The sequence below is a fragment of the Mustela nigripes genome, chromosome 2 (assembly GCF_022355385.1).
Source record: "Mustela nigripes isolate SB6536 chromosome 2, MUSNIG.SB6536, whole genome shotgun sequence".
Classification (NCBI taxonomy): domain Eukaryota; kingdom Metazoa; phylum Chordata; class Mammalia; order Carnivora; family Mustelidae; genus Mustela; species Mustela nigripes.
This window is the reverse complement of record NC_081558.1, coordinates 100887114-101031292: the sequence shown is the minus strand read 5'-3', so window position 1 is coordinate 101031292 and position 144179 is coordinate 100887114. Positions and strand designations below refer to the sequence as shown.

The 144179-nt window shown below is 39.5% G+C and overlaps 1 protein-coding gene and 1 pseudogene across 1 annotated transcript; both read left to right on the top strand.

Annotated features, from left to right (window-relative positions):
• Nucleotides 1-40250: 40250 nt before the first annotated feature.
• On the top strand, nucleotides 40251-138133 carry OSBPL11 (oxysterol binding protein like 11). The gene is made up of 13 exons (XM_059391130.1): nucleotides 40251-41229; nucleotides 74946-75014; nucleotides 86220-86395; nucleotides 87284-87363; nucleotides 88907-89083; nucleotides 92116-92317; nucleotides 97022-97167; nucleotides 102878-103018; nucleotides 109770-110211; nucleotides 113051-113237; nucleotides 122757-122939; nucleotides 132308-132461; nucleotides 136451-138133. The coding sequence occupies exons 1-13, from the start codon at nucleotides 41033-41035 to the stop codon at nucleotides 136514-136516; spliced, it is 2220 nt and encodes a 739-aa protein (XP_059247113.1). The 5' UTR covers nucleotides 40251-41032; the 3' UTR covers nucleotides 136517-138133.
• On the top strand, nucleotides 102286-102454 carry LOC132012599 (U4 spliceosomal RNA; annotated as a pseudogene).
• Nucleotides 138134-144179: the final 6046 nt, after the last annotated feature.

The following is a 144179-nucleotide window of genomic DNA, read 5'->3' as shown; positions in this document are numbered from 1 at the left end:
GGGAGGGCTTGGGGGGCACCTCATGCAAAGCTAATTTCTTGGTTCAGCTTTGCAAATGCAAGGAGGGTGACCAGAAAAGTCTGGGAGCATTGGCTGGCCCATAAGCTTGTAAAATGTTGGCTGTGTGAGACCTCAAACCCCAAATTCATCAGTCAAAATGGAGCTTTTTTCAGTCTTGGTGAGTCAGTGCTATTCAAACAGCGTGAGCACTAAGCAGGAAGATAAATGAATGAACGAATATGTGTGTGTGTGTGTGTGTGTGTGTGTGTGTGTGTGTGTGTGTGTGTATGTGTGTAAACATGCTAGATGATGCAGGTTAACCAGGTTCAAGGGTCCACAAGACGAGTCAAGAGGGTTCTTGGCTTTGCACAGGATAGAAATCAAACGTGAGGCGAGAAGAAGTGAGAGCAGAGTTTATCAAAGGTACGGAGAGTGCAGGTGCAGTGTCGAGGAGACCTGGAAAGGAAAGGTGAGTCTTATCTTTGCTTGGGGTCTGGGGTTTTTATTGAGGATTCTGGTCCACTCAGGCATCCGGGAACAAAAGAGAGGTCATTATCTCCTTGACCTTTACAAGTTCATAACATTATCTGTTCTCTGAGGCATGTGTAAGGCAGGGATGTGGATGCTAGCAAGAACAGAAGCGGGTTAAGGAGTGAAGAAAGTTTTTCATGGGGTTCCTTTAGTTCCCCTGTCTCACTAGACAACTGAACCTGTGGGTAATCTCGGACCCACAGTAGCCCTTCTCCATCATGTTAATGAAGGATCGTCGGAAGAAAGGCAGGTAAGGACAAGGGGCCCCCACCCTAAGAGGAAACTACCCTTAAAAAGGATTTTACACCACTCTGGAAGGAGCCCTCCACCCTTTCCCAAGTGAACAACTACCTGATAGGTAGATGGGCCAGTGGACAAAAATCCGATGGATGACAGGTGCATGGGGGGTTAATCAGATTAAAACCACCTGCCAACCTTCTCATAAAAATCCCTAGACCTAGGAACTCGCGTGGCAACCCTCTTGGGTCCTCTCCCTCTCTGGGACCTTTGTACTATCGCCCATAAACTCTGATTTGCTGCCCACCAGTCTTTATCGGGTCTACGTCTTCATTCTTCCAAGCGATGTGACCAAAAACCATGGGCACTAAGGAAAAGAAATCATGAAGCATAGCAAACTCTTGGTCATGAGGCCCTTCAGATGGGTATCAGTGGGCCATGTGTTTAGAGGATGATTACTAACATGTATTTGGCTGAGAAGTGGTAGAGATAAAGGAAGTTCCCAAAGGGATTTTTTTTTTTTTTTTTGACAGAGAGAAATCACAAGTAGACGGAGAGGCAGGCAGAGAGAGAGAGAGGGAAGCAGGTTCCCCATTGAGCAGAGAGCCCGATGTGGGACTCGATCCCAGGACCCTGAGATCATGACCTGAGCTGGAGGCAGCGGCTTAACCCACTGAGCCACCCAGGCGCCCCTCCCAAAGGGATTTTTATAGGATAGTGGAGGTCAGGCTAATAACAAGCCAAGGTTGTCTTTTGCCTCTAGCAATGTATTAACTTTGAGACAGCTAAGCTCCAGGTCACTCTGCCTGTCTCAAGTATTTGTCCATGGGCTGTAAGCTATAAAGAAATTTAATTTTTTTCTTTTGCCTTTGTTCTCCACATCAGAGAGGACTTTGCTCAAAAAGGCCCTGCTAGGTTCCTCTCTGTCCACTATACCTAGTTCATATCATACTGTGGTTATCCATGCTGTCTTCCTGGAGTAGGTCTTCTATCTAAATTCTTTTTAAGCAGCTATGGGGGGAGATAAAGAACTTTACCTAAATCTTCTGGGTCTTGGTGGGGGTTGTTATTTTTTAAGTAAGCTCCACACCGAATGTGGGACTCAAACTCACAACCCTGCCAAACCAGACAGGTGAGCCATCTTGATTGCTTTTAAAATAATCCTTATGCCAAAGCAGCCTGTCTTGGGTTGACCCCTACAAATCCGAGAGAAACACTGAGACATCTCCATGACCAGAGATCCCCAGATTCATTTTTATTTTACTACCAAGGACATTTTTATATAGCGTACAAGTTTATGGAGTCATTTTACTTATTTATATTCCTTTTTCCCCCCACATAACTGAAATTCTTCGTGGAAATGCTGTCATTTGCCTTAGTGCCCTAGTAAGCGGAGAGTTTTAAGTCCAGCTCAGTTCTCTGTCATGATTCTCATCTCTGTGGGCTTCTGCCCCCAAATCAGTGACATCTGTCAGAAAGTCTTGTGCTTCTGTGTTTTTCTTTCTTCAAGCACCGTCCCCTTAGGGCAAGCTTGCTCTGTTTTTCCTCTGAATGTTTTGGTTACTGCATACCACATGTCGTCTTCATTCCCTCCTCCTGTATTTATGGGCATCAGTAATGTTCTAAGCATGAGGGACTCAGCTATAAATAAGCAGACACAGTCCCAAGCTTACAGTCCTGCCCTTGTTTTGCCTGAATGTTCTAGACCAATACAGGGTACTGTAGCTGGGGTGCCCAGAGTACAGGAGCACCTACTCTGGGAGTCCCAAACAGACTAGGTTTGGCCACTTGCCGCTGACAAAATCCAAAGGCAGAGAGACAAGCGGTAGTGAAACAAGAAAGGAACTTATCTCAGCGAGGCCAACACTGGGAAAACCGTGCACTAAGTCTCAAAGGCTGTCTGCAAGATACAGAAAATAGTTCCAAGTTTATATACGGAAAATGTGAGACAAAGGTTGCTGGGTAGTGCAGGTGGGCAGTGAAGGTCAAATGGATCACTCTTATGGGGGAGGAAGCTTGCTGGCGCAGGGCAGTCCTTACTGCCGGGGTGTAGTTTCGGTTCCCATTAGGAGATGCTTTGCCCGCAGAGTCTTTTGCCTGAATTGAGAGATAAGCTGGAAAGAACAGAATTAGAAAGTTAGAGGTCAAAATGGAGGAAGTTGAGGGACGCCTGGGTGGCTCAGTCCATTAAGTGATCCCAGAGTTCTGGGATCACGTCAGACTCCCTGCCCAGGGAAGCCTGCCTCTCCCTCTGCTGCCCCCCCACTCCCCCCTCTCTCACTATTTCTCCCTCTCTCAAATAAATAAATAAAATATTGTTTAAAAATGGAGGAAGTTGAAGTCCTTTTTCAATACCGAAGTTTAAACCAATTAAACACGTTTTTCCTTACACAGGCCAAAGAAAATGTATTTGCCTACCCAATAGTTTGTTTTGTTTCAACAGTTTCCATGTTAAAGAGCCAGATGTTTTGCGGGGGACTGGCCCTGGTAGTACTGTGGTAATCCAACACCCATGGGTGAATGAAGCCTGCTTTTCTGGACAAAGGACAACCTACAGACCACCTAGCCCTTCCAAGGGAGCAGCCACCTCTCAGTGCCAGGGATAGTTTCCAGGCAAGACTGTAGACCCACTTTTGCCAGGTCTTCTGATTTTTCAAGAGGAGCTATAAACAGAATTTGAATTTAAGTATTAGCTACTAATTTAAACACAGCATAGACCAAATATATCTTCTGGTTATGTCGCTTTGAATTCTCTTCTATGACTGCATATGAAAAATTTCTGTATGGAACTTGTTCTAATGTTTTGCTTATGGACCTTTGCTTGCAGTTCTGTTTGCCACATGCTCCTTGAAAGCCCCCCCCCACTTTGTACTTTCTACTATCATCTGTCATCATAAGCACACTCTGTTCCTGGTCATGTTAAATCCTGGTGATATGGAAGACAGAACATCTGATGTTTGTTTGTTTCTCCTGCTTGATTTCCTTAAACCCTAAAATCAGTTTATTGTGAAACAGTTCCATGTGTATCATTTCTAGGCCTGATGAGGTTTGATAAAACTAGTTTAGCTGCTCCCTATGTTACATGACAAAGGCCTCTTGAGTATTTGTCTCCATCAAGCCCCTATAATTAAAAAATTCTGTCCTTTATGAATCTTGGGATTCACAGGACCTATGCTTTTTACCCTGTGGCAGTGTTGAGTCACTGAAAGCCCTTCTTTCCCCGACAAAAAAGTTTATGATTTATTCATTCATTAATTTTTAATATTTTTAAAAATGTGGTAAAATATATATAGCCTAATCAATTCTGTCATTTTAACCATTTTCACAAGTATATGTCCATAAGTATATCACAATATTGTGTGACCGTCACCACTGTTTCAAAAGATTTTTATCACCCCCCAAAAGAAATTCTGTACCCATTAAGCAATAAGTCCCCAACCTCTCCTCCCCTAGTTCCCAGTAAACCTAATCTATTTTGTGTCTACATGAATTTGCCTATTCTAGATAATTCATATAAGTGGAATCATACAATATTTGTCCTTTTGTGTCTAGCTTATTTCACTTAAAATAATATTTTCAGAGTTCACCCATATTGGAACTTTATTCTTTTTTATGGCCGTATAATATTGAATAGCATGTATATATTACATTTTGTTTATCCATTCATCTGTTGGTAGACACTTGGGGTGTTTCCACATTTTGGCTCTTGTGAACAATGCTGACATAAACGTGGGTGTACACACATCTCTTTGAGTCCCTGATTTCAATTCTTTTGGTATATATGATGTGAGAAGCAAAGGCAGAAGAAAAATTATTAAATTTCCTTACTACTTGCAGCTCAACTTACTACTTAGAAGTCCTTAAAGAGGCAAAGTGACGTTCCTCTAGGGACTCAACTGCCCTGATGTTGACACTTTGCTAAGGGCAAAAGGCAATCTTAACCTGACCACCCCCCCCCCCCAGGATCCTGTAAGTCTACCTTAACATATAAAAATTCCTTTGGGGGCACCTGGTGGTTCAGTTGGTTAAGCATCTGCATTCAGCTCAGGTCATGTTCCCAGGATTCTGGGATTGAGCCCCACATCGGGCACTATCCCTATCTCTCTCGAATAAATAAATAAATTTAAAAAAATATTTTAATAAAATAAAAACTCCTTTGGAAATTTCCTTTCTCTCTAAAATTAGACCCGACAAGATACGGCAATCATCCCCTAAGCATATGGCCCACCGATATACATCTGACAGGTCTCATGACTAAAGTTTTATTAGATGGTAATAAATGACCTTTTCCTAACAATAGCTAACCCCCTCAAGGTCCTGGAAACCCTGTTTTCCAAAATTCCTTAGAGACTTACACTATCCCTAACCCCCTCTCAACTTGGAGGTATATAATCACTATCGCTAATGACCCCTTTGCTACTCTTTCTGTCCACAGGTCCTGTCCCTGTGCTTTAATAAAACCACCTTTTTGCACCAAAGACAGCTCAAGAATTCTTTCTTGGCCATCAGCTTCGAACTCTAATGTCTTGCCTACCTCATATACTTAGGAAGGGAATTGTTGGGTAATATGGGAATTCTGTGTTTGACTTTTTGTATAATTACCAAGCTGTCTTCCACAGCGGCTCTACCATTTTATATTCCCACCTGCAAGGTATGAGGGTTCCAGGTTCTCCATATCCTTACCAACACTTCTTTTATTTCTTTCTTTCTTTTTTTAAAATTATAAACATCATAGTGCAGGAGAAGTAATCTCATTGTATTTCCCTGATGGTTAATGATGATGAGCATCTTTTCATATGTTTATCGGCCATTTGTCTGTCTTCTTTGGAAGAAAGAAGTCCTTTGTCCATTTTTAAAAAATTTGGTCTGTTTGTTCACGGTTTATTTTTAATTTAAAGTTTTGAAACCCTCTCCACTGTAGGTCATTCACCATTGTAGGTCACAGGCAGTCGGTCTACACTTTGAGGATTTTATTTACACCCAGTGCTCCTGGGTGCACTCAGCCTTAGAAGACACACTCTGGTGTTGAGGGCTGTCTGTTTTTAAATCTAGGACCAACTGGAAGAACGGATTTCTTGGTTGTGGAGTTAGACCCTCTGATCCTATCATACTTTAAGACAGGTGAACCAAAAACTAAAATAAAAATTAAAACAAAAGCAAGGACAAGGGGCGCCTGGATGGCTCAGTGGGTTAAAGCCTCTGCCTTCGGCTCAGGTCATGATCCCAGGGTCCTGGGATCGAGCCCCAAATCGGGCTCTCTGCTCAGCAGGGAGCCTGCTTTCTCCTCTCTCTCTCTCTGCCTGCCTCTCTGCCTACTTGTGACCTCTGTCTGTCAAATGAATAAATAAAATCTTTGAAAAAAAAAAAAGTGAGGATAAGATTTAGAGTCAATCTAGTTTACTGTTCCTCACTCCTCAGTTTAACAAAATATTTCTTAAGCACTTATATGTGACAAGCACTGTGTTAGGTATTGGAGATACAACAAAGAGATGGATGTCCATACATGGGTAGAATAATGGTCCCCAAAGATATCCACGCCCTAATCCTGGAGCCTGTGAATATGTTCTATTACATGCCAAAAGGGACTTTGCAGATGTGGCTGAAATAAGGGCCTTGAGATGGGGAGATTATTCCAGATTCTTTGGTGAGCCCAATGTAATTATAAGGGTCCTTACAAGAGGGAGGCAGGAGGATCAGAGTGAGCGAAGATGTGAAGATGGAAACAAAGTCACACAGACATTTGAGCACACTACATGGCCAGCTTTCAAGATGGAGGAAGAGGCCATGAGTTAAAGAATGCAGGTGGCCTATGAGCTGGAAAAGGTAAGGAAGCACATTCTTCCTTAGAGCTTCTGGGAGGAATGCATTCCTGCCAACCCCTTGACTTTAGGATTTCTGACTTCCAGACTCTTAAGATAATAGGTTTGCATTGTTGTAGGCACTAAGTTTGTGGTAATTTGTTACAGCAGCAGTAGGAAACTAACATAATTCCTTATCCCCTCATCAAGGACACTGGCATGGTGGGCAGCAATCAGCAGACCTGGGTCTGACTCTGTGCTCCATGCCCTGTAGCTATGTGACTTGGGACAAGTTACTTTATCACACTGAGACTCGTTTTCCAGGTCTATAAAGTGGGGATAGTAATGTGAAAATTAGAAACTGTGTGAAACAGTTGGGGTAGAGGAAGCTCTTAGTAAGTGGAAACTATTATTATTCTTGACATCACTATTTTCTTTTGAAAGCTTTCCTTTAATTAGGCAAGAAGATAAGAGACCAGAGACACAGACCCCATTTAGAAGCAGGATGTTGGAAGGGGAAGGGATTACAAAATGCTTATGTGGGAGTAGTTAAGGGAGGTTCTATTCGACGACGAAACCAAGCACCAGGCCAGACTGTCCTTTCTCTCTCCCTTCTACTCTCAGTGGCACAATCCTGCTCTTAACCTCCAGGTTTCACACTCAAGATTTCTCTTGGCACTATCCCCTTTTTCCCCATCAGGCCCTGATTCTTTTTCTCCATCTCATTTCACCCAGAGGCCAAGCCCCTGTTTTGTTTATCCTTCTCAGTCATGACTCTGGTCATTTTGGGTGTATTTGCTCGTATTTGATCATTTTTCTTTCTTTATGCAACACGGATACTCAGTCTAGGTTGGGTTTCCAGTTCTTGGTCTTAAATTGTAGTGACTGTGTCTTCCTTGCTCACAATGGATAGGCTCCACCTGCCATGTCTGCACTATGTATCTCATTTCTGCTTGCTCTAATAGCTCATTGGCTCAGGAAGGACAACTGCCCAAGTTAGGAATTGGGATTTGTGACCTAGACTGCCCTGATTCAGAAATGGTTAGAACCGTAAGCATCAATCACTTTCTCAGGAGGCTGATTAACAGCCATATTTCACCAGGGGAGGAGGAGGAGAGGAGAATAGAACCCAGTAGATTTGCAGGGGGATGTCCCAATGGCAATGCAATTCCCTGTTCTAGCCCTTTCCTGTAGCGCTACTGGATTCTTATATTCCAGTTTCATGAGATACTCCTATACATATCCTTATATGTAATTTACATACATAGAATACACATATACATGAATGTGTACATAGAATATACATGTATATACTGAGATAAATTTCTAGGCCTAAAATGGAGCTGCTCCTGGCCAGGCTGCCATGTCAGCAAAAGGAATATAGGCAACTTTCCTGTCCTTGTAAACGTTCCGCGTGACCAGAAACACAGTATATCCAGTCAGCTGATTTCCAAACATCAAGCCAACTCTGGGCTCTGTGCTTATCTCCTTGTTCTTTCTTACCCCAAGTGAGGTTGCCTATGTAGCCTCAGCCCAATACTTTCTATTTTTTTCTGCTTTTTCTGTATTCTTTATCTTATAATCGTTTCCTGCCTTCCTCGCATTTTTCACTTCTATGGAACCTTGGGAATGGAGACTGCTTGTTTCATGAAGTGTGAAATAATGTTTGTTTATATCACTTAAATTGTCTTCCTTAATCATTTTTAATATAGATAAATATAAAATTCTCAATTTTCCCCTCAGCCAACTTTAATTGAATTTTGTTATGATGACCAGAGGGCTTCAGCCAATTTGTAAATAAAGATCTTCAAGAATAGCACACTCCATCCTGTATTAACACTAGAGGAAAACCATTTAATATGAATACTGCCTTGTGCCCTCATCTCATTGATTGCTGAGCCAGATGCCTGAAAATCTTGATGACTGAAGTCCTCTATCATCAAACACCTTCATCTGGGAGAAGGTCTATGAAAACCTTCTATGAAAAAGGTCTATGAAAAAGGTCTATGAAAAACTACATGATCATTGCGAACATCAAGCACTGATGTTCTTAAAATGTATCCAAAGAAAAGATGAGTACAGGATGGCCATAGCCATGGCCAACTAATCTTAATTTCTCTTCATGTATTTGAAAAAAGTCGGGGGCAGTAAAAACAATGTCCTCAGGATTTCCTTCTTTCTTTCTCTCCCCCTCCTCCTTTTCTCAGAGGCCTAACTTCTCCCGAAAAGAGGCACATTTGAGTGAAGATTCTCTCAATAGATTTGGACACTAATGCTCCAAATGACTTGTGGGTCTTCTTGTTCTCGCTAGGCTAACTCACCAAACCAGCTGGGTCCTACCAGATGTTTTGGTAGCCAGAACCCTGCTAGGAAAGACTCAGAGAATGGGAGGGACTAATGGATGATGAGTACCTGCTGTGGGCCAGGTGTCTGTCTTCTCTTCATTCCTCATAGTTATCTGTGAAGTGGGTAGTATTTTTCTCATTCAATAGATAAAGAGCTGGGGTTTAGAGAGGTCAAGTAACTTGTCCAGTATATTACAGGTGAAATGTGATGGGTTCCATCTCAGTCTAGAGAACCTGCAATTTTTACTATACCAAGCACAACGTTCAACTGAGAAGTTCCTCACTCACAGGAAAAAGTTCTTGAGTTTTCCCACTAGGCCTGAGACAGAATTCACATTACAGCCTGTGTCAGGAAAATGATCTGAATATTCACCCAGTGGGCTTTCTGTGATTCTGTTACTGTGGATTTAGGGTTCCATTCTCAGTTGATCGATAACCACCTTCTGAGGTGGTTAGTAAGAACATGGAAGGTGGTTAGAGGGACAGGGCCCTAGAATGCGGGGCCAATCAACCCAGTGTTGGGTATACCACTCTGCTTCGGATTCTTATGCTTTTGTTCCAAGTCTCTAGCATTTGAATAATAATTCCAGTCCATTCCACCTCACAAAGGACAAAGAGGAGGTAAATGCATGGCCAAAGGCGAGCCTGCAGGAAAGCCACACTGCAGTGATCTGACCTAAGGCCCCCCTCACCCTTAGCAACAACCCTGTGATGGCTAAAGAAATAGCAGATTTGGGGGCACCTGGGTGGCTCAGTCGGTTGGGCATCTGATTCTTGATTTCGACTCAGGTCATGACCTCAGAGTTTCAAGGTCAAGCCCCACATGGGGCTCTGTGCTTATGGTGGGAGCCTGCATGAGATTTCCCCCTCCCTATGCCCCTCTCCCTCCCTCATGTACGTACCTACACTCTCTCTCAAGTAAATAAATCTTTAAAAAAAAAAAAAAAAAGCAGATTGGAAACTCTTGCAGGTATCTCCTTCTGGTGTCCTATATACAAAAAGAACTGCCCTTCCCTGTGGCAGGGGAGGGACCTGGCAAGCTGCGCCAAACTGCCCAAGCCTTATCTCGGTCACCTTGAAGCAGAATAAGCAAAGCTTCATTCCACCAAGGCTAGCTCTGTGAACACAGAATAAAAGGACAGTGATGAGATTAACTAGCAGGGAAACATTCATTACTCCCCCACCCTGAAGCCTCCCACAGCACACTGCTATCACTATCGTATCATTTTTTTCTTTCCATGCTTATCTTTCCCTGACTACGTGTGAGGGACTTGGAGTCAAGGATCTTTGCCTGTTACAGAAGAAAAATATGAATACATTTTCCTTGTTAAATAACAATAAACACATCCCAGAGAAGACTGAAGGCCTTTGACCCTTTTGGTTCCTGCACCTCTAATCCTGGTCCACACCCAAGGGGTAAATTCTGTCAGTAGAATGAATGTAGACACTTTTTCTCTGTATTTCACCGAATGGTGTCATATACATACTTAACTTACACAAATCCAGTTTTAGCCAAAACAGAACAAAACAAGACTCTGAGCAGGAAATAGCAATTTAGGGCACCTGGGTAGCTCAGTTTTGAAGTGTCTGCCTTTGGCTCCGGTCATGATCCCAGGGTCGTGGGATGGAGTCCCTCATTGGGCTCTCTGCTCAGCGGGGAGCCTGCTTCTCCCTCTCCCTCTGCCCCGCCCCCCCACCGGCATGTGCTTGCTTGTTTGCATGCTCTCTCTCAAATAAATAAAATCTTTAAAAAAAAAAGGGGGGGAAGAAATAGCAATTCAAATAATACCGTTCCACACACTGAATCGATCAATGGCTTGGAGAAATATAGGATGAACGACATAATCCCTTAGTTAAAACCCAGGACCCTCAACCGTCCTGTGCTTCTCAGAGTGGGACCTTTTCACTATCCATGGGGATGATTTAAAATATTTCCAAAGATGGGCGCCTGGGTGGCTCAGTGGGTTGAGCCGCTGCCTTCGGCTCAGGTCATGATCTCAGGGTCCTGGGATCGAGTCCCGCATCGGGCTCTCTGCTCAGCAGGGAGCCTGCTTCCTCCTCTCTCTCTGCCTGCCTCTCTGCCTGCTTGTGATCTCTCTCTGTCAAATAAATAAATAAAATCTTAAAAAAAATAAATAAATAAAAAATAAAATATTTCCAAAGATAATTCTTTTTTTTTTTTTTAAAGATTTTATTTATTTATTTGACAAAGAGAAATTACAAGTACACTGAGAGGCAGGCAGAGAGAGAGAAGGAAGCAGGCTCCCTGCTAAGCAGAGCCCGATGCGGGACTCGATCCCAGGACCCTGAGATCATGACCTGAGCCGAAGGCAGTGGCTTAACCTACTGAGCCACCCAGGCGCCCTCCAAAGATAATTCTGATAATACTTGCTTTTTGCTCTAAATGTTAACTTTGAACCCAACTCCTATTAAAAGTACCACATACACCCACTCTGGCTCCATGACCATGACAAAATGGAGGCTGCCCCTGTGGCCCAGCACACCCGGCAATGAGGGTAACACTTCCCTGTTTAAAAAACCTAATGCCAATCACAATCTTCCAACTCAGCTTTAGCTAGTTTGTCTTACCCTAGAAAACAGGACCTGCTGGCCTTATAAGGAAATCCCCAGACTTCCAGCACCCTGGGATCTCAACCCTTTGAGAAGAAGGCAGCCGGTGAACTGACTGAGCCAACCAGGCATTCCAAATTGGTGGTTTTATTAAAGCATGGGTGTTCCAAGATTTTTTCTCTGTAGGTCTCTGTGATTCTTGATCACACTGCTTTGAAGAAGGAAGAGATTGGCCAGATAGAGTGGTGGGCAGCAAAGGTTTACTGAGCGGTAGCAAAGAGCTCCTGAGGAGGAAGGGGGTGCCAAGAGGGTTGCCACTGGAGTTTCTAAGTCTTCTAAGTCAATGGGTTTTTATGGACTTGTTGGTGGGCTGTTTTGTTCTTGTGTGTGTGTATTTTAAGATTTTATTGATTTATTTGACACAGAGAGAGAGAGCACAAGTAGACAGAGAGGCAGGCAGAGAGAGAGGGGGAAGCAGGTTCCCCGGTGAGCAGAGAGCCTGATGTGGGACTCCATCCCAGGACCCTGAGACCGTGACCTGAGTGGAAGGCAGAGGCTTAACCCACTGAGCCACCCAGGCGCCCCTGGTGGGCTGTTTTAATCTGGTTAACCTGCACCTGTCATCCAATCAGGTTTTTGTCATCTATCGATCGCATGGGAAAGGGTGGAGGGCTCCTTCCAGGGGGGTGTAAGATCCTTTTAAGGATGGTTTCCTCGGTGGGAGGATAGCCGGGTGGCTTGTCCCTGCCTGCCTGCCTTCCAGCTATTCTTCATCACAGGGACAGGACCTGTGGGCAGAAAGAGCTGTCCTGGGGTTGTGAGGAGCAATCGATTACTATGGGGTTGGGGGAAGTAAGGAAAAAAGGAGGTGTCTAAAAGATTTTCATATGCTAAAGGAGAACCTCAGGGTACTGAATGCCTTGCTATTATCAAACCAAGGGTATTTTTCCCTCTAGCAAAGCATTAACATTAAGATCATTGTAAGTTTCCTGAAAGAGTGTCACACATGTCCCACCCAGGAGTTGGGGGGAGGTGGCAGGGTGTCAGCTTGTGCTTTGTCCTCAGCTAGTAACAGGTTAAGTTTCTGGCTCTAGATCTCAGCTCTGGTCTTGATCTCAGGGTTGTTGGTTTAAGCTCCACTTTGGGCTCCACAAAAATGTTGGGATCGAGCCCCGCTGTCGGGCTCCCTGCTCAACAGGAAGCCTGCTTCTCCCTCTCCTGCTCCCCCTGCTTGTGCCTTCTCTCTGTCAGATATGTAAATAAAATATTTTTAAAACAAACAAAACAATAGGAACGTTTTGCAATGTTTCAGGACAGCGGAAAAGAAAGAAGGAAGGATCCTGGCCTGGGTGGACCTTACACATGAAGGAAATCTTGGCTATAGGTTATGCTGAGTGATGGTATTTCTGACTTCACTGAGATGATATTCATAGGGAAATGCCACTCTGCATATGTATAATATGGGCCTTCAGCGGTGCCTATTTGGGGGCTGTCTTTTGGCCCAGGAAGTGTGGACTCTCTGCTCTGAATGTGAATCATGCTAACAGGGCCATCAGCAGAAGTGGGCTGACACCTATCCACGTGAACTCTGTGATCCCGAATTCTGACTTGAGTCAGATGCACTTTTTTTTTTTTTTTCCACAAATGCACTTTAAAGGGAAAGGGCCTGGCTGTATTTTCTCTCAAAACCAGCAGAACTTGGGGCCTTAATCTCCTTACTACATTCTTGGGTATCTGGTCTCCCTGCGGGGACTTGGCATTTTCACAGTCCTGACTGATGATAGCTATCAAATCTCTCCTCTCTTAAAGCTCTTTCTTAACTCAGAGTTTCACTTCATGTCAAATCTATCATTTTTTGGACATTCTGAGCAATGATTTTGCAATGGTGAATGTCTTGCAAAGGAGGAGAGGAAAAGTGGTTGACTGATTCTTACAATGTTGAAAGTCATCCCAGAGTTGGCACATCAGCTCAGAATTGCAAGATAATCCCCCTTCAGATCTAGCCATCTGACAGAAACAGCTGCATTAAGAGAACCGCCAAGCTCCTGCCCAGCTGTTCCTGGGGTAGATTGCTAAGTACCCATTGTGTGAGGCTTTTAGCCCCAGCAAAGGCTTCAAAGCCAGAGTTGTTCATCTCTTGGAGCAGAATAGAAACGTGGATTAGAAAGTCTGTTAGAAATAATTGAATCCAACCATGACATTTAGATTTTCACTTTCAATTCTTTCATTTTACAAGTGAAGAATTTGAGGCAGCAAAAGGGGAAGTGTCTGTTTTGAGATTGCACATCTGCATTAGTGAGAGAGGCGAGATGAGAACGCAGGCCTTCTCACTTCCAAGTCAGCATTCCTTCCTCAACACTGTCCTCTGGAAGTGCTGGGTGAAACAAAATTAAACCATGTTCTTTATCCCCAGACTTCTAGCCTTTAATACGGTCATATCACTGGACTTTTGAATCTTTAATATGCTCATATGTAACTTTTCTTTCTTGGAGGGGAATATAGTTTTCAGACATTCCCAAACTTTTTTTGACCAGATTACTTTTTTTTTTTTTTTTAAGATTTTATTTATTTATTTGTCATAGAGAGAGAAGCGAAAGCAAGCACAGGCAGACAGAGTGGCAGGCAGAGGCAGAGGGAGAAGCAGGCTCCCCGCCAAGCAAGGAGCCCGATGTGGGACTCGATCCCAGGACGCTGGGATCATGACCTGAGCCGAAGGCAGCCGCTTAACCAACTGAGCCACCCAGGCGTCCCCAGATTACTTTTTAAATACGGTGTCTATTTACATTCTCCCAAAGAGGATTAAAGGATTCTTCATAACAGTTTAGGAAATACTGCCCTACACCATGCTGGTATTGTTAAGTGCTTCCCACAAAAAATCACCTACACAGAATCCCTACAACCCATGTCATGCAGTTCTGATGTTGAGACCCAGCATGCTCAGCAGCTGGGTGACCTCACCTGTTGTTTTAAATATCAGCAGTGAGCTCCGCATCTCAAAATGCAGAAGTGTGTGTGGTAGGGAAAGGGGAGCGAGGGCGGGGCGAAGGTTAATGGTCAGCTCTTCTCTGACTCACCTCAGCATATCTGGGGTTTGTGGCTGGTCAGCCTTCACTTGACAGGCAGTGGTTGTGCTTCTGTGAAGTTTCCTAGATTCATCTTTGCCTTCAAGGACATCACTGTCTAGTAGGGAACAAGCACATAGAGGAGCGAGCACTGTGGTAGATGCAATGGCAGGAACACGGACGAGGCAAAGGTCAAGGGAAGAGGAGGGAGAGAGTGAAAAGTTAGGTCTTTGGGAAGGGGACGGGGACAGTGGCTAGGATCACTTCCCAGAGGCATCGCTTTCATTGCGTGTTGAGGCCCAGTGGGAATTTACTAGATGGTAGAGTGGGTTGAGGAAGAGAGAACAGCATGTACGAGGGCAGAGAAGGGGAAAACAACATGGTGCTTGGGGTCAGCGTAGGAATTGGGTTGTTTTTTGCTTTTTTTTGGTGTTTTTATTTGTTTTTTGAGGTTGAGTATTGTTGGTGGGAAGGGGGGAATCCCAGGGCTAATCAGCAGGGATCTGAGGCTGACAAGCTTCTGCACTAGGCCGAGCTGTTTGAACTTCCTCTGTGAGTTGGCCCGGTCTGCCTCCATGAATACCTGCCATTTGGCGACTGTGTGAGGGTCAGCCACCTCCTCGGGTCAACTAAGATTCCAAACCGTCATGTCAGCAGATGGCATTTTGAGGTATGGGGCTTCAGAGAGAGAGACTGGCTGGGACTGGATTTCATAATTGCCTCTTCTCCACATACAATTTAAGAATGGAACGATAATGCCCACCTGCTGCCAAAGAGAGCCACACTGTTAGAGATGGAAGAATTTAGGGACAAATCCATCCTCCTCATCCTACCTGAGTAGTAGGTGATAGAAAAATGTATCAGCAGCAAAACCAGGATGAGACACTCATCCATCCTATGCCCAGGAACAGACTTTTTGAAAATCTACAGTTAAATTATCCAAGCCACAGGAAACATCATCAAACTTGTGCCCATTCATTCATTCAGCACTCATTTATTCATTCTCTTCTATAATTCTGATTTTAGGGGCGCCTGGGTGGCTCAGAGGTTGGGCCTCTGCCTTTGGCTCCGGTCATGATCTCAGGGTCCTGGGATCGAGGCTGAGTCGGGCTCTCTGTTCAGCAGGGAACCTGCTTCCCTCCCTTTCTCTCTGCCTGCCTCTCTGCCTGCTTGTGATCTCTGTCTGTCAAATAAATAAATAAAAACTTAATATATATATATATATATATATATATATATATATATATATATGGTTTTAGGAACTGAGGATTCATGGATGACAAAACCTGGTATCTATCCTAGAAGAGCCCAAGTCAAAAGGTAAGGACATGACACCATGGAAGACTCTGGAGGCTCTGGGGACTGAGAGCCTGCTGGGTGACCATGCTACGGTCCCTACCATAGCGTTACATGATTGTCGTCTGAATATTGGCTCAGGGTTGCCTCCTTAAGAATTTTTTCAAGATGGCAGAAAAGCCGATTTTTGAAGAAAACAGTATAAGTCCAGGGTGCCTCAGTTGGTTAAGCATCTGCCTTTGATTCACCTCAAATCATCACCTTGGGGTCCTGGGATTAAGCCCCACATCGGGTTCCCTGCTCAGCAGGAGTCTGCTTCTCCCTCTCCCTCTGCCACTCCCCCGATTGTGCTCTCTCTCTATCTCAAATAAATAAATAAAATCTTGATGAAGGGGCACCTGGGTGGCTCAGTGGGTTAAGCCTCTGCCTTCAGCTCAGGTCATGATCTCAGGGTCCTGGGATCAAGCCCCACATCGCGCTCTCTGCTCAGTGGGGGGCCTGCTTCCTCCTCTCTCTGCCTGCCTCCCTGCCTACTTGTGATCTCTGTCAAATAAATAAACAAAATCTTTAAAAAAAAAAAAAGACTATTAACCCTTAAAAAAATAAAATCTTAACGAATAAATAAAATACTCTAAGGCCCAAACAAAATATGTCTGCAAGTGGATTTGACTTAATGCTGCCATTTTGTGATTCCTATTCTAGGCAGTCGTCCCTACTGTATTGTTCAAAGATCTCCCAGGGGGTTTGTTAAAAATACAAAACCCTTGGCTACATCCCAAGATATTTGAAATCAATAGGGCTGGGTTGGGATCCTTGAATCTCTACTTATCATAAACACCTTCAATGCAGGTGGTCCACAGACCACACTTTGAGAAACCCTGATCTAGCTGCATGTTTCCCACTTGGAAGATTCCATCTCATCTTCTCTTAATCCTGGATCCCTAGTAACAGATTTAAATAGTTGATTGGTGGCGCTGTAGTTCAGTTGGGAAACACTGTTCTGGAGGTCAAGATGCATACATACAGTTCATCTCAGTGTTGACAGGCTTCACATGCAAACTCAAAGAAGGAACAGCAAAGAAAAACACAGGAAAAGGGCAGAGATGGATAGATAGTTCGTAGGAAGCTGGAGACAGGGAGAAAGCCAGAATGAGAGAAGCAAGGGGAACTCAGGAAGTTGAAGTTAACTGCTGCATTCAGTGGGGGTGTGGGCTTCAGAAGAATCACCCACTGTTACACACTGATTGTAATCCATGTTTCTAGCTCTCAGCTGCTTACCTCATTTGATACTTGTCCCTTAGGAGATGGCCCAGAAGCCTATTAGAGGTGAAATGATTTTCCTGGTTGCTACAACAGGTCTTCCTCCCTCTGAGTAGATCATCTGATTTATCTTTTGTTCAAGATTTTATTTATTTATTTATTAGAGAGAGCACACGCACATGCGAAAGAGAGAGAGATTGAGAGAGCAGGGGCAGAGGGAGAGGGAGAAGCAGATTCCCTGCTGAGCAGAGAGCCCAACATGGGGCTGGATCCCAGGACCCTGGGATCATGACCTGAGCCGAAGGCAGATGTTTAACAACTGAGCCATTTATTGAATAGATGAGGTTTAACCACGTGGGAGCTATGCAGCCTTGGCAGATCACTTAATCTTCTAGAATCTGAAGATTTCTTTATCTGGACAAGAAGGTAATGATACCTCCTCCCTAAGGCTGTTAAGAGAACTAAATGAAATAATGTATGTAAAAACATTTAGTATAGCACCTGACTGATAGGATGTGATCAGTAATTTTTTTTAGAGGTAAAAAAGGATTAAAGAAGTTATCTGTCACAGCCTCCTGCTTTCATCATCAAAAACAATCAATCCAGTCTCCTCACGCTGCAGGATCTAAATACCATTGTAGATTTAAGGAACAAGATGGTGGCGATGTGCATCTTTCTGGGAATGCACACTAGACAAGAGATTTCAGTCCAGAGAAACAGCCCTGTGAAGGGCAAGTGCTCCAGCTCCAGAGTGCACTCACCTTGGGCTGCACCAAAGTAGGTGAGAAGAGTTTGCATATGAAAGTCACATGCTCTTTTTACCTAGATGCTCCTGAAATAGTAACACTCTGGACTTGGCACCTCTCTCTAAATCAGGAAAAGGAGGGCACCTGGCTGGCTCAGGCAGTACAGCAGGAAACTCATGATCTCAGGGCTGTAAGTTTGAGCCCCGTGTTGGGTGTGGAGACCACTGGGAAAAAAATAAAAAGGAAAAGAAGAAAAAATAATTTATTAAATAAACCATTTGGGAAGGAAAAATGAAACAGAATCAAAGGTCCCAGACTGATCCTGTTTCAAGGAGAGGATGTTATTTCTAAACTCTCACCTGTCAATCCTTTTTACTTCTCACCCTTAAGGTAACACCTATTTTGCCTTTGTAATTGGCAATAGAGGAAGAGTGAGTAGGTACAGTAGAGATAAAGGCGAGGCTGGGTAAACTGTCTGTTGTTTCACTGTAATGACTCAAGTAAATTATAATCAAAATGTCATATTGGTATCTTTCTTATACTAAATTTGCCCTTGAAATAAGAATGGAAGCCATTAAAGCTCTTAAAATCTGGGCATATGAGCCTCCCCATGTCTCATTTAAGGACTAGACATCTGTCTTTTTAAGGCAAACCAAAGGAAGCTGCCCAAACCCAGAGCAGAGAGCACCAATCCTTGAGGGCAGGTCTCTGTACACCTCCATTCAGTGTTGTTCAACATGTATTTCCTGCCTGCTTTGGTCTAGGTGCTTGCTGAGAGCTGGGGAGACAGATATCAATAAGACATCGTGCCTGCCCTAGAGGGGCTCCGAGGCTGGGATTCTCTTCTTAATTGATGTCCAGGTCTGTCCATGGATGTGCCAAGTGGAGATGACATACACCCTTCTGTCCTCACAGGAGCTGCTGCCTAAGTGCTCATACTCTTTCCCATCCAGCCCCAATGTGGTCCCAAACTGTTCTCAACATGGCACGTCTGATGGATCAGCTGGCCCAGAGTAGAACCTATCCCTGCAGTTAGTAGTGTAGGGGATCTGGAAACAGGCAGCTCTAAATTCAGACTTAAGCTTAAGCACATACTAATTGTGTTGTCCTGGGAACATCCCTTGTACTGCTTGTGCCCTTGAGCTTCCATTTCCTCCTCTATAGAGTGAGATAATCTTCACAATGACATTACAAGGTTGGTACTATTACTATTTCCATTTTATAGTATGGAATGGTTTTGTGTGTATTTTTTTTGAATTATTTGTTTGTTTGACAGAGCGAGCGAGCACAAACCAGGGGAGTGGCCGGCAGAGGGAGAAGCAGGCTTCCCACGGAGCAGGGAGTCCGGTGTGGGACTCCATCCCAGGACTCCGAGATCATGACCCGAACCAAGGGGAGACACTTAACTGACTGAGCCACTCATGTTTGTTTATATTGAAGTAATCTCTATATCCAGAATGGGGCTCGAACTCACCACCCTGGGATCAGGAGCTTCACGCTCTTCTGACTGAGCCAGACAGGTGCCCTGTTATTCGCATTCTAAAAATGAGAAAAACTGAGGCACAGACAGGGCAAGCAACTTGCCCAAGATCACAAAATAGAAAGAAGGAGAGCCAGAATTCAAGGCCAGAGGTCTATTTTTCAGAGCCCATTCTAGTAACTGCTAAGCTACTCTCCTCTCAGGGCGGTCAAATGCTGTCAAGGAGCTAACAAGCACAAACTGCCAGGCTCTGAAGACATATTTAATGGAGAGTGGATTAAGAGACATATTTCTTTGGCTGACACTTTAGCTCTGACTAGAAACTGTTCATTTTGTCTTAAAATAAGAAAAGCTGTGGTGGAAAGACCTGCCAGATTTGAGCGTACAAAATCTCACATCATATTCAAGACTATTTGACCAAGAATCTGGCTCTTGAGAGTGACTCCTCTGATAATTGAAATATGAGAGCCAGAGATCACCTAAGTAGCGCAAACTCCTCTGAATAAAAAAATGGACCATGAGGGAATGTTGCTAAAGTCACCACCCATTGCCAAGATGCTTGCATAGTGACTGAGACACAGGTTAAAAGAAGGTAAATCATAACTTAAGACTGAGCCATTTTAAGTGGGCTAATATTTGTAGAACTCTTAGCACAGTGCCTAGCACCTAGTACACACAGCTTAAATGTTTCGCAAATGAATAAAATACAGCCAAGTGGGTGTGGGAGGAGACCTGGTTAGAAGCTGCAACCATCCTGGGGCACCAGTTGAACTTCTTCTCACATCCTCTTCCTGACCTACCCTCCTCCCCAGCACTGGCCTTAGAAAGACCATTTCATTTCTGAGCCTCAGTTTTCCTGTCTGTTAAATAACATATGACAATAACTAATTCAACAGGGTTGTTCTAAGAACCAAAGAGATAGTGAGATATTAGGGATGAAAATAGGTCGTTCATAAGCTATAAAACACTATACAAACTAATATCCCTTATTCAGAGTTCCTGCGAGTGAAAGGACTGGCTAGATGTCCTGAGGCGGAGAATCAGATTTCTGGGGCTGGTGCCCAGGATTGTCTGCCCTTCTCCCAGCCCCCTCCTTGGCACAGCCCCAACCCCTAGCTGCGGGCCCAGCCAAGGAGGGAGTGGAAGAGGGCTGTATGTCCCCGGAACCCAGCACTGGAACACAGAGTGCTCTCTCCCTCGCTTGCAGAATCAAGGCTGTACAGGGTTCTTGAGTTAGGTGAACAGCACATCTAGTGTGCCAGATCAGCTGCGTTTGGATTAGATAGACTTTTGGAGACTGCCCTGAGAAAGCGGTGACCCACTGTAACCTCATTTCTCTGGGCCCTGGCATTGTGGGTTTTACACAACTGGCTTTATAAATACACTTTGGAATACAGATCCTACTCTACAAGTGGGGACTGCTTGGACAGAACCAAACTGAACTGCTTGAACTATGGTTTATACTTCTAAAAAGAATATAAAAACATGACATTACTATAAACCATGCGATACTACCCCAAAGAGGATTCTCTTTTCTTTTTCTTTCTCTTTCTTTCTCTCTCTCTTTCTTTCTCTCCTTCCTTCCTTTCTTTTTCATTTTCTTTTACTGTTTGGGGGAGAGCCATACTTACCTACTGATTTGTCTTTAGGATTTAATCCAGGGGGAAAACCAAAGTGACTCACTAAGAATACATGAAAGATAAGACTCCAGGGATGCCATGTGTAGGAATCAGCTGCCACAAGGGGTAAAAAGCAATATAAAACCACCAAGGAAAGGTGCAATGAAAAGGTAACGAGGAGTGGCTGGCTGGCTCAGTCAGTAGAGAATGCGATTTCATCTCTGGTTGTGAGTTGGAGTCCCATGTTGGGTGTAGAGATTACTTAAAGATAAAATTTTTTTTAAAAAAATAAAAGGAGTAAGAAAAAAGGTTTCATAAGGCACATGAATTCAGGAGGGGAGCAGAAGCCTATGGGCTCATGGGAACACTTTATAAAGATAGCATTTAATCAACTTCCTAGTATGCCATCAATAGCAGAGATCAGATGATTTCTGTCTAGAAATATTTAGACCAGATTTCTTTTAACCTGAAATAATGTGAGAATCTTTTCTTTCTTCCTCTTCTTCTTCTTCTTCTTTTTTTTTTTTTTTTTTTGTAAGCAGCCTCCACCACACCCAGCATGGAACCCAGCTAGGGGCTCCAACCCAACGACCCTGAGATCAAGAGCTGAGAGGGAGTCAGACGTTTAACTGACTGAGCCACCCAGGTGCCCCTAATGTAAGAAATTAATTAACATCACATGTTATTTCCTTTTCCTTCCCTGTAACTCTAGCAGTGAGTATTCATAACTCATAACAGATTAGAGAACTGATCTGTGGAGCTGGTATGCAGTTTGCTCAGGGTGGGGCAACTGTAGAACAGTGAAGCAAGGATTTAGACTCAGAACGGTCTGACTTCAGTCCATGGTCTTGCAAGAGCAAGAGTGTCTCCACCACACAGCTCCATGCAAGAGCCACGCTCCTAAACTCACAAAAGGCAGAAAGGAAGAGAATAGGTCTCGAAAGTAGAATAGAATTTAGTTCTCATAGATTTAATAGGGGAGACCTTAGAATGAAACCTTCACTTGTCTGACAACTGATGGACATTTTTTCTGGGAGTTGCTGGTCTTCCTGGTCCTCTTATTCATAGAAGAATCATTCATATATTCAACACATATTTATTGTGCCATACATTTCTCTAGGCAGGAGGGATAGAAAGACAAGAAATAGTGCTATGCTCCATAACTTCCATGTATGAGACATAGATCTATATAATTTTCTATATATCAAAGAAACCTAGCTGCTCCATGGGGCTTACTTTCCAGTGGGGCTTAGGGAACCAATTATAAGCACTACAGGTGCTGTTCTAGAAGTACGGGGGACATCAAGAGATCAACATCAGCTTTTATTCCTTTTTTTTTTTCTCTTAAAGATAGTGGAATACCATTTTTTTTTTTTTTTTTAATTTATCTGACAGAGAGAGATCACAAGTAGGCAGCCAGGCAGGCAGAGAGGGAGGAAAGGAAGCAGGCTCCCTGCTGGGCAGCGAGCCCAATTCGGGGCTCGATCCCAGGACCCTGGGACCATGACCTGAGCCGAAGGCAGAGGCTTTAACCCACTGAGCCACCCAGGCGCCCCCCGTTTTTTTTTTTTTTTTTAAGATTTTATTTATTTATTTGTCTATGAGAGAGAGAGAGAGGCAGGCTCCCTGCTGAGCAAGGAGCCCAACACAGGCCTCCACCTCAGGACCCTGAGATCATGACATGAGCTGAAGGCAGATGCTTAGCCAACTCAGCCACCCTGGCGTCTCAGTTAGCTATTTATTCCTAAGGCTAATTTACATACATATGCAGATAACGCATTCTAGGGAAACTAATTCCCATCATGCTTGGAATACTTTCATATTTCAAAATTATTTTGGAAACAGATACCTGTGCCAGCCTGGAGTGAAAACTAAGTAAGAATGGGGTGACTGAGACTGGGCTCAAATCCCGAGATGATTCTGATCTCCCAGAGACATAGGATATCCCAGCTGAAATACCCAGATGTGTCCCCAATGTCACAGAAGATCTGGTGGAACTGAGGACTACAGATGGGCTTTATTATTTCGAGCAGGGTCATCCTTAGGAAGGTTTGAGCTCGAGAGTGGGCATGGCATGGGGTCTCTCTTCTCCTAGCCCAACATTTTTTTAAAAAAATATTTTATTTATTTATTTGACAGAGATCACAAGTAGGCAGAGAGGCGAGGGGGGGTGGGAAGCAGGCTCCCTGCCAAGGAGAGAGTCAGATGTGGGACTTGATCCCAGGACCCTGGGATCATGACCTGAGCCAAAGGCAGAGGCTTTAACCCAATGAACCACCCCGGCACCCCGCAACATTTTCATATATGCGAGTATGGTTTAAAAGATCAAGTCCAGCCTAAAATAAACAGAAACTAATAGATACAGGCGTTGGAAGAATTGTACACTTGTTCATACAGTACTTTATTCATTCATCCGTTCATTATTTAGCCTCCAACAGGGCCCATGCATCAGTGGGGAATGTGAGATGAATACACTCTCCCCTCTCAAGAACACACAATCTATTTGGGCAGACCCATATGGACATGGCTTTGGGCAGAGCGTCCTAAGAGCCCATAGACACAGTTGGAACAAACAAGCCTAAATTTTCTGAAGGTAAAGCAGTATGGCGATGCTCAAATTTGATTTTGAGAAAAAGAGGTACTAAAAGCAGAGAGCAGAGGAAGGGCAAAGACACATGGCCGTGAAAGAACTTGCCAGGTTCAAAGGATTGATAGAAATTGCATGTGGCTGGAAAGCAGCATTCAGGCCCCGACGCCGGGGCTGTGGAGAACAGGGACAGATCATGAGGGCCACTGCATATGCCAAGGAGCTTGGCACTTAATGAATGGATAATGAGCAATAAGCCACAAGAAAGCTTTAATTCCCGAAGTGCCATGATCATATTTCATTTCTGATAATCACAGAGAAAGCAGTGAGAGCCATTATAAAAGCAGGAGCAAAGGAAAGGGTCTACTTGGAAGTCCCCAATGATAACTTGACACAAATTATATGAAAGCATTTTCATGATCTAATACTTAAATAATACAGAAACTATTTCGGGAACAATGCACTATCCTACTAATGGATATTTAGGTTGCTTCTAATTTTTTTATTATTAACTAAGAATATGCTTATACAGGTGTTCAATAAATTGGTTATGACAAAGATTACTTCTCAAAATAGTCTTTTAAAAAACTAGATGCCCATCTTCTTGGTGTGGCTAAATAGATTTTTCGAGCCTTAAAGGATGAATGAGATGGTAAGATAACTCTAGCATTACCTTAGGCCCAATTAATATCAGCCAAAATATGACTGAGCCCAGGACTACAGAGAATAACACTAGCCTATCAGAATCCAGTTGGAGTTAGGGAAGGACCCTTCACAGCACTTGCTCTGAACCCAAATTCATATGTTGAAGGCCTAGCTCTCAATGCGATGGTATCAAGATGCAGGGCCTTTGGGAAGTGATTAGGTCATGAGGGCATAGTCCTCATGCATGGATTAGTGTTCTTATAAAAAAGACCCCAGAGAGCTGTCTTGCCCCTTCTGCTAAGTGAGGACACAGTGAGAAGATAGTTGTTTATGGATCAGGAAGCAGACTCTCACTGGACACTGAATCTGCCAGTGCCTTGACCTTGGACTTCTAGGCTCCAGAACAGTGAGAAATAAGTGTTGCTTAAGCCACCTGGTTTATATTATTTTATCAGAGTGGCCCAAATGGATTACGACAGCTCTCATGGATACACTTGGGAAGAGAAGGCACAAGTGATGGAAATGCGATATATTTTTCCTAGGAAGGCTTGCACCTAATGAGGAATCTGGTGAGAAAGGGGAGAAATCAGGCTAAGTGGAAAAGACTTTCAGAGCAATGCAGCACATGAAGCTGATGGTCCAGGCAGCATTCAGGAATTGGTGTTCCGCCAGTTGACCACCATTGCTACTGTTGGCTGGCTGTTAAGCATTGTTCCTAGAAGGTCATTGACTTATAACAAGGCCCTCTACTTTCCCCTGCTCTGTGGCAGCTCTCTTACTAGTGGTCCTTTAATCATCAAAAAAACCTGAAACCCTAGGGGTGCCTGTGTGGCTCAGTTAAGTGCCTGACTCTTGGTATTTCAGCTCAGGTCATGATATCAGGGTTCTGGGACTGGAGCCCCATGTTGAGCCCTGCATTGGTCTCCATGCTCAGCAGGGAGTCTGCTTGAGGATTCTCTTTCCTTTTCTTCTACCCCTCCCCCGCTCACATGTTTGAGTTCTCTTTCTCTAATATAAATAAATAAATCTTAAAAGAAAAGAACTGAAACCCTTACAAGGTTGAGGTCAGATTTGTTTGGGGGTCACACCTTCCTTAGGTTTTGTACCAACCCCATTTCTCACAGATTGGTGTTAATTCTCTGCCTAAGCCCTACAGGGATGAAGAATTCCCAGTATCATCCTTATAGACTCATTTTAGGGTTCCCCATACTTTCAAAGGCAAGTGTATTTCCCAGCATCCCCCACCTAAAGCTGAGCTCGGTTTTCTTGGTTCAACTCTAATAGACAAGAATAAGGACAGGAGGTCAGTTGTGATATTAGAGTTACAACAGCACAGACTATGGAACTCAAGGCTGGCATAGAAGCTTTTGAGCATTGGACTAGAATAGAAATGTCTGCAAAGCTCCATATCTAGCAGGTTAGTATATATAGATTTAGTAATGCCTAGTTCTCCTGATTAGTCAGGTAATTAAAAAATTCTCTTACCTGAGAAAACAGAAGATCCTTAAGAAGTATCTTAAAACTATAGTGGGGGATCCATGTTTGACTGTTTCAAATGACTACCAGCCCATATATAAAGAAGATACCTTTTTCTTTTAAGATTTATTTTTAAGTCATCTCTATACCCAACATGGGCTCAAACCCACAATCCTGAGATCAGTTGTTGCATGCTGCACCAACTAAGCCAGCCAGATGCCCCAAGAAGATACCTTTTTCTCTAATTTGCAGAAGAGAAAAATCGTGGGAAAGGACAAAGGCATGCTCAAAGCAGATTTAGCCAAAGAGATTTTAATCCACTTGCAACTATGTTCTCATGGACAGGTCACTCTAAAACCCTCCCTTCTCCTATCCTTTTTTTCTCTCGACTGATGGAGAAGAGAAGGGCCCAGTCCTCTTGCCTGTGTTCCAGTTGTCTGCCTCTCGTATCTCCACATATTTGAGATATTCGGGACGGCAGAGTCTGTACTGTTTCAGCTCAGCCACGGCTTTTTTGGATGAGTATTTAAAATTAAGGCTGCTAGGCCATAGGGTAGGGAAAGGCTTATCGTCTCCAGCCACAGGATTTCAGCCAATCTCTAAAAACGTCCTTCTGAAATAGGTGGAGAAATACAAACCGGGTGAGAGTGGAGATCATCTGCCACACCGGAGCTCTGATTGATTGGATCCATGTGAATTCAGAAAGCAGACTCGACTTGGGCTCAGTTCTGGTCAAAATTTTGCCCATGACTTGAATGAGTACAACAGTGGCAACGTGATGAATCTGCAGCTGACACGATGCCAGAGGAGACATGAATACAGAGGATATCAGAATCCAAATCCGAAGAGCTCAGCAGCCTGGAGCTATGGGGAGAACCTGGTGGGATGAAAGTGGACAAGGGAAAGAAAGCCAGTACACAGGTACTAGGTGAGAGGATGGGCTTCTCGTAGCATGCATGTGAAGGACTTAAGACTAGGTTGATATTCAAGAACAGAGAGTTGTGCTGAGATGAATAAGGTTATAATTATAGAAGCATCGTATCAACAGTCAGGGAGATGATTGACCTGATCTACTTTATACTAGTGTGGCCATGTCTACAGATTTACTCCTCAGATTCTAGGCACACCCTGTAAGAAAACAAATATTAGGATATATACAGAACAGTAAAAGCACTTGAAATCATGTCTTCAAAGGAATGGTCAAAGGAATTCAATATTTTACCTAGAGCCAAGGATTTTTATCTAAAAGAAAAAATATTGATGGTGACATGATTTCTGTCTTGAAATATGGGGAACTCTGACATATGGATACAGAATGAAGTTGGGCCATCTGGCAGGGACATTTTGGGAGGAAGGCATCCCTCAGAGAATGACAGAATAGATGATGCCCAAGGCCCCTTCCAGTTCAGAGAGGCCATGGCCTTGTCTTTCTGGCACATCACAGGACCCCTATGTGTCTTATTTCCTCATGTATAAAATGATCTCTGAGCAGAACTCTGATCTCCAAGCTCTTTTTCTGTTTGAACAGATTGTATTTCTATATCTCTTATTCTTTGAATTTTCTCTCAAGGCTGGGTACAGATGGGAGTTAATGCATACATGTTTCGGGTGCTTGGGTGCCTTCAGTCAGTTAAGTATCTGTCTTCCACTCAGGTCATGATCCCAGGGTCCTGGGGATGGAGCCCCACTTGGGCTCCCTGCTCCTGCTTCTCTTCCCACTCCCTCTACTTGTGTTCTCTCTCGTTGTCTCTCTCTCTCTCTGTGAAATAAATAAATTAAATCTTTTTTAAATTAAAAAAAAAAAACACAAAAACCATACTTGTTTCCAGTTTACCTCGTTCCCTTAAATGAAAGCAACGGGAAAAATGCATGCCACTCCAGGAAAGGCTACGTGAGGAGAGAGAACCTGCTGTTACAGTTGAATAGTGTCCCTCCAAAATTCCTACGTTGAAGTCGTAACCCCCAGTACCTGAGGATGTCTCAGAATGTGACTATATTCGAAGATAGGATCTTAAAAGACCCTAATTAAGTTGGAATAGGTCATATGGGTGGGCTTAATCTAATACGAGTGGTGTTGTTATTAAAAGAGAAAATTAGGGGACATCTGGGTGGCTCAGGGGGTTAAGCCTCTGCCTTTGGCTCAGGTCCTGATCTCAGGGTCCTGGGATTGAGTCCTGCATAGGGCTTTCTGCTCAGCAGGGAGTGGGCTTCCCTCCCTCTCTCTGCCTGCCTCTCTGCCTACTTGTGATATCTCTCTCTCCCTGTCTATCAAATAAATAAAATATTTTAAAAATAAAAAAAGAAATTTAGGATGTAGACAGGCCCATGAAGACATAGAGAGGGGATGGCCATCTGCAACCCAAGGAGAGAAGCTTCAGAAGAAACCAACCCTGCCAACACTTTGATCTCAAACTGCTAGCCTCCAGAATTGTAAGAAAATGAATTTCTGTTGTTCAAGCCACCTAGTTCACCATACTTTGTTACAGTAGCCCTAGCCGACTTTTAGACTTGCTATTTTCACATCTCTGCACACATGGCAGGGAGAAGAGGAATGGAAGGTTTTTTTGTTTTTGTTTTGTTCTAAAGATTTTATTTATTTATTTGACAGACAGAGATCATAAGTAGGCAGAGAGGCAGGCAGAGAGAGGAGGAAGCAGGCTCCCTGCAGAGCAAAGAGTCCAATGCAGGGCTTGATCCCAGGACCCTGGGATCATGACCTGAGCTGAAGGCAGAGGCTTAACCCACTGAGCTACCCAGGCGCCCCAGGAATGGAAGGTTTTGTTTATGAAACCTTTTCCAAAAGTGTCAAACTATAGGGGCCTCTGGGTGGCTCAGTCAGTTGAGCATCTGACTCTTGATTTTGGCTCAGGTCATGATCTCAGGGTTAAGAGATTAAGTGCTGCATCGGGCTCCATGCTGGGTGTGGAGCCTGCTTAAGATTCTCTCTCCAGGGTGCCTGGGTGGCTCAGTGGGTTAAAGCCTCTGCCTTCAGCTCAGGTCATGATTCCAGGGTTCTGGAATCGAGTCCCGCATTAGGGCTCTCTGCTCAGAGGGGAGCCTGCTTCCTCCTCTCTCTCTGCCTGCTTCTCTGCCTACTTGTGATGTCTCTCAGTCAAATAAATAAATAAAATCTTAAAAAAAAAAAAGATTCTCTCTCTCCTTCTCCCTCTGTCCTCCCTCCCACCCCCACTTGCTTGCTCTCTCTCAAGAAAAAAAAAAGATACTACCAGGATTTATCCTTAGATTTCATCCATCCTTCTAAGAAATATGAAGCTTTTTCTTTAGTTGCAGATTTTTGCAATTAGAACAGACTCTAAACCACAGATCTCAAACTGGTGATCCAAACAAGTTGAATGTGGTCACAAACATGCTCTGTTTTGGTCCCCACATATTACAAATTTTTTTTTTTTGCCATAATGGCAAATAATTAAAACTTGAGGGGCTTTCACGCTAAAGCCCATATTTCTGGCTTCTCTCAGAAAACCGGAAGATTTAGCTTCACCAGGCCTTCCCTGTAATAGTCTGTTGGAGTGAAGTAGTGGTCCTCTCTTTAGATGGGAAATGTATTCTCCCCTTACTACAGACCCCACCTGGATGACTGCATTCACCTACCTGACCCTGTTTAGGATTTGTATCTGTGACTCTTGTCAACTAAAGAGGCCAAAAATCTGTTACTCTTCACCTAGCAGAAGGTAATCACAGAATTTCTACTCCATAGCAAGAGATATATAATTCTAAGTGTCATACTTTCTTTGACTTCTTTCAACCAGCAAAGTCGATACCACATTTGGCTCTTTGGACCCTGACCAAAAGTTGAGTGTGAAATTGGGAACATGCTACCATGAGAACAGGTCAGAGAAGCAGGGAAGGCTCAGGCTTAGGGAAGACTGGAGACAGGAGATTGGAAGACTAGCTGATCTTGGCCTCAGCAGCCTGGTCAGATGCTCCAAGTAATTACCATCTTGGCCTGCCAACAGAACTGCATTCACAAAGGATAATTTAAATTGCCAGAACAACAAGGAAATCGATCTTGCTTCACACTCTCCAGGATTGAAAGTGCACAGAATCACACCTGCATGGCTTAGCACGCTGTCTCTTATTGTGCTGCTTTGAGATGTACTGATGCTGTTGAGCTACAGTCTGCATGAAATGTCTTTACCTGTTCTATTCCTACACCATTGGAGAAGTTGGTTTAAGATCGGATGAAATTCTAAAACATTTGGAATGGCTCCAAAGAGCTAAAACAGGTTTTGTTGCAAGGGAAAGAGCTATGAACAACTACAGTAGTCGTGAAAAGAACAGCTTATGACAAAGACAACATTTCCTCCAAAGATGGAAGGAAAGAACAGAGTGTCCCTTTATGCCGTGTCCGTTGGATTGAGCAACTTTTCACAAGGCTGTAAGGTTGTGCCATGGCACTTTAAAGATGGTAGCCACGTAGGAGGAAGAGAAGAACTCATGCCTCTTTCTGCTTGAACAGGGATTAGGAAATGATGAAATACAACCACAAAAATAAATCACTTACTTCTCATACACTGTTGGAGGGAAGATTTCCTTGAAGGAAGTGTCTTTTTGTATCTTATGGCTTGCAAGACCTGGAAGTTGGACCACATGTCAACTTTCTACTTGAAATTCAGCAATGGAAAAGGGAAAATAGGGCTGCCTAAGAACCTAATTCAGAGCAAAACTGTACTTAGGTCCAAGTAGAAGCTCAGCCTGGAAATAATGGCATTCTATATTACACAACCCAATTCTCATCATGTAACTAATTCCCTTGCTTAAAATTATTCGGTGGTTCTCCTTGTGTCCAAATTTCTTGGTCTAGTCTCTGATCTTTGACTACCTCCCTAGACTCATCTTCTACTATACACCTTTGAGCTCTGACCACCCTGACTCTAAGTTCCTCTTATATATCTCTTCTGTTTCCTCTTAGGACACATTCTCCCCTCTACCCAGAATACTGCCTCACTGCCTTCAGCTCATCCTTTCCATTTTCAGCATGAAGGTCACTTTTTCCCAAGCAGGTCTTCTCTTATTGCTACATTAGTAAAAAGGCTGCCCACCCTCCCATTTCTTCATGGGCTCCATACTACCTGCAACTTGACACTTCTCACTCTTATTTTCAATTTCTTGTTGAATGTCTGGCTTCGTGGTTCTCTGTGTAGGCTTTGAGAGCAGAGACTATGTCTTGGTTATGGTTGTATATTTTGCAATTAGCAGCAGCTGGCACAGAATCCATGTGTAATAAGGATTTGTTTAGTGACTACAGTAAAGGTTTTCAGAGAAGTAAGAACACTCGTGGGCTTTGAAAATCTGAGACCTTCTTAATCTTCTTTCTTCTGGGAAGACCTCATTTCAGCTCAGGAAGATGGGGATCTTTCTTCAACTTAAACTCCCCCAGAAAAGGAGAAACCATAACTCTTTTGATAGTTCATCTTTGGGTTCTACATAAGCAACCTTTAGATAAATCTGACTTAATTCCGATCCATGTGTAATCACACATCTTGTTTACCATGCATGTTACCAAACCTCTAATTTTTTGTCAATTAATTTATCATAAAGAGCTACTTTTTATACTTTTTATCATATTACCTTGCCTCTTTGTTCCCTGCTGTAACAGACTCAGCCATCCTCCTGCTTCCACCTGGACTACAAGCAACTTGTTTTCATGCAGACACTCTACTAGTTTGGTATTTAGAAAAACAAATTACCCTCCATGGAGCACCGGTGGCCAATGTGAGGGAAGATGAGGCGATTTGATCCTTTGATACTTTGTGAGTTACAATATCACAAATGCCATCATCACAGTTGGCACTGGGGCTGCTGGTGCTGAGGACAAAAGAGAGGCATGAGCCACCTCCCTGGAAAGCCAGCCCAGAAAATAACATCCAGGTGGGCACCTGTTGAATGCAGAGTCCTGGCCTGAATGCTGTGGGGAGATGCCAAGCCAGGACAGGGAAGGTATTTTGCCTTCTGAAAGAACCCTGTCGCTCCTTCAGGCCACAGACATTGACAGAGGTCTACTCTGTGCCAGGTTAGGTGTTAGGGGCATGGCATTTAGTAATTTTCCCTCTAAGTGCTCACAGTCTGGGGTGATGGGGTTGGAGGACTTCTTATCTAAATATTTCCTGGGGCACCTGGGTGGCTCAGTGGGTTAAGCCTCTGCCTTCTGCTCAGGTCATGATCTCAGGGTCCTGGGATTGAGACCCACATCAGACTTTCTGCTCAGTGGGGAGCCTGTATCCCCCTCCCCTGCCTGTCTCTCTGCCGACTTGTGATCTCTATCAAATAAGTAAAAATAAAACCTTAAAAAATAAATTTTTCCTGTTCTTGGTTTATTAAAGATTCACATTAAAGATACCACATAAATGCAAACATACCCCACAGAGATGTTAAGCACAGAACCCACAGGAGCAGATAGTTAGCATCTTGGAAAAAAGACTAGAAAGAAGGCCTATGACAAAACCATCCAAGAGGCAACCCACCATCCAAGTAGACCACTCCCAGTCCCCCACTGCTGTGGGCCAGTCCTCAGTGGCTCCGCGTCCTGGCCCCGCTGGCTTCCTGTTGCAAGTTTTCTCCTACTTCACCATCCTGAGTCTTCTCTCACAGATGGGAAAGAGATTGAACCCAGTCCATCCGTACCAGGGTAGAGCAGCAAGGGATCCTTAGGACCCCCTTCCCCCAGGCAGCAAGGCATTTCCTCCCTGTGCCAGTGCTAGACTGCCTGAGGAGCAAACTGTGTGGCTGTTTAGCCCTCCAGGAAAGCATTGTCCCTCCCAACGATTTCAAGTTTGATACACATCTCCAAACAGTCTTGCATGGAGAAAATTCAAAGTTTGTGAACCTCCTTTACATTTGTTTCCCAGGCTGGTATTTTTTTGGAAGAGTAAAGCCACAGATGAGGACTGACTGATTTTTTTTTTTTTTTTTTAAGTAAGCTCTGTGCTCAGTGTGGGGTTTGAATTCATGACCCTGAGATGGAGAGTCACATGCTCTACAGACTGAGCCAGCCAGGTGCCCTCTGGTTGATGTTTTTTAATTTGGAATTAGCAGGAGAAGTGGCAGAGGGAGAAGCAGGCTTCCTGCTGAGCAGGGAGCCTGACATGGGTCTCAATCCCAAGTCCCTGGGAATCATGACCTGATCTGAAGGCTTAACAACTGAGCCACCCAGGTGCCCCCATCAACATCTTTTTAATGCTTAGAGCCTTGAAGGTGCGACTCCTTCCCAGCCAGGGGCTTTATGGGCACATCTGTTCTAAATTACCATCTAGCGGAATTATTCTCACAGGAGGAATTCCAAGCCATGCAGAAGCAGGGTGACTGGGGAGGCATAGGACACTAAAGCATGCACAGTAAGGTAAACTTAACATGGATGGATTCCTTCTTAAGATGCCATTTGCTTTCTAATGATATATCCTGGTCTATGAAATCTGTGGACACTGCTTCTGGGAGATGTTTTATGTAAAAGGTTTCTGTGGTCAAATAATGTTGCAAAATATTGCACCTTTTATCTCTGTCATGAAGATTCGGGACGTAGATTAGCAAATTAAATCTTCCAAGCAGTTGTGCAATAAAGGAACTAGTCTAATTTTGAAAAGCAAACAAACAAACAAAAATCAGTGTTTTTCAAATGCGTTTAATCACAGCAGGAAAAATTTTAAATCCTATAACCCTGAGTAATACCCTGTGATATTGTGTGGCACACAAACAGAAATGTGCTACACTCGTATTTGCTTTCTTTTGGTGATGGGATGGGTTTTTTTCCCCTAAGAAACATTTGTTTTATGTCCTGTCGAGTAAAATGCTGTTTTCCTGTCAATTGATTCATTTGACGGGAACAATAAATTTGCATGCTGACCCACGTAAGTGCTCCCCAGAATTCATACCCAGGTGATTTCATGCTAGAGCATTAGCTGGCTTTTCTTTCTCTCCTTTCTTATGGCTTTCACCACTGGGTGATGGAAAGGCACGTGACTCCAGTGGACTCTGCATTTTTATGGGCTGCTGTCAGCAGAAGACTACCTGTACTAGCTTAAGGAGTCTAAAAATGGACAAGAGGAACTCGTCACTTCAAAGAAACACGTGTTTTCATTTTATAATACAGTTTATAATACAGTTTTAAGGGCTAATTTTGCTCTGCTGGGTATTTAAGTGAAATACTTGTAGGCTTAACAGGGATTCAGGGGAGAAATGCGAAGAAGGGGAGAAAAAAGTTCATTTTATCAAAATGTGAGCACAGCGACTAGTCCGTTCTCTCCTCCCCACCTTCCGTCCTGCTATCAAACAGAAGTTCTAAGTGTGTCTATTTCTTTTACTCCCACTATCAGCTTCAAGCTGGGAAAGGGAGGGTGTCCAGTGAAATGCTTGCTCACTGGGAGCCCTTCGCAGAGTCACCCCCACTGGAGTGGGAAATTGCTAAAGGATTTCTGCCTGAGCCCCTGAAACTGTTTCACCACCCCAGCAGTAGCATCTATTGTGGTGTGAATATTTTGTCCTCCCAGAATTCTCCCTTTTCCTTCCTCCTCTCCAACCCCTGCCTTTGTTTGTTTGTTTGTTTGTTTGTATGGTGGGTCTGCAGCCTTATTCTCATAGTGCTCACCATGGGATCCTGGGATCCCGGGATCAGTACTGCTCCCCACTCTCTGCTCCCTGTTGCCCTGCGCCCAGTTTCTCTGTGGCCTGTTCACCGTGGCAGGCTCACAGAGAAAGCCGGTCTCCAGTACTTAGGGGACTATATCACCCTCCCCTCCTCTCAGGTCAGGGTGAGAATAAGAAAATGAAAATAGCCAGCTCAGCACTGACTAGATACCAGCACTGTGCTAACAACTTTCCATGTATTTTCTTATTTTATCCCATTTCCATTTTACACATGAGAAAACGAAGGCTCACCAAGGTAATGTGCCCACAGACAAACACACTACGTGGCACAGAGCCAAGATCTGAAGACTGATGCCAAAGTTCATGTTATTGGCCGCTGCAGTAAATTTATTCACTCTTTCGACAAATGTGTCAGGCAGTGTTCCAGTGCTGGGGATACAGGAGTGGGGACAAAGAATGAAGGCTTTCCTTATGTGGATTCCTCTCCAGTGAGGAGACAGAAAATGCACAGCAAATTTCAGGTGTTATGAGGAAAGCTAAGCAGGGTAACAGGGTCAAGAGTAGGGGGAAGGGGTGGCTCCTCCACCCAGACTGAGTGGTCAGAGAAGGCCTCTGTAGGATCCCACTAGAATGGGGACCATATGCTCCTGCATTTTCTCACAGACACCTGCATGCTGGTGATCCCAGCTAATACTTCTGGGGCTCCGTATTTACAGACCCTGACAGATCTCTCTGGATCAGGGTACTTCTAGAGACCTCTATTTCGTGGGGAAGACAAAGCTGTCGCTCTTCCACAGAAATATGTTGGACTGTGTCTTCAGAAATATGCCGGTTGGTGTGTCTTCGGAGTTGTCCAGGAGAAAGGTACTCTCACCTTTCAACAAAAGCATTCATTTTACGTAGCAGGTGACCCTATTCTTCTAATAACAATGGGTAAGAGTTGCCAAGCACTTGCCATGTTATGTGTCAGACATGGGTCTAAGTGCTTTACATGTGTCATTTCATTTAATGCCGACAACCCCTCGAAAGGGAGATTGTCTGAGCTTTGGCTGCCATAACAAAATACCACAGACTGGGTGGGTTAAACAACAGATTAATTTTCTCACAGTCCTGGAGGCTAGAAGTCCAAGATCAAGATGCTGGCATGGTTGAGTTTTCTTGAGAACTTTCTTCCTGGCTTGTGGACAGCCTTCTTTTCCCTGTGTCCTTACGTGGTAGAGAGAAAGAGAGGGAGGGTGTGAGCTCTACGATGTCGATTATAAGAGCACTAATTTCATCATGGAACCTATCTTATCACCCAACAGCCCCATCTCCGAATGCCATCACACTGGGGATTAGGACTTAAATATGCAGACTTCAGGGGAACATAGTTCAATCCATAGCAGAAATATCCTTATTACTGTCATTCTACAAGTAAGGAAATAGGTACAAAGAGCTCAGGGGATTTGCCCATGGTCACATGCAGTGGAATCAGTATCCAATGATTGTCAGTCTGACACATATGAAAAACCATCTTGGGCGCCTGGGTACCTCAGTGGGTTAAAGCCTCTGCCTTCAGCTGAGGTCAGGACCCCCAGGGTCCTGGGATCAAGCCCTGCATCGGGCTCTCTGGTCAGCAGGGAGCCTGCTTCCTCCTCTCTCTCTCTCTCTCTATCTGCCTCTCTGCCTACTTGTAATCTCTATCAAATAAATAAATAAATAAATAAAAATCTTTGTGAGGAAGAAGAAAATGGCACAATATTACTAGCCCTGAACCAAAATCATGAATTATGAAGGTGCTTAACAACAGCAACAACAATAACAACAACAAAATATCAAAGCCCTACAACTTTTAAACCAAGGAACAAGCCTTAAAGGGAAACTTCTTTAAAAAGTCCTATATCCTGGTATACCACGGGTGTTAAGCTCTTTTTTTTTTTTTTTAAAAAAGAATGTACATGAGGGGATGGGCAAAGGTGGAAGGAGAGGGAGAATCTTAAGCAGGCTCCACACCCAGCATGGAGCCCAACATGGGGCTTGATCTCATAACCCTGAGATCATGACCTAAGCCAAAATCAAGAGTCAGATACTTAACCAACTGAGTCATTCAAGTATCCCTGTGTGTAAAGCTTTTTAAACTGAATGTTGATAAAATGTTCTTGACCACCGTGCTATGCAGCTTCTTTCCATGTGGAAGGATGCATTGATCCATCATCCAGGTAGAACACTGAGGAATGCACAATAAACTCTTCACAGGGATGAACATATCCTTCTTTGAAGGTTTTCCAAAAAAGTGCATTTGTTTATTTTCTTAGTTTAAATCATATGCTCTCCTTTCTCTTTAGATATTGACTAAAACAGACTCATACCCTACTGTACAACAAAAAAGGTTTTTGCTTTAAAAAAAAAAAACAAAATATCGGTCAATCAACTCTCCTGCCTCTGATTCCATGAACATTGGGTAAACGTCTGATAAAAATTTAACCTATTGAGTGTCTTGCACAAAAAGTGTAGATACTCAAACCTGAACACTCTGGAATGCATATTTCATTAGCAACACTTGTCTTTCCAGTTGCTACACATCATTTGTTGTGCATTTGATTAGCATGGGCTAGTCCCCAAGTCTTATCACCATTGGGAAAAATGAAAAAATAGTTCATGGGTCTCTAAAATTGAAGATTTCCCCAGACTCCATGTTGTCTCTTGTCCTTGGCTTAATAAGTTCCTCCTTCACACCTGTCATTGATCCAATGAAGGCATACCTTCACAATGCTACTTTTCCTTGATTGGAGTCTGGACGATCACAGTTTCGGGTGGCTTACTTTTACAGGTAGCTGACCTTATTGATTATATAGAGATCTTTATATTGATCAGTACTGTACTCTAAAAGGATAACTCTAGATCCTGTAGCTATTACAATACCATTTTTTTTCAGAGGAGTTTGGAATTTATTCCAAACTTTTCCAAATTTTGGAGTTTATTCCAAAAGTAATCAAAGATCTATGGAGGGTCCTGAATTTCAAAGGGGCATGGTCAGAACTGTGAGGAGGAGACTGGCATTGGAAAGGTCTGTAAAAATATTACTACACCGTTTCAAATTCAATCAACTTTCAGTGCAATAGCCTTCCCACATCCATACAGTTTGGATCCATTTTCTTCCCTATCCCCACTGTTATCACCCTAGTCCAAGCCATTATCACTTCTCACTTCATTTTCTATGAAGTCTCCTAACAAGTCTCCCTGATTCCTCTTTTTCTCCCATGAAGATCAATCCTTTACATGGTAACTAGAGAATTTTTTTTAAATTCATTTTTATATAATTCATACACCCTAAATACACCCATTTAAAGTTTACAATTAAGTGGATTTTAATATATTCACAAGATTGTGCAACTGCTGCAAGAGTCTTATTTTTAAGGGTTTATTTAATTTTATTTACTTTTAAATATTTTATTTATTTTATTTGAGAAAGAGAGAGAGAGAGAACAAGCAGGGAGAGGGAGAAGCAGTCTCCCTGCCGAACCAGGAGCCCAATGTGGGGCTCAATCTCAGGACCCTGGGATCATGACCTGAGTCGAAGGTAGACACTTAACCAACTGAGCTGCCCAGGTGCCCCTTAAAGATTTTATTTTTAAGTAATCTCTACACTCAGCACGGAGCTTGAATCACAACCCAGAGATCAAGAGTTGCACGTTCTACTGACTAAGCCAGCCAGGCACCTGAAAGTGTCTATTTTAAAACATTTTAATTATGCCTCAGAAAAACTCATACCTGTTAGCAGTAATTTCCCATTCCTCCTTCCTCCAGGCTCCTGGCAACCATGAATCTACTTTCTGCCTCTATGTATTTGCTGATTCTGGACACTTCATATAAATGAAATCACAGAAGTGGCTTTTGTGTCTTGCTTTTGACACGTAGTGTAATGCTTTCAAAGTCTATCTTTGTTGAAGCATGCATCAACACTTCATTTCTTATGACCAAATAATATTCAATTGTATGGACATAACACATTTTACATTTCTACCAGGAGTGTGTGAGGTGCCCAGTTTCTTCACATCCCTCATCAACATTGGTTATTGTCTATCTTTTTTTATAATAGTCATCTAATGGTTGCGAAGAACCATCTCATTGTGGTTTTGATCTGTTTCCTTGATGAATAATAATGTTGAGAATCTCTCAATGTACTTACTTTTGGTATATCATCTTTTTTTTTTTTTTTAAGATTTTATTTGTTTGACACAGAGAGAGAGAGAGCACAAGCAGGGGGAGTGAGAGAGAGAGAGAAGCAGACTCTCACTGAGCAGAGAGCCCTATGTGGGGCTTGATCATGACCTGGGCTGAAGGCAGACACTTAACCGAGTCACCTAGGCATCGGACTTTTGGTAGATCATCTTTGTAGAAATGTCTATTCAGCTCCTTTGCGCATTTTTTAAAAAATAGGGTCATCTTTTTATTAATGAGTTACAAGAGTGCTTTACATATTGTAAGCATAACTTCCTTCTCAGATATGGTTTCCAAGTATTCTTTTCCCATTCTCTGACTTGTTTTTTATGGTATTGTTTGTAGCATCAATGTTTTTAATTTTTATGAAGCCTAATCTAGCTATTTTTTTCTTCTGTTTTTTATGCTTTGATGTCATCTCAAAGTTTACCTAACTCCAGTTCATGGAGATATACTCCTCTGTTTTCTTCCAAGAGTTTTATAGTTTCAGCTCTTATATTTATGGCTTTGATCTATTTTGAATTAATTTTTGTGTATGATTGTGGTGGGCGTCCAGTTTCATTCTTTACATAGAATAATAGAGCAATATTTGTTGAAACAACTACAGATTTCTTTTAAAAGTATAGATCGGATCATAATCCTTCTCTGATTAAAAGTTTTAATAACTTTCCATTGCACTTACAATAAAATCCAGACTTCTCCACCTACTTCTTCACTCTCATTTTATGCCACTCTCATTCTTGCTCACCAGGCTGCAGGGTCTCTCATTTCCCAGAATAAATAAAACTTAGGTTTTTCCTTAGTTTCCTCATCTTTTTTTCATTTCTCACCTTTTTTTTTTTTTTAAGATTTTATTTATTTATTTGACAGAGAGATCACAAGCCAAGAGACAGAGGGAGAGGGGAAAACAGGCTTCCCACTGAGCAGGGAGCCTAAGGCAGGGCTCCAACCTTAGACTCAGGGATCATGAGGTGAGCTGAAGGCAACCACTTAACCAACTGAGCCATTCAAGGCGGCCCTCATTTCTTACCTTAAATGTCATCTCCTCATACATGAATTTTCTCAACTTTTCTCCTAAAACAGATTATCTATCCCATCCCACTTGTCTCTTATATCACCTCCTGTAATTTTCTTCATAGCTTTATCTATAGATCTACATTTTTACTGCATTAGCTTTTTACTTTTGAGTAATACTTCTTCGCATTTTCCATAGTGTTTTGCATTTTGTATACATTTACTTCACAGGTCATGTTGTTAGAAACTGGAGAAACTAGAATTTACAATTAGATGGGATATAAAAAATCACCTGTCAATTACTCCTACTTTACAGACCCCAAAACCAAAGTCTAAGGAGTCTAAGGAGTGTAGAAGAGTTGTCTGGGGTAAAAAGTTGATTTTGAGAACTCTAATTTCCACACTGATTTGCCCTATACCAACGTGATGCCTTTTTTGCAAAATCACTAAAATGAGGTTTTTTGTAATTTCTTACAGAAATAACATTATTTTTCTAAGCCTTCTTTTTAAAAATGGCTAGAATGGACCTTCAAATGAATGGACAGGACCCCGTTAGGAAGGCCGGAAATCACACTTCACTAGCGCCCAACATGTACCACTTCTTTGTTTCATGCTCCTTGGCCGTCCAGCCTCCTTCTCCCTCCGTCCTTTCCCATCTTCCGGGTCAACCGCCCAAGCACCCCTATCCCCGAGGCCCCGCCCCCTTCAGGGCTGCGTGCCCTGCGCCAAGATGGCGCCAGGCGCTTCTGCTCTGGGGGAAGTGAGCTCACACTACTCCGGAAGGGAAGGCGGGGAAGAGCAGGCGGGTGGGTGACCCGCCGTGGGGCTGTGGGTGGGGCGGCGGCCGCAGCTGTGGCATTCACGTTTGGGGCTGGAGAGAGGGAGAGGAACTCGCCGGCTCCTGGGAGCTCAGTCGAGGTCTCAGGGCCGGGGGGTTGGAGGAAGTCGCCCCGAGAGGCTCGCCACGGGCCGGAGGAGAGACGGCCCTGGGAGCCGGCGTCCCGCCCCCGGCGGCCTCCTTCCCCGTCCCTCCTCCCGGGCTGCGCGCGGGCGGCCGCGGCTCTGTCTCGGGGGCTGCGGCGGGAACCGTCGAGCAGGCTGCACGGAACCCTCCTTCAGAGGACCTGCTGGAGGAGTAGAGGGAGCGCGGTGGCTCAGGCCGTCAGCTCAGAGGTCAGGCCTCGGGTCGCGGTCCATGGTCCTCCGTCCTTCGCCCAGCCCTCTTGGCTAGAGTCCGCGACCTCCCCACGCTGCTTCAGCCTCTTTTTTTTTTTTTTTTTTTTCCAGTATGCCACCAAACCGTGTGGCAGGGTGAGCTTTTTTCCTCCCTGCTTTTGCCGAGAAGGAGATACATATTAAAAGGATCTCTGTCTTCATTGCTGCCCCTGCCCTCTTAAAAGTTTTCCTTTGGTAGGAATGCTTGTAGTCCTCCCGTGGACGATTTGATGATTCCCACTCCAGCCGCGGGCCTGATTTAGTAACTGGAATCACCTTCAGATCAGATCTTAAAGATTACCTACAAAACTCCGCTGCAGAGTTGTTCTCTCCCGTCCAAGAAGGGCAAATGGACTTCGGAGTTAAGATGCAGGGAGGTGAACCACTGGCAACAATGAAAGTCTCAGAGAGTGAAGGGAAACTGGAGGGCCTGGCCACAGCGGTGACCCCGAACAAGAACAGCAGCAACAGCAGCTGTGGGGGTGGAATCAGCAGCAGCAGCAGCAGCAGCAGCCGCGGTGGCAGTGCAAAAGGCTGGCAGTACAGGTATGACACTTTCTTCAAGGTGATTTCCTCAGGTGGGGGTAACAAGTCTTCATTTCTGCAGCTGTTGAAAGGTAAAGTAACCCACTGATTTCCCTAAACAACATCTCAGTTGGACCTAGGATCTCATCTTTCATTAGCAAGGTTTCTATTCATTCATTCGTCCATTCAACAGGTTATTTATTGAAGGCCTTTTGGAGAATACATAAATGTATCCGTCAACTTCCTCTAATATCCCTAGAGTTAATCCCTCCTCTGATTTAATTTTTCTGCACTCAACTTCTGTTTTTGCTCGTGTTGCAATTTGTTCGCAGGCCTGCCTCTCCTGCTAGATTGTGAGGGCAGGAACTGCTTAACTCAGCTCTCTCCAAAGGCTCGCACATGCTAGCCTTAGAAACATTCATAGAATGATTGAATGGAATCATTTAATAAGAATATTCTCACCTCAGTTTGTGACTTAAAAGGGGAGCCATGCATAAATAATTTGAATACAGGGGCAGAGGTACAGATGCTCCTGCCTTTGATACTCCAGACCAGGGAGCCTGAAGATGGTTCAGTTTGAGTTGGTCGGGCCATTTACAAGCTCTGTCTTGTTGAGAAATTCTACATTTGTTCATTTTTATTGATATGAGGAAAAAAATTTACGGAACAGGAAAAGAGTGCTGGAAAAGCAATGGTAGTTTTGTTTTTGTTTTTGATATGTAAAGTAGAGAGGGATATAACCATCCAAAATCTTTTTAATTGAGCTATATTTTACATGTAACTTAATTACAAAGGATTCCTTATTTGCATGTGTTTTCGAAGTGATCACAGTGCATCTAGAGAACATCACTAGATATAGATACAACATTTTTTTTTAAGGATTTAGTTACTTATTTTAGAGAGAGAGCAAGCGTGAGAGAGCACACGTGCCCGTGCAAGAGTGCACCAGGACTGGGCATGCAAAGGGAGGAGCAGAGGGAGAGGGAGAGAATCTCAGACTCCCTGCTGAGTGTGAAGTTTGACTCCAGGCTCAGTATCACCACCCTGAGATCACAACCAGAGCCGCAATCAAGAGTTGGCCACCTAATTGAGATGAGCCACCCAGGCATCCCAGTAGTTACATTTTTTTTATTGTGTTGAGAACTTCTAAGATTTCTTTCTAAGCAACTTATAAACACACAATATAGTATCTTTTTTTTATTTTTAAGATTTTATTTATTTATTTGACAGAGATACAGCCAGAAAGGGAACAGAAGCAGGAGAGTGGGAGAGGGAGAAGCAGGCTCCCCACTGAGCAGGAAGCCCCATATGGGGCTCAATCCCAGGACCCTGGGATAGTTACCTGAGTTGAAGGCAGATGCTTAATGGCTAAGCCACCCAGGCACCCCAAAATATAGTATCATTAATTATAGTCACCATGCATTACACCCCCAGGACTTATTTTGTAACTGGAAGCTTGTACATTTGGATTACCTTCACCCAGTTCACAGCCCAACCCTCCACTCTACGCCCCCTCTCTGGCAACCACTGATCCATCTCTGTTACCTATGAGTTCATTTTTTTTCATGAGTTCATTTTTATTTTGTTTTGTTTTTTAAGTTTCCACATATAAGAGACCATACAGTATTTGGTTGTTTTTGTCTGACTTATTTCATTTAACATAATGCCCTCAAGGTCCACCCATGTTGTTGCAAATGGCAGGATTTCCCTTTTTTTGTGGCTGAGTAATATTCCATTTTATATACCACATTTTCTTTTATTTGTTCATCTGTTGTGGACACTTAGGTTGCTTCCATGGCTTAACTATAGTAAAGAATGCTGCATTGAACATGGGGGTGCAGACAATCTTTTCAAGTTAATGTTTTCTTTTCTTTTCTTTCTTTTTTTTTTTTTCAGATAAATACCCAGAAATAGAATTGGCTAGATCACCAGAATCTTTAGAGTGAATGAAATCAGACTAATTTATGGTATTGAAACTAAAGGAATGAATTTTGTTTAACTGACTGCCTGTGGACCTAATTCTAGTCCTTTTCAGCCTTGTGCTGTTTGTAGTTGTGAAATTTTTGTGAAATTTGAAAGAACTAAAACCAAGATTTTGTAAAGGGTATACATTTATCATGAATAATATCCATATATGTGAAATATGCATGACTATATTAGCATACAGAAATGAAGTGTAGAAAATTATAACTTTTTATTGATAAATGACTATAGGGCAAGAAAGTATATTACGTTATTGTGAGATGCTCAGGCGCACTTTTGGAATCAGCATGACCTTTTTTTTTTTTTTTTTAATTTTTTGGTGGCTTAAGACTAACCTATAAAATTAGCAGTTACTTGGTAGGGATATTTTGATATGACTTAAGGAAGCAAAATAAAGTAATATTCCAAGTCAGAAGTCAGTCTTCTGTTTTTCTTAGCTTTTTGAAACCCAGTCTCGATTGAATTGAGAAGTGAAACAGGTTTCTTAGTCCTGGAGAAAGTTGTCATAAAACCATACACAAAGTACTTCTGTACTTTGATTCAAAATCGTAATATCCCCTATTTAGAGTATTATTTAATGGCTACATAATTTTCAAACTAGAATCTGTTGGAAGCACAAGTGAAAAAGATTATCATGGGAAATGTACCAGTGAAAATGGCAACTGACAGTGTAGGACAGTCCGAGAAGATTTGAAAAATTAACATGCAGACTCACATGCAGACTCAGCTATATTACTTCCTAGTACAATGATCAGTCACAGTGACCTAAGTCATCCAGGAAAACACTCTGTGTTAAGAAGGAACTCCTCCCCATGCAGATATAAATGCTTTTCTATACATACATATTTTTATTTTAATGAGGCTTGTCCAAGGCTAATTCTTAACCTACCCCCCAATCTAATTTGTCCCTTTTCAAATTAGACATTGATCAAGTAGTTTCTCTATTGTCCTGTGTTACTCTCTTTACCTGGCTTCTTCCTCTGAGACTGGGTCTCTAGACTTCAAAAACAACAATAATAAAATCCAGCCTAATCCTTTCCTCTTGAAAGTCATATACACTCAGCTGCCTCCTTTTCCTTAATCCTCATTTAGCGCTTGAGTCAACAGTTGGCTCTATCCTCCCCAAGGATATGAGTGAAAATGATGAGTTTTTTAGATTCATATTCCCATTTATTTCTTTGTAAGTGTATTTGTTACAGCTCTTTTCTTGGTGGTGGTTTTTTGTTTTTTAAGATTTTTTTTTTTTAAAGATTTTATTTATTTGACAGAGAGATCACAAGCAGGCAGAGAGAGAGTGAGAAGCAGGCTCCCCGCTGAGCAGAGAGCCCGATGCGGGGCTGGATCCCAGGACCCTGAGATCATGACCCGAGCCTAAGGCAGCGGCTTAACCCACTGAGCCACCCAGGTGCCCCTAAGATTTTATTTTTAGGCAATCTCTATACCCAACATTGAGCTAGAACTCAAAACCCCTGAGGTCAAGAGTTGCATACTCCATTGATTAAGCCAGCCGAGCGCCTCTCTTTTCTTTCTTTCTTTCTTTTTTAAATTTTTAAAAATTTATTTGACAGAGAGAGAGAGAGAGAGAGAGATCACAGGTAGGCGGAGAGGCAGGCAGAGAGAGGAGGAAGCAGGCTCCCTGCTGAGCAGAGAGCCCGATGCGGGCCTCGATCCCAGGACCGTGAGATCATGACCTGAGCCGAAGGCAAAGGCTTTAACCCACTGAGCCACCCAGGCACCTGCGCCTCTCTTTTCTTGACTTAATTACTTTCTTTTGGTTTCTCCTTATCTCAGTTATCTTTGTTTGGCTCTTTTCCTTAAAAGGCTGGTGTGATATTCCATCATCTTCTTAAGCTGTGTGTTTTCTGTTTGTTATTTTGTTCTCCATGGCCTCAGCTATTTCTGGAACTTGGGAGCCAATATATTCAACTGTACCTGTAATTTGCTACTATCCCATTTTAAAAATGGAGATTTTTGGTCATGTCTTACTGAGTAGTTGAAATTCAGTAAAGACCCTATGATTAAGACCCTGGGCTTTGGCTTTGCAAACTTAGACAGTTAGTGTAATGTTTTCAAGGTTTATAAATGCTGTAACGTGTATCATTACTTCATTCTTTTTTATGGTTGAATAATATTACATTATATGAATATACCACATTTCACTTATGGATTTGTCAGTTGGTGGACATTTGAGTTGTTTCCATTTTGTGGCTATTATGAATAATGCTACTTTGAACATTTGTGTTCAGGTTTTGTGTGAATGCGTGCTTTCATTTCTCTTTGGTGTATATCTAGGATGGAATTGCTGGTTCGTACGGTAACTTAATGTTTAACTTTTTGAGGAACTGCCAGACTATTTTCTAAAGTGGCTGCACCATTTTACATTCTTGTCAGCAGTGTATTAGGGTTTTAATTTTTTCACATCCTTATGAGCACTTGTCTTAATTATTGTAGTGATTGTGGTCTTTCATTGTGGCTTTGAATTACATTTTCCTGATGTCTAAAAGCATTGAGCATCTCTCATGGTTATTTGTATATCTTTGGAGAAATGCCTATTAGATCCTTTGCCCATTTTTAAGTTGGATTATTTATCTTTTTATTATTGAGTTGTAAGAGTTTTTTATGTATTCTGGATACATTTCCGATATATGATTTGCAAATATTTTCTCCTATTCTGTGGAATACTTTTTCACTTTTTTCATGATACTGTTTACAGCACAAAAAACTTATACTATTCATGAAGTCCAATCATTTAAAAAATTTTTTTTCTTATACTTGGTGTCACATCTAAGAACCGTTGCTAAGTCTGGGACTGCAAAGGTTAATGCATATGTTTTTGTCTAAGAGTTTATATTAACACATTTAGGCATCTGATCCATTTTGAGTTACTTTTTAAATGATTTTATATATACATATAAATATATTTTTTAAAGATTTTATTTGTTTATTTGACAGAGAGATAGGGAAAGAGTACAAGTAGGCAGAGTGGCAGGCATAGGGAGAGGGAGAAGCAAGCTCTCTGGTGAGCAGAGCAGGGAGCTCGATGTGGGCTCAATCCCAGGACCCTGGAATCAAGACCTGAGCCGAAGAAGGCTCAGGTAACTTAACCGACTAAGCCACCCAGGTGCCCATGATCAATTATGTTTCTTTTGTGAAGTATCTACTTATATGTTTTATTCATTTTTCTGTTTTTTTCTCAATATTTTTCTTGTTAATATACTTGAAGTATATTTTAAAATATTACATGCCAATTAATATTTTTAATACCAATAGTACTCTAAAGATATTTTGTTGCCTTTTTCTTTTTTTAAACAGGTAAAAGAAGTAAGTACATACAGTGAAATGCTTACCTTGCATACTTGTCCTCTCTGCCCAGTTTCCCTCCCTGGAGTCAATATCTTTTACTGATTTCTTCACTATAGTTCCAGAGAAATTTATATTAGTTCTTTATATAATAAACATATACAACATATTCAATTTTGTATAGTTAAATTACTTGCTAAACTTGGTACAAAGATTTTCCTAGCTGTGTTTTAATTTTTACATGTTTTCAGGCATATAGAAAACTTATCACTTCTACCTTTTTTCCTTTCACTTCGAATTATAGAAAGTTATTTATTATTTAATTTTTTAAGTACTTTCCATGCCCAGTGTAGGGTTTGTACTCACAACCCCGGACCAAGGGTTGCATGTTCTACCAACTGATCCCATAGAAAGGTGTTTTTTTTTTTTTAAGATTTAATTAATTAATTAATTAATTAGTTTGAAAGAATGAGTGTGCATGCATGGGTGCTCATGAGCTAGTGTAGAGAAGGGCGGAGAGGGAGAAGCAGACTCCCAGATGAGCAGGGGAACCCAATGCAGGGCTTGATTTCAGGACCCTGGGATCCCGGCCTGAGCCAAAGACAGATGCTTAACTAAGGACTTTCAGATGCCTGAAAGTTTGATGTGTTTTTTTTTTTTTAAAGATTATTTATTTATTTATTTATTTGACAGACAGAGATCACAAGTAGGCAGAGAGGCAGGCAGAGAGAGGGGGGGAAGCAGACTCCCTGCCGGGTAGAAAGCCTGATGTGGGGCTTGATCCAAGGACCCTGGGATCATGACCTGAGCCGAAGGCAGAGGCTTTAACCCACTTAGCCACCCAGGCGCCCTTGAAAGTTATTTTTTATAAATACTTATTTTTTTGTGTGGTTTTAAAATGTTTTGGTAACTATATATTTATTTTGAAATATGTGAGATAGTGTATTACCTACTTTTATGTTACAAATTATCCCAAAATTTAGTGTGTTGAAACAGCAACATTTTTTAATCCCACAATGTTGTGAAGCTTAGGTGGATCCACTGGTTCTGGGTCTTTCAGAAGGCTACAGTCATCTTGAGGCTCAACTGGGAGGAATTTGCTTCCTGGCTTACCTCGTGGCTCTTGGCACAATGCAGTTGCTTTGACCTGTTGGCCAAAGACCTCAGTTCCTCATAAACTGACCGCCAGCCACCTCCTTTGTTCTTGGCTGCATGGGCCTTTTCACAGAGCATCTTACTACTTGGCAGCATGTTCACCAGAGAGAGGAAGTGAGAAAGCAAGAGAATGCTATCAAGTGGAAGTCAGTCTTTTGTAACTTAACCATGGAAGTAAAGTCCTGTCACTTCTCACTGTTCACTAGGTGGCTCAGTTGGTTGAGTGACTGCCTTCAGTTCAGGTCATGAACCTGGAGTCCTGGGATCAAATCTGTCCCGCATCAGGCTCCCTGCTCAACTTGGGGTTGGTGGTCTGCTTCTGATCTGCCCCCTCTCATGCTCACTTGCCCTCATTCTCTCTCTCAAATAAATAAATAAAATCTTTATTAAAAAAAAAAAGTGGTAAAGGTCAGCCCACACACGGGTGTGAAAACCAGTGGGGTGGGGATTGCTAGGATCCGGCTAAGAAGGTGCCTATTACAGATGTTAGTATAAATAGACTCTAGATTGTCATCTTCTGTTGAGATAGATTTAACAAGTAGGCAGTTGAATATTTGTTTCTAAAGCTGAGGGTTTGGGACTGAAACTGTCTAGAAATAAGAGGAGCTACTAGGTGATCTGTTGCAATGATCTTGACATGAGATAATACAGGAAAGGTGTTAGTAGGCTGGAAAAGAAGGAAACTTGTTAAAGAAGGAAACTGAGGAAGGTTGACAGACTTTGGTGATTGGTTGGAGGGTTGTAGTGAGGGAAGGGAGTAAAAATTGGCATCAGTTATCCAGATTTGAACCTTTGAGAAATCCACAGGAGAAACAGATTTGGGGAGTCAAATGATGCATTTGGTTTTAGGTATGTTGAGCTAAAGTTGCCAGAATGTTTAAGTTGCATATCTAGCTAGACCTTAGAGATGTGGGGCATTAGGAAGGTAAATAATTGCCTTTATAGTATCCAGAGTGTTTTCACGTCTGTTGTCTCATTTAACCCTCACAACAACTCTTATAGGAAGGCAGAACATTGTTATCCCCATTTTACAGTTGAAGAAAATGGAGGTCAAAATGAATTGGCCAAGGCTAAGTAGCTATTAAGTGGAAGAACTTTTATTTCTAGGTGGTTATTTGTGTAGAGGTATTTAAAGTGGATAAACTCTTTAAAGGAATGAATAAAAATTATTTTATTTTTTTAAAGATTTTATTTATTTGAGAGTGCCTGGGTGGCTCAGTCAGTTGGGTGTCTTACCTTGGGCTCAGGATCCTGGGATCGAGTCCCGCATTGGGCTTCCTGCTTCTCTAGAGGCCTGCTTTTCCTTTCTGCCTCTGCCTGCTGCTCTGCCTACTTATGCTCTCTAGCTTTCTGTCAAATAAACAAATAAAATCTTAAAAAAAAAAAAAAGGGAAAGAAAAAAACCTTTTATTTATTTGAGAGAGAGTGAGCAAGAGCTGTGGGGGACAAAGGGAGTGAGAGAAGCAGACTTCCTGCTAAGCAGAGAGTCCGATTCTGGGCTCAGTCCCAGGACCCTGGATCATGACCTGAGCTGAAGGCAGACATTTAATCCAGGTGTTTTATTAATAATAATTATTATCTTTAAAAGATTTTTATTGAGAGAGAAAGAGCGTGAGAGTGTGTGTGCGCAAGTGGGGGAGGAGCAGAGAGAATCTCAAGCAACTCTGTCCTGAGCAGGGCTAGATCCCATGACCCTGAGACCATGACCTGAGCCAAAATCAAGAGTTGGGTGCTTACCTGACTGAGCCACTCTGGTGCCCCCAAGGAATGAAGAATTACTGATAAATTGTTTAGAAATTGTGGTTTCATCATTTACTAGTGGTCTAAATCAGGTAGCAAATATTTTTGAGCCTCTACCATGTGTGAATCCCTGTTAATTCCAAATTAATGTATACATTCACAACAGTGAAAAGTAAGGACTCTCAAGGCTTATTTGGGGAGGAATCTGAGCAGGAATCATAAAGAGAAGAGAGGTGCCTGGCTAGCTCAGTTGGTAGAGCATGCCACTCTTGATTTTGGGGTTGTGAATTCAAGTCCTGTACTGATGTAGAGATTATTTAAAAATAAAATCTTCCAAAGAAAAACAAAAAAAGGAAAAAAAAAAAAAAAAAAAGAAGAGCCTCAGCTGCATTTGCAACTTATATCATGATGACCCTTTTAAAAACCAAAGCCGAGAAGTAAATTTATTAGATCAGCCTTAAATGTTCTTCTTTCCAAAATAATTTATATGTTGTGGTCCTTGCTCACCATTTAAAAGGAAAATAGATTTCTTAATTTTGGGTTTTTCCTTTTTTTATAATAAATGTTTAAAGTGTATAAAATGTGCTTATTTCCATTGTTTTCATATTCTTCATGTCAGTTTTTAGAAAAATTTACAAATCTGCAAATATGCCACTTGTTTATTGAAATGGACAGAAGAGAACTACCCAGAGGAGGAACTGAATAGCACATTGGGGTATATAACAGGCCTGCTTTTCTTACTTTGGGTTCCATGCTGGCTAAGCACCATTAACAAACAGGCAGATCTACTTTCCTCATTACCAAATAATTACGGGTTTCAGTTAATGGATAGAAGTCTACAAAGGTATAGTTTAGAAATAATTTTTATGGTCAGACCTGGTGTCTACCACTATAAATATCTGTTACAAGGAAGAATACCTGTTTGCAAATGGGGAAAGGAGATCTGCCTAAATATAACATAACATTTACTGTCTTCAAGCCTTGACTGAGTTTGATTTGAAGAAGTTGTGAATATTTGCTTTTTTTTTCTGTAGGGGTTAAAGGGAAGTTGAATGTATATTTCTGTACCCTAGCTTTTGTTTTCTTTATCTGAAATTGGCTATCAATGCTAGTAAAAATAAGGGAAAGGCAACTTAGAGGCATGTATAAAATATTGTTCCAAAAATCTAGTGAGAACTCTACCAAACCTTGAGGAAGAAGGTTTGGCTAATAATGGAATATTCTAATTTCTTAGTGTTGTATATTTTTCCTCTGTAGATCTAAATACAGTCCATTTGTTACATAGAAGTTATAGTGTATCAAAACTATACAAATAGGTTAATGTTAGGACATGCAAATTAGTCTTTTTAATCCTTTTCAAATTGCATAATTTAGGTTCCAGAAGAAATGTCCATTAAATAGATTTGTTGGAAATTATGTCTTTTTAAACTCTTCTGTTTTTGCTTTTGAAAATAGTGGAGAATATTCTTTTTTTTTTTTTAAAGATTTTATTTATTTATTTGTCAGAGACAGAGGGAGAGAGAGCGAGCGAGCACAGGCAGACAAAGAGGCAGGCAGAGGGAGAAGCAGGCTCCCCGCCGAGCAAGGAGCCCGATGTGGGACTCGATCCCAGGACCCTGGGATCATGACCTGAGCCGAAGGCAGCTGCTTAACCAACTGAGCCACCCTGGCGTCCCTAGTGGAGAATATTCTTGATGTAAATTATACCCTTGCAGAGAGGGAAGATCTTGGTTTCCTTTGTTTGAGGGAACATCTTCCCTAGCTGAGAATCTTCCCTTATACTGATCTTGCTTAATAAAATGATTGTGTCCAGACTTAATCAGGTTTAAATTAAAACCAAATTGCCTGATTTAATAATTACTCTTTTGGCATTACCATCTGGGTTTAGAACAACTTAGTTTGGTGGTAAAAGAAATGATTCTCTTTTGGGTTTATTAGGTCTTGTAACAAAGCATGATTTCCCACTCAGAGTCTCCCTGTATTTAAGTTTTGGCTGCCTTTGCCGTTTACTTCCGTTGCTGTTCTTGAGGTTGGTCGGAAGGGCCCTGGAGGGGAGAAACTGAAGTCTGTGGTTGCTGCTGGCTGCAGCTGGAAAACCTAGTCAAGGATGGTAGGGGGAGAGAATGAAAAAAAAAAGAAGGAAAATAGGGAAAGAAAAAAGGACAGAGCAAAGAGATAAGAGATGGGGGAGAAGGAGAAGTTGGGAGACTTCCAACAACTATACCAAATGAGAATGGTATAAATGTGAGATGAAACCAGTAGTTGCTTCTAAAACAGCTTTCTTATCCTTGATAGAGGCCTTTTTAAAGTGGTGCCTGAGCCTGTACCATCATTTCTAGAAAAAAAATTTTTTAAGATTTTTAAAATGTATTTATTCGACAGGCAGAGATCACAAGTAGGCAGAGCGGCAGGCAGAGAGAGGGAGAAGCAGGCTCCCTGCTGAGCAGAGAGCCCGATGTGGGGCTCGATCCCAGGACCCTGGGATCATGACCCAAGCCGAAGGCAGAGGCTTTAACCCGCTGAGCCACCCAGGTGCCCTTGTACCATTATTTCTACAAAGAAAACTTCTTTATCATTTTGAAGATGTTTCACATATTTATAACATAAATGAAAAGTATATTTTTAATGTAATTTTTTGGAATAGGTAGTGTGTTCAGTTTATTAAAAAAATACTTAGAAGGTGAAAAATCATTTCCCATCCTCTACTGGTTCAGGTCTCCTCCTACCTAAAAATGGCTTCTTGCGTATGCTTCCAGGGTGGGTTTAAAAAAAAAAATCATTTATTTTTATTATTTATTTATTTGTTTGTTTGTTTTTATTATTTATTTATTTGTTTATTTGAGGCAGGGAGGGAGAGGGAGAGAATTGAGGGAGGGTCAGAAGGAAAGAGAGTCTTAAGCAGACTCCAGGCTGGGCTCAATCTCATGACCCCAAGATCATGACCTGAGCTGAAATCAAGAGTTGGATGTTTAACTGACTGCACCATCCATGTATCCCTCCAGAGATTTTTTTTTTAAAGAATTAAGCAAATATATGTTTGCTGCACTTTTAGTTTGATCACAGAGGTATTTTGCTGTGTGTATTAGTTCAGATTGCCAAAGCAAAATACTTTGCACTGGCTGGCTTAACACAGATTTGAGAGGGAGGGAGGACATGAGAGAAAAGGGCACTAATCCCCTCATAGAGGACCCCAGACTTGTACACATGTCATCTTGCAAGCATATAAATGTATTTGTGAGAAAAATACCCAGTGGTGATATTATTGAGTTGGTTTGTTTTTGATAGTTATTGTCAGATTTCTCTTCATTGGGGTGTACAGTGCTAATGTCTGAGTGCTTACCTTCCGTCAGCCTTGTCAGGGTAACACTTTGTCAAGGTAACATATTAATTAGAATGGAGAGAATGCAAAAGTTTGTTATGTTGAAAATGGTGTTTCATTGTAGTTTTAATTTGCTTCTATCTTATGAGTGAGGTTTTAGCTACAGTTTTGAATGGGATTTTATCCTGTTTTGCCATCATGGTATTTTTAAAATAACTAATTTTGAATATTCTCTATAAATGTAATACTGATGTCTTAAAATTTTTTTTAATTTTATTTATTTATTTGTCAGAGAGAGCATGTGCGCACAGAAGCAGGCAGAGTAGCAGGCAGAGGCAGAGAGAGAAGCAGGCTCCCTGCCGAGCAAGGAACCTGATGTGGGACTTGATCCCAGGACCCTGGGATCATGACCTGAGCTGAAGGCAGCGGCTTAACCAACTAAACCACCCAGGTGTCCCTTAATTTTTTTTTTTGTTACTGTTAGATTCTTGGTAATTCAGAGAGATGCTTTTTTTTTTTTTTTAACTATTTATTTATTTATTTATTGGGGGTTGGGGAGCGCACAAGCAGGAGGGAGTGGCATGCAGAGGAAAAGTAGGCTTCCCACTGAACAGGACCCTGGATCATGATCTGAGCCAAAGGCCATTCTTAACTGACTGAGCCACCCAGGAGTCCCAAAAAGATATGCTTTCATCTTAGAATATACAATGTATATTTTAAAGTAATATTTAAAAACTTTTACAGAAGTTTGTAGCTATACAAGTTGTGGAATCATTTGATTATATAGATATTTATAATTAGGAGGTGATCTGTTTCCTAGCAATAGGGAGTTTGAAAGGGTGTGTGTGTGTTTGTGTGTGTGTGTATGTGTATGTATGTATATGTGTGTATTGCTACCAAACTGTTATTTAAAAGATCAAGAGACTGGGATGCCTGGGTGGCTCAGTCGGTTAAGGCACTGCCTTTGGCTCAGGTCATGATCCTAGGGTCCTGGGATCGAGTCCTGCATCGGACTTCTTGCTTGGTAGGGAGCCTGCTTCCCCCCACCCCCACCTGCCTCTCTGCCTACTTGTGATCTCTCTGTCAAATAAATAAATAAAATCTTTAAAAAAAAAAATCAAGATTTTTCTTTTATTTAAATAAAAGAATGAGCCTTTTTATTTTCTGCATTTTTAAAAATAACATTTATAGGTACTTTGAAGGGGGGAGCTTGAGGTTTTGAATTTGTTGTTACTTAGATCATAAATATGAAATTTTCCAAAGAAGGATTAACTCTTTTTAGTCCAGTAATAAATGAAGGAAAGCAAACATTGATTGTTGTATCTTGTGTGGTTGTCCCCCCCCTTTTTTTGTTTATTCAAATATGAAGGAAAAAAAATGATTTCGTTTTTCTTTTTACTTTCAGTTTAGAAAGAATTAGTCCAAAGAAAGAAAACATTTCTTTATACTCATTTCTTGAATTCTTCTATTACAGACAAAAATGTTACTCTTGAGTATATTTGGGAGCTATGTATGGTTTAAAACAGAGAGAGAGAAAAAAAAATAAAACCAGAGAGAGATACATGTCAAAATGGAAGGTGAGTATAGATGTAGATAGTGAGGGTGGCAGTGAGACTTCCATTGCCTCAGTATTCTTTAGGTCTGTGATGTCTTGGTCTTACTGAAATGGCTATTGTGAAGACCTTTTAGAAGTATATGAGGGATAAGTAAGCATCACTATGTGAGTAAGTTATGGTACCAGAAAACGTTTTCTACTTAAAAAATTTTTAATTATAAATGCAGTGTTGCTCTTATTTGCAAATTTTACTTTTGAAATAACAATTTCCTATTGAGAAAAACCTTTAGAGTTTTAAGAGATGAGTGATGTACACACATTTAAGTTAAGGGTTATCTAACACATGAGAAAACTGAGGTCCAGAAAGATTGATTTGACCAAGGTCACTCATGGCAATAGTCAGTGGGAAAATCAGAACTAGATCCTGTTTATCTTTTATGAGTTTATTCCACAGTATAACATTACCTTGCACTTAAGTTTTAGAAACTTAATTTTGAACATAAGAGGTATTGAAAAGCCTGCTAGTAACATCTGAAAGTCCTGTTCATAGGTAAGAGCTATACCCCATTTTTGTTGGCAAACAATGCTGCCTTCGGCTGGTGTGAGGAAATAGCTCCTTGTTCTTCCTTAAAGGATGGGAGTTAAATTGGTTGTAACCTCTTTGGAGATCAAGTTAGCGAAAGGCCTAGAAACAACGCTGTTCGTAAGGTGACTGGTTAACTATAGGATACTGCCATAAAATGGATGACTGTGCAGATGTTAAGAATGAGTTAGACCCATATGTGTCAGTACAAAACGATCCCTAAGAAAACTGTGAGAAAAGCTCCCGGCTGGCTTAGTTAAGTATCTGCCTTTGGCTCGGGTGATGATCCCGAGGTCCTGGGTTCGAGCCCTGCATCGGGCTCCTTGCTTGGCGGAGAGTTTGCCTCTCCCTCTACTGCTCCCCTCGCTTGGAGTCAAAGCCATAAGAAAAAAAATAGAAAGAAAAGCAGGGTACAGAACTGGGCATATAATTGCAAGCATTTGTTTAAAAAAATAAAGTGTGTGTGTGTGTGTGTGTGTGTGTGTGTGTGTGTGTGTACGTGTGTACATGTGCATTTGTAGGTGCATATTATATCTCTGAAGAAGTACACAAGAAATTGAGAGAAATCCTTGTCTCTGAGGAGGGGAACTGGTGGCTAGATGACAGGGTTGGATAATGTAATACATAGTAAAGCTTGTGGGAGACAGTCCTTCCTCTGTCCCTTACTGTTTTTTCCTCCCAAAATTTGTATAACAAACAGTCTTAGAAGATATAGTATCTTCCTTGTGAACAAAAGTCACTTTATTTACCATCCAATAAACATAAGGTCTCCTTGCTGCAGAGGTCAGGCTGACTTACTGGCCACTGAAAGATCTGGGTTCCCTGTACACAAGGTTCCTCACCTATATGACAGCCTTCTGCCGGTGTAGGCATCTCTGGTCCTCTTTGCATTGCCCTGTGTGATCGGAACTATGGCTGTGGCTTCTGAAGTCTCTTGTCTCTGTCTCAGGAGTCTCATGCCTTCTGCCAGCATCCATGAAACTGGGCTAACTTGTTAGCTTGCAAGCAGGGTAACATCTCAGGCCGTTCATTGTTGACAAAATGCCTACTGGGTAATAATAGTAATAATTTCTTTTTTTAAAATTTTTTAATGTTTTAATTAACGTATAATGTATTATTATTCCCAGGGTTACAGGTCTGTGAATCGCCAGGTTTACACTTCACAGCACTCACCATAGCACATACCTTCTCCAGTGTCCATAACCCAACCACCCTCTCCCTACCCCACTCCTCCTGGCAACCCTCACTTTGTTTTGTGAGATTAAGAGTCTCTTATGGTTTGTCTCTCTCCTGATCCCATCTTGTTTCATTTAACAGTAATAATTTCTTAAAAGAAGTGGAAGTCTTAGAGCTTTTTAGGTCCCATTGTTCTGACTTGAAAATGTCAGGTTAAGAAGATAAGGCAGATCTAGAAAACTGATCTAGAAAATGAGCGTAGATCAAAGGAATTTGCCTATGGAGGAGTTGACTTCCTGCAGTGGGAGAGAATCAATATTTGTTGAGCATTAACCATATTGAAATACACTTCAAAAATATATGGGTTGAGGGGCGCCTGGGTGGGTCAGTGGATTAAAACCTCTGCCTTCGGCTCAGGTTGTGATCGCAGGGTCTTGGGATCGAGCCCTGCACCAGGCTCTCTGCTCAGCGGGGAGCATGCTTCCTCCTCTCTCTCTGCCTGCCTCTCTGCCTACTTGTGATCTCTGTCTGTCAAATAAATAAATAAAATCTTTTAAAAAAAATGGGTTGAACTATATTAATCTCTCCACATTGTAAGTCTTATCCCCACTTACAGCTGAGGAAACTCAGGGCCAGATGCTTTATCTACCCAAGGTCACACTGGAGTTCCTACCTGTATCTTTCTGGCTCTAAGCCATGTTCTTTCCATTATAATAAACAACTTTTCAGCTTTCTTGAGATGTTAGAGGTGACTTTCTACTTTTCCCCGTGGAAATTATTTCTGTCCCATCATCACTGAAGCTCTGGCCTTTTATCTACATCAGGGATTTCTTAGTTGTCTCCAACAATCAGATTATGTATAGGATTCTTTTATTTTTTTTTTTTTTGGTCTTTATAGGCAAACATTTTACAACTATACTTCTCAAACTTTCTTGCTGAGTAATCTCTCTCTCTCTCTTTTTTTTAAGAGAGAGGGAGAGAGACCTCTCTCTTGTGCAAATGTGCACACAAGGTGAGTGTAGCTGGGGAGAGGGGGAAGGTGAGGGCAGAGAGAATCTCAAGCCGACTCCCTGCTAAGCACGGAGCCCAGCTCTTAATTTTAGCTCAGGTCATGATCTCAGGGTTGTGAGATCATGACCTGAGTTGAAATTAAGAGTCAGACGTTTAACCAAGTGAACCACCCAGGTTCCCCTCTTCCTGATAGTAGGTCACTTAAGTGGATCTAGTTTGTGATTTCAAGTAGTCCATTGCTGGTGTAACTTCCATGAGAATTTTCTATGCTATCTTCAAAATTCATGACAATTTTATATTCTACTCTGTATCTGTTGCTTCCAGAGGTCAGTAAATAATATCCTGAGTTCAGGGCCAGTTGAGAAAGAACACAGGAATCAGACAGGATGTAATTAAATTGGCAGGTTTTGTTGTTGTTGTTGTTAACTGTGATAAAATATACATAAAAAATTTACCATCTATTTTTTAGGTGTGCTGTTTGGTGTCACTAAGTATATTCACATTGTTGTCCAGCTATCACTACTATTTTTTTTAAAAAAGATTTTATTTATTTATTTGAGAGAGATTGAGAGAGAACATGAGCAGGAGGGGTGGAGGGAGAGGGAGAAGCAGACTCTATGCTGAGCAAGGAACCTGACGTAGGGCGTGATCCCAGGATGCTGAGATCATGACCTGAGCGAAAGGCAGATGCTTAAACACAACTGAGCCACCCAGGTGCCCCGTCGCTACAATTCATTAGAATTTTTCCTCATCCGAAACTAAAACTCTTTACCCATTAAATAATAACTCCCCATCCCTCACCCCAATCTTCAGCCTCTTGGAACTGCTATTCTATCTTCTGTCTCTGATTTTGACTACTCTAGGTACTTCATGTAAGTGAAATCATGCAATATTTGTCATTTTGTGTTTAGCTTATTTCACTTAGCATAATGTCCTCAAGTTTCGTCCATGTTGCAGCGTGTGTCACAATTTCCTCCCTTTTGAAGACTGAATAATATTTGATTGCATGTGTCTGCCACGTTTTGTTTATCCATTCATCTGTTGGTGGATATTTGGGTTTGTTTCCATGTTCTGGCTGCTGTGAATAATGCTGCAGTGAACATTGGTATAACAAGTATCTGTTCGAGTCCCTGCTTCCATTCTTTTGATATATATCCAGAAGTGGAATTGCTGGGTCATATAACAATTCGACATTTAACTTTTTGAGGACCCACCTTTGCTGTTCTCCATGGCAGCTGTACCATTTTATATTCCCACCAACAGTGCAGAAAGGTTTCAGTTTCTCCACATCCTTGCCAACTCTTGTTATTTTCTTTCTTTTGTTTGGTTTTGATAATAGACATTCTAATGGATGTTAAGAAATAGTTTTATAGAGTGCCTGGGTGGCTCAGTGGGTTAAAGCCTCTGCCTTCTGCTCAGGTCATGATCTCAGGGTCCTGGGATTGAGCCCCGCATCGGGCTCTCTGCTCAGCGGGGAGCCTGCTTCCCTTCCTCTCTCTCTCTCTCTGCCTGCCTCTCTGCCTACTTGTAATCAAATAAAATCTTAAAAAAAGAAAAAGAAAAATATTTTTATTACTGGAAAAGCTCACTGAAGGAAGCAGCAGCAGTTAATGCGGTAAGGTAGGTTTGCTATTTCCACCCTGGAGTTAGGCATGCTTATTTACCTAGTCAAAGGCGTTTGGAATACTCAGGTCTTTTCTCTGTCAGAGCAGTTAAGAATGTCTTCTTTGGGTAGGAGGCAGAGCCAAGGGAAAGTGCTCAAAGAGAGAGGGTGAACCATTCATGCCCAGCTGTGGAAGGTGTCAGGGTAAGAAAGGGGAGGAGAGGACAGGAGCTCTTTGGAGAAGTTCTGCATGTGGAAATGTGTCAGGAGGGAGCAAGGAGTTTTTTTTTGTTTTTGTTTTTGTTGTTGTTTTAACATTTATGAGAGTTTTTATATTAAAAATGCTTTTACTTCTTACAGCCAAGTGAACTTGCTTTAGAATGCAGTCTGGTTTTACCCCGTTCTTCCAGCCACCCAGCCCAGTTTTGGGTATGTGTAACTTAATTTGGGAATTAAGGACATATAGGAAGGAAATGGTCAGAAGAGCAGTGGTTGTATGGCCACATTGGAAAGTTTTTAAAAATTTAATCTATACCTAATAATAGAAATAGTTCTGTGCCTGAAAAGGTGAATTATGCCACCTATTCAAGATAATTGAACATTTAAAAACTGTTTGGTTGTAAAAATAATATGATTTTAAGTTGGAAAATGTGAAACAGTAAAGGGGCAAAGTAAAACCACCCATAATTCTTCCCATTTAGTGATAACCATAGTTACTATTTTGTGTAGTTTTATTCTGTGCATATTTTTATAGACTATATAAAATTTGATAGTCTGAGTTTTTAATGATCTTAAAATACTTTCCCATGTTGTTAGAAACTCAAGAACATTTTACTTGATGAATACTATTCTGTGATACTTTTTTTTTTTTAAGTATTAAATTCCAGTGGGTTTAACATACAGTGTAATCTGTGATACTTTTTTATTTTTAAGATTATTTAGTTATTTATTTGACTTAGAGAAAGAGATCACAAGTAGGAAGAGAGGCAGGCAGAGTGAGAGCGGGGAGGCAGGCTTCCCATTGAGCAGAGAGCCCTATCCAGGGTTTGATCCCCGGATTCGGGGATCATGACCTGAGCCAAAGGCAGAGGCTTAACCAATTGAGCCACCCAGGCACCCCAATCTGTGATACTTCTTAATCATTCTCTTGATGGCTTCATTGAGCTTGTTTGTTTTCTTCCTCTCCATTTCCTTTTTTCTTTCTTTCTTTCTTCTTATTATTTTAATTATTATAAATAGTGCTACAGTGGACACAGTTGCATATTATTTTTGTCTCATTTCTAATCATTTTCTGAGACTAGATCCCTGGAAGTAAATTTCTTGGGCCCAAGAGCATTAACATTTTTTTAAAAGATTTATTTATTTATTTATTTGACAGACAGAGATCACAAGTAGGCAGAGAAGCAGGCAGAGAGAGGGGGAAGCAGGCTCCCTGAGTAGAAAGCCCGATGCGGGGCTCGATCCCAGGACCCTGAGATCATGACCTGAGCTGAAGGCAGAGGCTTTACCCCATGAGCCACCCAGTGCTCCGAGTGGTAACATTTTTTAAAAATTTTAATTCCAGAATAATTAATATACAGTGTTATATGAGTTTCAGGTGTACAGTATAGTGATTCAACAATTTCGTACATTAGTGCAAAGAGCATTAACATTTTTAAGGTTTTGGCAGGAAGAGAGTACCTTTCACTTGACTTCATACTTTTGAGTATAGACTAAAACACAGTTGGAATTAGAATTTTATCTGAGATTGATTAGAGTATATATGTGAGTTTATTTTATATTTTATTTTTTATTTTTTTGCCAGTGACTCAGAATTATTTTGTGGTTTTATAGAAACATTCTGTTTCCGTCTTCCCATTGCTTAAATCATTCAGCATAGATTTCTTAAACACCTGTTATATTCCAGGCTGTACACTAGGTGCTGCAAGGAACACTAGGATGAATAAGAAGCAGTCACTGCTCTGCAGAATATCTCTTTACAGCAGAAGGAGGTACATGTGTTGCAGTCACTCCCATCTGTTGTCAGTTGCTTTTTCCTTAGCTAAGCTGGCTGCTGTCTCCCTTCATCATGCTATTTATGCTATCAAGGGAGTGAACCAAAACTAATCTAATTTTGGAGGACAGTTTTTGCTTCGTAGAAGATAGAAATTTTGATCTGTGGCTTGATTGACTGCAGCCTGCTTAAATTCCTGACTGCAGTTAAATGTGGTAAGGAGTCTAAGATAATTCCTCTACCTGGGTTCTGGAAGCCACCTCTCTCCCATTTTCTTTATCCTGTCTTGAGTCTTTCTTTCTATCTCCTTCACTTTGGGTACTTAGAACTACCCTGTCTGAAGGCTACGTCCTTTTAACCAGTCCTGTTTCTCCCAGCTTCTCTTAATACTGCCAGCTGGCTGTGCCTTCATCATTCCATTGATCTGTTGTGTCTTGGTTGTTAAATCTAATAGAAACTTCTTAGTCTTCATCTTATTTCTCCCCCCACTACCTTTGAACATGCTTGACCACAAACTTATTTGAAACATTCCTTGTTTTCTTCCTGCTACTCAGCCACTTCTTACTCTTCTCTGTACACCCCTTGCCTCTAAAACTTTCCTTAGGGTTCTTTCTTAGACTCTTTTCCATCTCTTGTCATTTTATAATCCTTGGGTGATTTTATTTGTTCTCATGGATTTAAAGCTAGTTACATGCTTATATGCTGATTACTACGAAATCTTTTCTTTTTTAAAACATTTCATTTATTTATTTGATAGAGAGAGATCACAAGTAGGCAGAGAGGCAGGCAGAGAGAGAGAGAGAGAGGCGGAAGCAGACTCCCTGCCCAGTGGAAAGCCTGATGTGGGACTCGATCCCAGGACCCTGAGATCATGATCTGAGCTGAAGGCAGAGGCTTAACCCATCGAGCAACCCAGGCGCCCTGATGACTACCAAATCTATATGTCCAAAGCAAATCATGCTACCTTATTGGATATCTCCCTGTGTAAGTCCCACAGATCCCTGAAATTCAACATGGGAAATTGTAACAAACCCGAAACTTCCCAGTAAAGGTATTAGTATCTGCACAGTTGTTCCACCTGGAAATCGGGGATGGCCCTGCCCCTTCTGTCTCACCCTTACTCTCACTGTCAATCTCTTTTTCACTTCACATCTGATCAGTCCCATGCAGTCATTTCAGCCTCAGTCACTATCAACTCCTATGTATTTGTTTAATGAATCCTATGTCTCTAGTGAAATAACCTTTCCCATTTGTGTGACAGCTAAAAACAAAGTCCCAATGTGTGTCTCCTCTAATAGGAGCCCTTGTCATTTTCTTTTTCTTCAAGCAGATGTATTTCTCCTATATTAGACTATCATTTGGGGATGGGAAGAATTTGCCTTTTTTATTTTCCCATTTTTTTTTTTTTAAAGATCTTATTCATTTATTTGAAAGAGAGAAAGCACGAAAGTGGGAGGGTCAGAGGGAGAAGCAGACTCCCCACTGAACAGAGAGCAGGGAATCCATGCAGGATTCGACCCTGGGACTCCAGGATCATGACCTTAGGCAAAGGCAGTCACCAACCAACTGAGCCACCCAGACGCCCCCCCCATCCCTTTTAGTGATTTTGGAGTGCTTTGCATTTAGAAGGTACTGAGTAATTACGCTGAAGTGAAATGAAAGGATTTAAGACTGTTAAGAAAGTAGCTTAACTTGAAAAGCTTCTATATATCTTCAGTCTGATCAAGAAGGGGTAAGAAATAAGTATGTTATAGTAATGGAGACTTAGGAATTGAAATAATCGTTATTAACGTATTTTGGAGAAGATGAGGCTCACATTAACTATAATAATGCCACTTGGCATAGTTCAGTTAATCTTGTTTTTTACAGACCATCAGCCTCTAGTACTAATCCCAATTGAATGTTAACAAGTTTAGAAGATTGGAATATACCCAATTTGTTGAGCAGTGTAGTTGCTGAAGGCCTGAAAAAGAAATTAACTTTTTCATAGCTTATTTTTTAGTGTATTAGTTTTTTGGACCATCATTTCTACTTCATAGAACACAAAATAGCAGTATGATATGATCAGACTTGTGTGTTCCCAATTGAACAACCAGATTTTATTCATATTAACAGGTACATGCTCAGTGGGTTAAGCCACTGCCTTCGGCTCGGGTCATGATCTCAGAGTCCTGGGATCGAGCCCCGCATGGGACTCTCCGCTCCTGCTTCCTCTCTCTCTGCCTGCCTCTCTGCCTGCTTGTGATCTCCATCTGTCAAATAAATAAATAAATAAAATGTCACACATCTTATTTTATTATTTTTTAAAAAGATTTCATTTATTTATTTGACAGAGAGAGAAGAGACAGCGAGAAAGGGAACACAAGCAGGGGAAGTGGGAGAGGGTGAAGCAGACTCCCCACCGAGCAGGGAGCCCAATGTGGAGCTCCATCCTAGGACCCTGGGATCATGACCTGAGCCAAAGGCAGACACTTAATGGCTGAGTCACCCAGGCACCACTATTTTATTTTTTAAAAGATTTTTTTATTTTAGAGAGAGGGTGCATGAGCAGGCTGAGGGAGAGGAGGAGGGAAAGAATCTCAAGCAGACTCCATGCTGAGCACGGAGCCCAACTTGGGGCTTGATCTCACAATACTACTGATTATGACCTGAGCTGAAACCAAGAATTGGATGCTTAACTGACTGACTGGGTCACTCAGGGACCCCTTTTTAAATTTTTTTATTTAAATCTTGCTTAGTTAACATACAGTGCAGTATTGGTTTCTGGAGCAGAATTCAGTGATTCATCACTTATGTACAACACCCAGTGCTCATTACAGCCCATCTAGCCCATCCCCCACCCACCTCCCTCTATCAGCCCTCAGTTCTCGTTTGAGAGTCTCTTGTATGGTTTGTTTCCCTCTCCCTTTTTTCCCCCCTTCCCATCTGTTCATCTGTTTTCCTTCTTAAATTCCACAGATGAGTGAATCATTTGCTGTTTGTTTTCTCTGACTTACTTCACTTAGCATAATGTGCTCTAGCTCTGTCTGCATTGTTGCAAATGGCAAGATTTCATTCTTTTTGATGGCCAAGTAATATTCCACTGTGTATATCTTACCAGTCTTTATCCATTCATCAGTTGATGGACATTTGGGCTCTCCCCATAGTTTGGCTATTATTGATAGTGCTGCTGTAAACATAAGGGTGCTTGTATTTTTGTATCCTTTGGGTAAATACCTAGTAGTGCAATTGCTGGATTATAGGGTAGTTCTGTTTCCTTTACTTTTTGAGGAGCCGCCATACTGATGGCACCAGATTGCTTTCCCACCAACAGTGCAAGCGGGTTCCCCTTTTTCCATATCCTCGCCAGCACCTGTTTTTTCTTTGTGTTGTTCATTTTAGCCATTCTGACAGGTATGAGGTGGTATCTCATCATGGTTTTGATTTATATTTCCCTGATGATAAGTGATGATGAGCATCTTTTCATGTGTGTAAGCCATCTGTTTGTCTTTGGAAAAGTGTTTATTCATGTTTTCTGCCTATTTCTTAACTGGATTATTTATTTTTTGGGTGTTGAGTTTGATAAATTCTTTCTGGATTTTGAATACTAACACTGTATCATATATGTCATTTACAAATACCTTCTCCCATTCTGTAGGTGCGCTTTTTTAGTTTTGTTGATAGTTTCCTTCACTGTGCAGAAGCTTTTTATCTCAAGTCCCAATAATTCATTTTTGCTTTTGTTTCCCCTCTGGCAATGTGTCTAATAGGTTGCTACGGCCAGTGTCAAAGAGGTTGCTGGCTGTGTTCTTTTCTAGGATTTTGATGGTTTCCTGTCTCACATTTAGATCTTTCATCCATTTTGATTTTCTTTTTGTGTATGGTTTAAGAAAGTGGTCCAGTTTCATTCTTCTGCATGTCACTGTCCAGTTTTCTTAACATTTATTGAAGAGACTGTCTTTTTTCCATTGGATATTTTTTCCTGCTTTGTCAAAGATTAGTTGACCATGTAGTTTAGGTCCATTTCTGGGTTCTCTATTCTGTTCCGTTGATCTTTGAGTCTGTTTTTGTGCCTGTACCATACTGTCTTAATGACTACAGCTTTGTAATGTAGCTTGAAATCTGGAATCATGATGCCTCCAATTTTGTTTTGTTTTTCAAAATTGCTTTGACTATTTGGGGTCTTTTATGGTTCCATAGAAATTTTAGGATTATTTGTTCTAGTTTTGTGAAAAATGCTTATGGCATCTTGATAGGGATGACATTAAATATGTAGCTTGCTTTGGGTAGTATAGACATTTTAACAATGTTCTTCCAATCCATGAACATGGAATGCTTTTCCATTTCTTTATTTCCTCTTCAGTTTCTTTCATAAGCGTTCTGTAGTTTTCGGAGAACAGATCTTTTACTTCTTTGGTTATGTTTATTCGTAGGTATCTTACTGTTTTTGGTGCAATCGCAAATGGGATCGATTCCTCAATTTCTTTTTCTGCTGCTTTTTTATTGAATTCTGCACATTGATTTTATATCCTGCAACTTTGCTGAATTCATGTATTAGTTCTAGCAATTTTTTGGTGGAGTCTTCTGGGTTTTCTACAGAGAGTATCATGTCATCTGCAAATAATGGAAGTTTGACTTCTTCCCTGCTGATTTGGATTCTTTTTTTTTTTTTTTTTTTGGATGCCTTTTATATATTTTTGATGCCTGATGGCTGAGGCTAAGGCTACCAGTACTGTTTAATAGTAATATTGAGAGTGCACACCCTTATCTTGTACCTGACCACAGAGGAAAAGCTCTCGGTTTTTCCCTGGGGATGATATTAGCTTTGGGACTTTTGTATATGGCCTTTTTTGATGTTGAGATGTGTTAATCTGTCTCTACTTTGTTGAGGGTTTTTATCAAAGATGCATACTATTTTTTTTCAAATGCTTTTTATCTATTGTCAGCTTCATATGGTTCTTATCCTTTCTTTTATTAATGTGGTGTATCACATTGATTGATTTGCAAATATTGAACCACCCCTACAGTCCTAGAATAAATCCCACTTGATTGTGGTGAATAATTCTTTAACATAACTGTTGAATTTGATTTGCTAGTATTTTATTGAGAATTTTTGCATCCATATTCATCAGGCCTATACTTTCCTTTCTAGTGAGGTCTTTGGTTTTATAATGAAGGTAATGCTGACTTTGTAGAATGAGTTTGAAAGTTTTCCTTCCATTTCTGTTTTTTGGAGCAGTTTGAGAGGAGTAGGTATTAACTCTTCTTTAAATATCTGTTAGAATTCCTAATGGGGGGGCGGTGCCTGGGTGGCTCAGATGGTTAAACATGTTCGACTCAGGTCATGATCTTAGGGTCTTGGGATCCAGCCCAGCACTGGGCTCCCTGCTCAGCAGGGAATCTGCTTCTCCCTCTCCCTCTGCTGATCCTTCTTGTACTCTTGCTCTCTGGCAAATTAAAAAAAAAAAAAAAAAAGATTCCCCCGGGAAGCCATCTGGCCCAGGACTTTTGTTTGTTGGGAGATTTTTGATAACTGATTCAATTTCTTTGCTGGTTATGGGTCTGTTCAAATTTTTCTATTCCTGTTTCAGTTTTGGTAATTTGTCCATTTTTTCTAGATAGCCCAGTTTATTGTCATATAGTGTTTTGTAGTATTCTCTTATAATTGTATTTCTGTGGTGTTGCTGGTGATCTCTCTCTTCTTTCCTTTGTGATTTTATCTATTTGGGTCCTTTCTCTTTTCTGTTTGATAAGTCTGGCTAGGGGCTTATCAATTTTATTAATTCTTTCAAGGAACCAACAATTTGGTTTTTTTGGTCTGTTCTACTGTTTTTGTTGTTGTTGTTTTGTTTCTTTATCATTTATTTTGCTCTAATCTGTATTTCTCTTCTGCTGGCTTTAGGTAGTATTTGCTGTTCTCTTTCTAGCTCTGTTAGGTGTAAGGTAAGGTGTATTTGAGACTTTTCTTGCTTCTTGAGGTAGGCCTGTATTGCAATATAATTCCTTCTTAAGACTGCCTTTGCTGCCTCCCAAGGGTTTTGGACTGCTATGTTTTCATTTTCATTTTTGCTTCCATGTATTTTAAAAAATTTCTTTGATTTAGTGGTTAACCCAGTCTTTCTTTAGTAGGATGTTCTTTTTTTGTTGTTTATTTTTTGTTTATTTGTCAGAGAGAGAGAGAGCGCAAGTGGGGGAGTATCAGGCAAAGGGAGAAGCAGGCTCCCTGCTGAGCAAGGAGCCTGATGTAGTACTCAATCCCAGGACCCAGGGCTCATGACCTGAGCTGAAGGCAGATGCTTAACCAACTGAGCCACCCAGGGATCCCTAGTAAGGTGTTCTTTAATTTCCATGTATTTGAATTCTTTTCAATTTTTTCTTGTTGTTGATTTCAAGTTTCATAGTGTTTTGGTCTGGAAATACACATGGTATGATCTCGATCTTTTTGTGCTTTTGAAGGCTGATTTGTGACCCAGTATGTTATCTCTTCTGGAGAATGTTCCATGTGCACTCGAAAAGAATATTATATATCCTGCTGCTTTAGGATGAAAAGTTCTGAATATATCTGTTAAGTCCATCTAGTCCATAGTATGTCATTCAAAGTCATTGTTTCCTTGTTGATTTTCTGCTTAGATGCTCTATCCATTGCTTTGGGGGGGGGTGCTGTTAAAGTCCCTTACATTATTGTATTGTTATCAAGTAGTTTCTTTATTTTTAAAAAAAAATTTTAAAAGATTTTATTTATTTATTTGACAGAGAAGCAGGCTCCCCGCTGAGCAGAGAGCTTGATGTGGGGCTCAGTCCCAGGACCCTGAAATCATGACCTGAGCTGAAGGCAGAGGCTTAACTCACTGAGCCACTCAGGTGCCCCATAATGAGTTTCTTCATTATTAATTTATATATTTGGGTACTCCCATGTTGGGGGCATAAATATTTACAATTTTTAGATCTTGAATGATAGACCCCTTAATTATGATATAATGACCTTCTTCATCTCTTGTTACAGTCTCTTATTTAAAATCTAGTTTTTCAGGCACATGCGTGGCTCGGTTGTGGGGCATCTGCCTTCAGCTCAGGTCATGATCCCTGGGATTGAGCCCCGTATCGGGCATTCTGCTCAGTGGGGAAACTGCTTCTTCCTCTTCAGCTCCCCTGTGCTTGTGTTCCCTCTCTCACTATCTCTCTCTGTTATAAATAAATAAAATTAAAAAAAAAAAAAGCTATAGAAAAAATAAAATCAAATCTAGTTTGTCTGATATTAAGTATGGCTACACCAGCTTTCTTTTGATGTACATTAGCATGATAGATGGTTCTCCATCCCCTCACTTTCTTCCTTTTTTTTTTTTTTTTTTTTAAAGATTTTATTTACTTATTTGATACAGAGAGCAGAGAGAGAGCACATGACCAGGGTAGGGTGGGGGCAAAAGGAAAGGGAGAAGCAGACCCCCCACTGAGCAGGGAGCCTGGCAAGGAGCTTTGACCTGAGCCAAAGGCAGACCTTTAACCGACTGAGCCCCAAGAGATGCCCTTCTACCTTTCAGTCTGAAGGTATCTTTAGGTTTAAAATTGGTCTCTTATTGGCAGCGTATAGATGGATCTTTTTAAAAAATCCATTCTGATAACCCCTATGTCTTTCGGTTGGAGCACTTAGTCCATTTACATTGAGAGTAATTATCGAAAGATACACATTTAGTGTCATTGTATTACCTGTAGAGTTGGTGTTTCTGGTGATGTCACTTTTGGTCCCTTTCCTCCCCACTCAAAGAATCCCCCTTAATATTTCTTGAACGGCCAGTTTAGTGGTAATGAGCTCCTTTAGTTTTTGTCTGGGAAAGTCCTTGTCCCTATCCCTTCTATTCTGAATGACAGCCCTGTTGGATAAAGAATTCTTGGCTGCATGCTTTTCCCATTTAGCCTGTTGAATATTTCCTGCCACTACTTCTGGCCTGTCACATTTCTGTGAAGATACGCTGCAAACCTTACCTGTCTTTCCTTTTAGGTTAAGGACTTTTTTATCCCTTGCTGCTTTCAGGATTCTTTCCTTGTCAGTGTATTTTGTGAATTTGACTATGATATACCTTTGTGATGGTCAGCTTTTGTTGAATTTAATGGGCATTCTCTCTGTTTCTTGGGTTTTGATGCTGTGTCCTTCCCCAGGTTAGAGAAATTTTCAACTGTAATTCGTTGAAATATACCTTCCACCCCTTTTTTTCTCTCTTCATCTTCTGAAACTCCAAGGGTACAAATGTTTTTACATTTTCATAAGTCACCGAGATCCCTAAGTCTACCTGTGTGGTCCATTACCTTTCTTTTCCCTCTTCTTTTCAGCGTCATTATTTTCCATAATTTTATCTTCTATATCACTGATTTGCTCCTCTGCTTCGTCCATCCTCATTTTTGTAGCCTCCATGCATCTCAGTTACAGTATTTTAAATTTTGGCCTAACCAGATTTTAGTTCTTTTACTTCTGGAGTAAGGGATTCTCTAGTGTCTTCTATGATTTTTTCAAGCCCAGCTAGTATTTATATAATTGCTTTAAATTCTAGTTCAGACATCTTACTTAGATCTACATTGATTAAATCTCCGATCATCAGTTCTTCCTGTTCTTTCTTTTGAGGTTTATTCCTCCGTCTTGTCATTTTGGAGAGAGGAAAATAAAACAAAATTAAAATTTAAAAATCAAGGAAAAAGGAAAAAATACATAAAGGAAGCTAGAGCCTAGGTATGTTTTGGTCTACTTGTTACGAAAAGCTTGATTGACAAAAGATAGGGGTGCCTGAGTCGGTTGAATGGCCAACTCTTTTTTTTTTTGAAAGATTTAATGTATTTATTTGACAGATCCCAAGTAGGCAGAGAGGCAGGCAGAGAGAGAGGGGGAAGCACGCTTCCCGCTGAGCAGAGAGCCCAACGCGGGGCTTGGTCCCAGGACCTTGAGATCATGACCTGAGCTGAAAGCAGGGGCTTAACCCACTGAGCCACCCAGGCGCCCTGAATGGCCAACTCTTGGTTTCGGCTCAGGTCATGATCTCAGGGTCCTGGGATGGAGCCCTGCACTGGGCTCTGTTCTCAGCATGGAGTCTGCTTGAGGATTCTCTCTTTCCCTCCCCCTCTTCCCTTTCCCTGCTCATGCTCTCTCTTTCTCTCTCAAATACATCTTAATTCTTTTTTTAAATTCTATAAGGAATCACAAGTTGACATTTTCTCATTTCTGAGATATGTAGAAACAACACATAAATTTCCAGGTGCAGTTCAACTTCGTTCACAGGCCATAGAGTGTGCTACAGGAATGTTTTTCTAGTGAAATGTCACAATTTCGTTATTCTTGTACTTTGATACCGTTCCTTGGAATTACTCCACGAAGAGCAGCAGTTCACTGGGAAACTGTGTAAAATATGGAATGCTTCACGAATTTGCATGTCATCCTTAGTATATATGCTGCTGAAGGGAGCACAAATAAATACGTCTTTTAAAAAAAGAAAAATGGAAAAAAAAGAAAAATGGTAGATGGGGTGCCTGGGTGGCTCAGTAGATTAAAGCCTTTGCCTTCAGCTGAGGTCATGATCCCAGGATCCGGGATTGCGCCTAGCATCTGGGCATTCTGCTCAGCGGGGAGCCTGCTTCCTACTCTCTCCCTGCCTGCCTCTCTGCCTACTTGTGATCTCTGTCAAATAAATAAATAAAATCTTTTTAAAAAGAAAGAAAGAAAATAAGATGGTAGAAAGAAAAAAGTAAAAATTAAGAAATAATAAAATAGTAAAATTAAAACATTAAAAATTGCTTTTTGTATCCAAAAAATAAAACAAAAAGTAAAATAAATAAAACCCAAAGGATGCTGGATCCTGTTTTCGTTAGCAGTGAAGCTTTGCAGCACTCTGTGATCAGTAGATTTGGTGTGTGAGGGGGTTTGTACTGGTCTTCTGGTGGAGGGGCCTTGCGGCTCTGATTCTCAGTGGAACTGCCCTAGTGGGGATGCTCCTGCAGAGAGGAGTGGGGCTTGATGTAGTGGCTCGGTTTTCCACTTGGTGGCGCTGTTCAGCTCCCTGAGGTGGATTAAGCTGGCTTTGACCTGTTCTCTCCAGAGCGGGGAAATGTGTGCCACCCCTCTTCAGTAAGCCTTCACAGATGCCCAAACATTGACCCTGTGAGTGTTACTGGTTTCTGTCACATCCCTGCCTTCACCCTGCCTGTGCCCTAGCTGTCCTGTCAAACTGTGAGCACTCCTGTGTTTTATCTGAAGTATAGGTATGTTTCAAAATTTCACACTTCAGAGACCTCTGGGGGAGGGTCGCCCTGCCTTGTGGCCAGTGGCAGCTTGTTGCAGGAGACAGCTGCGCTATGTTTCAGCAGTTTGGAGTTTGTGGTAGATCACAACACACAGCTCATGCCAGGGTTTGAAGCCCTCACTTGGAGTTTTTGTTCCTGTACTGGTGAGTGGGACAGTTTCATGGCTCCTGCAAGGCCCTTTGCCCACAGAGAGGCCGTGTCACCTCTACCAAATGCACTCTAAGCAGGGGCACCACTTCTCCCTGTGTGACCCTGAGGATCCTTAGGCTGCCTGGTGCTGGGGCTCAGCTATGCTTCCATTGGAGAACTGCTTAGTTCCCCAGGTGCAAACCTGGCAAGGTCTCAGACTTCAGAAACTTCGAAATCTGCACTTTACTGTGTAGAAAACTGGCAGTATTGTAACCCTCTCCTTTCTCCCCATCCATGATTTTGGGAAATAGTTTTCTTGTGCAGTCCCCTGCATATTGTTTTCACTTTTTTTTTTTCTTTTTTCTTTCTTGTCTTGTGCTTTCTTTCTTCCTCCTTTCTGGATGCTCCCTCCACTGTCAGGGCGCCCTCCCCTGGGCAGTGCCCATAGCTCTTTTCTCATACTGACTGCAGCTCCTACATTTCACTTGTTTTTCTGGTTTGTAGATGTGCAGCTTTGTTCTATAAGACTTCCAGTCGATTTCTTGGGTATTCATAGTGATTTTATATTTATCCAGCTGTGTTCAGGGAAAGGGGTAAGCTTAGGGTCACCCTACTCTGCAGCCGTATTACCTCTTCAAAATTCACACATTTTAAATGGGAGCAGAGCATAAGGGTTAGTGGTACTACATGAGGCTGTTACAAGGAGAGAAGAGGAGAAAGGGAAAAGTGAACAAAAGGTGTTCACTCACAAAGCTCTTTATACTGACCACCAGATGGCGCAGTTGTTCCATATCTGCTGCTTGCGCGGCTCGGAAGGATGAGAAGCAACAGTGCGTCCAGCTGTTTTGAAGCACAGGATGTTCTTAAGTTGACTCTTTGTAGCCTCAGATGTCTATTTCATGAAGTGAAAGCAGGCCTGCATGTTATACTTAATTGCACATTTGAGTATCATAGCCGTATCAATATTGCCCTTGTCGCTTTTGTGAGAAAGTTAACTCTTTGGATACAAGCATGGACAAAATACTAACATTTAAAAATTGAACATAAAACATTACTGGGAAGTACAAGGATATACTTTGATTTTATTTTGGGAATGATTCTACTGGAATTGTATCATTAAAAATTCATTGGTAGCTATTAAATGATTGATATAAATAACTTAAAATGTGACCAAGATGAGAATTAGCTTTAGTAATAAGAGAGACTGGACAAAAGTTATGGAGATGAGGCATTCTCTTCAGTTACTTAGAAATGAAATTTTTACTTGTTTTTTTTTCAGTTATAAATATATATTGAGGTTTTCAGAAAGATTCTCTCCACAGTTCACATATGCATTTAAAGAATATAATTGTGTTAGAACCAGAGCAATTGAACTATAATTGAATTGTAATGTTTTTATTCTGTACTAATAGTCATAATATAGTTATGAAGGCTTAGTATAGAGAAACTAGATTATAAGGGCTTGGAAAACTAAAAATGGTGAATTATGGACTATTTTGATACTTTGAAGAAATATTTAAATAGGTTATGTGGCACCTTAGTCTTTGTGGATGGATGCATCATATGTATAAATAAATAAATAAATATTCAGGTTATGAAAATATAGGTTAGAATGAACAAATAAGCTTTTTCCTAATTTATAATTGACATACAACATTATATTAGTTTCTGGTACACAGCTTAATTTGGTCCATATTGATTTGTATACATTGTGAAATGATGACCACAGTGTCTAGTAAACATCTCTCACCATATATTATACTTTTTTTTTCTTATGATGAGAACCTTTAAGATCTCACTTAGCATCTTTCAAATATGCAATGTAGTATTTTTAATATACTCAATGTGCTAGATATTACATCCCCAAGACTTAATTATTTCATAACTGGAAGCTTGTATCTTTTGACCACTTTCATCCATGTTACTTATTATTCCATCCCTGGCAACCATCAGTCTGTTCTCTGTATTTATGAGTTCTTTTTTAAAAATTATTTTTGGGGTGCCTGGCTCACTCAGGCAATAGAGCATACCACTCTTGATCTCAGAGTTGTGAGTTCAAGCCCCATATTTTGTGTAGAGATAACTTAAAAATTAAAAAATTATTTTAAAAGTTAATTATTTTTTTTTAGAGTCCACATATAAGCGAAGAAATAAGTTTTGAAGGCAAATACAGTTGAGGGAAGCTGAGCTTCCCTAAAGAAGAACAGAGGAAGAACTCTGGGAAGTTATTTTTGGGCAAAATCCATGAACATTGGGATTCCTGTGACCCCAAAGAGTTGTTTAAGACTGAAGCTTGGGAAAGATGTGGGAGCCAGGCGAGATAAATATCTTCATGCTTTTTTAAGTACCAGTGGAACTGAAAGAAAAGCTTTACTGTGACCTGGGCTGCAGCTAGAGGAACTCTAGCAAAACCCCAAGAGCTTGGGTTTCCAGAGAACCCTTTCTTCTAGATATGGGCTCTAGTAAGTATTAAAATGAGAATTCAGCTGATACTGTCAGTTTTAACATGACATACCATGTAACAGAACTTTGGGTTGGCATTTTAGAAGTAGACAACCTTTGTCTTCTTGAGATTTAGTGACCTTATGAAACCCAAAGGACTTGATGAGTTTCACTTAATAGACAGTATTGCTTGCTAGCCTTAGAAGAGAAGAAAAATATCAGAAAAAAAGCATAGTCATGGGCTCAATTCTTTATTTGTAGATTTGATCTTTATTTTCAAACCCTTTGAAGAAATGAGATTAGAAAGACACTCTACATTGAGTTTATTCTTGAGGCATCCCCCTACTCACTTCCCAGTAGTAGCACTAGAATGTTATATTTGGTCATTTCATTTTCTTGAGAGAGTCTTTATCTTCAGCCCTTTTTATTTGTCATTGGGATCAATTTAAATCTGTTTTGAACTTTGTTCTGTTAGTTGTGTCAGCTAACTCTTCCTTGGTTTTTGCCTTTAATGTATCGACGTTTTAAAGGTTGCCAGTTGGCTCACACTTCCAGTTTCTGTTATGCTGGTTAGCTGAAATTTTACCATGTATCTCTGTGATTAGGGATAGTAAAGAAAATTAATAATGAATATCCATTGTATTTTATAGTGTTAAATTAAAACTTTAGGTGAGTTTTAAAGGAATTCCAATGTAAGCCATGAAATAAAAAAATGAATGTATCAACAAGATATTTCAATGTAGGTCTCCTTTACTTTTCATAAGTATAAGGGACCTTAAAATGTTGAAAAAGAAATATCAATGAGATATTGCATTTTTAAGAACCACTATAGCAGAATATATGTGTAATAAGTGAAAAATGGGGCAGGAAGTAAACAAACTCAATTGTAATAAGCCTTTATTAAAATCTTTCCATTGGCAAAACTCACAGAGAATATTTTGCCTCATACCTGTCTGAAATGGAGTGGGAGTGAGGTGTCATAGTCTGATTGTTTTGGAAGCCCAAGGAATCAGAGACAACAGATTGGCCTCTTATGTGTCCTACCAGAGTGAGGAGCCACTATTCAATTTAGAGACCTTTTTTGGCTTTCTACAACCATAAAACCATTTTATTTCTTTAGTAGGGAATTGTTATAAAATATTTTTATTTATAATTATATTTATAGTATATTTGTTTTATATTTATATAATTTTTTATTTATATAATGATTTCATATTTGAAATAATATATAATAACTTATGGGGGATTATATTTGTTTTGAAGAAATCTAGTAAAATAAAGACCTATGGATATCAAATTTGGTTGATTAAATACCTCTTCGTTGAGCTGTAAATCTTCTGAAGAAAGTTTGAGGCTGTAAATCTTCTGAAGAAAGTGTGAGGCATTCGTAAAACATATATATCTATAGCTGTTTTTAAAGCTGTTCAGTTACCTTCCTGATATTTCTAATTTTTATTGACTTCGATGCATTCTGATCTTTTGAAACAGTGATCACATGGAAAATGTATATGGCTACTTAATGAAGTACACCAACCTTGTCACTGGGTGGCAGTACAGGTAAGTGATTATTCTGTATCACATCCCTCTCCTAAGAGACCAGAAATGGGGCTGATAATTTTATATTCTGAAATTACTTCTGTACAGACATGGATGGGAAACCTTTTAGAGAAGGATTGACGGTTATTTAAAGTCTGATAAGTTCTCCTTTGCAGAGGCTGAGAGGAGTTGACATCTGTCCAGATGGCACCCTCCAAATGCCTCAGAAGTTAATATTTTCTTTAATCGAAGAATAATTGACATGCAGTATTGTATTAGTTTCGGGTATACAACATAGTGACTTAATATTTATGTATATCACTTCAGTAAGTCTAGTTGCCATCTGTCACCATACCAAATTACTTTAGTATTATTGATTGTATTCCCTATGCCAGACATTGTATCCTTTTGTCTTATTTTATATAACTGGAAGATTGTACCTTTTAATCCTCTTTACCTATATTGTTTATTCTCCCATCCCTTCTCTCCTCTGACAATGACCAGTTTGTTTTCTGTATCAATAAATCTTTCTGTTTTGTTGGTTTTGTTTTTTAGATTCCACACATAAATGAAGTCATTCATTATTTGTTTTTCTGTCTGACTTATTTCAGCTAACATAATACCCTCTAAGTTCATCCAGGAAGTCATCAATGGCAAGATTTCTTTCTTTTTTATAGTAAAAACCATTTGTGTGTGTGTGTGTGTTTCTATATTTACACCACATCCTCTTTCTCCATTCATCCGTCAAAGACATTTAACTACCTCTGAAACTGATAATACACTGTGTATGTTGACTAAGTAGACTTTAGATAAATATTTTTAAAACTTGGAAAAAAAAAGATGACATTTAGGTTGCTTCCATATCTTGGCTATCGTAAATGCTCTAATGACCATAGAGTGATATGTCTTTCTGATGTAGTGTTTTCATTTTTTTTTTTTCAGTTAAATACCTAGAAGTGGAATTGTTGGATCATATGGTAGTTCTTTTTTTTTTTTTCTAATTTTATTTAATTTTAATTTTTTTTTTTTCTATTTTACCCACCCCCATACCCACCTCCCCTCTGGTAACTATCAGTTTGTTCTCTGTAGTTAAGAATCAGTCTCTCTCTCTCTCTCTCTCTTTTGTTTTGTTTTGTTTGAATGAAATCATATGGTATTTGTCTTTCTCTGACCGACTTATTTCATTTAGCATTATACTCTCTAGTTCCATCCATGTTTTTGCTAATGGCAAGATTTCATTCTTATTGATGACTGTAATATTCCTGTGTGTGTGTGTGTGTACACCACATCTTCTTTATCCATTCATCTGTTGATAGACACTTGGGCTGCTGCCATAATTTGGCTATTGTAAATAATGCTGCAATAAACATAGGGGTGCATGTATCCTTTTGCATTGTTGTTTTTGTATTTAGGGGGTAAAAGCCCAGTGGTGCGGTTACTGGATCACAGGGTAGTTCTATTTTTAATTTTCTGAGGAAACTCCATGCTGTTTCCCACAGTCACTGTACCAGTTTGCATTCCAACCAACAGTGCAAGAGCGTGCCTTTTGTTCCACATCCTCGCCAACAATTTTTCTATCAGTTCTTTATATATTTTGGATACCAATCCTTTATTGGATATGTCATTTGTAAATATCTTCTCGCATTCAGTAGGTTGCTTTTAGTTTTGTTGAGTGTTTCCTTGGCTCTGCAGAAGGTTTTCATTTTGATGTAGTCCCAGTGGTTTGTTGTTGCTTTTATTTCCTTTGCCTCAGGAGACATCTAGAAAAATGTTGCTGTGACTGATGTCAGAGAAATTTTGTGCTTTCTTGTAGGATTCTGTGGTTTCAAGTCTCACATTTAAGTCTTTAATCCATTTTGAATTTATTTTTGTAGGTAGTATAAGAAAGTGGTCCAGTTTCATTCTTTTGCATATAGCTCTCCAGTCTTCCCAACACCATTGGTTGAAGAGACTTTTTCCATTGTATGTATATTCTTTCCTCCTTCATTGAAGATTAATTGACCATATAATTGTGGGTTGATTTCTGGGTTTTCTATTCCATTCCATTGATCCTGTGGGTGCATTTTTGTGCCAGTACCATACTGTTGTGGTTACTGTAGTTTTAATATAACTTGAAGTCTGGAGTTGTGATACCTTCAGTTATGTTTTCCTATTTTGGATTTTTAAGTAACCTCCATACTTGTTTTCATTGTGGCTGTAAAAACAGTTTGCATCCCCCCCCCCCATAGTGCAGAAGTGTTCCCTTTTCTCCACATGTTTGCCAACATGTGTTATTTCTTGTCATTTTGATCCTAGCGATTCTGATAGCTGTGAGGTGTTACTTCATTGTGGTTTTGATGTGCATTTCCCTAATGATTGGTAGTACTAGGATCTTTTCGTGTGCCTGTTGGCCATCTATATGTCTTAAAAAAAAAAAAAAGTTTATTTTTTTTGAGAACTAGCGAGAGAGAGAGAGAGCGCACAAGTGGTGGCAAGGGGCAGAGCGAGAAGGAGAAGCAGACAGGAGCCCGATGCAGGACTCTGTCCCAGAACCCTGGGATCATCACCTGAGCTGAAGGCAGATGGCTTAAGCAACTGAGCCACCCAGTCGTCCTCTGTATGTCTTTTCAATTTATTATTTATTATTATTATTTTATTATTTTTATTATTATTATTATTATTTTTAGATTATATTTATTTATTTGACAGAGAATGAGAGAGCAAGAGAGGGAATGCAAACAGGAGGAGTGGGAGAAGGAGAAAGAAGCAGGCTTCCTGCTGAGCAGGGAGCCTGATGTGGGGCTCGATCCTAGGACCCTGGCTGGGATTATGACCTAAGCTGAAGGCAGACGCTTAACCTTGACTGTGCTACCCAGGCGCCCCTATATGTCTTTTTCAGAGAAATTTCTATTCAGGTTGTCTGCTCACATTTTAAGTGGGTTGGTTGTTTTGTTTCGTTTTGTTTATATTGGATTTTATGAATTCTTGATATATTTTAGATGGATAAGATTTTGGTATTGGACCCCTTATTGGATATATCATTTGCAAATATCTCCTCCCATTTAGTAGGTTGCTCTTTCATTTTATTGATGGCTTCTTTTGCTATGCAAAAGCTTTTTTGTTTGTTCTAGTCCCAGTTGTTTATTTTTGCTTTTTTTCTCCTTGCCTGAAGAGACATCCAAAATAATATTGCTAAGATCAGTGTCAGAGAGCTTACTGCTTATGTTTTTTTTCTAGGAGTTTTATGGTTACGGGTCTTAGAGTTAAGCATTTAATCCATTTTGAGTTTATTTTTGTGTATGGTGAAGAAAGTGATCTAGTTTCATTCTTTCATGTGTAACTGTCCAGTTTCCCCAACATTTTATCAAAGTGTTGACAATAGACAAAAGTTACTTATATACTAGGTTTATAGGTACTTGTTTACCTGCGTTGGGCTTTTAAAAATACTTGTAGTGATTAAGCTTTTAGGTTGGTTTGGAGTCAGCAAACAAATTTCTGTTTAGGGGTCCATTTTGTGCAGGATTCTCAAACTTCTCTGGGACCTTGAAGAGTTTAAATAACCAGTCCAAGTTCACAAAGGCAGGCAGTAAGGAGCAAAGCCAGGGTAGAAATTGGTAGTTGTGGTACAGGGGGATTAAACTTTCATTTTCTTTTATTGTGGCAAAATATACACAAATTTATCATTTAACCACGTATAAGTGTTCAGTTTAGTGACATTAAATGCATACATTGCTGTGCAGCCATCAACACTATCTTTCCACAGTACTTTTTGCATCTTCTCAACGTTACCATTAAATAATAACTCCCATTTCTCCTTCTCCAAAGCCCTTGGCAGCCAGTATTCTGCTTTCTGTGTCTATGCTTAGACTATTCTTGGTACCTCCTGTAAGTGAAATCATACAGTATTTGTTCTTTTGTGCCTGGCTTATTTTACTGAGCATCCTGTCTTTAAGGTTCATCCATGTTGTAGCGTGTGTCCGAGTTTCCTTCCTTTCTCAGGCTGACTAATACTCTTTTTCGTTTGTTTGTTTAAGATTTTGGTATTCTATTGCATGTGTGTACCACATTTTCTTTATCTGTTCATCTGTCAGTGGATGCTTGGGTTGCTTCCACCTTTTAGCTGCTAATTCTGCTGTGAATATTGCGATACAAATACTTGTTCAATTCTCAACTTTCATGTCTTTTGTGTATATACCCAGAAGTGGAATTACTGGATCATATGGTAATTCTGTGTCTAATTTTTTGGGGAATTCCATATCGTTTTCCATCGTGGCTACTAATTTTACATTCTTACCAGCAGTTCACAAGTGTTCCAATTATTTCCACATCCTTACCAACACTTGTTATTTTCTGTTTTTTGTTTGTTTGTTTTTTAATAATAACCTTCCTAATAGGTGTGATGTGGTATCTCACTGTTGGTTTTAAATTTTTTTAAAAATGATAATGCTGGAATTTGAACCTAAACAGTTTTGACTCCAAAGTCTATGGTTTTATATTATTATCATGCTGCTTCTAGTTCACATGTCATTTGGATGCTTCTGCTTTTGGCCACAATAAAATAATGGGAGCTGAATTTGCTTTCCGACCTTAAACAACTTGAAAATGAGACATAATTTACAAAAGAATGATTTTCAGACTTTAAAAGAATAGGAGAGGGGCGCCTGGGTGGCTCAGTGGGTTAAGCCTCTGCCTTCGGCTCGGGTCATGATCCCAGGGGCCTGGGATCGAGTCCCACATCGGGCTCTCTGCTCAGCAGGGAGCCTGCTTCTCCTCATCTCTCTCTCTGTCTGTCTCTCTGCCTATTTGTGATCTTTCTCTCTGTCAAATAAATAAATAAAATATTTAAAAAAAATAAATAAATAAAAGAATAGGAGAAGCACTGATGAAAAGGTGAGTGTTTAACAGAGAGGGCAGTTTGGGTTGTGTTTAGTTGGAAGTGACATTAGGTAATCTAAATAAGAATGATACATGGAAAGTTAGAGATCATATGGCATGAAGACTTAGAAGGGAATCCCTATTGAAGTTAAAAGGGCAGTTCTCCAGGGGTCCCATCTTTAATATTAAAAAAAAAAAAAAAAAAAAAAAGCCAAGTCAAGGGAGTCTTTTCATGTTGTATTTTTCACTTTAGGTTTTTGAAATTTTTTGAAGGCTTATATATTCAAATGTCATACAGAATATTAATTTTTAAAATATTTTATTTATTTTAAAGAAACAGTGTGAGCAGAGGGAGAGGGAGAAAGAATCTCAAACAGACTCCCCACTGAGCACAGAGCCCATCATAGGGCTTGATCTCATGACCCTGAGATCTTGACCTAAGCTGAAACCAAGAGTCGGACACTTAACTGACTAAGCCATTCAGATGCCCCCAGAAAGTTAATTTTTAAAAAAATGTAAAAAAAAAGATTTTTTTCATTTATTTGACACAGAGAGACTGTGAAAGAGGGAATACAACCAGGGTGAGTAGAGAGAGGGGAAGCAGGCTCCCCGCTGAGCAGGGAGCCCAATGTGGGGCTCGATCCTAGGACCCTGGGATCATGACCTGAGCCGAAGGCAGATCCTTAACAACTGAGCCAGGCAGGTACCCCCAGAATACTAATTTTTAAAATTGTAATTTCACTTTGGTTTTAGCACTATTTTTTGTTCTCTTTCTTAAAAGAAGATAGGTTAGCTTTCCCCCCCAATATTCAACAACTGTTGTTTATATCATATTGAATAATACTGAGAAACTGTCAGAAGGGGAACAGAGTAAGAAAGCTCCAAAAATACATAAACACGGGTGCCTGGATGGCTCAGTTGGTTAAGCGCCTGCGTTTGGCTCAGGTCATGATGCTGGAATCTTGGGCATCAAGTCCTGCATGGACTACCTGCTCAGTGGGATTTCTGCTTCTCCCTCTGACCCTCTCCGCTTTCATGCTCTCTTTCTCACTCTCTCAAATAAATAAATAAAATCTTTAAAAAATATATATACAAACGTACAAATTTAGTGTAATTTCAAGATGTCATTTCAGGTGAGCAGCAACTCGAGACCATGGGAAGAAATGGCAGGTATTTATTATTACATGAGGAAGCCCGCCAAAAAGATACATTGGGGGGCGCCTGTGTGGCCCAGTGGGTTGGGCCTCTGCCTTCGGCTCAGGTCATGATCTCAGGGTCCTGGGATCGAGCCCCACATCAGGCTCTCTGCTAGGAGGGAAGCCTGCTTCCCCCTCTCTCTCTGCCTGCCTCTCTGCCTACTCGTGACCTCTGTCAAATAAATAAATAAAATCTTAAACAAACAAACAAACAAACAAACGATACATTGGCCATTGATTGTCTCGAGTTAGCAGATCCAAGCAAATATTCTGGGATAGGGAGGGGTGCTGGCTCTCCGGACATGATCCCTCCGGATATAAGAGAGACCAGTTTTCAGCCTCTCTAGACAGTGCTTGTAAACTCATCCATGTTTGCTACTGAGAGAGCACAGAACTTTTTAGACTTAACCCATCAGAGAGAGAGGTCTCACCTTGTCAGTTTGCTATAAGCCCACTTTCTTATTATTTTGTTAAAGATTTTATTTATTTGAGAAAGAGAGCACACATGTGTGAGTTGGGGGAGGGGCAGAAGGAGAGGGAGAGGATCTCAAGCTGACTTTGGGGAGTGCAGAGCCCAGGGTGGGGCTGGATCCCACAACCCTGAGAACATGACCTGACCTAAAACCAAGAGTCGCACACTTAACTGACTAAGCCACCCAGGAGCCCAACTGTAGCCCCACCTAAAAAAAGCCCTTCCCATTTTCCATTTTTACTTTATGTCAGCTGGGCTGGAGGTCCTGTGGTACAGCAGAGATAACTGAGTCCTCAGCATGAAACATGTACACTGATCAAAGGTGAACAGATAGGTTAAGACTATGTTTAACATCCCTAGGCTTAGTTGCTCAGTTTCTTTGGCATGCCTAGCCACTCTTGTCCATGTGCTGCTGGTGTAGCTTAACAGAAGCACTGCACCTATGGCATATTCAAGACCCTTTCCTTCCAATCCATTTCTGTTTTGACTAAGGTCAACTTGTAGCAGCTTGGAGAAATCCACTGTGGGCATACTCTATAAATAACTACTTGCTCTAGAATGTGGTAGGCTAGGAAAGTACAGAAGAGCAAGACCCTCTCCTGAACCTACTTCCTGCCACTTTAACTTCTAATTCCTGAGGGTGAGATTACTTCCCATCTGGCATATATAGACACAGAGCATTAAATTCTTCCCCAAAATCTTCTCAAGTTTATTTTTGTCATTTTAAGATAGATTTCTAAGTCAAAATATTTTTAGATTAAAGTTGCATTTTGATGATATTTCACTTTAAATTGTAGATTATTTCAAAGATTAGTCATTTCCCCAAATTGACAGTCTTTGTTATTTTTTTTTAAAGATTTTATTTATTTATTTAACAGATCACAAGTAGGCAGAGCAGCAGCCAGAGAGAGAGGGGCAAGCAGGCTCCCCGCTGAGCAGAAAGCCCTATGGCTGCTGCGATGCTGCGATGTGGGGCTCAATCCCAGGACACTGAGATCATGCCCAGAGCCGAAGGCAGAGGCTTAACCCACTGAGCCACCCAGGCGCCCCAGTCTTTGTTATTTTGAAATTGCATAAAATAAAAAATTATTTGCCAATTTTAATAGCAAATTTTAATAGCAATTTTAATAGCAAATTTTAATAGCAATTTTAATTGCCAATTTTAATAGCAAAATTCTTTTAACAACTTAGCTGAATTTTCTGCATATGAAGAAGGTTCATGATGAATCTTGTTTCCCTGTTAACATTTAACCTGCGTTTCTACATTTTCTTTGTTTATTGGCTAGGCCAACTTGCTCAGAATGTTTCCATCAAGAGTCTACTACCCTTCTGAACAAAAGGGCTTTGTTAAGTTTCCTCACTATGTGGTTGTCTTTCTATCTCCAAACTATATGTCTTGTAAAATTTCTCTACATAAAAGGGATAAAAAAGAATATTAATCCATGAATAATGAAAGATAGCCCAAAGTGCTCTCTTATTGCATTGGACCCATGGTTTCATCTTGGTATTAAAAAGATGATTGGGACACTTGGGTGAGTTAGTCGTTAAGCCTCTGCCTTCAGGTCATGATCCTAGGGTCCTGGGATCGATCATCACATCAGGCTCCCTGCCCAGTGGGAAGCCTGCTTCTCCCTCTCCCACTCCCCCTGCTTGCCTTCCCTCTCTTCCTTTCTCTCTGTCAAATAAATAAATAAATAAATAAATAAATATTCTTGGGGGGAAAAAAGATGATCAGCTATTGGCTCATTTTTTTTAATGAGGTATAATTGACATGTAACATTATATTAGCTTTAGGTGTACAATGTACAACAGATTATGAAGTGATCACCACAATAAGTCTAGCTAACATCTGTCATCATATGTAATTTCAAAATTTTTTTCTTGTGATGAGAACTTTCAAGGTCTACTCTCAGCCATTTTCAAATGTGCAATGCAGTGTTATTAACTGTAGACACCATGCTCTTCAGTTATTGGTTATTTCTATGACTTCACCAATCTGTCCTCACCATATTTCTGTATATTTAAGTGCTTGCCTCCTATATTATAAATTTGTGGAAATGCTTTTGGGATAAGAAATACGTGTTCACACCAAACTTGAGATTTCTAAACATAGTGTTTGTCTAAATTTTCTTTGACTACTTTGAAGAGACCATTTTCCTTTGTCTGTTTGAAATGAATTATACTCAGATTTAGAACAGTGCAAAGAGATTCCTTCCTTCCTTCCATTTTTGTTTGTTTGTTCTGTTTCTTAACAGCTTTATTGAAATATAATGCACAGTCCATACAATTTGCCCACTTAAAGTGTACAACTCAGTGGTTTTTAGTATCTTGACAAAATTGCTTTCTTACTAACCCACCTTTTGTTTGTTTTTCTGTTTATTTGACGAATTTTTTGTAGTAGATTCATTTCTTAGTCCATTAGGGCTGCTATAACAAAATACTACAGACTGGGTGGCTAATAAACATTTCTCACAGTTTTGGAGGTTGGAAGTTCAAGAGCATGGTGCCAGTGTTGTTAGGTAAGGGTCCTCTTCCTATCATAGACTTCTTGTGTGAGAACATAGCAGAAGGGTCAAGGAAGAGCTCTTGGGTTTCTCTTATAAAGGCACTAATCTCATTCCTGAGGGTCTGCCCTCATGACCTAATCATCTCACCTCCCAAAGGCCCTGTCTCTTAATACTGTTACCTTAGGGGTTAGGATTTCAACATAATGAATTTGCAGGGCACACAGTCAGACCATAGCAGATTTGTATGTCCATTTTGTGTTTTATGTTTATGTTTTAGAAACTGAAGATGATTTCAGTGACTATCTTGTGTTAATTCAAACAATCTCTTCAAATATTTTGGAAAATAAAGATAACCCTATTAATGGGCAAAATGTGATGAGCAGTTCATGAAATAGAACGATGGGTGGTCATTAAACACGTGAAAAAGGTGTATAACTCTTCTAGTAATTAATGAAATGAAAGTTTAATCTCTGAAAAATGCTAATTTTGAAAATTAAAATATATGAACATAATTTTAAAAGTCAGAAGCATGCTTAAAGATGAACAAGAACAACAATAGTTCTTTGCTTTTGCATCTCCCTCTTCAGGCAACCACTTTCAAATTTTGCTTTCTTGGTTTTTTTGTTTTTTTTTTTTTCCTTGAAGAAAAGGCTGATTTCATTTTCTCCCAGTTTGATATGATATGGTTGGCTGTTGCTTAAGACAGTATCTTCTAGGAGCACCTGGGTGGTTCAGTAGGTTAAAACCTCTGCCTTCAGCTCAGGTCATGATTCCAGGATACTGGGATCGAGCCCCACATTGGGCTCTCTGCTCAGCAGGGAGCCTGCTTTCTCTCTCTCTTGTGATCTCTGTCTATCAAATAAATAAATAAAATCTTTAAAAAAAAAAAGCCCAAAATAAAATCTGTTTAAAAAAAAAAGACAGTATCTTCTAGGACCGTGAACTCTTATCTTATGGTCTAGTGTTGTAGAACTCAGTAACATAGAATGCCAAATTGCTCCGAACTCAAACATTAATTTTTTTAAATCGAAACTTTTTAGATTAAAAAAAAAAAAACTACTGAATTACTTAAATTGGAATCTGAATAAAGTATTTAATCTGGAACCAAATCATAACATCAAATTCTTTTCCAAAGTATATCAGTATTTCGTCATTTAGTTTCAAGTTCCTTATGTTTCTTCATCTCCAGTTGCAACTTTTACATTTTTAAACAGGATAAGTAATCTTTAGTTGTGACCTATTTAGTGATACATTCACCAAACCTTTCTACCTTGACATTATTCTCATTGTATATTTCACTGACTAAATCTTAAATCAGATTTATTTCTTATTTAGTTATCCTCAGAGTTCATGTTTTGATTTGTTTCCAGTGAATTTTAAATAAAAACTCTCAGTACCATTTGTCTTTGGGCAATTTACCTTCCCTGTTAATGAATTCTGGAGAGAAATCTTCCTCTGAGAGGATATTCTATCTTTGTTTCCTTTTTGCATTATGTGGTATGCCTCATCCCATTAAGTGCCTCTCCTTCAGCTGAAGGTTTTATGTCATTTATTAAATTCATTCAGTTTTTCAACTCCTAGGAAATTCAACCTCATGTTTCCAAGTTCTTATTCTTTTTTTAAAATTAACATATAATGTATTATTAGCCCCAGGGGTACAGGTCTGTGAATCGTCAGGCTTAGATACTCCACAGCACTCACCACAGCACATACCCTCCCCAGTGTCCATAACTCAACTACCCTCTCCCTAACCCCAACTCCTCCCCCAGTTTGTTCAGTCCCCAAACAAACTGAAACCCTCAGTTTGTTTTGTGAGATTAAGAGTCTCTTATGGTTTGTCTCCCTCCTGATTCCATCTTGTTTCATTTTTCCTTCCCTATCCCCTAACCCCCACTCTGCCTCTCAAATTCCTCAAATCAGGGTCCAAGTTCTTGAAAAGCTTTTGAAATTTATTTATTTGAGAGGGAGAGGATAGTGGTGGAAGAAGAGGGAGAGAAGATCTCACCACCCTGAGATCATGACCTGAGCCAAAATCAAAAGTTAGACGCTTAACAAACTGAGCCACCTAGGCACCCTATGAATTTTATTTTTTTTTAATAGCAAAAACTCCAAAGTATGGTGATTGATATTTAGTTTGCTTTAGTTTGGCGAGTGGGAATGTTTAAAAATTATGACTTTCTTTTTTGAATCATTACAGGTTTTTTGTTTTAAACAATGAAGCTGGGTTATTGGAGTACTTTGTGAATGAACAGTCTAGAAATCAAAAACCCAGAGGTACTTTGCAGCTTGCAGGAGCTGTAATATCACCTAGTGACGAGGACTCTCACACCTTCACTGTGAATGCTGCCAGTGGGGAACAGTATAAACTCAGAGGTACAATCAAGATATGAGAATTAATATGTGATTTTCTTCTTTCCTTGAGAAGTTGATGTGTTTCCCTGCTTTCATGTGAGTTTTGGAAATAGAAAATACTATCATCAGTGATGTACATGTGATATTCAAAATCTTAGAATTGCTTATGAGTTTATGAAATCTGTTTTAATAAATAACTTTTCTCAAGTAGTACAGAGAACAACTGTTTACAATTGGCCCCTGTAAAATATTTGTGTAGATAAGCCCTGATTACTGAAAAATCTAAGAACATAGCTTGTCTAAATGGTATTTTTTATGTCTGCCATGGATTTGTATTTTACCCCTTTTCTTGATTTGGTTTGCATGCCCCCTTTGAAGTTTCTAGTAACTAATACACATAGCTGGGATTTATTAAAATGTTCACATTCATTTTAAAAGTATAACTTTTGCTTAGGTAAATATAATTTGTGTTTTTTAATTTAATTAATGTACATAAAATATAATGGTAATCCTAACTGAGCATGCTACAAGAGATCTGAAAATACGGAGTACACATTAAATACTTAATAAAGGTTATTTCTTTAAGTAAGAGCATATTTTTAGGGACGCCTGGGTGGCTCAGTCGGTAAGTAAGAGCATATTTTTTATGAGAAACTTTAAGATTTGTCAAGTCTTAGATTCCTGTCTTGCTGCATGTAATATATCCTTGTTCTGAAATATCCATATTCAGCTACTGTGTTACTTAACAGAATTGGTGCTTGGCCTTTTTCCTCCCTCCCTCTACTGGGGACATTTGCTCTAGGAAGAGTAGGGCCAATCCCTGGCTTTTAGTTATCTGTTCTCATGCTGTACACAGTTAATTTCAAAAATAAATATAAAAGTGAGTAACTTTTAGATTCTCTTTATTAGCCACAGATGCTAAAGAGCGACAACATTGGGTTAGTAGACTTCAGATATGTACACAGCATCACACTGAAGCTATTGGAAAGGTATGTGGATTCGTTTATGATATTAAAGCATGAAAAGGGAAAATAATTTTTTTAATATTATTAAATTGCAAGACTGTTCATATACTGTAAAGTGTCAATTCCGTTGTTAATCTATTCAGAAGATTGTGCAACAGTCACAACTCTCGAGTTCCAGAACATTTTCATCACCCTCCAAAACACCCGTATCTGTGAGCAGTCACTGGCATACTCGCCTTTCCAAGCCCCTGGCAAACACCCATCCGTTTTCTATTTCTATGAGTTTGTCCATTCTGGGTCTCTTATATAAAGAATCATAGAATGGTTTTTTTGTGTCTGGCTTTTTACACTTCTCATAGTTTTTTTCAGAGTTAAAAGCAAATTTTATTAGATACCCAGTTTTACTTGTTCTTTAGTCTTCCATTGACACATAATACTTTGTTCACTCATGTCATTTTATATATCATTTTATTCCTTTTTTTGGTTAGATGATATTCTGTTGTATGGATACACCACATGTTGTTTATCCATTCATCAGTTGGTGGACATTTGGGTTGTTTCCATTTTGTGGCTATTATGAATAACATTTGTGTCTAGGTTTTTGGGTGAACACATGATTTCACTGAGGTGGAGATTTAGGAGTGGAATTACTGAGTCATCTGGTGGTTCTTTGTTTAACTTTCTTGGGAGCTGCCAAACTGTCTTCCAGAGTAACCGAACCATTTCACATTCCTACCAGCAGTGTATGAGGGTTCCAGTTTTGCCACATCCTCACCAGTACCTGCTGATGCCCTTTTCTTTTTAATTGTAATAGGCATCCTAGTATATGTGGTTTTGATTTCATTTCCCTAATGACTAATAATGTTGAGGATCTTTCAGTATGCTTAGTGATCATTTGCATATCCTCTTTGGAATATTTTTTATTTTTTAAGGTGGAGAGGATGGTCTCAATACTTGAAATCTGAGGTTAGAGATCCCTATAAACTAATACCTGGGCAGCATAGTTGAAGGATTCTGTACCTTGGTGTACCTAGGTGATAGCTTGACTTTTTAAAAAAGGCGTGTTTTTTTCCCCATAAGTAAATTTTAAAAAGTTGTTTGTGATTTAGGCCTGCTGCCCAGTCTTGAGGAAGTTAATCACAAAAGCTTTACTCTTGCTGCAAGATTTTAGTCATTGGAAGTGATCAGAAAGTACTAGTTTGTTCCAAAGATACCTGCAGTGAGATTAGAAAATGTATTTTATTGAATATTTTTTTGCTTAAGTCATGGTACTTAAAAATCTGAAATTAGACTTTTCTAGTATTTGTAAAATGTGAAAAAATATTCTCAACAGCACAAACCTATAATCAGTTTTCTAAATAAATTACTACTTTACTGTTGGATGTGTCAAATGTTTAAACTTGGAGTGTTTTAAATTTTAGCGTTTTTCAGAAATGTTCTTGTAGTCAATTCTGAGGTTAATTCATTTTTTTAAACTGTTCATGTGTAGGCCAAAGTATATATATATAATAGGTAAGGGTTAGCCAGAATTTCGGAAAACGAATGATTTTCTTTGTTTGTCTGACAGAATAATCCTCCTCTGAAATCACGAAGCTTTTCACTTGCATCTAGTGGTAATTCTCCTATATCCCAGAGGAGACCAAGTCAAAATGCCATTTCTTTTTTTAATGTTGGACATTCCAAACTACAATCAGTGAACAAAAGAGCTAACTTACCTCCAGATCATCTTGTGGAAGTCAGAGAAGTAAGTATGAATTGAAGTCAAATTAAAATGCCAAAATGATCTAACTTGCTTGGTTTTATCACAAAAAAATTAGAAATCCTGTTTGTGTCTTCTGGGGCCCTGAAGTGTTTTCTGTTTACTATGCTGAGACAATTTCAAGTCACAGAGATTCCCTGGTTATGTGTTATGTCCTAAGTTACTTTTCTGTGTTGTCCTAAGTTTCCTTGGTACATTCTCATTTTTCAGTCTGTTATCTTGCATTTCTCAAGTAAAAGTACAGATTCTTTTGATGGAACATTTATGAGCAAAAGGGTTTTTAAGCCTGTTGAGAAGACTATGTGGCCAAACAAGTAATTAAAAAAAAAAAAAAAAAAACTTATATAGACAATTTCAAACATACACAAAAATAGAACAGTTAAATCCTCGATGTTTCCTTATCTCACCATTTCCCTGTTTCTTTTCAAACTGAGTACTAAATACTAGTTAATAAAGGTTGTAGTTATTAGATCCTAAATATTCCTGAGTTAAATTTGGTAGAGCAAATAGATACCTATGTAGTGAGTAGCCCCACACAGGTATGTGATTGGAAAGTAGAGGAATATTTTAATTGCCTTTTAAGATAATTGTGGTTATTCTTCTTTGGTGCTGCATGAAAACTTAACAGTAATAGTTTTGTAAATGTTAGATGTAGTGTGGAATCTGATATATATCCATGAACTTTTCATGTTCTATTACATGAAAATCTATTATCTGTCTTGCACTTGAAACTTATCTTTAACCTATGCATGATTTTGTAACACCATGCATTATTCATTGGAAAATATCATCTCCCAGAGTTAGGCCTGTCTTGCAGATGTTGATCTGTTTTATCATGCAGCCTTGAAAATTCCCATTCAGGGACGCCTGGGTGGCTCAGTTGGTTGGACGACTGCCTTCGGCTCAGGTCATGATCTTGGAGTCCCGGGATCGAGTCCCACATCGGGCTCCCAGCTCCACGGGGAGTCTGCTTCTCTCTCTGACGTTCTCCTCACTCATGATCTCTCTCACTGTCTCTCTCTCAAATAAATAAATAAATAATCTTAAATTTAAAAAAAAAAAAAAAAAAAGAAAGAAAGAAAATTCCCATTCATTAATGACCTCATCAATCTCATTAGAAAAGGCTTTCAGTATTGGGAAGTAATCAAGCTTATGGTAACAGATAAAGGTTTTCCAAAGTTCTTTTCATTTTAAAGCTCAGATTTTATAATTGGCAGTGAATACCCTCGGATTTTTTTGAAGTGACAGGCTTGGTTTTTTTTATTTTTGGGATGTCACCGCATACCTCCAAGTCTGATAATCTACAGTGGCTGACAGTCATTCTGTAAAGGAAAAACACTCCTATGTTTCTCCTCTGCTCTGCTATAACACTCTACAATTCTGTAATCTGGTCACCAACTGTTGGGGTTTTCCCACCGCCAAGCAACTCTCTATTTCTCTGTGGACACCAGTTGCATGTCCTGCAGTTTAATTCAGTTTCAACACTGTCTGCCTGAGATCACGTCAGATGCCACAAAACTGTCCCCATTTTAGACACAAATTGCAAGTTGATGTTGTCACCTGTGCCTCTGACCAACCTGCTACAAAGAACTCAGGAACAGACAGATGTAAGAGTTGCATAAGGCCCGTTGGGGTGGTGGGGGGAAAGCATGGAGCTTCCATGCCCTTTCTGGTTATACCCCCCTCCTGGTACTCCCAAGTGTTCACCAACCAGAAGCTCTGAACCTCTTCTTTTGGGGTTTTTATGGAGGCTTCATTAGGTAGGCGTGATTGCCTGAATCATTGCCTTTTGGTGATTAATTTATCCTCCAGCCCCGTCTCCACTCTAGAGGTTGGCAGGTGCAATTAAACACACATCTGTTGGTTACATATCTAAAGGTGTAATTGTTCAATCATAGATTATAAATTATTTAATTTTGTATATTTAACTCTAGTAAAGACTGCCCAGCTGTTGGCAAGAGTGGTTGTACTATTCATAAATTTGGATTATTGGAAGTTAGTCCTAACATTTGTATCCAAAATACTTTACACACACAAAGCACACACATATATGCATGCATACATGTGTACATATAGATATCTTTATATCCACACTTTTCATTTAGAAACCTTTTTTTTTTTTTCTGATAAAGGTGAATGTTTGATCCATTGCTATAACATGTGTTTTCAGGGACTATTTCAAGTACTATACACTTGTGATTTGTTTGGTAGGATATTTGCGTCTCTCTTTCACTAGCTCACTGATGAACTGTGTTAAAATTCATCTGGTACAGTGCCTCTGAAAGCTGAAAGAGTCTTTCCATTATAGAGGTTCTGTGTGGATTATAATAGTGTCTAAAAGATAGGTAATCTGAGAACTGTCTGCTCACAATTGAATAATTAATCATAATAAATTCAGTTTTCATTTTAAAATACTGAATTGCTTATCAAGCATTGTTATTCTATTGCTCCCTTAGGAAAAGTGGACAGAGCTCTTGATCAAAGCAGAGTGTATTAAACTCTTTTTAACTTGAAAGTTTATATCCAGTACTTGCTTCATGATCAGGCTAATGGGACAAGAAAGTTAGATTAGAGAAAAGAAAGCAGGAAAACCATTGTGTTCTCAATGTAGGTTCAAACTGAGCCTGACCAGAGGTGCTGAGAAGAAAGGTTAAGAACCCAGATTGGGAACTAATTTTACTTTGTAATGAAATATTTAATGCTGCTATTGAAGATGATACAGAATGTTTTTAATGACTTGTACAAATGCATACTGTTAATAAAAGGTTTGTCAAGGCTTTTGAGCTTTGTTGCTTCTGAAGAAAAAATACAGCTGCCAAAGATTACCATCTTTTGCACAATTGATAAGCATTATTAAATGTGCTCATTGAGAATAGCCAAATGTAAAATAGATTTCTAAGCCTAATATATCCTAAAAATGGCTCAGAAGCTGAATATGGTAATTAAAATGGAAACTGTATGTGTACATGATACACAGACATCATGAGTAGGACACATGGAACTGTTGTTTTCCTTAGATGATGTCTCATGCTGAAGGACAACAGAGAGACTTAATTAGGCGAATTGAATGCCTTCCTGCTTCTGGCCATCTTAGTTCCTTGGACCAGGATCTCTTAATGCTCAAAGCTACTTCCATGGCAACTATGAACTGCTTAAACGACTGCTTTCATATTCTCCAGTTGCAGCATGCATCACATCAGAAGGGCTCACTGTCTTCAGGTAAGTTATAAATAAAAAGTAAGACAATATTAAGGGCCAAAGCATGGAAATATGTGTTTGTTGTAATTCTAACTCCTAAAAAATCTTAAGAAAAAGAAAAAGAAAAACAATGAGCCTCTTGATTTTTAATTATCACGTTAATGTTAAAGTCTTATTGTGCCTTTTTTCAAATCTAAACTGATTTTTGGCCTAATGTTTAATATAATTGAATTTGGAGACCTCAGTTCTACATGTCGAAAACTGAACTCAAAATCTACATCTAGTAAAATCTGCTAAAATCGGTTGCATCGTTATTCATCCAGTGGACCTTAATAAAAATATTGGGACCATTTCTTAACTTTTGGTTGAGTCAACTGTTCTTTATATCAATATTGAGCCAGAGATATTCAAGTCTGTCAGTCACTTTTCAGTTTGAAAAATAAGGTATACAGGGACGCCTGGGTGGCTCAGTGGGTTGAGCCGCTGCTTTCGGCTCAGGTCATGATCTCAGGGTACTGGGATCGAGTCCCACATCGGGCTCTCTGCTCAGCAGGGAGCCTGCTTCCTCCTCTCTCTCTCTCTCTGCCTGCCTCTCTGCCTACTTGTAATCTCTCTCTGTCAAATAAATAAATAAAATCTTTAATAAAAAAAAAAAAAAGAAAAATAAGGTATACAGTTAATACTTGAGAGCACTTAAATTTGTTGAAAATAATCTACTGGGGAAAATAAAGTTACTGCATGTGAGGACAAAATATGAGTTTTTCTTTTTTTTCTTTTTTAAGATTTTATTTATTTATTTGACAGAGATCACAAGTAGGCAGAGAGGCAGGCAGAGAGAGAGGAGGAAGCAGGCTCCCTGCTGGGCTCAGTCCCAGGATTGTGGGATCATGACCTGAGCCGAAGGCAGAGGCTTTAACCCACTGAGCTACCTAGGCACCCTGAGTTTTTCTTTTTAATGGGATGAATAAACTCTTGGTTTTCTTCATTGAGACATAGTTGACACAATATTGTGTAAGTTGAAGGTGTACAGCCTGTTGATTTGATACATATACATGTTGCAACATGATTACCAAAGCTAACACCTCAGTCTTATCACATAATTATCACTTTTTTATGGCAAGAATATTAGGATCTAGTCTCTTAACAACTTGAGAGTGTATATTATAGTATTGTTGACTATATCACAATGGTGTGCATTAGATTTCCAGAATTTGTTCATCTTCTACTTGCAAGTTTGTACCCTTTAATATTAACATCTCCTCGATTCTCCCATCCCTATTGTTTTTTGTTTCTTAAGAATTTTTTTAAGGTTTTATTTATTCATTTAACAGTGAGGGAGAGTACAAGCACAGAGAACAGCAGGCAGTGTGCGAGGGAGAAGCAAGCTCTCTCCTGAGCCAGGAGCCAGATGTAGGACTCAATCCCAGGACTCTGGGATCACGACCTGAGCCAAAAGCAACCGCTTAACAAACTGAGCCACCCAGGTATCCCCATCCCCATTGTTTTAATAGTTCACAACAATTCATTGTTCTCTTACCCAATTAATTCCCCTTGTGAAAGAAATTTTAGAAAGATACTGAGCCTCTGCCCAGGAAAAAGTTTATCGTAATCAGATCTTTTTTTTTTTTTTTTAAGATTTTATTGATTGATTTTAGAGAATGTGTGCACTTGTGCAAGTGGTGAGGGAGGTGGAAAGAATCCCAAGCAGACTTGTGGGGCTTGATCTCACGACCCTGAGATCCTGATCTGAGCCAAAAGCAAGAGTTGGACCCTCAGTGGACTGAGCCACCCAGACACTCCTACCATAGGCAGATCTGAGTTGATAAAATATGGCTTCTATCCTCATGTATGCCTACCTAAATCAATATTTCAAGCTAATAAACTATGCTTAATGTCAATTATAGGTATAGGCTAGTAAGCTATATATGTTTCCCGTAAGGAACTCATAGTCTACTTTGAAATGAACATGTAAATACTTAACTATAATATGGAAAGTGGTGTTTACATTGGGAACAAAATACTTTGAGAGAATATATGAATGGACCAATACTTCTGAAAAAGGTCTGGGAAAGGCCTTGAAAAGCTGCAAAAAGCTTAGGGGTGGAGAGAGGGGAGAGGGTGTTCAGAACATAAAAGCATACACCTGGGCTGCCTGGGTGGCTGAGCTGGTTAAGTGTCTGACTCTTTTTTTTTTTTTAAGATTTTATTTATTTATTTGACAGAGAGAGATCACAAGTAGGCAGAGAGGCAGGCAGAGAGAGAGAGGAGGAAGCAGGCTCCCTGCTGAGCAGAGAGCCCGACGTGGGACTCGATCCCAGGACCCTGAGATCATGACCTGAGCCGAAGGCAGCGGCTTAACCCACTGAGCCACCCAGGCGCCCAAGTGTCTGACTCTTGATCTCAGCTCCTGTCTTAATCTCAGGGTTGTTAGTTCAAGCTCCATACTGGGCTCCATCTGGGCATGGAGCCTACTTAAAAAACTAAAGCAACACACACTCATAAAAAATTTAGGAACGATTATACAGTTGCAAAAAGAAAGAAATCGTGCACTGTCCTACCAACCAGTAATTGCCACTGTTAACTAACACATACCCCACCAGATTTTCTTTCCTTCTTAGTTTTTGTTTGTTTTACCCCATAGTTACTAGAAAATAAATATTTTTATCTTATACTTTCTTTTAAAGATTTTATTTATTTATTTGACAGATAAAGATCACAAGGAGGCAGAGGCAGGCAGAGAGAGAGAGGAGGAAGCAGGCTCCCCACTGAGCAGAGCACCTGATGAGGGGCTCGATCCCAGGATCCTGAGATCATGACCTGAGCCAAAGGCAGAGGCTTTAATCCACTGAGCCCCCAGGCACCCTATCTTATACTTTTTAACGTAATATCAAGAATATTTTCCAATTTGTGTCCTACTTTTGATAGAGTTTTTGTTGGCTGCATTACATTCCTTTGAAGGATAGTTCTTTGTTTTACTTAACTCTTCTCCTATGTTGAACATTGGATAAGTTACCTCGAGCTGTGAAATTTGATTTAATTCTAGTGTTCATAATAATAATGTTGTCAGGAAAATGATAGTTTGTTTTCAGTTGATGCTACTTAATTTTTACAAAGCACATCAGCTAGCACAGTGCTAGATACTAGATGCTTAATACTTGATTAATTAAATGTATATCATTGTTTTAATTCTTATAAATTTCATTTGTGTAGCTTAATACACAATTATATTTTTAAATGATTGCTCCATGATTAGTGAAACATGTACAATATAAATTTGCATTTTTTTAGTTTAAAAAATGCAGTAGACTTAAACTCTATAGAAGTGTTTAAAGTAAAAGTTGTTCTCCCTTGGTACTATGTTTTAGAGCATGGATATTTGGTGGAATTGATTAACCGGTATTGGTGTTTCTTACATAAGTGGTCATTTTCCAAATTAGATCTGTAGAAATTTATTTGTCAGTCACTTGAGAATAAAAATATAACTGTGAAAAGAAAAACTGAGTTACCTTTTCACTGAAATTTGGAGATGACAAGAAATGAAATCTAAGTTTAAATTAGTGCTCGGTCCCATAAGGTCTTAATGTGTGTCATCCAAGGATCATTGATTTAGAGGGGTCCTGAGAGACCAGATGATCGGTTTGATAAAGAGTGTTGTGGTTTCCAGTCAATTGAGCAGTCTCTCAAAACAGATCTCATAAGAGTTAAACATTTTAAGGTAGGAGCAAAACATTTTCATATCTTTGGAATTTTGAAACTGGCTTCTTAAACCTCCCCAGGGCATTTCCTGAGAGACTGGCCTGAGTGGCAAGGCAGGAGGCTCTGGTAGCCTGGTAGGTGCTTAGTAATTTATTCCTGCACTGAAGTCTGGCATTTCAGTATAGATCGAGTAAATTACCTATTCTGTAATTTTTGCTATAGTGGTGTGAGCATCCCTTATTGTAGTACTGTAATAATCAGGCTTCTGTGAAACCTAGATCAGCCTCTGAAATCAAATGGAACATTTTCCATTATTGATTAGGCATAGAATCCACTTTGTTAAACTAGTTGAGGGTAATAAGAGACATTTGAGTCATTAACTGAGAAGATGACAGGTCTCTAAATGTGACCACTTCTTTCACTAGGTCAGCTATTATTTATTCAGTAGAAAAGCCTTTCAGTTTAAAAGTATATGGACTTTCTTTATTGGATTAAAAAACAAGAGGAAGGGACTTGTATTTGCAATACTTACGTTAGATCAAGGTAACCACCTTGAATGGTTAGAAAATTGCTACTGAGAATCAGGTTCAGTCCCAAAAGGAAGCAGATTTTGCCGTTTCAGATTCCCAGGCTCCTTCTGTAATTCTGACTCCCTAAAGCCTAATTGCATGTTTTTTGATCATTAGAGAGAGGGACAGTGTTTTTTACAGAAAGGGTAGCAAATCAGCTATTCAGGGCAGGAATACATTATGATTTACAGATTTCCCAGAAGACGGTCAGTCCCATTCAGGGTTGATTTTTTTTTTTTAAAGGTATCTGATTTCAAGTTGCAAGTTGCTGTGTTGTAAAATACCCAATCATGATGCTCATGCTAATGAGATACAAGTTGCTGCTTTGCAGAGTCTCTTAGCAGGTTGAATTGCTTTTAGTCTTGTGGGCTCAAAACAAAATTGTTTAATAAAATCCACATCTGCTGAACTTTCCAGATTATGAGCAAGTTTCAGCGAAAGTTTTCTCTTACTTCATCAGGAACGACAATCGAGTGGTTAGAACCAAAGATACCTTTATCAAACCACTATAAAAATGGAGCTGACCAGCCTTTTGCAACTGAGCAAAGTAAACCAGTGGCAGTCCCCGAAGAGCAGTGTGTTGAAGAATCTGGACCATTAGCAAGGGTACGGTAATGTGAAAATACGGTTTTGATGTTAAAACTAGGACTCACTAAAAAGGTTCAGTTCTCTTTTCGTTGTCAGGGCATGCTAGTCATCCTAACATGAGCACGACATTCTTGAGACTCTAGACCTTGTTTTTCTAATTTAAACAGTACTTGTTTTAGAAGAGATCTGTTGTATGATACTTGTACATGTGTGTTTTGCAGGTTAAGTTATGTGCCTTTTTTAGTTTGGGCTCACTTTTGCTTGATAAAACTGTATTTAAAAGTTGCAGTTCGCATTATTTTTATTTTTCTAGAGAGTTAACTTACCTAATATAAGATTATTTGCACAGTATTTCTCTCTTATAGTTCTTCTTAAATCTTAACATTATTAGATACTTAACTATTAAATTTACAAGTTTAAAAATTTACTATTAAGTCTTTTTTGTTTTAAGTTCTTTCCCAAACCAGTTTTTTTTTTGGTGTTACCCCAATTAGCATGGTCTCAGGGTTTTATATTTTTGTAGTATTATTTATTCCACATTTCTCAGAAACTAAGGAATGTCTTATTCCAGTTATAGTTCCAACACTGTAAAAAATTATATTGATCTTTTGCCTTTTGTGTTATTTTTTAATGATAATCATAATTACATAGATAGTTTTATTTTAAGCTCTTTTTACTCGGTACTTCTTATAAGCATTATGTCTGGCCCATATAATTAAAACTCTAAATGTTGAAGTAAGCTATTAAATATCTAGGTTCTTTGATATTTTCTGTTACTATAAATAACACTGTGTCATCTTGTTTACTTTTTTTTTTCTCCTCTTACTTTGGATTATTTCTTTAGGTTATAGTCCCAAGTAGAATTACTGAGTCAAGAGTAACAATGCACAGCTTACGGTTATTTATATATTAGCAGATTACTTCTTTTTTTTTTTTTTTAAGATTTTATTTATTTGAGAGAGAACACACACATAAGCAGGGGGAGGGGCAGAGAGAGAGAGGGACTTTCAGACTCCCCACTGAGCAGGAAGCCCAATTCGGGGCTTGATCCCAGGACCCTGGGATCATGGCCTGAGCCGAAGGCAGACACTTAACCTACTAAGCCACCCAGGTGTCCCATTAGCAAATTACTTCTTAAAAGTACATGGAGGCACCTGCATGACTTAGTCGGTTGAACATCTGACTCTTGATTTCATCTGAGGTCATGATCTCAAGGTCATGAGTTCAAGTCCCCTGCTGGGCTTTGTGCTTAGCTGGGAGTCTACTTGAGATTTTTCTCTCTCCCTCTCCACCCCCCAGATAAATAAATAAATCTTTAAAAATGAAATAAAAGAAAGAAAGAAGGAAGAAAAAGAAATAGTACGTTGGCACTGAGACTTCCAAAACTGGCCAAGACCTTGGCTTAATGAGGCACACAATGGCAGCAGTATGGATAGGAGAGAAGAAAAAAAAATACGAAATGCTTTCTTTTTTTCCCTGTAACTTCTTGACCAGCTCATTTCTAGAGTCAAACAGTATTTATTAAGATGTCCAGTGGATGAGAAGTCCAATGTTAGGAATTAGAGGAGACACAAAAACTTGAAGACTTAGTTCTTTCACTAGAGAGACTTACTGATCTGCCTGGAGTCACAATTACATATACATGGAGACAATGAGAGGATAACATGAAGTAATTTTTTTTTTTCATCTTAATTGACATGGTTTAGGCTGTTGGGATATGGCATTCAGAGAAAGAAAGAAGGAAAGATGTATTGAGTAGAGTGGAAGAGGAGTGCTTTGGAGAGAAAGTGGAATTGGAATCAGGCTTTGAAAGAACACAGGATTTGAAGAGAAGAAGAGTAGTAGGATAATGTCGATGTAGGGATAGTAGGAGCAGGGATATGAAGGCTTATTGTGAAAACTTGCCTGATGGTTTTTTTTTTTTTTAAAGATTTTATTTATTTATTTGACAGAGAGAGATCACAAGTAGATGGAGAGGCAGGTAGAGAGAGAGAGAGAGAGAGGGAAGCAGGCTCCCTGCTGAGCAGAGAGCCCGATGCGGGACTCGATTCCAGGACCCTGAGATCATGACCTGAGCCGAAGGCAGCGGCTTAACCCACTGAGCCACCCAGGCGCCCTGTGCCTGATGGTTTTTAAACCCGGGTCCTGTCGTTTACTAACATGTGGACCAATAATTAACCACTTAGTTTCAATTTTCTCATCTGTAAAGCCGGGATAATAATGGCTTATAAGAACATAAAGTGAACATAAAGTGAATATAGCAGAGCACCTGGATTATGGAAAATTATCATAGGGTGATTGGATTTTACAAATCCAGATGACCATTCATGCTGCATGAGTTAAAGGTGGAACACAGAGATGGGAAGGCGAAGAACATTGTTATATTTCCAAATTATTTACTTATTTATTTGAGAGGGAAAGTATGAGGTGGGCGGTGTCAAAAGGAGATGCAGATTTCCAGCAGAGCAGGGAGCCCCATGCGGGACTTGAACCCAGAACTCCTGGGATGATGACCTGAGCCGAAGGCAGACACTTAACTGAATGAGCCACCCAGGCGCCCTCCAAATCTTGAAATAGTGAGTAGACCACATATATCACTGAGTGTAAGTAGAAATAAATGCACAGGTACTATTTTTAATTACAAAAACACTACACTCAGGCATATGAGAATAGACCTGGATTTTCTAAAAATACCACACATGCCTTGAAATATGAGTGTTAATGTAAGCTGGAGACAGATATCTAGTAGGGGAGATTTTGTTGCCAGGTGATGGAAAAAGTAAATCCTAGTAAGGCTAGAACGAAGCCCACAGTTCCTTTGTGGCCAAGTCAGAAATCAGAAAGATAAAGATGAGGTTAGTATAAATTTGGTGGAGTACTGGGGTTTTGCTTTGCCATCCAGTGTCCATATATTATAAATTCCCAGCAACTCAACAGCTCTTGCCACCGTCTGCTAACCATTCTGGGTTTGTAGGGCTATTAAACATTCAGTGCACGTTCATTTGAATTGTGGTAATGCTTTAAGCTTTTCTTTAGGAAAGGGATGATGACCTCTAAGAAGAGACATTTCGATAAGAAAGGAGAGCTTCCAAGTTCTTCCGTTTACACCAAGATTTAGAATCAGTAATTAATAGAATTCCTCTTTTTTCTATTCCAATAAACAACAAGACTTTTTATAAAAAAACAAGAACTGTACTCTTAAATATTTTTTCTACCAGATTATGTTTTGTTTTGTTTTTTAAAGAGTTTATTTATTTGTCTGACAGATAGAGAGCACAAGTACACAGAGCAGCAGGCAGAAGGAGAGAGAGAATCAGGCTCCCTGCTAAGCAGGGAACCTGAAGCGGAGCTCGATCCCAGGATCCTGGCACCGTGACCTGAGACGAAGGCAGATGCCCAACCAACTGAGTCACCCAGTCTCCCCCTATGTTTTATTTCTTTAATATTATTTTCATTAGAGGAAGTTCCAAAGTACAAAGTAAACTTTGTATTAAGTAGTAATGTTAAGGTTATATTTACATTACTAATCTGTATCCCAAGTTCTGACTTCATATGTAATGGTATCTCTTCAGAGGGTTAGAGAACATTATTTAATCAAGACCTAATAGGACTTTTCTCAACATTTCTCAAATGAGTAATTATTATATTTGGTATCCATATGTAGAGAGGAGGATGATCAACTTTCCCCCATTGTATAGTGAATAAACAGTCACAAGTACACTTAAACTTTATTAGACTATATTATACAACTGATTTAGAGTAGGCAACAGGAAGTACTTCTTGATAGACTTCCTAGCCTTTGAAAAGGGGGATATAGAAAGCTTTTGGGGTTTCTCCTTCAGGTTGTAAAAACAGAAGTAATTCTGAAATATATAAACAGTAGTTGTCTGTATGGTCTTAACATGAGGAAATGAGCTAGACCATTAATTAAATTATGAGAATTTGAGCATTGTAGTTTCCTTGGTAAAACGGAAGAGAGAAAAGGAGAAAAAGACAAAAGAATGAGCAGGAATGCATTACTTTTAATGTGTTTCATATTTTGTTTCTAATATTTTTAATATTTGAGAACGTTACATTCTTGATTTTATGCCTGATTAGGAATGGTTTTTGCCTAGCTACAGAGAACAGATGGGCTTCTTCTTTGATAGAATTTAATTGTGTGAAGAGAAAATCAAGGAGACATTATCAAAATCATTTCCTTTAAAAAATCCTAAGTCTACTGTACTAATACTCTCTTGCATAAAGGTTAAAAAAGAGGTACCACTGACAGGTGGGCCACGACCCCCCCCCCCCCACATATACATGAGAGGTGAATATAAGATTCTATAGAATCTTGGAATTTGAAACTGTTACTTAAAATTATTTAAGTAGAAACAAGAAATTTCTCTTAACCAATTATCTGGAACTAAGACGCTGTTGAAATGATGGTTAAACATTTTCACTTTTTCAAGAAGTTGATTTATTGATTAATTAAAGAGCTGTGCAGAGAACCTTTTTGTGACATTAAGATGGCATAAGCAGGCGTAGCGTTTCCATACCTTCACCTAGAATTCTCTTCAGCCCTGCGGTTTCTCAGACATCTCCAGGAATGAGTGAATATCAAAATATAGATTATAGTAGTTAGACTTAACATGTACAGTCACTTTTACAAATTTTACTTGTATAATTTTAGCTTTATATTTTTTTAAGATTTTATTTATTTATTTGTCAGAAGAGTGAACCCAAGTAGGGAGAGTGGGAGGCAGAGGGAGAAGCGGGCTCTCAGGCCTGATTTCGGGGCTAGATCCAAGGACCCTGAGATCATGACCTGAGCCACAGGCAGCTGCTTAACCAACTAAGCCACCCAGGTGTCCCTAGTTTAAGCTTTTAAAAAGGGCAAACATTGGGGCACCTGGGTGGCTTAATTGGTTAAGCGTCTGCCTTCGGCTCAGGTCATGATTCCAGGGTCCTGGGATTGAGCACCGCATCGGGCTCCCTGCTCAGCAAGAATCTGTTTGTCCCTCTCCCTCTGCTCCTCCCTGACTCGTGCTCGCGCACTCTCTCTCTCACTCTCTCTCTGAAATAAATAAGTAAAATCTTTTAAAGGGGGGGAGCAAATATTTTATTCCCAAAGCATCTTCAACTTAAATTATAGGTAGCTTTGCGCAGTGGCAGTATCGTAGCCAATGAGGTTTATCCGAGGCGCGATTATTGCTAATTGAAAACTTAAATTATAGGTATTCATGGTGTCCCCAAATAGGTAGCCAGTCCTCAAAGCCTGAGATTGAGATGAGACACTTCACTCTTTTTGAAAAATCCCATGTTTACAAAATATATGTATTTTATTTATTATTTTTATGGCAAAACCACAGTATGTTCAGTGTAAATGATAATAGACTCATTGAAGGAAATCTGTTTCATGGCCATCTGATGGAAGTTATATTTTTAGAAAGATTTTTTGCTCATATCCAGATTCACTTAGGCCCAGTATAAATGTCTTCAAGTCTACTGTTTATACTTTTCTTCTTCTTTTATTTAATGTGGCTGTGAAATCTGTCCTTTACTTAGCAACTAAGTCTGTCCTATCTGTTGTTTGCAAAGCTTGCTGTTTAATCCAATTTCTGTATTGAAAATAAAGAAAACACTAGAGTCTTTTTGAACAAAGAAACTGAGAGAAAAGAACCTTTTATTCTTTATGGATATTAGCAAGCACTTATAACACTAGACTTTTGCTTTGTTTGACTTCAAGGAACCAGAAGAAATCAGTGCAGATGATGAGGTAGAGGATACGTGTGATAACAAGGAGGATGACTTAGGAGCTGTGGAAGAGCAACGTAGTGTCATCCTGCATCTCTTGTCACAGCTGAAGCTGGGCATGGATTTAACGAGAGTAAGTAACGGGATAACTGGCTGCGGTGAGCAGTAAGTCAGGACGACCTGTAATTATTAATATTTCTTTTTTTTTTTTTTTTAAAGATTTTATTTGTTTATTTGACAGACAGAGATCACAAGTAGGCAGAGAGGCAGGCAGAGAGAGAGAGAGGAGGAAGCGGACTCCCTGCTGAGCAGAGAGCCCGATGTGGGACTCGATCCCAGGACCCTGAGATCATGACCTGAGCCGAAGGCAGCGGCTTAACCCACTGAGCCACCCAGGCGCCCTCAACATTTCTTATTTGATAAAAAATGTGACAGTTATCTTGTGCAGCAGGAAGTCACATGGCAAGTAAACACCTGTAATCTTGTTTCTGTGCAAATAAAAGAGGTCGTTTGGTATACAGAATCCAAAGGAAAGGCTATAATCCCAGAAAATCATGAAAGACTTTGACACGTCTACTTTACTCTTCCCGTGTTGTATTGTATATTTTGGGTGTTATCAGTAACAGAGGTCAGCAAACATTTCCTGTAAAGGGCCAGATAATAAATATTACACACAGGTCTCTGTTGGAACTACTCAGCTTTGCCTTTATAGTATGAAAGCGACCATAAATAATATGTTGGACTGGGCATGGCTGTGTTCCAACGAAATACTATTTATAAAAACAGAGGCCACATTTTCCCCAAAGGCCATACTTGGCAGTCCTCTGGTCTGTTGCCTTGCTTACTTTAAAAGTGTGGTCTGAATTAACTAGAAATGGGAATTCTTTTACAGTGTACAAATATATCAAATCACTTTAAATATCTTGCAGTTTGATTTGTTGAAGACAAATTTGTTGTCTGAAGACTAGTAGCATCACCATTGCTGGAGAACTTGCTAGAAGTTCAGAGTCTCAGCCCCCATCCCCCAACTTAGAGGACCAGATCGTATTTTAATAAGATCCCCATGTGTTCATATGTACATTAAAGTTTGAGAAACAGTAGTCTATAGTTTTTAATTTTACATCAGTCTTTTCCAGTTCCAGGCTATCTAATTAGTGCATCTTCATTTATTCTAGCAGTTAACCTATGATGTTAATTCGAAAAGGAAATTAGGTTCAAAACCTGTGTATGTTAGATATTACTAGTATGGGATTATTCTTGGCATTAGTGAGGAATTTCAGAATTGACATCAGGATGTATATTTCAAATTAAGGGTTTTGATGTCAGTGAAGGTAGTGAAAGTGACTTAAGTAAAACGTAACTTAAATAGAAAGCATTTTGCCGTTAGCGTTTACTTTGAAGCATCTCAAAATCAAAACACATTTCCTTCTTTATTTAGACTTGCAGTGATTACAGGGGAGTTTAAAAGAAAATGGATTGAATTAAAAGCCTACTAAGAAATAGACATTGTAGGAATTATTAAAGAAACCCATTAACCTTTCCTGTTTTATCTAACCTTAATATTTCAACTGGGTGTCATTTTCTGTTCTAGAAATATTTCTGCTCTAGAAATATTTTCAATATTAGTGGTTCAGAAAAGACTGTTACCTGTAAAATCAGTTAAAATGAATAATGGTATTAAAGGTTTGTTTTGTTATTCTGGTGTTTGTTGTCCTTTAGTAGATTTAGGTTTATAAGGCATAAAAACAGTATAGGGGTTTATGAGGCATAAGAACATTTGAAAAGAATGTGCTATGATAGTAAGCCAGATGGTAAAGCTTTCTCTAGGCATGATAACTATATATAATACAGCTTCCCGACATTTGTTCCTTGTTAATTAAGATGCAAATACATATATAGTATTTATATATAAAATCATTAACTTTAACCAACCATGAATTATGAACATTCACATAATGTTAAAAAAAAAACGGTATTTTTTTTTAGCAACTTTTAGAAATCTGGTGACTAAACTGCAGTCACATCTACCTTCTTTTCTAACAAAACACTGATAGAACAAATATTTTTTGAGCCCCTCTTATATTCCAGACACTGTGCTAGGTGCTGGAACTACAGCAGCAAGAAAGGTAACCATGGTCCCAGCCTGCGTGTTGTGAATAAGTAATAACTGTTCATTTTGTTCCTTTTTAAATAATATTATGGATTCAGTATAATTATACAGTTCACAGAAAGTTTGAGAAAATAAAGGAAAAAATCTCCTATGACTTCATTATCCTAACCACACAACACTTAAATTTTGAGAATTCCCTCTAATCGTTCTTCATGTAATGTAGTTTATTTCCAGTTCTGTACGTTTTCTTTTTTCAGTTAACACTCTTTCTTTGTGAAATATATTACACACAGTCTTCTGTGTGTATGAACAGTTTCAAGAACATGGTAAAAGGTGTCCTCACCTATCAGGTCTTGGAACGTTGCCAGAAGGATGTGCTCTGAGGTCCCCTTCTGGTTGTAGTCCCCTGTGTTTCCTAGATCTAACCTACTACCTACCTAGGTAGAGCCCTACTTTTTTTTTTTTTTAATGGTTTTACCACCTGCATATGTACCCCCATAACAATGTTATTTAATTTAGGAAAAAGTGAATAGCCAGCACAAGTTTAGCTGTATAAGGGAGGGGCTCTGTTGCCGTTCATAGAAGAAACCTCCTAGGAGAAGATGAGCTTAACCAAGTCCTTGGCTTTAGCATCTTATAAATCATTGAGGAAGTTTAGAAGAGTCCTTTCTGAAGCCACAAGAAGGCAAAATTCTAAATGAATTTTGTGAAATACATGGTTCAAAAAGTTAGAGCATTTGGTATGAGCCAGCTACTGGCCATTCAGCAGGAATGCGGACAGAGGGAAGAATCTACTCAGTATTTTCTACCGCTGAGCAAACTGTGACCCACTTCCCAGCACTCAGCAGTAGACTGAAACCAGAACATGTCTTTGGGTGAAATGAATGTCTTCAGCCAGCCCAGACAGCAGGGCATGGAAAGGAGAGTTGGCATTTCCACAGATGCTCACCACCGGCCAAATACAGGTGCGGATGGGACCAGTTTCCCTTGAGCATTCTGTCCTCAGATTTCAAAAGACAGTAACAGTGGCAGCATGGAGGGCACAGATGATGGTCTTCCATACGTCTGTCTCTTGAATCACATCACTCTGATCTGGACCAGTTTCCCTGTGTCTGCTCTACAGCTTTCTTCCTGGGATGTCTTTTCATTGTCCTTTTGTGCTACATCCGTCTCCTGTATTCTTTTCTTCTTTTCTGGTTGCCTCTCATTTCAGTGGAGCACATCATCCTTTAAACTCTGAGAAAGATCTGTGGGAGGCAAAATGTGAAAATGTGTGTTTGAAATATCTTTATTTTGTCCTCATGTTTGATTGCTAGTTTGGATAGAATTTCTAACTTGCAGTTAATTTTTCCTTTAGAATATTGCCTCCTTGCTACAGCATTCTGGTGAAAAGACTGATGTCATTTCCGTTCATCATCTTCTGTTTGTGACTTCTTTTGTTTGTTTGTTTTTCTCTAAAATTTGGAATCTGTCCTTTGTCCCCTGAAGTTTGAAATTATCTCTGGGTACTCGGTGGGCCTTTGTAGCAGGACAGCCATAATTTGGTTCTCTGAAATTTTCTTGAATTTCTTCACTGATGACTTTGTCTCCAGTGTTTTTTCCTATTTTCTCTGAAATCTTTATTTCATGGTCATTGGACTCCCTGCTCTGGTCCTCTTATTTTTCACTTCATTTCTCTCTCTCTCTTTTATGTGTGGAGAGATTTTCTCACAATTTTATCTTCTGAGCCTTCTCTTGATTTTTAATTTTTGTTACCATGTTTTAAAAGTGTTCTGAATTTTGTTTTTCAAAAAGCATATTTGTTTCATATATCTAATATTGTCTCAAGACTGAAGATATTAATTCTCTTTATTTTTAAGGTTCCCCCCCCCCCCATTTTTTTTGATCTTTTGTATTTTGGTCTTTGTAATCCTGTTTAGGGATTTTCTCAGAGATCTGATATTTCTTGGATTTCTGCTCACGCTTAAGTCTAGGGAAACTAAAAACCTGACTTTAACTTTTGAACATATGGGTGGAGCCTGTGCTTCTCAGGACAAGTAATCTGGATTTGTTGGGGGAACCTAGTGTTAGTATCATTAGATTTTCCCTCTCAGGTTGGTGAAATACCCCAGAAGGAATTCTGATCTCCTGCTTGGTGAGGAAAGCAACTAGGAGCGGTAGAAGAGAAGAGAGTAAGGTGGGGGAGGATCTTAGCATCTAATGTTTATTTCATGTAGAGTTACTTCATACCTGTTATCAGTATGGTATCCATTCTCTTTGAAGTCCCTGATGTTCCCCAAACTAGAGAATAAGCTGCCTTGTTTCACTCTTCGGAGACAAAACCTCCAGAACTTGGCTGGGATGCAAGAGGGACAGTTACCGGAGGTGTGTAGTTGGGGAGGGGATTTAAGGATTCAGTTGCTCTGCACACAGGTTCCACTCAGTCATCATTTTAGCATTCCTGTAAACCCCCAGATCCAGAGATACCTGATGCTGTCAGTTCCTGAGCCCTCTCTGGAATCTGCAAACTACTGCACAAGAGTCAGCTTTCTAGTTACCTCCCAAAATGTTGTTGCTTTTAGGGGTACCTGGGGGGCTCAGTTGGTTAGGCATCTGACTCTTGATTTGGGCTCAGATCATGATATCAGGGTCATGAAATTGAGCCCCACATTGGGCTCTGCGCTGAGTGTGGAGCCTTATGATTCTCCCACCCTCTCCCCCCACACCAGCTCGTGTGCACACTCTCTTTAAAAAAAGAAGTTTTTATTGCTTTGTCTACTTCCCTGGTATCTTCAGGTTTGTCTTTGTATAAAATACATTTAATATAATTTTAATGGATTTCAGAAGAAAGTGAAATTAAGATGTATGTGTTCAATGCACCATGAAATGAATCTGAAACAGTGATATCTTCTGTATTAGTTGTATCATCTTCATAACCATCTCTTTTTTTCTATAACTGTCTTTTTAAATGATATAAAGTTTATCAAGTGGAAGTTCGATCTTTAAGTTTGCTAGAACCACAGTTTAAAAACATGGATTTTAATTTTACTTGCACATTTCTTTTTCTTTACTCATATTGTTTCCTAAGGCTAAATTTCTAGAAGAGTAATTACTAGGCTAAATGGATATGAACATCTTCGGGCTCTTGAAAAATATTACGGGACTGCTTTCTTAATTTGTTGAACTGGTTTACAGTGCCTCTCCAATTCTGCTCTGAAGAAAACTAATCCACAGGGCGCCTGCGGTGACTCGGTCAGTTAAAGGTCGAACTTTGATCTTGGTTCAGGTCATGGTCTCAGGGTTGTGGGATCGGGCCCTGAGCTCGGCTCAGGACCTACTATAGATTATTTCTCCCTCTCTCTTTACCCTTTCCCCTGCTCACTCCATGCTCTCTCTCTCTCTCTCTCTCTCTCAAAATAAATAAAATCTTTAAAAAAAAAAAAAAGAAAGAAAACTAATCTTTCTTAAACTTACGTGGCTTTAGGTGTTAAAAGTATCCCTCTTTTGTTTGTTTTGTTTTCAATGAGAAAAAATTAGATTTAGCCACCTGGACTTCCCTTTAGGTGATCCCGATTTTCTCGGCACCATCCCAAGCATTATAGCCAGGAGCCCGTTGATCATATGCTTTCCTGTCTCCGTTGGGCCTGATCAGGGTAGCCAACTCCATGTCCTAGAGCTTTCTCATAGCCTGTTTGATCTTGTGCTTGAATGCAAGTATGTTGCTGTCTTCTACGTTATTCATGGCTGACTCAGTAGCCCGGGAAATTTGATGATACAGCATAGTGGTGAAGCTTGGCTCCTGGGGGCACTCTTGAGGATATTTGGGCTGCCTCCAGAGATGCAGTGTCTTCATGCATGGGAAGGTGGGCAACATATGGATTTTCTTTTTTGTGTGCGAATGACTGTTGGCACCTTTCAGCACTGCTTTCTTGTCCTTCAAAGCCTTTGCTTTGGGGCAGGGGAGCAGGTGATTGCTTCTTCACCTTTGGCACCATCTTCACGAAGGCAAAAAGACAAAAATTCCCTTCTTGTGGGGCGCCTCAAGAGCAGGGGCTCTTGATCTCAGGGTTGTGAGTTCAAGGCCCTCATTGGGTGTGGAGCCTACTTAAAAAGTTCCCTTCTAGGGATGCCTGGGTGATTGAGTCAGTTAAGTATCTGCCTGTGTCTGAGGTCATGATCCCAGGGTCCTGGGATCGAGCCCTGCCTCGGGCTCCCTGTTCTCTCTCTGCCTCTTGCCCCAGGCTTGTGTTTGCTCTCTCACTCACACTCTTTGTCTCTCTCTCTCTCTCTCAAATAAATAAATATAATCTTTAATAATAAAATTAAAAATTCCCTTCTTAAAGACAGTTCTCTTGTGCTTAAAATTAAGTTGTAAGTTAAAGTATTTGCTTTGATCGGTGATCTCTTTAGTCTATTTTCAGGGAATTAAAATTTCTCTTCTATCTTAATCAGTCTTCTGTAATTTATTTTTAAAGTGGGAAAGGAAAAAAGGCATGGCCAGCATTTGAGTTTTGCCGTCATTTACCTGATATCCAGTCTAGAAGTTAGAAGATTTTTTTTTAAATGTCTTCTACCTGACCCTCTTGCGGTTGTGCATTGGTATTTAATCTTAACCACTTGATTTTCATTTCCTTTTAAGCATGCTTATTTTTTAATGAGACCAGGTACTTTTGTGACTTTGTTTTTAATACTCATCTAGAATGAAATGTTTTCAGAAAGGTAGGAATAGTTTTCTGCAGATACACACATGGATTAAAATTTTCCTCTTTGGTTGATTTTTTTGTTTTTGTTTTAGGTGGTGCTTCCTACATTTATCCTAGAGAAGCGTTCCTTGCTGGAAATGTATGCAGACTTTATGTCTCATCCAGACCTATTTATAGCCATCACTAATGGAGCCACAGCTGAGGATAGAATGATTCGTTTTGTTGAGTACTACCTTACCTCATTTCACGAAGGCCGTAAAGGAGCCATTGCTAAGAAACCGTACAATCCTATCATTGGAGAAACATTTCACTGTTCCTGGAGGGTGCCAAAAAGCGAGGTGGCATTTGAGACTTTGAGCCAGGTGGGATCAGACTGTTATACAGTCAGATTTGTTGCTGAGCAGGTTTCCCATCATCCTCCAGTCTCAGGATTTTATGCAGAATGTGCGGAAAGGAAGATGTGTGTAAATGCGCATGTCTGGACTAAGAGCAAATTCTTAGGCATGTCGATAGGCGTGACCATGGTTGGAGAAGGTAAGTAGCAAAACTGTTCTCCAATTTTTCGTATCAAGCTATAATCTTAAGTTTGGGGAACCTAGATAAATATAAATTTAAAATGTTACATGTGCCACTTTTTTCCATTTTTTAATGTGTTCCAGAATTGTGGGGAAGGAGGCCTCATATTTATGGAGAAATATAAATTATCTTCTTTAATTTTTTTTCCTGATTTTAGATATAAAATTTTAGAGTATTTGGAAAACTTAGAAAAATATCAAGGGGAGAATAAACTGTCCCTAATACCTCCATCCAGAGAAGGCTGAGTTTAGCTAACATTTTGTATTTATGTTCGTACTTTTATTTTTGTTTTATAAATTTGGGATTAGTTCTCTCTATATAGTTTTGTGTCCTACTTTTTTGCAATAAATATTCATTTTCCTCCCATGTAATTGATAATACTTTAAAACATGTTTTGATGACTGTATAATACCCTATGAAATGAGATATTTGCCATCTTTTATTTAACAATTTCCTTTATTTGGACATTGAAGTTGTTTCTATATTTTCATTATTGTAAAAAGCACTCAAGAAATATATTACCTAGAAATATCTTCTAGTTTGATCTTTTATAGCTTCCAAGGAAGTAATATTTTAAAACATCCCCAGTCTTTAATTTCACTTCAGCAAAAGGTTATGAAAAAATAATTTAAGGTAATACCCCAAAAGTAAACAAAACAAAAAACTTCCACAAAAACCATTACAAAGTTAGTAAAAATATAAAGGCAGAAGAAACCCTACCATCTTAATGTTTAAGGAAAACCCTTGTGCATTAAATAATATGTTCAGAATGTAAAATTACAGTGTTAGCATGGCATAATTAAGCCTATGATATATGATACTAACATTTTGAGATAGTATTAAAATACCTCTGAAGAAAATACTTTATCCCCCTTTTCAGTTTTCCCCATTGTTAAGATCTGTTGTGATATGAGTCTTAGCAATTTCCAAATAATGTTTTAAGTTAATCAAAGCTTCTGTAATTTTAGAAAGTCTTAATGTTTGTTAGAATTTTGCCATCTTCACTTATAAGCTTCATACCATTAGCTCTAAGATCTTCATAAATCAGTTTGATTTTATAGATGAAAAACACAAGTCCATAGTGATGAGACATGTTCAAGGTCACAAAAGTTAAGGCATAGCGAGATTTAGAACCTCCTCCTTTAACACACTCTCCCTGAGGACGGTTAGCTGTTACTGAGAATCCGATGGTAGCCTCTTCAAGAAGGAAATACTTCAGGAAATAAGGAAAAGCATTAATATCTTAACCTTGCATTAATCATGAGGAAGGTCTAAAATAGGTGATTTTTGGTATTTATGTGCTTATTATATATTTGTGGAATGCCTTTTAGAAATTAAATTTCTTTTGTAACCTCAATAAAAAGTAAACAAAATCAGAAAATGGGAGTTAGACAATTTTGTTCTAACAGGAACATGTTTTTATTTGTTAGGGGGAAATTCCATTTAATGATGATGTACGTGAGGTTTTAGAATTCTTTGAATCTGTTGTCCTAATAAGACTATTATCATATACATTCAAAACTGACTGATTTTAAATTACTTAGATTTTGTGTGTGATACTTATGGCAAATATAGTTTCAGAATAAGAGATCAGAAATCCAGGTTATAAGGGGACATATTTTTAGAAAAATAATCAAAACTTATGTTTTCTAACTTAAAATGAATCAGCAGTTACTATTAAATCCTTTAGGGATACCCGAGTATGTTGTCTGTATGTCTTCTGACAGCTCCCATTACATATAAATGTATTACAGCCAGAACCAGGTTCCTTATGAAATTGCTTGATAATTCTTGATTTATTATTGCCCTTTGTGAAGACTGTAAAGGTTACACAAGAAAATAGTTGGTTTTCCTTTATGTAAAGTAGACTGCTTGAGATCCTCAGTTTATCTGTTTGGTTATTCTAAGAATTAACTATCTTAAAATACTTATTATAACTCTTGCCCTTCCTTATTTGCAAACATTAAGAACAGAGTAGTTAATGAGCATTCATTAAGAGAAAGATACCATTAGAGTTCAGTTCAGTATTTAGTCTCCTAGTGACCCAGATAATGAGCTTGGGTTAGTAATGTAGCTCAAATATCCTTAGTGTGTCTTCTTTATCTGGTATAAGTTGATTATTCATTAATGTAATTTCTCTTCCTATAATTTTTCTTTTAAAAAACCATCCTTAATATAGCATCACTTAATATAAAACAAGTCTTATTAGAATAATATTGTTTGAAAACTGTCACTTCAATCTCTTGTAGCCTCACACCAAATTCTTCAGAATTTTGCAAACAAAGTTATTACTATGACAATAGTTTTCATGACAGAATTAGTTTTTTTCTTCCTAATATACATAGAATAAAGAATGCTTTTTTTCATTGAACTGAGACAAAGTTCTGTGACTCTACAGCATTAGATATTATTCCCAAACTAAGAAAGTTGTTAGTATTAATTATCAGACCATACCATGATGCAGTATAGCATATTCTTAAAATCTGATTTAAGGTTTTATTTTTAAGAGTCTATTAGAGGGAAATCTTGATCTATTTCTACTAAAACATTTCTGGTCCCATGAACCCCAAAGGGATAGCAAAGTCATAATGAATGTAACTCAGATTCACTATTACCAGGAATGTTACAAATACAATTTTAAGTGAAATTAGTTTAATCCAAAGTTAAATGAAAGTGAAGCAAAATAGTGATGTTTGTTTATTAGGCTTGAGAAAAACTAATAATGGATATTTTATAACTGTCTCTCCTTTTTTTTTTTTTTTAAAGATGTTAACCATCTTTATGTTTTCACATTCAGGTGTCCTCAGTCTGTTGGAGCATGGAGAAGAGTATACATTTTCTCTACCGTGTGCATATGCCCGGTCAATTTTAACTGTTCCTTGGGTAGAACTGGGTGGTAAAGTCAGTGTCAATTGTGCAAAAACTGGGTATTCAGCCAGCATCACTTTTCATACTAAGCCATTTTATGGTGGCAAACTACACCGGTAAGAACATTTAAATGATACCTGGCTCTTATTCTACTGTTTATAAGTCCTTATTCTTTCCTGCTTTGTTTTATGTAGATGGAGTTGTAGTTTTATTTATTTCTACTTTTTTGAGACATTCTGGGCATCCTGATCTAGTTTTTTTTTGTTGGTTTGTTGGTTTGTTTAAGATTTTATTTATTTATTTTAGAGATAGAGAGTGAGAGTGCAAGTTGGGAGGAGGAGCAAAAGAGAGGGAGAGGGAGAAGCAGAGCCTACACTGAATGGAGAGCCCAGTGCCAGGCTTGATCCCATGACCTGAGATCCTGACCTGAGCCAAAACCAAGAGTTGGACACTAAATTGACTAAGCCACCCAGGTGCCCCCATCCTGATCTAGTTTTTAGAAGAGTGACAGATCTATCTACTCCTACAAAATTTTCCTGGTTAAATAGGTAACAATACGTAGAGTAGAATTCCTAGCAAATGAACATTCGGTCTCTGGCCCAGTTTCTGCCTTAAAGGGGCTCAGACTCAATCCAGGCCTCAGTGAAGGCAGCTGTTGGTACAAGGTAGCATGAGAATGTATCAAATCATATGAAATAGTTGAGGTAGTGCAGTGATGGAATAAGGCCTTTGTTCTAATCCCATCAGGAAATGGCCAGTTCCTGTACCCCCATCTCAGCTTCTCTGTCTCTTCAGCACGGGCCAGATCATCCAACATTCGTGAAGACAGGTTGTCTAATAGAATCTTCAAAAGGATACTGACTCATTTCCTTAAGCCCTTCATGTCTGTTCTGACTTTCCCTAAAGTAGGGATAGTTTTCTCTGTCTGTAACTCTTCACTGAAAAATACATCTCTTGTTGATGATTTTCACAAAGTAAAAATCTGAGCACTTTGATCTAGACATGGAACATTACCAGCATCCTAGAGACCCTCTTCATGCCCTGTTACAGTCACACACACACACACACACACACACACGTTAACCATTTATACCCTTCCCTCTTAGGGTAGCCACTATCCTGCTTTCTAACACCATTGATTAGCTATTTCTGTTTTTGAACTATATATTAAAATGAAATCATACACTGTTTTCTTTCAGATTTGACTTTTGCTCAGTATTATGTTTTTGAGGTTCATCCATGTGTAGCATGGCTTATTCTCCTTACTGAAGACCGTATTACATTGTATGGCTATGCCACAATTCACTTATTCAGTCTGATGCTGATGGGCATTTGGGTAGTTTTCAGTTTGGGGCCATTACAAATGGTGCTGCTAGAACATTGTTTGGTGAATGTCTGTGTGAATTTCTGTTGGATAGATACCTAGAAGTGGAATTACTGGGTCATAGGAAATGGAAGTTGAACTTGAATAGATGCTGACCAACAGTTATAAGGGGTTATTACCAAAGTACTCTCCCTCCAGCTAGTTGCATATAGCTGTTTTACTTTTTCACTTAGTACTTTCACTTGGGTACTTAAAAATTTTAGAAGTGGAAAGAGAGATTGATTGGTTCCCAGACACCAAATGGGCCTTTAAAAATACAGACTTCAGTGGTGCCTGGGTGGCTCAGTGGGTTAAAGGCTCTGTCTTCGGCTCAGGTCATGATCCCAGGGTCCTGGGATCAAGCCCCGCATCGGGCTTTCTGCTTGGCAGGTAGCCTGCTTTTCTCTGCCTACTTGTGATCTCTGTCTGTCAAATAAATAAAGTTAAAAATCTTTAAAAATAAATAAAAATAAAAATACAGACTTCAAAACACTAACGTCAAGAATTATAATATGCACACATATTACCCAAACAGAACCACTAGACGTTGTCAAAATAGTCATCTCTTACCCTTAGAGAAGGTATTATTGTGGTTAACACTTTGCTTTATGTGCTTCAACTTACTCTGCTCATTTTATAGTAATCACAGGATTCACACCTTAAAACTAGATGTTGTAGACCAACATTTACTAGGTGCATATATCCCTTTGCAACATGTCTGAAAACTGATAGTTCAGTGTTTTCAAACATTTATTATTCACACAAAACTCACAGTGAGTGAGAGGCAGTCCATTCAGACTCCCTTTATTTATATGTTATTTATTTATATGAAGTTAGAGCTGAAACCTATATCCCTGTAACATTCTTGCCTTGGTGAAAGTATTCCTCAGTCTCTCTGTATGCTTGAATAGAATGCTTAGGGGAAACAACTGCCGTGATAAATCTTCCCAAGCCAGCACTATTTTATTATCATGACACTAAGTTATTTCTTAGTGGCCTGTTGCTTATTTTTTTCTCTTATAAGTATTATTTTCTGGATAAGGAGACATGGAGTGATTTTAGTTGTCTTTTTGCAAACTATTTCTGGTCCCTGAAACTTAATTCTGAGAGTATATGTGTATGTGCATATGTATGTGTTACCTGAAATCCTGCAGGACTCATACTAACTGTAAAAACATTTTAAAAAAATTATTAATACACAAACTTATTCTCCTGATTGAGTTGTTTTATTTCCCCCAATATGGCTGTAAGTTTTTTGATAGAACTGTACTGTTTTGGGCCTTCTGTTCCATCTATACAGTGTATATAGTAAGTTATTCATAAAGTTTTGCATATTTGTCTTTGGAAATATGATTATGAGTGAGTTTCTCTCTTCTTGGAGATAGAATCTAGTCCACCCTTTCAAACTGTACCTATTCCTTTAATATATTACTCCTTTAACATAATCTCTTAGATATGAACTCTTAGATCAGATTTTTTTAGAACTTCACTCAGTTTTTATCCCCTTCCTCCTCCTAGGAGAGCCCTGCAGAGGTTTGAAAACAGCTGTTGCAGGCTCTCTTCCTTTTTTTCTTCTTGCAGTTAACATCTTCATTTCTTTGATAGTCATTCTTAATGACATGAAGAACTAATAGGGTAGTTTTGATATTAGTATGTTCTCATTGCCAAATAGTTGATAGTAAGTGAAATGAAAATGCTAGAGCGACAGGCAAGAGTACATCAGTGCATATTAACAACATGGGTGCCAGCCGCTAGGGCAGTGAGGGTCAGCCTCTCGGGGGTCACTGATGCTTGTAAACACCCACATGTACAGAAAGTTGTGTTGGAATGTTTAATTGAGCTAACCTGTGAAAATCCAACCCTAGTCATAGTACCTTTTTTTTTACTTTCAAATTAAGTATGTTTATCTGTATTCCTGTTAAGTCTTTGCCATTTAAATGTATCTCTTAACTCTGATACAAGAATACAGTATACTATTTTGCTAACAATTCTGATCTTTTTTTTTAATATTTTATTAAAATATTGGGGCGCCTGGGTGGCTCAGTGAGTTAAGCCGCTGCCTTCGGCTCAGGTCATGATCCCAGGGTCCTGGGATTGAGCCCCGCATCAGGCTCTCTGCTCAGCAGGGAGCCTGCTTCCTCCCCTCTCTCTGCCTGCCTCTCTGCCTGCTTGTCATCTCTCTCTCTCTGTGTCAAATAAATAAATAAATAAATAAATCTTTAAAAAAAAAATTAAATATTTATTTGACAGGTGACAAGTATACAGAGAGGCAGGCTCCCCACTGAGCAGAGAGCCCAATGCGGGGCTCTATCCCAGGACCCTGAGATCATGACCTGAGCTGAAGGCAGAGGTTTAAACCACTGAGCCACCCAGGCACCCCAACAATTCTGATCTTAATTCCGAAGGCAGTGGGGAGCCAATTAAAATGTTAAGCATGGAATTAATATATATTATTTAATTACTTTTATCTTTTGAAGTCATTTCAAACCTCCAGAATAATTGTACAAACTCTCATGTATCCCTTGCCTAGTTGTTAGCATTTTGCTTCATTAGCTTTGTCAGAATCTTTTTCTATGTACATATCATTATCATTATTATTATTATTCCTGAAACATTTGAGAGTTATAGACTTCCTGACACTTTAAAATATTTTAGTGTAGGGCACCTAAGTGGCTCAGTCAGTTAAGTAGCAGACTCTTGATTTCGATTCAGCTCATGATTCTGGGGTCCTGGGATTGAGCCCCGTGTCCGGCTCCTTGCTCATCAGTCAGACTGCTTAAGGATTCTTTCTCTCTCTCTCTCTCTCTTTCTCTCTCTCTCTCCCTCCTGCACCTTCCCTCACTTGCACGCAAATGCATTCACTCCATCTCTCTCTCTCTTTTTCAAATAAATAAATTTTTTTTTAAATATTTATTTATTTGACAGAGAGAGATCATAAATAGGCAGAGAGGCAGGCAGAGACAGAGAGATAGGGAAGCAGGCTCCCTGCTGAGCAGAGAGCCTGATGTGGGGCTCAATCTCAGGACCCTGGGATCGTGACCCAAGCCAGAGACAGAGGCTTTAACCCACTGAGCCACCAGGCGCCCCAATAAATAAATATTTTTTTTAAAATAAAATATTTTAGACTGAATTTCCTAAGAACAAGGAAATATATAGAATCACATCTCTCATACAATCAGAATAGTTGTCAAATTCAAGAAATTTAACATTGTTATGTTAAATTAATACTATAACTAAGTACAATCCATGTTAAATTTTGTCAGTTTTCCCAGTAATTGGCAGTATTTTTTCTCCTACCCAGGATCGTGCATTTGTATTATTGTTATGTCTCTTGAGTCTACTGGTATTTTCCATTGCCTTTCTCTTTTTCTTATGACAATGACAGGTCAGTTTTATAGACTGCTTCTCAGTGTGGGTTTGTCTTTTTTTTTTTTTTAAGGTTCAGGTTATGCAGTTTTGGCAGGAATACCTTAAGCAGTTTTGTGCCTGGAAATTATATGTTTTAAGTATTTATTTCTAAAAAGACCTATCTGGTGGCAGGTAAAGAATGGACTGGTGGGCAGGGGGAGTGAAGAGAGATTAGAAGGGAAACCAGTTAGACATTCAGAGTTGACCTTTTAAGGACTAACTAACAGGATATAGAGAAGTCAGAGGGCAGCTAAGATAGCTTTCTCTAAAACATAAGTGTTTGAAATAGCGGTTTATTATCTTTCATAGTTTTCTGGACTGACTAGGTTCGGTTGGGTGATTCTTACGTGATGTCCTTCATGTTAGTTGAAGCTTCAGCCATCTAAGGGGCCGATCCACTGGATATCCAAGGTTAGCTCACTCACGTGGGAGGAAACAGTAGATCTGGCTGTGGACCAAGAGCCCAGCTGGGACTGTCATTCAGAGGGCCCACATGTGGCCTTTCTGCATGATTGCAGCTTCTTCCACCTTGGCAGCTAGATTTCTAGAGGAAGCATCTACCAATATTCTAAAAGCCGTATTGATACAAAAACAGGTTGATACCTGGTTTTCATACTCTGATTTTTTGAAGAACCCTAATAATTTTAAATAGACATTTTCAGTTTTGTTAATGGTCAGTCATCATATTTGCTTTCTTTTTCCCCTCCATACCCTTTACCTTTCCACAAGGCCACACTCACTTGATTTTCTGTCACTTGGAAGTACTGCCCTTTTCTCTAACAAAGTCTCTTTCCTTTGGATTCACATACACACTCTTTCCATAACTGTTGATGGATAGTTTCAGCTGACTAAAGTTTCCTCATTTTTTTCCATTCTAATCTCTCCCAGGACCAGTGGTTTCATCTAATTTCTCATTTAAAAGATTCCTATGAGAGGGGCACCTGAGTGGCTCAGTGGGTTAAAGCCTCTGCCTTCAGCTCAGGTCATGGTCCCGGGGTCCTGGGATCGAGCCCTGCATCAGGCTCTCTGCTCAGCGGGGACCCTGCCTCCCCCTCTCTCTCTGCCTGCCTCTCTGCCTACTTGTGATCTCTGTCTGTCAAATAAATAAATAAAATCTTAAAAAAAAAAATTCCTATTAGAAACTGTCTTTTCTGTTTTTGATATCTTTTCTTTTTTGATTTTACAAGAATATTATAATGAAGGTTTTCTTTTATGCCTTTATTAATGGTGTGCCTCTCTCCTCAGACAGCCTAGTTTTTTTACTGCTATCTATAATCAAAGCAGACACATTATCTGCTGTCTGCATTTGATATAAATATATTATCTTCCACTTGTCTTCCCTTACTCCCTCATTTTCCACAACTCTGTCCAGTGCAGCCAAGTGAGCCTACTTAACTATTCCTCTTGTCCGTGTCTATCTCCTGATCCCATTTTCCACACTCACTTCAGTTGATGATGATTTTATAAAGTCATCCTAAAGTGAGGTCGGAATTAGCAGTACAGATAAATAGCACTCTATCTTCTGTCTGTCTAGTGGAATGATACTAAGATTATGTGAACTGTCTGTCAAGTGACACACTTTCCTGCTTACTGGAGGTACAGTATAGAAAGGCTACCTCTGCCTTCAAGAAACTTTCAGTGTAGTGTTAGAACCCAGCACCCTATCTTTGGAAACTGTTTGTAAGGCTTTTTGGGAAAATGTTATATATTTAAAAGGTCTATTATTATAATAATCATAGCAATGGAGGAGGGATTAGATAATTATTATACATGAAAAGAAAATTTAATTCTGACTCATGTTAAAGTAAAAAAGGAAACTTGATGCTTAACATACCTCTCATTGTTTGATAAAGGAAGCCTATCACATTTTCAAGAGAGACAAACTGTTTTCCTGGTATTAAAATTTAAAGGGATTTGTTGCAGCTATCCTTATATAAGTGACATTTAGAAACACAAATAGGCAATGTCTCCTTCAGTAGTTCTGCATAAAATGTAATTATCCTTCATGTGGGTATTTTATACATATATATATATATCAATAAAACCCAAAGTTAAAAATCTTAACTTTCAATCAGTAAAAACTTTTTTTTTTTTTTTTAAGTAATCTCTTCACCTGATATGGGGCTCGAACTCACAATCCTGAGATCAAGAGTTGCATGCTCCCCCACCTGAGCCAGCCAGGCACCGCAGTCAAGGAAAACTTTATATATGAAGCCAAGTTAATATATTCAGTGATTTTCTGGTATTCCAAATAGCTGTAGAGACAGAGTCTAGACCATCTAAAAGGCTAACTTGTTGTCATATTTATAGAAAGTGAGAGAATAATGCCTTATCAATTACCAAATTATTCCCAGTTTAGAGATGAGTAGGATGATAGCTTAAGATTCAGCTCTTAGTATCTTATGGGCCACATAGTCAGTGTTATTGGTTGGCACCAAGGTCTAGAGCTACATGCCCTTTCTCTTTTTTTTTTACCCAACATAGGGCTAGAACTCGTGACCTTGAGATCAAGACCTGAGTTGAGATCAGCAGTCAGATGCTTAACTGACGGAGCCACCCAGCTGCCCCTAGATCTGTGTGTTTTATACGTTTAGATATTCATTTATTTACTGGCTATAATTGCTTTCATGTTACAGTGACCGAGCTAAGTAGTTGTGAGACAGTTTGGCCTGCAAATCCTGGTATTTAATTCCCAGTCCTTTACAGAAGTTTGCCAGCCCTGCATTAGGCTGTTAGGAACAATTACTATAAGCAGAATGAGGTGAGGCCCTTCGTCCTTGTGTTGCTTTTGCATGTTCCCCATCCCTCTAGTATGTGTGATTCTTGTTCCCCGCCTTAGCCCTCTTCGTGCTGCTCTTGCCGTGTAGCTGCACCAAGCAGCACCACGTAACTTGGCATGCATGCACAGGGACCTAGGTGTGCTGTTTTCCAGTGGGAAGGCGTGTGCAGGAGATGATGACTTGAGAGATTGTGATGTGGCAGTAAAAGATCAAGTGAGGAATATTTGATGGTCCCTTAATTCTCAGAATTTGGTTCTGTGTATGTGTGGATGGAGAAGGGAACGGATAAAGTACTCAGTGCCATCTCCTCATATCCTGTTTGGTTAGAAACAGATTTTCAAAGAAGGGAACAATGTTGGCAAATGGGGTCAGAGAGGAAACACGGATGTCACAAGAAAGAGGCAAGAAACCCTCCACATGGACTTATTTAAGTTCATATGCTTTGAAGTATAACCAAGTTCCCATCTGTGCTGTAATCAAGCAGACTTGTAGCCATGGTGTTCTTTTGTGTCCAGTGAGCTGTCATTATGCATAGCTCTTGATTTTGGACGTTTGGTTTGCTCTTGGATTCCAAATCCCTCCTACCTCGATCTCCAAAATCTGGTTCATAGATCATTTGCTTATTGGTCCCTATATCTCTGCTTTGACTTCTGAGTTTGCAGACTTCTCCTGATTGAAAACCATGGATGGGCTCCTTATGTTTCGCTGTGTCCTTCTGGTTCCTAGTACCTTGACTTATTCCTGACAAATACTGCTTCCTGTAGCCTGAACCACTGGGCTTTGGTCTTGTGGACTGCCTTTTGAATCCAGATAAACCACAGTCACTGACGCACTGATTAGACCCTAACATTTGCCCACTATTCTCTAAGTTCTGAACCTTTGTCTTATCTGACCCTGTTGTTACTTGTGTCCTACAGTGAACACAAAATGCTTCATTAAAAATAATTCAACCAGGGGCTCCTGGATGGCTCAGTCGGTTAAGTGTCTGCCTTCAACTCAAGTCGTGATCCCAGGGTCCTGGGGTCGAGTCCCAAGGCTCCTTGTTCAGCAGGGAGCCTGCTTCTCCTCCTGCCTGCCGCTCCCAGTTCTTGCTCTCTCTCTGACAAGTAAATAAAATCTCTAAAAAAAATTAATAAAAATAATTAGACCTGTTTATTCTGATCTTCATCTGAGCCACATCCTGTCTGTTGATAACCTAGCTGGATAACTTACTCTTCATTAAACTTTCAACAATAATAGTGTTTGAGTTCTCTTGGAGTTCTCTGTTGATGATGATAATTTTTTATGCCCATACTCTTTTAATTTTTCTCTTTTGGCAAGAGAATATTAAAATTTTTATTTTTTATTTTTTTCAATTTTTCTGCCTCTTACTGGTTTATCTGGTGTCTATATTTAAAATTACGCTTATGGGACGCCTGGGTGGCTCAGTTGGTTAAGCAGCTGCCTTCAGCTCAGGTCATCATCCCAGCGTCATGGGATTGAGTCCCACGTCAGACTCCTTGCTCCGCAGGGAGCCTGCTTCTCCCTCTGATTCTGCCTGCTGCTCTGTCTGCCTGTGCTCACTCTCGCTCACTCTCTCTCTGACAAATAAATAAATAAAATCTTTAAAAAAAAATAAATAAATAAATAAAATTACGCTTTTACCAGAACTTCAAATATAGGGACTCGAAACTTTTAAATGAGTAGGGCTAGTTTTTTTAAAAAGTTAAATTGTAATATTGTAACATTTAAAAACTGTAATAAAAAGGAAATGTTAATATTTTTTATATTTCTATTTAGTTTTAGTATTATAGTTTTATTTGTAGCAAGCATTTAAAGATCACACTTTGTGACCATTTATGGTAACTTAGTCTCTGGTTTGAGTCCCAGTACTCTTTCTAAAAGATTAAAGGTGACATTATTTGAAAAAATTATCTAGTAAGCTGTCATGGGATTTACATTCTGGCTTGGCACTGACAAACTGAAGTGAGCTATTTAACCAAATTAAACAGAATTCAGAAAGTATGTCTTTAGGTTTCAGAATACTAAGAAACAAGCCTAGTTTCACTTATTAGAGCACATTTTTATTTCTTACCTGCTTCTAGGGTTACAGGTGAAGTAAAGCACAACATCACCAATACTGTGGTATGCAGAGTGCAAGGTGAATGGAATAGTGTTCTTGAGTTCACTTACAGCAATGGAGAGACCAAGTATGTGGACTTGACTAAATTGGCAGTAACAAAGAAGAGAGTAAGACCTCTGGAGAAGCAAGATCCATTTGAGTCCAGGTATGTCATCCCCACATCCATCCAGGAAAGAGTCCAACGCTCTGTCTAAGCCTTTTCATAGTTTGCAGCCTTAGGCAAGTCACTTCACCAGTTCACAGTCAAAGGATTACTATCTTTATCAGAAAAACTCTTAACAAATTATTCACAAAAGACAGATGCCCCAAATGGGAGTAAAGAACATAAAGAGGCAGTTCAAAAGTAGAGGAAAAGGCCCACTAAGAATGAAAAATTACTCAGTGTATTTAGAATTCAAAGAAATAGAAATTAAACAATAAGATAAATTAGTTTTTAAAATAATATTTCTTTTTCTTTTTTTTAAGATTTTATTTATTTGAGAGAGAGAGAGTGAGCACACAAGTAGAGGGGTAAGAGTCAGAGGGAGAGGGAGAAGCAGGCTCCCCCACTGAGCAGGGAGCCCAATGCAGGACAGGATCATGACCTGAGCTGAAGGCAGACGCTTCACCCACTGAGCCACCCAGGTGTCCCTAAAATAATACCTCCTTTGACAAAACGTGAGCAAATAGTCATTTTCATACTGTTGGTACAACCTCCCTAGAGGGTATTTTGGCAATAAATGAAGTTTCCTAGATGTGTTCATAGTGGTTGCTTCTAGAGAGAAGTACTGGGATCTAGGATAGGAAAGAGACTTCCTTTTATAGAAACCTCCCCACCTCATTTTTTTTAAAGATTTTATTTATTTATTTATTTGAGAAAGAGAGAGAATCAGTGGTGGGGGAGGAGGGGCAGAGAGAAAGGGAGAAGCAGACTTCTCTCTGAGCAGGGAGCCTGATCTGGGACTTGATCCCAGGACTCTGGGATCGTGACCTGAGCTAAAGGCAGACGCTTCACGACTAAACCACCCAGGTGCCCCACAGAATCCCCTTTGAACTGTTGAAATTTTATATCTTGTGGAAGGATTGCTGTATCAATTTAAAAAAAGAAAAATGGAATAAATGGAAGCATTAAACATCTTAAGATTGTATAAATAGAACTAAGCCATTTATAATTATATAATTATATAATTAAATCTAACCATTTATAATTAACCAAAGACTCAGATTGTATCATGAAACAAAACAGTAATGATGAGGGAAACGTTTTCTTCTAGGGATTTATCCTAAAGGAGAGGTTCTTTTTATTTTATTTTAATTCCAGCATAGTTAACAGAATGTGAAACTAGTTTTAGGTTTACAGTACAGTGATTCAAAAGGAGAGGTTCTTCATTCAGGTTTAGTCTGTGGACCCCCAGCTGTCCTTGAGTTTCAGGAGGTTTTCAGGTTGAATTTTATTTTCATAATAATGCTAAGATGTTATTTGCTCTTTCACTCTGTGGCACTTGGGTTCGTGGTACATAAGCGGTGATGGGTGGCACTGCCAGTCTTCACACTAATCATGGCAGTGGCACACAACTGTACACGAAGTCATTGTATTCTTCACTGCCCATGTACTTGCATTTTTTTAAGATGCCAGGTTTTTTGTTGTTTTTTTTGTTTTGTTTTGTTTTGTTTTAATATCCTTTAAAAAGTTCCAGGGCACCTGGGTGGCACACTTGAGCCTCTGACTCTTGGTTTTGGCTTAGGTCATGATCTCAGGATCATGAGAGACTGAGCCCAGCACTGGGCTCTGTATTTGGCATGTCTGCTTGAGATTCTCTCTCCTCCTCCCTCTGCACATGCTCTCTCTCTTTTTCTCTCAATAAAAATAAAATGTTTTTTTTTTTTTAAAGTACAGATTGTTAATTTTATTATGTCAGTACAATTGAGTACTCATCTTTTTAATAGTCTACCTGACAGATTGGTAGTATGCATAAAGTGCTGGTGGTAGATAATGAGAAGTACGGTGGTTATCTGGAGGAAAAGCACTTGTGCAGTTGTTTGAGTTAGAAGCTGAATTAACTGCTGCTTTCATGAAACAACACTTCTTTTTTTTTTTTTTTTTTAAGATTTTATTTATTTGACAGACAGTGAGAGCACAAGCATGGAGAGCAGCAGGCAGAGGGAGAAGTGGGCTCCCTGCTCAGTAGGGAGCCTGCTTCTGCTTCTGGTGCTTCCCCTGCTTGTGTTCTCTCACTCTCTCAGATAAATAAATAAAATCTTTTAAGAAGAATTTTTTAAATTAGAAAAGAATGATTGGCAAACTATGACTATTCTAATTCAATGTTGGGCAGACATTTTTCTCACAAATTAATGACATGAACATGACATTTCAAGAAAAACAATGGACAGTATGTTTTGCTAATAGTAAAATTTAAATGGAAACAACATATGGCTTAAAGACCTAAATGTGAAACCTGAAACTATAAAAATCCTAGAATAGAGAGAACACAGGCAATAATTTCTCTGACATCAGCTGTAGCAACATTTTTCTAGATGTGTCTCCTGAGGTAAGAGAGATAAAAGCAAAGTAGATTATTGGGACTACATCAAAATAAAAAAAGTTTCTGCACAACAAAACTAAAAGGTACATTACAGAATGGAAGAAGATATTTGCAAATGACATTTCTGATAAAGGGTTAGTATCCAAAGTATATAAAGAACTGATACAACAACAGGTGTTGGCAAGGATGTAGAGAAAAAGACACCCTCTTACAGTGTTGGTGGAAATGCAAACTGATGCGGCCACTGTAGAAAATAGTATGGAGGTTCCTCAAAAAATTAAAAATAGAACTATCCTATGATCCAGCAATCACACTACTGGGTATTTATCCCAAAGTACAAAAACACTAATTCGAAGGGATACATGCTCCTGTATATATTTAGAGGAGCATTATTTCTGTCTCTCTCTCTCTCTATATATATATATTTTTTTTTTAAGATTGATTTTATGTATTTATTTATTAAAGATTTTATTTATTTATTTGACAGGCAGAGATCACAAGTAGGCAGAGAGGCAGGCAGAGAGAGGGGAGGAAGCAGGCTTCCTGCCGAGCAGAGAGCCCAATGCGGGGCTCGATCCCAGGACCCTGAGATCATGACCTGAGCTGAAGGCAGAGGATTTAACCACTGAGCCACCCCAGGCACCCCTAAGATTTTATTTATTTATTTGACAAAGAGAGAGAGATCACAAGTAGGCGGAGAGGCAGGCAGAGACAGAGAGGGGTAAGCAGGCTGCCCACTGAGCAGAGAGCCTGATGGGGACCTCAATCCCGGGACCCTGGGATCATGACCTGAGCTGAAGGCAGAGGCTTTAACCCACTGTGTGTGTATGGTACATACACACACATACACACAGAGGAATATTATTTAGCCATTAAAAGAAGAAAATGTTGGGACGCCTGGGTGGCTCAGTTGGTTAAGCAGCTGCCTTCGGCTCAGGTCATGATCCCAGCGTCCTGGGATCGAGTCCCACATCGGGCTCCTTGCTCCGCAGGGAGCCTGCTTCTCCCTCTGACTCTGCCTTCCACTCTGTCTGCCTGTGCTCGTGTTCACTCCCTCTCTCTCTGACAAATAAATAAATAAAATCTTTAAAAAAAAAAAAAAAAAAGAAGAAAATGTTGCCATTTGCAATGTTGTATATAGAACTGGAAAGTATAATAAGCTAAATAGGTCAGAGAAAGACAAATATATGATGATCTTATATATGTGGAATTTAAGAAACGAAACACATGAGCAGAGAGAAAAATAGAGACAAACCATGAAATGGACTCTTCAGCTATAGAAAACAAAATGAGGGGCACCTGAGTGGCTCAGTGAGTTAAAGCCTCTGCCTTCAACTCTGGTTATGATCCCAGGGTCCTAGGATTGAGCCCCACATCAGGCTCTCTGCTCGGCGGGGAGCCTGCTTCCCCCCCCCCCCCCGTCTGCCTCTCTGCCTAGTTGTGATCTCTCTCTGTCTGTCAAATAAATAAAATCTTTAAAAACAAAAACAAACTCATGGTTCCAAGAGGGGAGGTGGGTGAGGGTTGGGGGAAATACCGTGATGAAGAAATAAAGTGAAAAAATTTTTTTAAAAAAGAGAAAGTGGAAAGTAAATAGGTAGATAAATAAACAGAAACAACTTGTATCTGTCAACAGATGAATGGATAAGAATATGTAGTATATATGGCGCCTGGCTGGCTGAGTTGGAAGAGCATGTAACTCTTGATCTTGGGGTTGTAAATTTGAGCCCCATGTGGGGGCTAGAGATTATTTTTAAATAAGTTTTTTTTTAACTTGAAAAGAAGTTGTAGTATATATACACAGCGGAATTATATTCAACCATAAAAAGGAAGGAAATCCTGCCATTTGTGACAATGTGGATGGACCTTGAGGATATTATGCTAAATGAAATAAGTCACAGAAAGACAAATACTGTATGATCGTACTTATAGGTAATCTAGGCAAAATAAAAACCTCATGGAAAATAGATCAGATTTGAGGTTACCAGAGGTGGGGGTTGGGCAGTGGAAGAATTAGATAAGGGTGATCAAAAGGTACAGACTTCCATTTGTAAGGTAAACAAGTACTAGGGGATGTCGTGTACAATATGATGACTATGGTTAACATTGCCATGTGGTATATTTGAAAGCTGTTAAAAGAGTAGATCCTAGAACTCTAATCACAAGGGAAAAAAACTTTTTTATTTATATGCAATGATGAATGTTAACGAAACTCAGTGTGGTAAGTATTTCACAGTGTATATAAGTCAATTTACTATGCTGTACATCTTAAACTTATGTAACAGTCCTGTATGTCATTTGTATCTCAGTTAAACTGGAAAAACTATTTAAGCTTCAAGACAAAAATCAGAATTTGGAAAATTTCGTATGTGGAATTTAAGGAAGAAAACAGATGAACATATGAGAGAGGGGAAAAGAAAAAAAAAAGAATGAGCGAAACATGCCATAAGAGACTCCTAAGAACAAATTGAGGGTTGTTGGAGGGAGGTTGGTGGGTATTAAGGAGGGCGCTTGTTATGATGAGCACTGGATATTGTATTTAAGTGATGAATCACTGAATTCTGATTTAGAAACCAACATTGCATTGTGTGTTAGCTACCTAAAATTTAAATTAAAAAAAAAAAAAGAAAAATCCAGTCATGATGCCAGTTAGACCAATGAGTTTCCTTGTAGCACAATATAAGAAATTAATTGACATCTTTCATTTTCCACACTGCAGGCAACTTTTAAAAAACTACCACCTGGTGTGGTAACCAGGTGTGTCAGTTGGTTAAATGTTGGACTTTTGGTTTTGGCTCAAGTCACTACCTGAGGGTTGTGAGATTGAGGCCCATATTGCTCTCTGTGCAATACAGACCCTGGTTAAGATTATGTAAATAAATACATAAATAAGAATAAAAAACTACCACCTGGTGAATTTAATACAATACCAAAGAATTAAATTACTTGAGAAGTATGTTAAAATATTCTCTTTTCCAACTCTGTATCTATGTGAGGCCAGATTTTCTTAAGACTTATTTTTATTTATTATTTTCTAGAGAGTGCCACCAATGTTACCATTTATTCTCTGTGGATTTCCTTCATCTGTGTACTTTTTTTTCCTAAAGTTACTTATTTTAGAGAGAATGCATACACACACACTTGGTGGGGTGGGAGGAGCAAAGGGAGAGAGAGGATCTCAAACATATTCCACACGAAACACAGAGCCTAATGCAGGTGTTGATCCCAGGTCCCTGAGATCATGACCTGAGCAGAAACCAGGAGTCAGCCACTTAACCCACTGAGCCCCCAGGCACCCCTAGATTTTTCTTTTTTTAATTAAACTAAAATAATAGAACAGGTTGAATGTAGAAACATTTGTAAGAATCCAGCTATTACTAAAGCAGACAAATGTTTAAGAGATACTGTTGGAGGGGCACCTGGGTGGCTCAGTGGGTTAAAGCCTCTGCTTTCGGCTCAGGTCATGATCCCAGGGTCCTGGGATCGAGCCCCGCATCTGGCCTTCTGCTCAGCGGGGAGCCTGCTTCCCCCCTCTCTCCCTGCCTGCCTCTCTGCCTACTTGTGATCTCTGTCAAATAAATAATTTTAAAAAACCAAAATCTTTAAAAAAAAAAAAAAGAGAGAGATACTGTTGGATTCTCTTCGCTAAAATTTTATTAAGAATTTTTTATATCTACATTCATGGGGGATATTGGTCTGTTGTTTTCTTTGAGAGAGTTTTTATTTTATTTCTATATAATTCATTATCTTTAGAGGGATAGTGAGGTTGTCTTAATTGAAGGTTGGTAGTTTATGTCTTTTAAGGAATTGATTAATTTCACCTACATCTAGTTTGTCAAATTTATTGACATATAGTTTATAATAATTCCTTAGTTTTCCTTGAATGTGTGTAGGATCTCTATAGTGATGTCCCGCTTTCATTCTTTATGTTGGTAATATTTTCTTTTCCTATCAATGGGTTTAAAGATTTTTATTAAGGATTATTTATTAAAGAATTATTAATTTTACTCAAAGAGCCAGTTTTTATTTCATTGCTTTTTGTCTATATTTCTATTTTGTTATTCATTGATTTCTGCTCTTTTATTTCCTCTTTTATGCTTGGTACATCATTTGCTCTTCCTTTTTCTAGTTTCTTAAAAGGGAAACTTAGGTCAGGGATCAGCGAACTTTTCTATAAAAGCCCAGAGAGTAAATATTTTAAGCCTAGTGGGCGAGATAGTCTCTACTACAACTACTCAGCTCTGCCACTGAAGCATGAAAGCAGCCACAGACCTTGAAAGGATAGACACCGCTGTGTTATAATAAAAATTTGGGTAGCCAGCCATAGTTTGACCCCTCATTAGACCGATTTCTTCTTCTTTCCTAATATAAATATTTAATATATTTCTCTCTAAGCCTACTTTAGCTATTTCAAACTTTTGGTATGTGTTTCCTGATTTTCCTTTGATTTTTTTTTTTGGCGGGGGGGACTCATGAAGTTATTTAGTAATGTGTTATTTAATATCCAAATATTTGGAAAATTCCCAGCTTTCGTCCCACTATTCATTTTTAGTTTAACTTAATTTTGGCCAAGGATATACTTGGTATGGTTTTAGTCCTTCAGATTTTATTGAGATTTGTTTTATAACCCTGAATACATTCTGTCTTGGTAAACATTTCGTGGGCACTTGACAAGAGTGTGTATTCAGTTGATTTAGGTGACAGTACTCTGTAAATACCAATTAGCTCAACTGGGTTGATAGTATTTTTCTAGTACTCTTTGTTTTACTAATTTTCTGTGTATTTGTTTCATCAGTTGAGGTCAGTTATTGAAATTACCAATTATAATTGCATATTTCTCTTCATAGTTGTCTAAGGCTTTATGTTATTTGAAGCTCTGTGGTAGGGACAACACATTTGGGATTGTATGTCCCCTTAATGCACTGAACTCTGATCATTATGAAATGATCTTCTTTATCCCTGGCGATAGCTTTCTTTTCTTTTCTTTTCTTTTTTTTTTTTAAGATTTTATTTACTTATTTGACAGAGACACTGCGGGAGAGGGCAGAGAGCACAAGCAGGGGGAGTGGGAGAGGACCTCCCATGGAGCAGAAAGCCTGATGCCGGACTCGTTCCCAGGACCCTGGGATCATGACGCGAGCCAAAGGCAGATACCAATGACAGGCGCTCCCCTGGTGATAGTTCTTGCTTTGAATTCTGCTTTAATACTAAAACTCTGCTTTTTTAATACTAAAAGTTCTGCTTTAATACTTAAAAACTTTATCAAGATATATTTTACATATTATAAAATTCACCTGTTTCAAGTTTATATATAAGTGATTTTTAGCAACTTTCTTGAGCAATGCAGTCATCACCATAAATCAGTTTCACAACCTTTAGCATCCCATAAGACCCTTATTCCCATTTATAGCTAATGTCCATTCCATTCCCATCCCCATTCTCAGGGAACCTACTTTTGTCTATAAATGTGTTTTTTCTGGATACTTCAGATAAATGGAATATATAATATGTGATATCTTGTGCCTGGCTTCTTTCACTTAGCATAGTGTTTTTGAGGTTCATCTAAGATACAACATGTATCAGTAGCTCATTTTTTATATTGCTGAATAGTGTTCCATCATATGGAACCACATTCTGTCTGTCTATCCCTTCACCAGCTGGTGGACATTGACAGTTTTGGACTATGATGATTAATACCACTATGAACATTCTTGTTTGGGTGGCTATGTTTTCATTTCTCTGGGTAAATATCTGAAATGTTAATTGCTGGATTGTCTGGAAGTTTTACATTTAACTTTCCAGGAAACTGCCGAACTATTTTCCTAAGTGGCTACACCACTTTACACTCCTGCCAGCAATGTAGAAGTGTGCCAGTTCTCCACATACATCCTTATCAACATTTGTTATTGCCTACCTTATACCCATCTACTCCTTTTAGGTGGTGTGAAATAGTCTTATTATGGTTTTAATTTGCATATTCCAAATGACTAATGATGTTGAACATATTTTCATGTGCTAATTAATTACACATTTGTTTATCTTGTTTGGTGAAATGTGTGATTGTCCTCTTGGGTTGCAGGAATTCTTTGAATTCTAAATACAAATCCTTTATTGGATATGTGTTTTGAAAATATTTTCTCCTTGTCTGTTCCTTATTTTAAAATTTTTGTAGTGAGTATTTTTCAGTAAAAGGTTTTAATTTTTTTGAGATAAGATTGTCGATGTTTTCTTTTATGGAGTAGGGTATTGTATCTAGGAAATCTTTGCCTAACCCGGCCTCAGAGATTTTCTCCTGTGTGTTCTTGTAAAAGTTTCCTTTTGAGGTAAGGGTCTGAGGTCCTCTTTTTGCTTTTAGATATCCGTTTGTCCCAGCGCCATTTGTTGAACAGACTGTTCTTTCTCCCAAAGAGTTGTCTGGGCAGTTTTCTCTTGCTTGGAGTTAGTTGAGCTTTCCTTCTTCTGCTGTGCCAATAAACTCTAGCCAGTGAGTTGGAGCACCCGTAGGACTCTCCTTATCTATTTCCTACTCTCAGGAATCACTGTCCTGTACTTGCCTTTTGCTCAATATCTGTAGTCTCCATTGTTTCAATATATTTTGTCTGGTTTCCTAGCTGATTAAAGGCAGGAGGATTAAGTCTGGTCCCCACATTCTTATCATGTCCAGAAGTAGAAGTCTCTAAACTTTCAGCTTTTAAAAAATTTATTTATCTTTTTGCTTATTAATTCCTAAGTGTCTTAAAAATAAAAATCTATTACTTTATATAATACAAACTATTTTTTATTTGAAAAGAAAAAGCAAAAGGAGCGGCATCTTGGACATCAATATCAGCACCATAGTATTATTCCATGGTTTCGTAACTCATATACATGAAACTATATATCTGAATCAGGAGACAAAGTTTTTTTAAATTACTTTTAATTCCAAGGGTATCAGTTCTATTATCTTTTTTTTAAAGAATGCTTGTAAGATCTGTGGCTTTTCTGATTTTAGGCGATTGTGGAAAAATGTGACAGACTCTCTGAGGGAATCTGAAATTGATAAAGCCACGGAGCATAAACGTACCTTGGAAGAACGCCAGAGGACTGAAGAAAGGCATCGAACTGAAACAGGCACACCCTGGAAAACCAAGTATTTTATTAAAGAGGTTTGTCCTACGTGTCTTCAGACTAAAACTCATTATCTACTTAGTGAGGACTTTAGCTTATTAGGCTTTCTTGAATTGTTATCACTTATACATCTTTATTTCTGAAACTAGTCCAGCTTAACGAGGAGCTTTTTCATGAGCTTTTCACAGTTTGCCAAGGTAAAATAGTTTAGCAGCAGTTCAGATGAGGTAGATTTCAGGATTAAATTGGTCAGAAACAAAAATGCTAATAACATAATCTCAATCACAGTAATAGAGGATACAATTTATAATTTATTACCTTTTGAAAAACACTGAAACTCTTTGTTTACTTCCAGAGACCACATTTTAAGGGGAGACATGAGAAACTTAAATAGCTATACAAAGGGTAATGAAGTGGCTGGAATCTTGACATTTAAGGAAAAAAGAATAAAGTAGGGTGTTTAGCCTAGAAAACCGAAAATTAGGGCCATTTGTTGTAATCTTCTTCAGATATGTGTATGCTTTATCTTGTAGAAATTTTTTATCAGTTTGTATAGCAGTTCTGAGTTAGGCCTACCCTACCAGGAATTTTGAGTTTAGAATAAGAAGGAATTATACAACAATCAAATATATCCAATAATAAGGGAGTACATTTTATAGTAATGCATCATTAGTCCTATATGAGACCATGGCTTACATGGAAGACTTTGATGCACTGATTTTGCAGCTGGATTAAATGATTTATGGAATCTTATCTAAATTTAAAGATTTTTGTTTTGTTTTGTCTTGTTTTGTTTATTACTTTCTGGTAGAACTCAGAGAAAGGTGAATAGTGGACCAGAGCTGAGGCCAAAAAAAGTTTTCTTGTCAGGCTGCCTGGCTGGCGCAGTCAGAAGAACACACAACCCTTGATCTCGGGGTTGTGAATTTGAGCTCCACGTTGGGTGGAGAAAATAAAAGGGTACCTGGGTGGCTCAGTCAGTTAAGCATCTGCCTTCAGCTCCGGTCATGATCCCAGGTTCCTGGGATTGAGTCCCGCATTGGACTCTCTGCTCAGCGGGGAGTCTGTTTGTCCCTCTGTCCCTCCCCACTGCAGGTGCTCTCTCTTTCTCCCTTTGTCTCTAAAAATAGATAAGTAAAATTTTTTTTTAAAAGATTTTATTTATTTATCAGAGGTGGGGGGGAGCGAGCACAGGCAGACAGAATGGCAGGCAGAGGCAGAGGGAGAAGCAGGCTCCCTGCTGAGCAAGGAGCCCGATGTGGGACTCGATCCCAGGACGCTGGGATCATGACCCGAGCCAAAGGCAGCTGCCTAACCAACTGAGCCACCCAGGCGTCCCAATAAGTAAAATATTTTTAAAAGAGAGAAAAAAATGTTCTCTTGTCAATAAACACGTCTAAAGTCCACTGAATTTTAATATTGGTCCATCAGGAGGACTTTGCCAAAAGTAATTTGATGTTGATTTTTGCATAGTTATTAACCCTAAAAGTCCATAGTTTATTATAGTGGCTTCATTACCTTTATTTTTCTAATTTTTGAGTATTAAGAATACTGTCCGGGGCACCTGGGTGACTCAGTCGGTTAAACGTCTGCCTTCAGCTCAGGTCATGATCTCCGGGTCCTGGGATCGAGCCCCGCATCAGGCTCCTTGCTCAGTGGGAAGCCTGCTTCTTCCTCTCCTCCTCCCCCTACTTGTGCTCCCTCTCTTGCTGTGTCTCTCTCTGTCAAATATATAAATAAAATCGTAAAAAAAAAAAAAATACTGGCCATTTTCATGGATAGGAATAATAAAGGGAAAAATACTTCACATTAGTCTTTTATATGAAAAAATAAAACTTTGTTGTTATTACTCAATGTTATAGTCCGGTAGCTTTGGATTTTTTTTTCATTTCAAAGAAGGCAGATAGGGGTGCCTGGGTGGCTCAGTGGGTTAAAGCCTCTGCCTTCAGCTCAGGTCATGATCCCAGGGTCCTGGGATGGAGCCCCACATCAGGCTCTCTGCTCCACGGGGAGCCTGCTTCTTCCTCTCTCACTCTGCCTATCTCTCTGCCTGCTTGAGATCTCTGTCTGTCAAATAAATAAATAAAATTAAAAAAAAAAAAAAAAGGCAGATATACCAGGAGTAGATTCTAGGAGGAGAATTTCTAAAGGAGGACTTCTGTAAATCATTAAAAGTGAACTCTGGGAGTCGAGAGCAGGGGGCTATAATGGCTAAAAGATATAGTGGCGCCTGGCCAGCTCAGTAGAGCATGCAGCTCTTGATCTCAGGGTTGTGAGTTTGAACCCTGTGTTGGGTGTAGAAATTCCTCAAAAATAAAATCTTAAAAAAAAGAAAAATAACAACTAATGAAATTTTAAAAGATAAGCACCCTAATTCTTGCTAAGAACATGACATGTAAAGTTGAGACTTCTCGTTTATTCTTGGAGATATACCAATCTGGCATTCTGTGATGTAATTAATTGACATCTTTTTCAAAGAACAGTACTAAAGGAGTTGAGAATTACCAACCAGGTGATTTAATATAAACAATCTAATGGTTGCTATTATTTTTTTTAAAGACTTACTTATTTGAGAGCAAGGGAGAAAGAGAGCATGAGGGGGAGCAGCAGAGGGAAAGGAAGAAGCAGACTCCTCTCGCTCAGTAGGGAGCCTGACATTCATGACCTGAGCCAAAGGCAGAACACTTGACCTACTGAGCCACCCAAATGCCCCTAATGGTTGCTATTATTAAAGAAGAATTATTTTGATACTTACTAAAAACATCAAGAAAATTTTCATTCAGGACTATTGTAATAGAGAAGAGGAATTGAACTCAGCGCTGAGTACAGGGATAAGTGGAAATGTGAGGGAGTGAGTAGAAAAAAGAATCTTGGTTAGATATCAAGGATTGGGGTGGGGAGAGAGGAACTTGATTACATATCAAGGGTAGGAAAACAAGAGTTTCAAAATCAAGGATTTGGGGTCGGGGGATACTTGGCTAACTGGCTTATCAGAATTCTTTGCTAAAATTGAGCTCAGTAGGCCATGGTTGAGGCCTAGTCGAGAAGAGAGCTCAAAGTAGTCCAACTGAAATGTAGTCAAGGAGAGAATGAGTCCTTGTCACTAGAAACCAAGTAATTGCCAGCCTCAAGTCATTTTAGGAACAAGATAAAATACATGTATTTAAATTTTTTTTTTAAGATTTCATTTATTTATTTGACAGAGATCACAAGTAGGCAGAGAGGCAGGCAGAGAGAGAGGAAGGGAAGCAGGCTCCCTGCTGAGCAGAGAGCCTGATGCACGAGACTCGATCCCAGGACTCTGAGATCATGACCTGAGCCAAAGGCAGCGGCTTAATCCACTGAGCCATCCAGGTGCCCTACATGTATTTAAATTTTTAAGAAAATTTTTAATACAAGTAAACTGAAGGAAGTATGCATTAAGGATGTGTTACTTCACCTAGTCCTGTGAACACAGAACTCAGGTAATCTTTATCAAGTCCTGCACCCCCAGTATATAGCTTCATGGGTTTCTTTTCCTCACTTGGTATTCCCCTGGTTCTAGTTCATTCTCTGACTGTTAGCTTTTATCTTCTTGCGGTATCTTTCTGTTCACAGGAGCCAGAGAAAACTAATGGGAATAGAGTCAGGAGAGAACTAGGACACAGTACTCAGATACTAGAGATGCTGGTTGAGGTAGAGAGAACAGCTAGTACCTTGACCATTTCTTTATGCTCTGCCTGCTTGGTGCCCATCAGTGTGCAGCGTCTTGGCAAAACTGGCAGAATTGCTACAAATGAATTCTGCAAATAAAGTGATCATTGAGCATCAACTAGGGGCCCCCACCAGAACTTCTCCCCTAATCCTAGCTAAACCATTGGTATCATGTAATGTCTTAAGCACAGATTTTTTTCTCTGTCACAAAAATTCTTATTTTTAAATGTGAGAATAGAATTCCACCTCAGGGAAGGTGTTACTTCTAGTTTTGGTCACCGATTGTGAAACTATTAGAGGAACCGTTCTTTAATACACTTTTTGCTTATTTCAGGGTGATGGCTGGGTTTATCATAAACCCCTTTGGAAACTAATCCCAACAGCACAACCAGCAGAGTGACACACGCTATCTAAGACTCGACCAAATGAACTTCTCTGTTTACCCTAAACCCTCCCAGAATGGAGTCATTGCACTGAGTGACCTGCTTCCTAATCGCACAGACTGAATCTAGCTGAACACGAATGTACCTGTGAAGGCACCGTAGAACGGCAGCAAGACCAAAGTGTTGAAGAAGCACGATGGGCCTCTCACCAACCTGTTCACATGACACGAGCAATATCATCTAAAAACCTTTCACGGGAATTGTTAGGTGATTAATCTTTTATCCAGTCCCCGCTCCTAAAGTTCAGTTCGAATCCCCTGTCTTTGCAGGGGGGCAGCAAGACACACACAACAGTGAGAACTCAGTGATTTTGATTTCTTTATAGTGAGAAGTGAAGTCTCTATCAGAGTTTGTGTGTTGCTTTCTGTCAGTAACTGAAGTATTCACTACTCTTACAAACTCAAGAGGAGGAGGAGGACGATGACCCAGAAGTGGATTCAGCCATTGTGCCTGAAATCAGTGTTAAAAAAATCAACCAGGTTGTAGTAACAAGGCATTCTGTTCCTTCCAAGAGACTGTGTGCCTGTGTCTGAGGAGCTTATCCATTCTCCACCTCTGTTGGAACTCTCTTTTAAAAAGTATATTTATAAATTGATTAGAATTATAACCATGGAGGATTTTTTCTTCTGAGCATTTTAATATACTTGAAAACAACATTGACTTGAAAAATTTCAGAACAGTTTTTCAGTACCTAGTTTTATTAAATACTACACTTGAGAGACAATTTTTTTAAATGTGTTCATGTCAATATGATGAGATTTTGGCCTTTCTCAAGAACTGAGGCATTAAAGAACATAGCAAACATTAAAGAATAAAACTGTTACTTTTTCCTTACCTTTTTTTCACTCGTAGGTTAATACCCAGTATTATGTGCTATCCCTCTGGATAAGTATGCTTCATCTTACCTCTGTTCACTCAAATTTAAACCAACTATTCATATTTGTCAGTAATTCAGAAGTTGTGTATGTGGCTGAGTGCATGTATGGTGTGGTTCTCTTTTCAAGGAAACTCAAATGCTGAAGAAAGAATAAGAAATAAAAAGTTATCAGGAAGTTGTATTCAGGTGCAAATCTTTTTTTTAAATAAGTATTTTATTGAGGTTGAAGAATTGCTGGCAATTAAAAGGATAGTGCTAATTATGGCTTTTGTCATTCATTCAAGTATTTATTGAGCACCTACTTATGGTGCTCAACACTTGTTACTGCAAGCTACCTTAATTTTCCAAGAGTGGTGCCTTACTCTGTTTCTTCTGATGTGGTCTTCCAATCAGTGTGTGTAACATACCTGTTATGCATCAGCCCTGTTAGGTGGCTGTATCTCTTGCATCATCATAATAAGTTTAAGCTTTGTGCTCTGATAAATTGTGTTTTATTGAAGGGGTTGATAGGATGAAAACAGCAAAACAATAATTTTTTTCAACAAACTGTAAATTCTAAGAAAATAACTGGTTTATGTACAACCATTTTAATGATTCCCTTGTTCATTTTTGCTGTGAAATGCACTGAAAAATATCAAAATGAGTTATAGTTCATGTGTTGGGAAGATTGAAAAATAATAAAACTAGAGAATAATAATGCCTTTGTCTGTTTTATGAATGGAGAGAAATAGAAAGTTTATATTTAGTAGAGTTAGCACCTTGTTCATATGAGAGGGATATTGATTTTTCTCTTTACATTCTTATTTTCAAGAATCTCTTAGGGAGAAAAGGAAATAAATTCAATAAGAGTTTTTAAAAACTAAAATGTTTAATTTAAATATACTAGAAATAGAGCAAGAATGTAAAATTAAACTAGTGATTTTGTTTTGTTCTTTGAGCCACTTGAACACCCATTTATTTCTTTGAATTGCTGAGCCATTTTAAGAAATATTGAAATACAATTTTAAAAATTCTTCAGGAAAACAATACATTTACGAGTAATTGAAATCTCATGATAATGGGTTGCTTCTTTGACAAGAGTGAAATAATACTACTTTTTTTTAAATAGTGAATTTTTAAAAAATATTTTATTTATTTATTTGACAGAGAGAAATTACAGGTAGGCAGAGAAAGAGGGGGAAGCAGGCTCCGTGCTGAGCAGAGAGCCTGATGTGGGGCTAAATCCCAGGACCCTGAGATCATGACCTGAGCCAAAGGCAGAGGCTTAACCCACTGAGCCACCCAGGCACCCTGAAATACTACTACTTTTGGGTAATTACTTTGTCTCTGTCTTCTTGACTTCCCACTGTAGTTTATCTACTAGATAGAGATAAGAGGCCTTTTTTGTTTCATTTTTCTATTCACACCTTGTTGACACCTGGCCAGAGAAAGGAGCCTTTATAGCAGTAGCTACTTATTTGTATCTCTCTCTTTTAGGTCAGAGTTTTTTTGTTTGTTTTTTTTTAAGATTTTATTTATTTATTTGACAGACAGAAATCACAAGTAGACGGAGAGGCAGGCAGAGAGAGAGAGAGGGAATCAGGCTCCCCACTGAGCAGAGAGCCCGACGCGGGCCTCGATCCCAGGACCCTGAGATCATGACCTGAGCCGAAGGCAGCGGCTTAACCCACTGAGCCACCCAGGCGCCCCTAGGTCAGAGTTTTAAAGGTAGACTTTTTCTTCTGGCTGTTAGGAATTATGTGTGAAGAAGTCCAAGACCAGAAGTAACAAAACGACAATGTCCTGGCCATGTATTTGAACTACTTACTTTTTTTTTTACTATAGTGATACCACTACCCTATACCTTCTGTCAAATATTTATATTTAAGCTCCACAATTGTATTCTAATTAATTGCATTTTGAATAGACAGTGTTTAAGCTCTGAAAAGTAATTTTTAGATTATGTATTGGGTGAGATACGGCATCTGTTTATCAATTCACTGGCCTTTTCAACTGTGACCAACATCGCCTCTAATGCCTACTTGCAACCACAGATAAGATAAAAAGTATTGAATCTCTCACTCAATAATCCTAGTACTAATACATTACTCTCAACTATAAATATCCGATACTTGATGAACCAGCTTCTACAGATTAATTCTTAAAGGATTTATTAATTAGATAAGCATGAAATTTTGTTTAAAATATTTCCTTGAGAGGCACCTGGGTGGCTCAGTGGGTTAAGCCTCTGCCTTTGGTGCAGGTCATGATCCCAGGACTGAGATCAAGCCCCACGTCAGGCTCTATGCTTAGCAGGGGGCCTGCTTCCCCTTCCCCCTCTGCCTGCTTCTCTGCCTACTTCTGATCTCTCTGTGTCAAATAAATAAATAAAATCTTTTAAAAAAATTTCCCTGAGATGAAGGCCATCTTCTATTCAGTGTGCTCCCACAGAGAAAGACAAATTGATGTGATCACTCCAGAGCTACACTTGGGAAAGATTCCTTAGACCTACTACAGTCACTGGAAGCTGAGTGATGATTCACCAGAGATAATGGAATAAGAAAGAGAAGATGATTCTACCAGATGAGGGTATAAAAGACCAGTTCATATACATGAAAATACTAATAAAATACATATTCTAGTGGCATAAAATCTGTCCTTGGTCCAAAAACCAAGCTGCACAAGAAATTCTTGCATATTACAAAGCATTTTCTTTTTTTAAAAGATTTTATTTATTTGACACTGTGAGAGAGATCACAAGTAGGCAGAGAGAGGGGGAAGCAGGCTCCCCGCTGAGCAGAGACCCCCCCCCCCCACCCATTGATCCCAGGACCCTGAGATCATAACCTGAGCTGAAGGCAGAGGCTTAACCCACTGAGCCACCCAGGCACCACTTATAAAACATTTTCATATGTTTTCACTATTTGATGTTTACACAAATACTGTGAAATTATAGTCAGGATGACCATGCCAACTTCACAGATGAGGAAATGATTGCTCAGAAAGTTTAGTGCTTATTTCAATTCACTTAGCTAGACCTTCAACAAACATCTCTTAAGTATTTGTTTGGGGCTGGATAGTACATTGGATTCCGACATGACAAATAGTATCCCTACTGTTAGACTTAGATGAAGGAAGAAACCCAGGAATGGGTTGTTGATATGGACAAGACTAACTGGTCTTTCCAAACCCCAGAAAGGCACCATGGTACCTAAGTGCTTTGGAAGGCAGTTGATCAATGTGGTGAACATGAGGAGTTGGGGGGGCGGGGGGTGGAATGCATCTGACTGGCTTAGTCAATAGAATATGTGACTCTTGATCCTGGGGGTCATGAGTTCAAGCCACACATTGGATGTAGAGCTTACTTTAAAAAATAATAATTTTTTTAAAAGCAAGGGGTTGTGGCACCTGGGTGGCTCAGTGGGTTAAGCCTCTGCCTTTGGCTCAGGTCATGATCTCAGGGTCCTGGGATCGAGCCCCACATCGGGCTCTCTGCTCAGCAGGGAGCCTGCTTCCCCCCCCCTCTCTGCCTGCCTCTCTGCCTACTTGTGATCTGTGTCTGTCAAATAAATAAATAAAATCTTTAAAAAAAATAAAAATAAAAGCAAGGGGTTTGGCTCAAAAGTCTACGTAAGAAACCCCAAACAATGCAAGTAGGTGACTAACTTTTGTTCCACCCTATCAGACTGGAGAGATTGAACCAGAGAAATTTACAGTTCAAGAACATAAGTTGATAAACTGAAAATGAGGTACAAGTTAAAGTCAATATACTTAAGGATGAGACCTTAGCCCCTTCCCCTGTCCCATTCCCAAAATACTGGCAGTCAGGCACATACCCTCAGGCAAGAGATTAAAATATCCTTCTTAGGCCAAGCACAACTCCAGAAAAAAGTCCTATAGATATATTTGGAGGTTCCACCAACAAAAAAATTCTCAGCTGACAATCCTGTTAATTAAATTCAAGCCAGCAACTCCTACAACGTAACCCTCTTCGCTTTCCCCAAGAAACTACATACACCCATCCTCACACCAATACATTGTGTATATAGACAATTACATCTCATTTTAATAGCAAATGATCAGCAGACATTTGAGGAAAGATACCAACATTAGTTAAAAAGATGAAATAGGAAAAAAAAGAAACATGATTTGGGAAATAACTTCTGAATAACTTATTCAGAAATAAGTCTTAAGACCAGAGCAGATGATCTTACTTCTATAAAACATGAACAAAATGCTATCTTTTTCTTTAAGATTTTTTTTATTTATTTTAAGTTGGCTCCACACCCAGTGTGGAGCCCAGGGCAGGGCTTGAACTCACCAACGTGAGATTGAGACCTGGGCTAAGATCAAGAGTTGACGCTTAACCACTGAGCCACCGAGGCACCCCTCAAAATGCTATCTTTAAAATGGACTGTTCTGGAAATAAAAACAGGTCTTGGATATTAAAAATATGATAGTTCAAATTAACCACTCAGTAGTTCTATTAGATAAGCAGCTCTCAGCAAACAGAACAAAAGGAAAAAGATGGACAATAGGAGAGAGATGAAAATCAGCAGAGCAGTCCAGGAAATCTAACATAGAGCTCGTGACTAGGATTCAAGGAATTAAAAACCAGTGGAAGGAAAAACAGTGAAAAATACATACATATATGTGTAGAAGACAGTTTCCCAAAATTGGATAACATGAATCCAAATGAAAATGCCATGAATATCCTACACAGTAAGGGAAAAGCTCAGGGGTGTCGGATTGACTCAGTTGATAGAGCAGGTGACTCTATCTCAAGGTTGTGAGTTCAAGCCTCATGTTGGGCATGGAGCCTACTGGGGAAAAGAAAAAGGCCCAAACCAAAGCACATCATTATGAAATTCCTTTAAACTAAAGATAAAGAGAAAATTCTAAAAACAATAGCATCAGCCTTCTCAACATCCCTGAAAGCTAAAAGGCAAAAGGGAAATACTTCCAATTTTGCCTAGAATTTTATCCCCAGCCAAAAGACAAATCTGACACAAAATTTTTAAACAGTTCTGTCCTAACTGTTCCTTTTCTGGAAGCTATTAAAAGCGCATGCTCCAGCAATACATCCAAGGAGAGAGAAAAGCAAGAATTGGAAAAGATAAAAAATCAAGAAAAACAGAGGCCCTGACAGAGGGAAGAGTCAGAGAGAGGCCCACACCTACAATACCTGGGTAGTCTCCCAGGAACTAGCTCCTCCAACAGCTATTTTATCTGTGGATGACACTGACTTGAGCAAATTCTTTGTACCAAAATCTGCCCCCATTCTAATGGAGCTCCTGTAAGATGAGAATGTTTTTCCTTGCATACAGCAATACTAAATATCTCTGAGTATCAGTTCTCCCAGTTGTCCTATTCTGAGTTTACTCAGCTGTGCTTCATATGGTGGGTCTCCGTCTTATGATCAGTTTCCCGAGAATATACCTGTATCAGTGTTACGTGGACTGCTCAGAAAAGGCCAGAATATTACAAGTGGAGTCTTGTTTCAGACCCTTTATGTCTTTTTCCCCCTTTTTAATAGCTTTGTTAATGTGCAATGGACTTAAACTACACCTTTTTAAGTATACAATTTTATAAGTTTTGATGTATGTAGTCCCATGAAACATCACCACTATCATGACAATGAGAATATTCATCATTCTCAAGAGTTTACTCTTGCCTCTTGGTAATCTCTCCTTTCCGGTTTCCTCTCTATCCACTCCTGTCCCATATCCAGGGAATATTGATATCCTGAGGCTGCCATAATGATTACACAAACTGAATCACTTAAAACGACAGAAATTTATTCTCTCACAGTTCTGGGGGCCAGAAGTCTGAAATTGAGATGTCAGCATAGCCATGCTCTCTTGAGGCTCTAGGGGATAATCCGTTCTTTGCTTCTGCCAGCTTCTGGTATCTTTTGGCGATCTTTGATTTGTGCACAGTTACTCCAACCTCTGCCTCTGTGGTCACATTTTGTCCTCTTAGGGTCTGCCTCTCTTCTCTCTGTCTCAAATCTTCCTCTGCCTTCCTCTTACAAAGAACACTTGACATTAAATTCAAATCCCACCCAGAAAATCCAGAATGATCTCCTCATCTCAAGATCCTTAATTATGGGGTGCCTAGGTGGCTCAGTGGGTTAAAGCCTCTGCCTTCAGCGCAGGTCATGGTTCCAGGGTCCTGGGATCGAGCCCCGCATCAGGCTCTCTGCTTAGCATGGAGCCTGCTTCTCCCTCCTCTCTCTCTGCCTGCCAAATAAGTAAATAAAATCTTTTTTAAAAATCCTTAATTATATCTGCAAAGGACCCTTTTTCCAGGCAAATAACATTCATGGCTTCTGGGAATTGGGATGTAAACCTATCTTTTGGAGGCCACCATCATTCAATCCACTCCACCACTAATCTGCTGTCATAGATGAGTTTGCATTCTCTAGAATAAATGGAATCAAAGAGGATGGTCTGTTTTGGCTTATTTCACTCAGTATAACTATTTTGCTTCTTATTCATGTTGTTTCATGTATGAGTAATTCATTCCTTTCTATTGCTCAACAGTCGTTCATTGTTTGGATTATACCACAATTTGTTTATTCATTCAGCAGTTGATAGACATTTGGGTCATTCTCAGTCTCAGCTGCCATGAAATTCTCATACAAGGCCTTGTATGAACATACACTTTCATTTATCTTGGGTAAATACGTAGGAGTGGAATGGTAAGCATATGTTTTTAACTTTTTAAGAAATTGGAAGTGGGGGATGCTTGAGTGGCTCAGT

What these genes read in the sequence shown, in the direction of transcription:
- OSBPL11 (XM_059391130.1), top strand. Translation starts at nt 41,033, where the DNA reads ATGGACTTCGGAGTTAAGATGCAGGGAGGTGAACCACTGGCAACAATG. An exon ending in GTCACTGGGTGGCAGTACAG is followed by an intron (nt 75,015 to 86,219) that starts GTAAGTGATTAT and finishes GAATCATTACAG; the next exon opens with GTTTTTTGTTTTAAACAATG. An exon ending in CAAGATCCATTTGAGTCCAG is followed by an intron (nt 122,940 to 132,307) that starts GTATGTCATCCC and finishes TTCTGATTTTAG; the next exon opens with GCGATTGTGGAAAAATGTGA.